Source organism: Somniosus microcephalus, chromosome 2, assembly GCF_052327205.1.
Source record: "Somniosus microcephalus isolate GS21.2 chromosome 2, FLI_Smic_1.0, whole genome shotgun sequence".
NCBI lineage: Eukaryota > Metazoa > Chordata > Chondrichthyes > Squaliformes > Somniosidae > Somniosus > Somniosus microcephalus.
Window position 1 is genome coordinate 140,028,095 of NC_140988.1, and position 136,101 is coordinate 140,164,195.

Here is a 136,101-nt window from a genome sequence, read left to right on the forward strand (position 1 = left end):
GGTATGTTGGCCTTCATAGCGAGAGGATTCGAGTACAGGAGCAAGGATGTCTTGCTGCAGTTGTACAGGGCCTTGGTGAGACCACACCTTGAGTATTGTGTGCAGTTTTGGTCGCCTTATCTGAGGAAGGATGTTCTTGCCATGGAGGGAGTGCAGCGAAGATTCACCAGACTGATACCTGGGATGGGAGGAATGACGTATGAAGAGAGATTGGGTCGATTGGGCTTGTATTCGCTAGAGTTTAGAAGAATGAGAGGGGATCTCATTGAAACTTATAAAATTCTAACAGGACTAGACAGACTAGATGCAGGAAGGATGTTCCTGATGGCCGGGGAGTCCAGAACCAGGGGTCACAGTCTAAGGATAAGGGGTAAGCCATTTAAGACTGAGATGAGGAGTAATTTCTTCACCCAGAGAGTGGTGAACCTGTGGAATTCTCTACCACAGAAGGCAGTTGAGGCCAATTCATTAAATATATTCAAGAAGGAGTTAGATATATTTCTTAAGGCTAAAGGGATCAAGGGAAATGGGGAGAAAGCAGGGACAGGGCACTGAATTTGGATGATCAGCCATGATCTCATTAAATGGCGGAACAGGCTCGAGGGGCCGAATGGCCTACTCCTGCTCCTATCTTCTATATTTGTATGTTTCTACCTCAGGGGTTGCACCTTGTAGAAGCACTCAGAAAAGAACAATGACACAAAAGTAGATGCACACGGATAGGCACATGGGTGTATGAAAAAATGTTAGTGTTTGGTTTCAGCTATTTTGATGACATATATAAATGTTTTTCTTGCACCACTTTCGGGTCTTGTCCATTTTTGCCTCAAACCTTGGAAGTGGCTTTGTCACTTGGAGTGAATGGTGAGACAGTACTTAACCTCGATCATTGGGGCTTTGGGTGAGAGGAATGGCTTGGTCATTGTAGGACTGCTTTATGGTGTTGTTGGGGGGCTGCGGTGGGGTGGACTTAGTGCAGCATGTGGCAGCCATGTGGCTGCATTGGTGCAAGTTAAGTAAATCTGGCCATGATGAGGCCATCCCGGGCCTTCTGGCCAGCAATGTGCGCTGCTGCTGGTGCCATCTCCACCTCAGGTTCCTCCTCCTCCTCCTCATCTTCCACCTGCTCCTCCTCCTGCTCTGAAGAGGCTGTGCGCTGTGTGCCATGACCCTCTGCAGCTCCAATCCTCGCTGCTGCATTATGTCATGCAGCGCACAGCAGACGACATCGATTCTGGAGACCCTGGCTGGTTCGTACTGAAGGGCTCCTCCAGATCTGTCAAGGCATCTAAAACGCATTTTCAGCATGCCTATTTTTGCTCTATGACACATCTGGTGGCGATGTGATTCTCATTATAATGTTCCACGGCCTCAGTACTTGACCTCCTCAAGGGTGTCATGAGCCACGTCTTCAGTGGATAGTCCTTGTCTCCAAGCAGCCAGCCGGTAAGTCTGTTTGGGGGAGCGAAGAGCTGAGGGAGGGTGGACTGGCGCAGCACGGAAGAGTCATGACAGCTGCCAGGGAATTTGGTGCACACATGCATGATGATCTTTTTATGGTTGCAGGCGAGCTGCACATGGAATCCCTTGCGGTTCACAAACGCTCCTGGGTGATGATGGGGTGCCTTCAAAGCCACATGTGTGTAGTCAATGACTCCCTACACCTATGGGAAGCCAGCCAGAGCTGCAAAGCCGAGTGCCCGCTCAGTAACACTGGCCTCATCAGTAGCAAAGTTGATATAATTGGCTGACTTGTGAAACATGGCATGAGTCACCTGGGTGATGCATCTGTGAGCAGCCAACTGCTAGATCCCGCAAATGTCTGCTGCAGATCCCTGGAAGGAGCCTGAGGTGAAGAAGTTGAGGGCAGTGGTGACTTTGACAGGTAAGGCGTGTCCACCAGGACCTCTGGGCAGCAGGTCTTTTCCAGCAAGTTACAAATATCTGCAATGACCAGGCACGATAGCCTGAGCCTCCTGAAGCACTGCTGTTCAGTCATGTTGAGGAAGCTCATCCTCTGCCTGTATACCCTGTGCTGGGAATGTCGCCTCTGGCACGCTGCAGCCTGTGGTGCCCCCCTCTCTTCTGTGGAGCTTCAGGTCGTTGAGGAGAAGACTGCTGTTGTAGTTCCTGCTGTTGCTGCTGGTGTGGCTGGTGTTCTTGGTGGTGGGGCTCATCTTGGTCCAATTCTGAGGACCAAAGTGAGACAGTAAAAGTGGCACCCATGCTGATGCAGTAGATGGCAGGTAACATGGAGATCAGAGGGCCAATCCCTCAATGTTGTGATAGTGAGTAGCAATGTGGTGAGAGTAGCTTCTGAGATTTCTGAAATCTGTGGCCAAAATGTAGTCAGCAAGAGCCTTTCCATGAGGCAAGCAATGAGATGTAATGTTGGTGTATTTATGTGCTTTTCCCAGCTGTCAATGAATGAACTCGTCAATGGTCACTGAGCTTCCGCCTCCCCTTCACAGACGAGGTACCCCACCTCCGTGAATCTCGTGCTCCTGCAGTTAAAGTCAAAAGCTGCCGTTAAAATCACTCTTAAGGGTCTCTCAACAAGCACTTAATGATTTCAATGAGGTCACCCGCCTCTACCGATCGGGTCCATGTCACGCCTTCAAAGCCGCCCGAGTTAAATGGGCGAGGCAGCGGGATGATGACGGTTTCCCAACGTGCTTGCTATTTCCGCGATTTTTACTGCTGACCTGCCCCAATCCCGCCGCTTGACAACAGGAAAATTCCAGCCTCAGCATCAGTTTCCACTGCCAGGACACAGCTTCACCTCACCACCACCTCGCTCGACCCCTCCACTGTCTCTAAATTGTCAGACTGCTTGTCCAACATCAAGTACTGAATCACCAGAAATTTCCTCCAACTAAATATTGGGAAGACTGAAGCCATTGTCTTCAGTCCCCACCATGAACTCAGTTCCCTAGCCATCGATTCCAACCCTCCCCCTGGCAACTGTCTGAGGCTGAACCAGATTGTTCGCAGCCTTGGTGTCATATTTGACCCCAAAATGAGTTTCCAACCACATATCTGTTCCCTCACTAAGACCGCCTACTTCCACCTCCAGAACATTGCCTGTCTCTGCCTCTGCCTCTGCCTCAGCTCATCCATTGCTGAAACCCTCATCCATGCTTTTGTTACCTCTAGACTTGACTATTCCAATGTACTCCTCGCCAGCCTCCCATCTTCTGCCCTCCATAAACTTGAGTTAATCTAAAACTCTGCTGCCCATATCCTAACTCGCACCAAGTCCCGTTTACCCATCACCCCTGTGCTCGCTGACCTACATTGGCTCCCAGTTGAGCACTCCTCGATTTTAAAATTCTCATCCTTGTTTGCAAATCCCTCCATGGCCTCACCCCTCCCTATCTCTGTAACCTCCTCCAGCCCCACAACCCTCCAATTTATCTGTGATCCTCCAATTCTGGCCCCTTGCGCATTCACGATTTTAATGGCTCCACCATTGGTGGCCATGCCTTCAGCTGCCTAGGCCCTGAGCTCTGGAATTCCCTCCCTAAACCTCTCCACCTCTCTTTCCTCCATTAAGACACTCCTTAAAACCTACCTCTTTGCCCTAATATCTCCTTTTGTGGCTCGGTGCCAAATTCTGTTTAATAATGTTCCTGTGAAGTGCCTTGGGATGTTTTACTATGCTAAAGGTGCTAAAGTTGTTATTGTTGTTGTTGTGGTGCAAAATGTAGAGGGGTTAGTCTGCTTTCAGTTAAGCAAGAAAACCCAATGAAGTGGAGTAGCCAAGTGGGTTATGTTATTATGCAGAGCTAAGTTGCATCAAATGAACTAAGTGAATCTGCTCATAACTATCATTTTGTATGTTCACCTTACTGTGGACTAAAGCAGCTTAGTGATTCAAACTGGACTGGTGTTGGCTCAGTTCACTGTCCGAGAGATTTAGGAGATACCACAGGCAAGAGACATATATATCCAGTCCAGATCACGAGGAGATGCTGTTGATACGTCCTTGGCTATGCTATCATTGAATTTGATATAGAGCAGCATGAGTCAACTCCCATAAAAGATGCTTGGACCAGTTAAGGGACCGATTGGCGCCATTGAACCCAACAAAGTGTCTACAGTAGATCTGAATTTGTAACACACAGCATAATTCTTTGTCCCAGTCACACATTGGAAACTCGAGCATGCCACCAATTGGATGTATGATGCCGAGTGCCGGATTTTCTGACCTATTCCCACCACCAGCAAGGCTCTGAGCTACAAGTGGCACCTTGGGAAATTGGGGCTCAAACATTGACCCTTCATCAGAACTGGACATGTTTGAAAACTGGATTTTAATTGGGAAAGCCTAAAATGGTTTTATTGCTGATTGTTTTTTCTGCCCCCATTGAATTATGATATGAGGTCTGGAAAGTGAAAACAATGTTCTACTTTTGGCATCCTTTACTTTTTAAGAGAAAAATCTAGAGTGGCTGTTGAAGTGAGTGGAAAGTGACGAGCAGCTGAATGATCTCCTGTTCCCATTTCCATGTGTTTGCCTTGTGGTCCGCAAACACTCTCATTCACCTAACTCCAAATCCCTGTCTCACTCAGCCCATTCTCTGTGCCTACACGCCACTCCTTAGCCTATCTAATCTTGTCAGTGCCAGGAATTAACGCTGTAGTGTGAATGAATTGAGCTAATTAATTATGGCAACATAATTTTCACTCATGTAGGAAGCTGCCATTGACTCACCTCACAATTGTTAAATCCTGGCACCAGCAGCATTGGTCGTTATAGGAAACAGAGTAAAGACACAGAAAGGACAGAAAGGACAAAATGGGAACAGAGCCTTACTGTTAATGCATTTCAAGAGATTGTAAGACCTGTGAAGGAGCTGCAGGGGAAAATCTGTAGTTGCCTGAAAATTACAGGAGTGTTGGTAAGGCTACGCTACCAGCTTCAGGACATCCTGGGGTTTATACAGTGTAAAGGAGAGGAATTTCCCAGATTTTTTCTCCCAACTTGGCACATTGGGTTTTTTATCTGGTTGTTCGCCTCTCCCGGGAGATCACATGGGTTCGGGTGGGATGGAGAGTGAAAGTAGATTTGAGGTTAGGATCAGATCAGCCATGATCTTATTGAATGGCGGAGCAGGCTCCAGGGGCCGATTGGCCTACTCCTGCTCCTATTTCTTATGTTCTAAAGCTCCCTCTACTTGTTCCCAACAGTAGGGGAAAATTCAACTTCTGCAGGAAAACTAACCGAGTGGTAGCAGATTAGCTGCTTGTTAGGCACCCTGCGCCCTCCTATCCGTTGACCCCTAGTGTCTCTTAACTTCAACTACAGAAGAATGCTCCCATGACATCAACGTGCATTTTAGCTCCCACGCTAGTTATCTTAATAGAATTTCTGAGTGAAATTGATTATTTGTACCAAATTTCAGACAATGAACTTTTGTATTCTTAGAGCGGAGATGAAACTGTCCAAACTCATTTCACATTAGATCTTAACAGCTGGCAAAAGAGAAAAGTTTCAACTCATCAGTCTGGGTTGGACTCAAACCCAGGTCATGGAGGTGAAAGGACAATGTACAACCCAATTGGATCACTCAGTCCCCTTCATTACTAATTCAGTCTTCAACCGTAGAACACTTGTTCAATACATTCTCAAAAAAAAGTAACATTGAGCACTGAAGTGGAGAGAAACTGATAACATGGGAAAACTGAATAATTACCAATGGATTTGTTTATGTAATCCTTGAATAAGTTACCACATGAAAATGTGTCCTTGAGTAAGTATGCCGACAATATGTTATGGAGAATATTTTACTTTCCATTGGATTCCCAAGTCTTTGTATTTCCAGCAACCATCCTGGTCAAATACTCCCAAAGGAGATATTCTCCTTTTTACAATGATTTCTGGCTCCACTCTGCTATCAAGCTGCTTATTATTTCTCCCTAAAATTGCTCCAGCAGAGAGGAGAGAGTTTACCTGATTGGGAAATGCTCGAATCCAGTGCTGAGGTATTGATTACTAATCATTCTCAATTGAATTTTTTTTATTAAAAGTTGTTCATTTCTATGATTTACAAGTGCAAGTTTATTGATGTTTAGGGGAAACAGTGAAAAACTAAAGAGCACTAACTCAAACGTGAACTGTTCAAACCAAAGATTGTGCCTGTAGATTTACAAGCACAGCATCACTCACATTGTTTAACAGGAACAAAAGCCTGTTCCTGTGGGTTTACAATCACAAGTTAATTGCTGCCATCTGTAAAGAGATGATTGTTTCGCATTGCACATTACTCTGACCAAAAGTTCTATCAAAGTCCTGAAATCTGATTTAAACATTGATCATAAAGATAAATAGTGAAAGAATTATTTGGTCAAAATCTGTAGTTTCATATTTCCAAATTCATTGGTGCCTGACAATAAAAGGTGAAGAGTCTGAAAAAGTGGAGGATTTGTATTATTTACATATGATTTCATATGATAACCCAGACTACAAGTTGCTATGCAGAATTCCATGGCATCTTGAGAGCCACATCAGTGATGAGGTCCTCATTTAAGGAACTTCTTGAAAAAAATGATCTCACTGCTACCAATGCGCCAAGATCCAACTGACCACTAATGGAGGAAAAACATTGCTTCAGCATATCATTTCACATCAGCTGACCACCTGCTCCCCATTGAGAAGGAAAATCTTGCAGCCATAACACTGAGAGGGGCCTGGGGTGGTGGAGAGGGGACTGGTTTCAAGACGTAAATCATAACACCGGGTTTTCTCTACTTAATTCAGAGTGGCAAATGTATGTTTTGACTTGGCAAACAAGAGATTAACTGGGGGCAAGACACTGAGTCAGAGTCACAAGATTAATAAAAACCCCATGGAAATTGGAACCTGAGTATCTGCTGAAAGGTTCACGACTGGGAAACACTGAGGTCAAACCAGATATACTGATAAGGTTCCTTAGCAACATTCGATTGGTTTTACAAAAAAAAACTAGCCAATTCAACATAAAGATTATTTGCAGTGAATTTGACTCTGCATGTGTATTTGGGGAGGGGGAGTTCTTAGATTTGTGAAGAAATCGCTTGAATATCATATTTGATAGATGTAAAAATATAAAACTGTTCATGGTTTACTAAGCCCAGGTTAGCAAGGTTACTTACTGTAAACTACTAACTAAGTGTCTTCATCAAAACTCTTTGGAAAACTGCTTTTAGATACACAGTGCGATCATGTAATCACACTGACAACCATCATGTCATTTGTTTATATCATTACTGTGACCAAAATGGCACACGCCTCTTCTGATTGTTGTCCAAACAAAAAAGAAGTTTCCCAAAAATTTCTACATGAAAATAGTGACCCTTTAAAACAATTAGGTCAGTTGTGGTAGTGCTTGCACTGGCAAGATTTTCAAACCAATGTTTAGAATTACATAGTTGTCATCCGTTTGTACTGAGCTAGCAGGCAGGAAATGGATGGGCAGGTGGGTGAGAATGACTGGATTTAAAATCTATTTCTACCAATGTCCCTCAGTGAACAACTGTAATCCAACAGAAGATCATGGAAGTTCAGCGTCAATGAAAGGACTAAGACTGTATGAGGGATTAATCTCTAGTGATTCTGTTCCAAAGAGGTTACTATGCAAGGTAGCAGTGATGGTCTAAAAGATCATGATACCCAACATAATATGTGAGGATAATTAACAACCAACCTATTGGTGAATAAGAAAGATGCCCATTGCTAGACTCATGTTATTGTTAACCAAATTCTGAGAAAGATGTACTTTCATGAAATGGAAAACTGTTGCCCTACCACCACCATCACAGAGGCAGTTCACTCTTATTCTACAAAGAGTTGAAGAGGTAAATGATACACTGAACATTGCTTCATAGCCTGAAAAAAGAATAGTGCATCATCAGAATATCTGCACTAATGCCACAAATATTTGGACAATGAAAAAGAAAATCCACAGATGAGGGTAAAGACAAAAAATGTTCTCTGTATCAGTGAAGCTCTCTGGGAAAGCTGCACTCAATGACCAACAACCTCCAACTCTATAATTCCCAAACAGATCGGCAGGCAATAAGTGTACAAACCTTGATGGTTTCCAGTTTGGCGGTATGCCATAACCTTTATCTTCAGGCAAGAATGCAGCTGTTCTTCTGTTCCAATAGGACCTGCGAGAGGACAGGTGGGAGAGGCTGATTTAACTCAAGCTCCGAGAGCGGGAGAGGCGGACCTGAGAGGAGAGAGAGAAGTAAAAAAGTAATCGAAGTGTGATGTCACCAGAAAGCAGGTAAGTGATTGGTTGGTGAGTATTTCTCTCTTTCTCACTTTTTTCCAAACTTAAATTTTGTGGTTTATAGTTTCTAAGGTCTCTGCTGTGTAGCAGGGACTGCTGGTAAACAAGGGCCCTTGAGTATATCATTTAATTATAGTGTAATTGGTGGGATTGATTTGATTTAATTTAATTTGAATGAATTAAAGGGTAAGTCATGGCAGTATAGCTCGTCGCTGTGGTATGCTCTTCCTGCACTATGTGGGAAATCAGGGACACTTCCTGTGTCCTTGACGACCATGTGTGCGGGAAGTGTATCCAGCTGCAGCTACTGGCAGACCGCATTGCGGCGCTGGAGCTGCAAATGGATACATACTGGAGCATTTGCGATGCTGAGGACACCGTGGAAAGCACGTTTAATGAGTTGGTCACACCGCAGGTAAAGGCTGCACAGGCAGGAAGGGAATGGGTGACCGCCAGGCAGAGTAGTAGTCGCAGGCAAGTAGTGCAGGGGTCCCCTGTGACCATCCCCCTCTCAAGCAGATATACCACTTTGGATATTGTTGGGGAGGATGGCTTATTGGGGGAAGGCAGCAGCAGCCAACTTCCTGGCACCATGGGTGGTTCTGCTGCATAGGATGGGAGGAAAATGAGTGGGAGAGCTATAGTAATAGGGGATTCTATTGTAAGGGGAATAGATAGGCATTTCTGCAGCCGCAAACGAGACTCCAGGATGGTATGTTGCCTCCCTGGTGCAAGGGTCAGTGATGTCTCAGAGCGGTTGCAGAGCATTTTGGAAGGGGAGGATGAACAGCCAGTTGTCATGGTGCATATAGGTACCAACGATATAGGTAAAAAGCAGGATGAGGTCCTAAAAGCTGAATATAGGGAGTTAGGAGGTAAATTAAAAAATAGGACCTCAAAGGTAGTAATCTCAGGATTGCTACCAGTGCCATGTGCTAGTCATAGTAGAAATAGAAGGATATTTCAGATGAATACGTGGCTAGAGGAATGGTGCAAGGGGGAGGGATTCAAATTCCTGGGACATTGGAACCGGTTCTGGGGGAGGTGAGACCAGTACAAACTGGACGGTTTGCACCTGGGCAGGACCGGGACCGATGTACTGGGGGAGTGTTTGCTAGTGCTCTGGGGGAAGGTTTAAACTAAAATGGCAGGGGGTTGGGAACCTGAGCAGGGAGACAAAGGAAAGGGAAACAAGGATAGAAGCAAAAGACAGGAAGGAGAAAAGCAAAGGTGGCAGTCAGAGAAATCAACGGTTTAAATCAAACATGGCCACAGTAAATAATAATTCTAAAAGGTCTAAGAGTGTTAAAAAAAACAAGCCTGAAGGCTTTGTGTCTTAATGCGAGGAGTATTCGTAATAAGGTGGATGAATTAGCTGTGCAAATAGAGGTAAACGGATATGATATGATTGGGATTACGGAAACATGGCTCCAGGGTGACCAAGGCTGGGAAATCAACATCCAGGGGTATTCAATATTCAGGAAAGACAGGCAAAAAGGAAAAGGCGGTGGGGTAGCATTGCTGGTTAAAGAGGGGATTAACACAATTGTAAGGAAGGATATTAGCTCTGATGATGTGGAATCTGTATGGGTAGAACTGAGGAATACCAAGTGGCAGAAAATGTTAGTGGGAGTGGTATACAGACCCCCAAACAGTAATGCGGAGGTTGGGGATGGCATTAAATGGGTAATTAGAGATGCATGCAATAAGGGCACAGCAGTTATCATGGGTGACTTTAATCTACATATAGATTGGGCTAACCAAATTAGTAATAATACTGTGGAGGAGGAATTCCTGGAGTGTATACGGGATGGTTTCCTGGACCAATATGTCGAGGAACCAACTAGAGACCAGGCCATCTTAGATTGGGTATTATGTAATGAGAAAGGATTAATTAGCAATCTTGTTGTGCGAGGCCCCTTGGGGCGGAGCGATCATAATATGATAGAATTCTTCATTAAGATAGTGAGTGAAGTAGTTGACTCAGAGACTAGGGTCCTGAGTTTAAATAAAGGAAACTACGATGGCATGAGGCGCAAGTTTGGTAGGATTGATTGGAGAATGTTACTCAAAGGGTTGACGGTGGATAGGCAATGGCAAACATTCAAAGATCGCATGGATGAACTACAGAATTTGTTCCTCCCTGTTTGGCATAAAAATAAAACAAAAAAGTTGACTCAACCATGGCTAACAAGGGAAATTAGGGATAGCATAAGATCCAAGGAGAGGACATATAAATTGGCCAGAAAAAGCAGTAAACCTGAGGATTGGGAGCAGTTTAGGATTCAACAAAGGAGGACAAAGGGATTAATTAAGAGGGGAAAAATAGAGTATGAGAGTAAGCTTGCAGTGAACATAAAAACTGACTGTAAAAGCTTTTATAGATATGTGAAGAGAAAAAGATTGGTGAAGTCAAGCGTAGGTCACTTGCAGTCAGAATCAGGGGAATTTATAATGGGGAACAAAGAAATGGCAGACCAATTAAATACATACTTTGGTTCTGTCTTCACAAAGAAGGACACAAATAACCTCCCAGAGATGTCGGGGAACATAGGGTCTAATGAAAAGGAGGAACTGAATGAAATCAGTACTTGTAGGGAAATGGTGTTAGGGAAATTGACAGCATTGAAGGCCGATAAATCCCCAGGGCCTGATAATCTACATCCTAGGGTACTTAAGGAAGTGGCCCTAGAAATAGTAGATGCATTGCTGGTCATCTTCCAAAATTTGATAGACTCTGGAACAGTTCCCATGGATTGGAGGGTACATAATGTTACCCCACTGTTCAAAAACGTGGTAGAGAAAACGGGGAATTATAGACTGGTAAGCCTGACATCGGTAGTGGGGAAAATGCTAGAGTCCATTATAAAAGATGTAATAGCAGAGCACTTGGAAAACAGTGACAGGATCGGACAAAGTCAACATGGATTTAGAAAAGGTAAATCGTGCTTGACTAATCTACTGGAATTTTTTGAAGATGTAACTGGTAGAATAGATAAGGGAGAACCAGTGGATGTGGTGTATTTGGACTTTCAGAAGGCTTACGATAAGGTCCCGCATAAGAGATTAGCATGTACAGTTAAGGCACATGGGATGGGGGGCAAGGTACTGACTTGGATAGAGAACTGGTTGGCAGAGAGGAAGCAAAGAGTTGGAATAAACGGATCTTTTTCCGAGTGGCAGGCAGTGACTGGTGGGGTACCGCAGGGATCGGGCCTAGGACCCCGGCTATTCACAATATATATTAATGATCTAGATGAGGGAACTAGATGTAATATCTTCAAGTTTGCAGATGACACAAAGCTGGGTGGGCGTGTGTGCTGTGAGGAGGATGCCGAGAAACTCCAATATGATTTGGACAGGTTGGGTGATTGGGCAGATGCATGGCAGACACAGTATAATGTGGATAAATGCGAAGTTATCCACTTTGCTGGCAAAAACAGGAAGGCAGATTATTATCTGAATGGCAATAGATTGGGAGAAGGGGAAGTGCAATGAGACCTGGGTGTCCTTGTGCACCAGTCACTGAAGGTAATCATGCAGGTGCAGCAGGTAGTTAAGAAGGCAAATGGTATGTTGGCCTTTGTAGCGAGAGGGTTTGAGTACAGGAACAAGGATGTCTTGCTGCAGTTGTACAGGGCCTTGGTGAGGCCACACCTTGAGTATTGTGTGCAGTTTTGGTCACCTTATCTGAGGAAGGATGTTCTTGCCATGGAAGGAGTGCAGCGAAGATTCACCAGACTGATACCTGGTATGGCAGGAATGACGTTTGAGGAGAGATTGGGTCGATTGGGCTTATACTCGCTGGAGTTTAGAAGAATGAGAGGGGATCTCATTGAAACTTATAAAATTCTAACAGGACTAGACGAAGGATGTTCCCGATGGCGGGGGAGTCCAAAACCAAGGGTCACAGTCTAACGATAAGGGGTAAGCCATTTAGGACAGAGATGAGGAGGAATTTCTTCACCCACAGAATCACAGAATCACAGAAACCCCACAGTGCAGATAGAGGCCATTTCGGCCCATCGAGCCTGCACCGACACATATCCCACCCAATCCCCGTAACCCCTACACCAACACATGTCCCACCCTATCCCTGTAACCTCACATATTTAATCCCCCTAACACTAAGGGTCAATTTATCATAGCCAATCAAACTAACCCGCACATCTTTGGACTGTGGGAGGAAACCGGAGCACCCGGAGAAAACCCACGCAAACACGGGGAGAATGTGCAAACTCCACACAGACAGTCGCCCGAGGCCGGATTCGAACCCGGGTCTCTGGCGCTGTGAGGCAACAGTGCTAACCACTATGCCACCGTGCTGCCCCCAGAGAGTGGTGAAACTGTAGAATTCTCTACCACAGAAGGCAGTTGAGGCCAATTCATTAAATATATTCAAGAAGGAGTTAGATATATTTCTTAAGGCTAAAGGGATCAAGGGATATGGAGAGAAGGCAGAAACAGGGTACTGAGTTTGGATGATCAGCCATGATCTCATTGAATGGCGGAGCAGGCTCGAGGGGCCGAATGGCCTACTCCTGCTCCTATCTTCTATGTTTCTATGTTTAATATGGACTATGGACTGTTGTTAACTTTCTTTAACTCAAATTGCTACACTGCTCATATCAGTGACCAAAGTATATTTACCAGCTTCCACTGGTTAGTTTTCAAACACTGATCTTACCTACTTTGAATCAAAGTGCTTTCTCATTTTTGTCTTGATAGATTGAATTATAAAGCCTGTCAGTCCCCATGTTTACCAATGCTAAAGATACAATTATCAGATTCCAAGAATGGAGATGAGTTTGCAATATTGCTCTGGCACTTATCCTACAAAGGTTCTGACCTGATTCTAGATTTGGGGAGATGCAATGTAGCAACCAAAGCTTCAATTTTTTTAGAGCCTAGTTTGAACAAAGGCAAAATCATGTCTTATACAGGCTAAGACAAGGTAAACTGCAAGCTAGGAGTAACTAATGGAAGATAATTGCATTTCTAAAGCTTAGATGATGAGTGGTGTATCCAGACCCATGTCATCAGGAAATTCCCCTGAGAGTGGGGCTCTCATGTGGCTAATTAGGAATCCAGATGTTGCTAATTGCATTGTTGATGTATAAATAAGAAATGAGTAACAAAAACACCATTTTTGGACATGTGATCTCTACTCATATTCGCCTGGCGTATACATGTGCACTTTAACCTTTTTGTGCGTTTGTAAAATGGTAAAATAAAAAGCAGAGTGTGCAAGTGTGTTTTTGATTGTTGTGTGTGCTTTACTTTTCTTGGTCATTGCTTATTGTTTATCTGCTAAAATGGAGTGCACCATGGGTGAAAACACTGGACTTCAGCACTATGGAAACACCAGCAACATTGCATGGAGAGGGCTGCTGTCATCGTGGTTAGCGCGACCAATCACATTAACTGTTATAATCCAGCAGAAGAAAGCTAGCATAACAAATAACATGCAATTCCAACAAGGCACCTCATGACAAATAGCAGCTAACTTCATTCTGAACAGAGAGCAGGGGCGGGCCTGTCAGGTCTCATTGTACAAGTCACCATTCTCAGCAATCACTCGGACAAACTCACAGTACAGCTTTCATCTGCTGGACAAAAACCTAGAAGCTGCACTAAGATCTGCTGTATCTGATAAATTCATGCCAGAATTCAAAACTTTGGTGAAAGAGAAAAATGACAAAGCTTCACACCAATTGGTGGTAGATGCTTGTTAAGTAAATATACACGTGAAGTGCATTTACCTGTATTGTGTCTTAGGTGTTTTCTACTAAAATGTGGCTAAAACAGTGTCACTGTAGCCATACCTGGAGCTAGTCAGTGACTTCTATTGGACAACACTGTCTTAAGAGAGGGAATCTACTATTACATTCACCATGGTGAAACCTGTGACTGGCAGCATGTTAACTATTCAGAAAATCTGTTAAGAGAAGGTGACTGTGCTCTTGTGAGACTGTTTTCTCTGAAGCACCAAAAATGAAGATCGTTTTTAGAAAACTGATAGCCTCACAAGTCAAGGGGTAATGGGGCAATGGAAGATAACTCTGCATTGTTCCAGTACAACTACAACACTGGCATCTATCCGACAATGTGGAAAGCTGGCCAGGTGTGTCCTGTCCACAAAAAGCAGGACAAATCCAATCCGGCCAATTACCGCCCCATCAGTCTACTCTCAATCATCAGCAAAGAGATGAAAGGTGTCATCGACAGTGCTATGAAGCGGCACTTGCTCACCAATAACCTGCTCACTGATGCCCAGTTTGGGTTCCGCCAAGACCACTCAGCTCCTGACCTCGTTACAGCCTTGGTCCAAACATAAACAAAGGAGCTGAATTCCAGAGGTGAGGTGAGAGTGACTGCCCTTGACATCAAGGCAGCATTTGACCGAGTGTGGCATGAAGGAGCCCTAATAAAACTGAAGTCAATTGGAATCAGGGGGAAAACGCTCCACTGGCTAGAGTCATACCTAGAACAAAGGAAGATGGTTGTGGTGGTTGAAGGTCAATCATCACATCTCCAGGACATCGCTGCAGGAGTTCCTCAGGGCAGTGTCCAAGGCCAACCATCTTCAGCTGCTTCATCAATGACCTTCCCTCCAACATAAGGTCAGAAATGGGGATGTTCGCTGATGACTGCACAGTGTTCAGCGCCATTCACAACTCCTCAGATAATGAATCAGTCCATGCCCGCATGCAACAAGACCTGAACGACGTTCAGGCTTAGGCTGATAAGTGGCAGGTAACATTCGTGCCACACAAGTGCCAGGCAATGACTATCTCCAATAAGCGAGAGTCTAACCACCTGCCCTTGACATTCAACGGCATTACCATCGCCAAATCCCTCACCATCAACATCCTGGGGTTCACCATTGACCAGAAACTTAACTGGACCAGCCACATAAATACTGTGGCAACAAGAGCAGGTCAGAGGCTAGGTATTCTGTGATGAGTGACTCACCTCCTGACTCCCCAATGCCTTTCCACCATCTACAAGGCACAAGTCAGGAGTGTGATGGAATACTCTCCATTTTCCTGGATGAGTGCAGCTCCAACAACACTCAAGAAGCTCGACACCATCCAGGACAAAGCAGCCCATTTGATTGGCACCTCATCCACCACCTTAAACATTCGCTCCCTCCACCACCGGCATACCGTGGCTGCAGTGTGTACCATCTACAAGATGCACTGCAGCAACTCGCCAAGGCTTCTTCGGCAGCACCTCCCAAACCTGCAACCTCTTCCACCTAGAAGGACAAGGGCAGCAGCCGCATGGGAACACCACCACCTCCAAGTTCCCCTCCAAATCACACACCATCCTGACTTAGAAGTATATCACCGATCCTTCATCGTTGCTGGGTCAAAATTCTGGAACTCCCTACCTAACAGCACCGTGGGAGTACCTTCACCACATGGACTGCAGCGGTTCAAGAAGGCAGCTCACCACCACCTTCTCAAGGGCAGCTAGGGATGGGCAATAAATGCTGGCCTTGCCAGTGATGACCAGATCCCATAAGAAAAAAAAACGTGGCAGTGGATCCACAATGTATTGAGTCCATAAACTCGCCTCATTTACACTGGGGATGTATTCAGAGCACCAGCTGCAGCATTGAAGCAGCTGCAGACATGTACAATTGTAACTTTTCCATTGTGACCGTGGCCTTTCCTTACCTATGCTGACAATGCTATAATATAAGCTAGGAGGCACTTGCCTTGAGAGGCATAGACTATCACATGCCTCCTCCAGAGAGTAAAGCCCCATCGGTGGCAAATATAAATGGTGTTGCTGGTGCTGAATGCAATTAGCAACAGTTTTGTCATGATCACAGTTGAGCTGGGCTCTCAGCCTGCACATATACAATGCAGTTATCATATTTCAGTCCTGTACATATCTTCTGCATTTAATAAAAGCGCAGAAATATGGTACAGATGCACTAAAATAGAATGCTGTTTCTTACATCCAATTTGCTAATAAATGTGCACAAAATTACACTGATCATACATTCTGATTTTGACTTCTACAAAGGGTTTTCCATAACATTTGTTCAAAAAAAAATGCTGGCTGTTAAAAGCCAAAGCCATCTCATAACAAGTAACAAACGCAAAGCATTTTATAACAAAATCCTGATATTATTTGGTCCCAGTCAGAATGCATAGTTTGCTAGATTGGAATGTTTACATTCAGTTTTAGGGTCCATCTATGGAGGCATTTACAAATGTAAAGAGATATTAAGTATCAACAGCTACCTAATTGCTGTGCAAAACCATTCAGCCTTGCATATAGGGTTCGCCACAAAATTCAGCAATATGGCACTTTTCTAACAATTTAACAAAAATACTTACCTTAAGTTTTTATTGGAATGTATTTGTTTCAATCATATTCAATGGAAATGCATCCCACCTAATTGCCATTCAAGGGAAAATGTTATCTGAATGCTTCAGTTCTACTGTGAACTTCCTAGTATCTATCTTTACCCTGGATTAGCTCTCAATATGCTACTATTAAATATATTGGAATAGGATCATTTTAATATCATTTATAAACCTGAGAAGGTCTCCCTATAGTAATTCCTTCCATTTCTGTAGTGGTTCCTAATCAAACTTCTGCTTAATTTCAATAACACAATTGTACTTCTCGTAATCTCTTGCAACAAATCTTTCTGCCCTCCTTCGTAGCTTGTTACATTCATTTATTTGCACTGCTCTATAAGGCTTCCAGGGTGTATGTGCATGTTCTAGAAGATGTCTAGTCACTGTAACATATGCTAATACTAGTAGTAACTGTCTTGTGACAATTGTCACAAATCCCAATATCATCGCTTTATCATTAATGATGACAATAAGAAGTTGCTATGACAACTTCTGAAATAGCTTTACTCAGGTAGGTGGTATAAATAGTCTACTATGACCTTCATAGTTTAATATTCTGCATTGAGCAGTAAATATATGTGCTTTTTCACCTTTGTAAATCATAGTATCTGACACTTCTCTGCATTAAAATTAATGTGCCAATCTGCTACAGGTTGGACCCTGGTAATCCGGCACCCTCGGGACCAGGCCGGTGCCGGACCATTGAAAATTCCGAACCACTGAAGGTTAGGTAAATAACACCTAAAATAACAATATTAGGTACAACCCAAATGCCCGACTCCTTCGGCGCTCACCCACCCTTCACTGAAACTGCGTCACAGTTTACTGTACTAGAAATAACTGGAAAACTGGAAAGAAGTAGATAAAGCATACAGTATAAACACAATACAGGTAAGGATTAAATAAAAAACAATCATTTAATTACCGTGGATACAGCTTTATTTCCACTTACAAAAAATGGTCAGATGATAAGTTCAAGTCAACTTTTATCTGAGTTACATCAGGGATTTCTTCATTGTCTGTAGTCTCTTCTGGGGTTTCTTCTGGGCTATCAGCTGATGGGTCATCTGGATCAGACGAGGTAGAGGCAACAGGGTTATCGATGCTCCCTATAGGGCGTTGACTCTTGGTGACTTCCTTCGTAGTGGTAATCCAGTCTTGAAGGCTTGTCTGTCGCATGTGTTTCGGTTTTTCCTTTATAAGCGCAGTAACTCTCTCCTTCGAATCCTTCAAACCGGATGGTGCCTCCTCAGTGTCCGTAGCCAACGTTTTCCTCGGCATGCACTTCCAATACAGAGCTGTTTCGTCCACATTATACACTTGTTCAGGTGATAATTTCTCAGCTGCAACATACCTGGCGAATTCGTCCACATATGTCGTGGCTGCTTCTGTGTCTGCACTTTTTTTCTCACCACACACACAATAAAGGCTAATGCCGTGCCTATGTTTAAACCTATGCAGCCAGCCCTGTGAATATTCACATTCATCCTGAATGTTCAATTCTCTGTGGAATATTTTAGTCTGTGCTATAATCATTTCTCCAGAAATACTGCCTGACTCCACACTGCGAAACTGCCAAAACCACTGCATGAGAGCACTCTCCACGTCAGTTTGCTTACCTTCCTTTAATGTCTTACATGATTTGATTACCTTTTTACTTTGTGCCAGCAAAGAAGTTTCTAATTTTATCTTTCTGTTTTTTAATATCGTATACAGTAGATGAGCCGACACTGTACTGATCGCACAAGGCTCTTACTGATGTTCCGCTCTCCAGTTTTTTCAATAAATCAACCTTTTCCAATAGAGTTAATGACACATGCTTACGCTTCACACGATTACCACCACTATCACCACCTCGTGACCTCTTAGGTGCCATATTGAAGGGTAAATAATAGCCAGAAATAAGCACAGACCACTGGGAGTGACGATTGCACATGTAAACAATGTTTGTTTATATTGCGGGAAATGGTGGCGCCGCCGAGCGGCTGCTCCGCAAACTAAAGACCACCGGTTTCAATTCGTGCCAGACCACTGAAGGTGCCGGACCGTCGGGTGCCGGATTACCGGGGTTCAACCTGTACTAAGCCACACTTTTGATTTAGAATTCTATGTAAGAAAAATAGCATGTTGCACAAACACTAAAGGCAATAATAACAGGTGCTTGATATGTTTGCATGACATTCCCCTGTCCATTATTTTAGCAGAGATGTTATTTTAAAATAAATGGATCAATGTCGTTGGTAAATAATGGACTTTCTATGAACGTATTCACCATTTGTTCATTAATATCATTAACAGCAATTTCTAAACTTTGTTTTATGGTAAAGACAATGAGCAACAGAATATGGAAGTAATATTGTTACCTGTTTATTTTTGTACAACAAAAACAACTTGTATTTATATAGCGCCTTTAAAGTAGTAAAATGTCCCAAGGCGCTTCACAGGAGTATTATAGAACACAAAATTTGACACCGAGCCACATAAAGAGAAATTAGGACAAGTGACCAAAAGATTAGTCAAAGAGGTAGATTTTAAGGAGTGTCTTAGAGGAGGAACGAGAGGTAGAAAGGCAGAAAAGTTTAGGGGGAGAATTCCAGAGCTTTAGGGCCTCGGCAACAGAAGGCAAGGCCACCAATGGTGAAATGATTGAAATTGGGGATGCGTAAGAGGCCAAAATTAGAGGAGCGCAGATATCTCGGGGGGTTGTGGGGCTGGAGGAGATTACAGAGATAGGGAGGGGCAAGGCCATGGATGGATTTGAAAACAAGGATGAGAATTTTGAAATCGTGGTGTTGCTTAACTGGGAGCCAATGTAGGTCAGCGAGCACAGGGGTGATGGGTGAACAGGATTTGGTGCGAGTTAGGACACGGGCAGCTGAATTTTGGATGACCTCAAGTTTACGTGGGGTAGAATGTGGGAGGCAACCAGGAGTGCATTGGAATAGTCAAGTCTAGAGGTAACAAAGGCATGGATGAGGGTTTCGGTAGCAGACAAGCAGATGTACAATAAAGATCAGTGTGTGAATTATACATAATTTTTTAAAAACTAAAGCAGATTTGCTTTTTAACATTTTTCTTGCTTAAAGAAGGCTATGATAGTTTGGTTAGTGGATTTATTTTTGACATAAATGTGCATTTTTCTTTTCCAAAACAATATCAGAAACAATATTTTGTTACCCTGAATATTTGCTCAGATACTGGATTACATTTAGCCACTACTGAAATGTGGCTCATGTAGCATACATGTTCGTGCTATTATAGGATAGATTTTTAACAACTAGTCTTATAATTCACTTTTATGATCAGATCAGGGACCAATTGAATTACAATTTCTCATGACATGACTTGGGATTTGTAACCTGAGATGTTATGAATGCCAGACTTGATACATATTTGTGCTATGGCTTGGACAAGTGAGAAACATAAATTTACCAGTTCAGTGGAGCCATAAATTTGGATTAACCCTGAAGTTGCCATCACTTGCAGTGTATTTATGATCCCTTCATATGACATGCACAACACTGGAAAATATTATGCGACTATCATATTGAATTTTGCTTGAGTAAGAGGGACCCAATTCTAGTCAGCACTTAGCTCCTTAAGTGATCATATAATTAAAGTGAAGTAGTAGAAAATTGTGCTTTGACTATATTAACAGTGTATTTTGTTCCCCTTTTAGGATTAATTTCCTCTGAGTAAAGTTCAAGTGCCATTTCCAGCAATTGAAAAGTTAATTTAAGAGAGTTCATGGAAAGTCCATTTCAAAACATTTTCCAGCTCTGCTGCCAATCCACTTCCAATTAGTTTTTTTTTCTCTGTGGAAGGAAGGGGTTCATTGAGCTCTGTGATACAGCAACAACAACTTGTATTTATATAGCACCTTTAACATAGTAAAACATCCCAAGGCGCTTCACAGGAGTATTGTAAGACAACAATTTGACACCAAGCCACATAAGGGGAAATTAGGGCAGGTGACCAAAAGCTTGGTCAAAGAGGTAGGTTTTAAGGAGTGTCTTAAAGGAGGAAAGAGAGGTAGAGAGGCAGAGAGGTTTAAGCAGGGAATTCCAGCACTTAGGGCCTAGGCAACAGAAGGCACAGCCACCAATGGTTGAGCGATTATAATCAGGGATGCTCAAGAGGGCAGAATTAGAGGAGCGCAGATATCTCGGGGGGGGGGGGGCGATTGTGGGGCTGAAGGAGATTACAGAGATAGGAAGGGGTGACGCCATGGAGGGAGTTGAAAACAAAGATGAAAATTTTGAAATCAAGGCGTTGCTTAACTGGGAGCCAATGTAGGTCAGTGAGCACAGGGGAGATGGGTGAATGGGACTTGGTGCAAGTTAGGACATGGGCAGCTGAGTTTTAGATGACCTCAAGTTTACGTAGGGTAGAATGTGGGAGGTCGGCCAGGAGTGCATTAGAATAGTCAAGTCTAGAGGTAACAAAGGCATGGATGAGAGTTTCAGCTGCTTCCTTTAGAAACAAGAATTTGCCATGGACAGTCGTGCTAAATCTAATGACCATGATTTTGCTGAAAAAATAATGGTGTGTAAACGATGCGCACCGTTATTAATGTGCAAATCAGCCAGCAGCTTATAGCGAGGAGGATACCCCGTGAATTGCGAATCGCCACCAATTGCTGGACAATTTACGCTGCACTGCTTTAGCTTCATGAAAACGACATCTCGCCCTTAACCTCCCCGTGATTTTCATGAAGTTGCTGCATTTGCACGTTAATTGCCCATTAAACTTGCCACTAAATGTTAAGTTTAGTAATTAACAGCATAAGTACCCTTTTAACAGTGTGGTAATTGTTGATGACTGCCAATGAACCTCTGCAGAACTGTGCATCAATGCAATGGAGTGGTTGAATTTGGGCCAAGCAAAGATGTGGCATTTCTTAAAAGGGAAATATATGAATGTGGGTCATTCTTTCTCACTCCTAGAATAAATGGTAGATTAAAACATTTGAAGGTGAGATATGTTATTATGGCCAATTACAAGCCAACCAGCTCTTGCATTCAGCGGGGTCTCAATCTTCCACCTCCTGTTTAATAATCTAGCATTTCTCTTGCTAAACACACGAGATCTGTACGGTAGTAGGATTATCCTAGGGTTCATGCTGATAATGAAACTTCTCTGTTAAACCTATAGATTCTAAACTTTTAATAGAGGACTTCCATTGAACTATGAATGCTGTATAGCACTGGGAAAGAAAGACAGACAGAAGATCTCCTATCTAAGACGTCCTATGTTCGCCTCTTTGTCGTTGCACCTCCAAAAGATTGAGAGCAGATTTCCCTTCCAGACATTTGATCAAGAAATGTTCTGCAGCTAACGGAACCTAAAAATTGGGGAAGCACATATATTCATGATGGGGGGGGGGGGCCGCAAAGAATCTCTTTAAGTTCGCTCCGTTAGCGGCGGCCAGTTCGGGAGTGACAGCTCCCCCTTCCTCCGCAAAGACCTGGCATAATCTTTTCCTGCAATTGAAATGGTTATGAAGTCTTTTCCACGTTGGACTAGATGTCTGCAGAGTCCCTGTTGTAGGAACATCTCTGATACCATCGCTTTTATTCCCTAAAAGTGAGAGTTTAGTATTGTAAAAGTTTGATTGTGTGACTTTATGTGGTCTGTTGTTATCTTCCAGGGCGATGTGGAGGTCTGCAGTTCACTCTCTTTCCACGGGGCGGCGCAGATGACATGCTGGTATTTTTATTACCAGGGATGGTGCTGGTGGTTGTTGCGAGAGAAAGGGTGGGAAATAAACGGGACTTCTGCAAGTAAATGAAAACGGAGCCTAAAAAAGGATAGTAACTGTACAAGAGCACATCACGGCTGAAAATTATATGGGGCGTTTTTAAGCCATGTATTGTCAAACAGCAGCCACACTGCAGACCTTACTTTATAACAGTCAGGCGGGCATGAAATACTATCAGTGATTAAATTATTCATTCAACCAACTTTCTGTTATAACTCTTTGATTTGTGTTCTAGCTGTGTTGAAATGTATGCACAATTCGAAAGTTTAAAATTAAATCGAATTAAGAAAATAACATCTATAAAATTGGTTATTTTTGCTTTTTGTGTACCGGTGTACTTACTCTCCCGTCTCTTTCGCTGACCGCTGTAGTACGCTATTTCATCATGTCTCTCATGAAACTGCGTATTGCAGATTTCCACCACAGGTTATATATATAATTAGTTTCTAGAGGCTCGGTTTGGAGACAGGGCACCGCGCCTAAATCCATTTTAAGTTAAATTAAGTAGGGGCGTTGTCACACATCGGATGGCTTTTCAATATTATAATAGTTTTAAAATCATTAATATCAGTCCTGAAACAGCACGGGGAAATTGCACCGATATTGACCAAAAGATCACTTTGTAGCAATTCGCGGTCTCAGTGAGCTCGCTCTACTCAGACTGGCCACTAGATGGCGAGCGTGTACAAAGCAGCTGCTGCCGCCGCTGATTTTTATCTCGGTTTTATTTAATCGTCTGCACAGAACACGGAGCTGTTTACCGTTTGAAAGCGGTGACATTTGTTTTACAAAGATACAAGATTTAATTTTGCAAGCAATAAATGAAGCGTTAGCACCAAACTAAAGTCACTCCGTCTGCAAGTGTGTTTATTAAACTATAGTCTGTCCCGGTTCGTTATCAGCCGCGCGGTGCCTCTGTCTATTTTTCTGTCGCCACAGCTAACAACATACTTTACTTTTCAGAAGACACGAAAAACATTAAGTGCTGGAAATACTGAACAGGTCCATCAACGTCTAAAACCAGAAAAGATGAGTTGGCGTTCCGAGAACAAGCCTGCAGACCAAGTATTAACCCGTCCGCCCCCTTCACAGACACCGACACATCAGCTGTGTGCCGGCAACATTTGTTACATCGACCCAGGAGAGTTATGGGTTATGGGTTGGTTGGCTGGATTATTTATCTTTTGTTCTACTATCAGGCTGTTTGTAAACAGATGTTACTCCTTTTTTAAAAGGCGCCATCAGATTGTGCAAATATCAAGAATTTACAACTATTGTATTTTCACAGATAATAAATAGAATTATTCAAGGGAGACATCAAAGATAATACGAATAGTGTTCTAACTAACAGGAGATAGCGATCCGAAGTTAAAACGTAATTATCAACTATATATATAACGTTCATATATATAAATCATATACAAGTTAAAAGTACCACTGTAAAGGACAATCGATCTTTCAGTGTTTCTGCTTCACTCCCTTGTTCAGTCCGTTCTTATTTCTATCTCTCTCCTGCCTCCGTTAATCTTTTCTGTCTGAGCGGCTCTGCCCCATCTCTCACCCTCTGTCTCGGTGTCACCGCGGTGCTAATCAAATAAAACGCTTTCGTCGGGGTGACTAGCAGGCCAGGTGCGATTTACCGCAATTTGTGACAATTTTGAAACCTCTTGTATCTAAAACCTTTGAGCCATAAAAGTCGCAGTGTGACAATAAAAACACATTACTGGTGCCAGTGTCACACTGAGCCCCTCCACACACACCGCATTAAACAGACCGCCCACCACTCCAAGCAAAGATCTGTGGCAAAAAATGTGCAGAACTTACCTAACCCAGAAAGATTAAAACAATGTCAAAATCATTTACAATTATAATGAAGAATTTAGACGGCATCTTAATGTAAGTGTGTGTTTGTTGGGAGGTGATTCTATTTATTTTTAGGGAGTGAGCTGAAAGTGATAAAGCACTTCATCCAACTAAATACCCATTTTAAATAAAGATTGGCGAATACAATGAATACAGCACAGACCACTCAACGGAAACACCGCCAAACAGAAAGGTAGGCCCTGGGACAAAGAATGCAAACTAACAGCAAAGTCAGGTGCAAAAATTATTCCTGGTAAAACCTGCCATTTATTTGAACCAAGGCAAAATCTCCGCGGTTGGCGATGTTTCTGTTGCTTTCTCGAGCTGTTCCTACCGCCCAGAGGTCGGGCTGTTTGATTGATCGGAGCCTGTCTCCTGCCTGTGTCTTTTCATTCATAAAGGGAAGGCAGTCGCTGGATGCGCTCCGTTATTGGGCAAGCTGGCATACTCTCTCCCTTTGATTGGTGCCTTCGCCGCGTCCGTTCTCCTTTCCGATTGATGCAGTTAAGTGTGCTGATCTGTGATTGGTAATTTGGAGCTCTGCGTCTGGGCTCTGATTGGTGGAGCGCCTGGAACGGGACGGAGTGAGTACAGTTTGAGCTTAACTTCTATTCACTCTCACCTCTGCACTGTAGAAGCCAGCTCACTGACTGCCAGTGCCAAGGCAGGTCCTGATCCTCACACATCGCCTCCAAACAATCCGACTCAACCTTTAATCCGTTTCTTCCAGACTTGGCTTTGCGGAATTTAGAAGAGAGAAAAAAAGCCACATACACAAACAAGGATAGATAGCTTAATTCTGGCAATCCTCCAGGTTCTGTTTGTATCCATCTAGCATTAATCTTGCCCTCCTGTCTGTTCCTCAAAAAAAGTGTGGAATTTTAAGCGAGGGAAAATAAACTGGACTAACAGAATTCGAAGTTTGCAATGCAAGTGATTACTTCAAGGTAAGAAATACTATTCCCCCCCCCAAAAAAAATCGCGTAACAAAATAAATGTCACTGTAAAAGTAACTTTCTTGGGTTCTAACAGACATTCCGTGTCATATATTGCTTTAAAAGTAGTTATGTTATCGATTACCTTAATATATCGATCGTTGTTTTTAATCCAGACTGTATAATTCGAAGTAATGCACTTATTATATAAATAAAAAGGCGCAGTATTGATTTTAAACACTCGCATATCATGTGCTGGTTCGTGTCTGGAAACAAGGCTTCACACTTCTATTTGTTATCGAACAACCAATTTTCGCCCAACCAATTTTTTTCCAGACAATCTTCAGTTTTCAGTTTAAAACTCAGATTAGGGAAAGAGAAGAAAGAATAACAAATATATTTCTGATGCTTTTTAAAACTTTGAGATTTACTGATCAGCAACTGGTGACACGTTTATATTCGCTGTATGAAAAGGGTATATGATAAAGGCAACTCCTGAACACTAATATACAGGATTACTGCCTTTAGTTCGAGATTATGCCGCGTCAAAATAAAACTAACAAAGTTATTAGGAAAGTTGTTTCTAATGAATCTCATTTAGGCGTTTTGGATCTTTGATTCTGGCTCTATGTTCTCTATGGAGAGGGTTAGGAACCTTTTTTGCTTGCGGGACGGCATTAATCAGGCTTCTCTCCTCGCTAACATGTAAAGCATCAATCAGGTACAGTGTCTCTAGCTGGTAATACCTTAGGAAACGTTCGCAATAATATTACCAATGTCTAGCAAATGTCATTGTTTGAGCTTTTTTATAATGGAGAAAAGGCTCAAGTTATTGGCGTTAACCTTTGCAGCGCATAGAAACGGCGCAGAATGGAAACGCAACTTCGCACTATAATATGGTAACCGAGTTCAATCAGTCGTCGAGTGCGATAAAGGTGTTTGACAGTGAAGTGACATTTTGCTGGTATTTGGCGGGGATAGGAAGGGGGAGAGTAGAACATTGCAAGTTATTTGGAGACATGCCATAAACGTTAGTAAATGTGAAATTGCTGAAGTTTTTATTTACCAGTAAATCAATTCGCATCGATTGGTTCAGACATGGTTGAGTGAAACTTGTAAAGCAAGTAAACTCCTCTTCATCGAAAACATGCCAACAATGATTATGATCATCCTACAACTCCAATCAACCCAACCCACGCCCCTTTATCATCATGCTTTTAATAGATGTTTATGGGAGGTTTTCAACGTGCTAGCCTTCACAAGCAAAAATAGAAAATGCGTTAGCAAAAATAAGAGCTGGGTTCGCCCTTCAGTCTAAACCTCTAGTTAAAACGGATCACAGAGGCTATGTCCGGGCTCCGTCCATCCCTCGCCTTCATAGATGGAGACTCGAGGGAGATTACTGTTTGTCCTTTTGACACTTTCACGCTGATTTGAGGAAACTGCGGGTCAGCGCGGTGCGCTGCTTGGCTCCGAGTTATACTGAAGCTGATTTAGTCAAAGCAGAGGCACAGATCCGTTAAAGTACACGTTAGACCCAATCTAAAGTTTGTCAGAAACCAGGATCCGATCTGTCCTGAGAATCTCATCCCGACAGGGAGATTCCGGCAGCTTTTCCATTTCCAAGCTGAGGAAACGCAGGGTCTGGTTCACAAACCATCAGACTTCGCTCCAGAAGACAACCCGCCGGTTCTTAATCTGATCTGTGCTCCTTCATTCCCTTTGTGTCTAAATTCTGCTTCCATCTATTTCTTTCATTTTTCTTCTTTATTATCTTGCTCTTTTTACAACTTGATCGCATCCAATCCCGTTCTCTTTCCCTTTAACTTAATTTCTCTATCTCGTCTCTCTCGTTCCGCTTTTAAATTTCCCTAACTTTCTAGGTTTAGAAAAGTAATTAAACCAATTATGCTCGCAGACTCCAACATCATTTGTGCTCGGCGGTCCCAAAACACAAACTAAAATGAAATATTTAACTCGTTTTTTTTCATCTTTTCATAGTTCAAAGTCCTTTAGCGAAACTAGTTATCGGTTCGGTGTGTCTCAAGAGACCGGCTCTTTAACCCTTTAATGGCCCAATAAGATACCCGAGAAACTTTCAGCACTGGAAGCTTTATTTCAACTTGCTAGCAAACTCCAATGCGGAAAACTAATCTCAAATAATAATCTAGTGAAAAGGCAAAGAGCCAATGGTGTCCGCTTGTCAGTTACTTTGCAGCATGGCCTTTGACGCCGCGGTAGTAAATAGCGAAATAAAAAAATGTTCCTAAAGCTGACGCGACTATCAAGCGCTTGCTTGGCGGCATCCTGTCAGTGTGTATTGGTGATCTGGAACTCATTAATATAGGCGATTTAAGAGGATTCAAATTCCCAATTAACCCCCCAGGAAACTGATTTTACTGCAACGCCCATTTAACACATGCAAACAGTACTGTAGGATTTCTTTGTTGTGTCTACTTTTCTAAATGAGGGTGCCTATGCCAAATTGTTTTGAAGACGCGAAGTTTGTTTTGAAATCAATAAAACGCGACAACATCTCGAGTTTAAAAGATCACAAATGTAATAATCCTAAGATTAGAAACATCTATTTTTTTATCAAAGCATGCAAACCAAATCTATCCAAAGGAGTTGTTAATTACTTACAGAACAGAGCGATGAAACTCCACACTGTGGGCACAGCCTGCAAGGTGGGGTCATCTTGAAAGGAAGTGGTTGACAGTATAAAAAAGAAACACTTCCATATACATAAGTTCCCCAAATGTATATAACTGCGTCCTTCTTTCAGTACACAATTGGCACGTAGATCGTAGTTAGCATACTCGATAGAAAATTGTAAGTGGCCTCAGTGTATTAAAAAAATCTTGCTTTTAAAATCGCAATTAGTTAAAAGTTGCCCATTTCTTTTGCAGTTTAGAGCTCGTTGTTTTAATCATCAATAGTTGTGGCTAATGTTCAAACGTAAACGAATAAAGAAATAATGGACGTCTTGTAGTGTAATCCGATCTCTGCTTCTCCTTAATACAACATGCGAGCTGACCGCAACATAAATCAAAACACAATCCCAGTCTCTCTCTGCGCAAATGTGCTACATATCGGGCTGTGAAGACGATCCCTGAACGGCGCAGATTAGGATGTTACCCTTCGTCGCCGCACTGCTGACGGGAACATGATGACATACAAACCACCATCTACCCTGTAGTTTGTTAGGTTACAGATCTAATATTACAGCAACTTTGAACCTGATGCCGTAAATAAGAGATTCGACATTTTTTAACAGTATGGTCCCTTTCCATTGCTGTGCGGTACTTGTGATTTTCATATAATTAAACTCAAATCAGTGTCAGCGCTTACTGTGTCCAGGAATGATACTATCTATCATTTCAATAATAACACTTTGTGTGAAGAGCTTCATGTTATATATTTTAATGAGAGTTCTATAAAGCCGGGAAAATCAAATACAAACTTTAGACGCATTGGGTATCCTGGCTTGTACACCGCGGATTAAATAAACAGAGCAACTTCAATTGAAACTGTAGATGTATTGAGATGTGTTAACTTTCCGGCTCACTGTTTTGGGCTTATTAGGGATCAATATACAACTAAGATTTTACGTCAGAACCCGCTCCTCGATCCACAAGCATCAGAAATCTCTATGTTAAATCCGTGATCCTCCCGCTTCGTGTCATTGTATTGAAACCAGGGTTTAACCGGAAGTCACACCTGTTCAATCCTTCATTTGATTCAGGCGGGCTCTGTGGTAAATGCGATTTCATGGATAGACAAAGAAAACAAGCCGCGTTAACCCAGAGGACCAGAGGTGGGCGTTTATAAATAGCAGTAGTCTCGAAGACAAGCACTTGTCAGCATACATGGTTGTTCATTGACGAGTAACTTTCCATTTCTTTCTCTGTTTCTAGCTCTGCTTTGCTCGGCTTATTACTTTCTTTACCTCTCTATGCTTGTCTGCTTCTCGCTCTTCCATACTCTCAGTTTCACATTCGCCTCCACCCTCCCCCGCCTCCTTCTGTCTCTTTAATGCTCTCCTTCTCTACTTCATGTTCTCCCTCTCGACTTCATCTTCTCCCTCTCTGCTTCATGTTCTCCCTCTCCACTTAATGTTCTCCCTCTCCACTTAATGTTCTCCCTCTCTACTTAATGTTCTCCCTCTCTACTTCATGTTCTCCCTCTCTACTTCACGTTCTCCCTCTCTACTTCACGTTCTCCCTCTTTACTTCATGCTCTGCCTCTCTACTTCATGTTCTCCCTCTCTACTTCATGCTTTCCCTCTCTGCTTCATGTTCTCCCTCTCTACTTATTTTTCTCCCTCTCCACATCATGTTCTCCCTCTCTATTTCATGTTCTCCCTCTCCACTTCATCTTCTCCCTCTCTACTTCATCTTCTCCCTCTCTACTTCATCTTCTCCCTCTCTACTTCATGTTCTCCCTTTCTACTTCATGTTCTCCCTTTCTACTTCATGTTCTCCCTCTCTACTTCATGTTCTCCCTCTCTACTTCATGCTCTCCCTCTCTACTTCATGTTGTCCCTCTCTACTTCATGTTGTCCCTCTCTGCTTCATGTTCTCCCTCTCTACTTTAAGTTCTCCCTCTCTACTTCATGCGCACCCTCTATACTTAATGCTCTCCCTCTCTAATTCATGTTCTCCCTCTCTAATTCATGTTCTCCCTCTCTAATTCATGTTCTCCCTCTCTACTTCATGTTCTCCCTCTCTACTTCATGCTCTCCCTCTCTGCTTCATGCTCTCCCTCTCTGCTTCATGCTCTCCCTCTCTGCTTCATGCTCTCCCTCTCTACTTCATGCTATCCCTCTCTACTTCATGCTCTCCCTCTCTGCTTCATGTTCTCCCTGTCTACTTCATATTCTCCCTCTCTACTTAAACTCTCCCTCTCTACTTCATGTTCTCCCTCTCTACTTCATGCTCTCCCTCTCTACTTCATGTTCTCCCTCTCTAGTTCATGCTCTCCCTCTCTACTTCACGTTCTCCCTCTCTACTTCACGTACTCCCTCTCGACTTCACGTTCTCCCTCTCTGCTTTATGTTCTCCCTCTCTACTTCATGTACTCCCACACTACTTCATGCTCTCCCTCTCTACTTCAAGTTCTCCCTCTCTGCTTCATGTTCTCCCTCTCCACTTCATGCTCTCCCTCTCTACTTCATGTTCTCCCTCTCTACATCATGTTCTCCCTCTCTGCTTCATGTTCTCCCTCTGTACTTCATGCTCTCCCTCTCTAATTCATGTTCTCCCTCTCTACTTCATGCTCTCCCTCTCTACTTCATGTTCTCCCTCTCTACCTCATGCTCTCCCTCTCTAATTCATGTTCTCCCTCTCTACTTCATGCTCTCCCTCTCTACTTCATGTTCTCCCTCTCTACTTCATCTTCTCCCTCTCTACTTCATGTTCTCCCTCTCTACTTCATGTTCTCCCTCTCTACTTCATGTTCTCCCTCTCTACTTCATGTTCTCCTTCTCTACTTCATGTTCTCCTTCTCTACTTCATGTTCTCCTTCTCTACTTCATGTTCTCCCTCTCTACTTCATGTTCTCCTTCTCTGCTTCATGTTCTCCCTCTCTACTTCATGTTCTCCCTCTCTACTTCATGTTCTCCTTCTCTACTTCATGTTCTCCCTCTCTACTTCATGTTCTCCCTCTCTACTTCATGTTCTCCCTCTCTACTTCATGTTCTCCCTCTCTACTTCATGTTCTCCCTCTCTACTTCATGTTCTCCTTCTCTACTTCATGTTCTCCCTCTACATCACTTTTAACCCTCTCTACTTCATGTTCGCCCTCTCGACTTAATCTTCTCCCTCTCTGCTTTATGTTCTCCCTCTCTGCTTCATGTTCTCCCTCTCTACATCATGTTCTCCCTCTCTGCTTCATGTTCTCACTCTCTAATTCCTGTTCTCCCTCTCTACTTCATGTTCTGCTTCTCTACTTCATGTTCTCCCTCTCTACTTCATGTTATGCCTCTCTACATCATGTTCTCCCTCTCTGCTTCATGCTTTCCCTCTCTAATTCCTGTTCTCCCTCTCTACTTCATGTTCTGCTTCTCTACTTCATGTTCTCCCTCTCTATTTCATGCTCTCCCTCTCTACTTCATGCTCTCCCTCTCTGCTTCATGTTCTCCCTCTCTATTTCATGTTCTCCCTCTCTACTTCATGTTCTCCCTCTCTACATAATGTTCTCCTTCTCTGCTTCATGTTCTCCTTCTCTACTTCATGTTCTGCTTCTCTACTTCATGTTCTCCCTCTCTATTTCATGCTCTCCCTCTCGACTTCATGCTCTCCCTCTCTGCTTCATGTTCTCCCTCTCGACTTCATGCTCTCCCTCTCTACTTCATGTTCTCCCTCTCCAGTTCATGTTCTCCCTGTCTACTTCATGTTCTCCCTCTCTGCTTCATGTTCTCCCTCTCTGCTTAATGTCTGCTTCTCTGCTTCATGTTCTCCCTCTCTACTTCATGTTCTCCCTCTCTACTTCATGTTCTCCCTCTCTGCTTCATGTTCTCCCTCTCCGCTTCATGTTCTCCCTCTCTGCTTCATGTTCTCCCTCTCTGCTTCATGTTCTCCCTCTCTGCATCATGTTCTCCCTCTCTGCTTCATGTTCTCACTCTCTCATTCCTGTTCTCCCTCTCTACTTCATGTTCTCCCTCTCCAATTCATGTTCTCACTCTCTAATTCCTGTTCTCCCTCTCTACTTCATGTTCTGCTTCTCTACTTCATGTTCTCCCTCTCTATTTCATGCTCTCCCTCTCTACTTCATGCTCTCCCTCTCTACTTCATGTTCTCCCTCTCTACATAATGTTCTCCTTCTCTGCTTCATGTTCTCCATCTCTCCATCATGTTCTCCCTCTCTCCTTCATGTTCTCCCTGTCTAATTCCTGTTCTCCCTCTCTACTTCATGTTCTCCCTCTCTACTTCATGTTCTCCTTCTCTACTTCATGTTCTCCCTCTCTGCTTCATGTTCTCCCTCTCTGCTTCATGTTCTCCCTCTCTACATAATGTTCTCCCTCTCTACATAATGTTCTCCTTCTCTGCTTCATGTTCTCCTTCTCTACTTCATGTTCTCCATCTCTGCATCATGTTCTCCCTCTCTCCTTCATGTTCTCCCTGTCTAATTCCTGTTCTCCCTCTCTACTTCATGTTCTCCCTCTCTACTTCATGCTCTCCTTCTCTGCTTCATGTTCTCCCTCTCTACTTCATGTTCTCCCTCTCTACTTCATGTTCTCCCTCTCTACTTCATGCTCTGCCTCTCTACTTCATGTTCTCCCTCTCTACTTCATGCTTTCCCTCTCTACTTCATGCTTTCCCTCTCTACTTCATGCTTTCCCTCTCAGCTTCATGTTCTCCCTCCCTGCTTATTTTTCTCCCTCTCTGCTTCATGTTCTCCCTCTCCACATCATGTTCTCCCTCTCTATTTCATGTTCTCCCTCTCCACTTCATGCTCTCCCTCTCTACTTCATGTTCTCCCTTTCTACTTCATGTTCTCCTTCTCTACTTCATGTTCTCCCTCTCTACTTCATGCTCTCCCTCTCAACTTCATGTTCTCCCTCTCTACTTCATGTTCTCCCTCTCTACTTCATGTTCTCCCTCTCTACTTCATGTTCTCCCTCTCCAATTCATGTTCTCCCTCTCTACTTCATGTTCTCCTTCTCTACTTCATGTTCTCCCTCTCCACTTCATGTTCTCCCTCTCTGCTTCATGTTCTCCCTCTCTACATCATGTTCTCCCTCTCTGCTTCATGTCCTCACTCTCTAATTCCTGTTCTCCCTCTCTACTTCATGTTCTCCCTCTCTACTTCATGTTATGCCTCTCTACATCATGTTCTCCCTCTCTGCTTCATGCTTTCCCTCTCTAATTCCTGTTCTCCCTCTCTACTTCATGTTCTCCCTCTCTATTTCATGCTCTCCCTCTCTACTTCATGCTCTCCCTCTCTACTTCATGTTCTCCCTCTCTACATAATGTTCTCCTTCTCTGCTTCATGTTCTCCTTCTCTACTTCATGTTCTCCATCTCTCCATCATGTTCTCCCTCTCTCCTTCATGTTCTCCCTGTCTAATTCCTGTTCTCCCTCTCTACTTCATGTTCTCCCTCTCTACTTCATGTTCTCCCTCTCTACTTCATGCTCTCCTTCTCTGCTTCATGTTCTCCCTCTCTACTTCATGTTCTCCCTCTCTACTTCATGTTCTCCCTCTCTACTTCATGTTCTCCCTCTCTACATAATGTTCTCCCTCTCTACTTCATGTTCTCCCTCTCTGCTTCATGTTCTCCCTCTCTACATAATGTTCTCCTTCTCTGCTTCATGTTCTCCTTCTCCACTTCATGTTCTCCATCTCTACATCATGTTCTCCCTCTCTCCTTCATGTTCTCCCTGTCTAATTCCTGTTCTCCCTCTCTACTTCATGTTCTCCCTCTCTACTTCATGCTCTCCTTCTCTGCTTCATGTTCTCCCTCTCTGCTTCATGTTCTCCCTCTCTACTTCATGCTCTCCCTCTCTACTTCATGTTCTCCCTCTCTGCTTCATGTTCTCCCTCTCTGCTTCATGTTCTCCCTCTCTGCTTCATGTTCTCCCTCTCTACTTCATGTTCTCCCTCTCCACTTCATGTTCTCCCTCTCTACTTCATGCTCTCCTTCTCTGCTTCATGTTCTCCCTCTCTGCTTCATGTTCTCCCTCTCTACTTCATGCTCTCCCTCTCTGCTTCATGTTCTCCCTCCCTACTTCATGTTCTCCCTCTCTACTTCATGTTCTCCCTCTCGACTTCACGTTCTCCCTCTCTACTTCACGTTCTCCCTCTCTACTTCACGTTCTCCCTCTCTACTTCACGTTCTCCCTCTCTACTTCACGTTCTCCCTCTCTACTTCATGCTTTCCCTCTCTACTTCATGCTTTCCCTCTCTGCTTCATGTACTCCCTCTCTGCTTATTTTTCTCCCTCTCTGCTTCATGTTCTCCCTCTCCACATCATGTTCTCCCTCTCTATTTCATGTTCTCCCTCTCCACTTCATGCTCTCCCTCTCTACTTCATGTTCTCCCTTTCTACTTCATGCTCTCCCTCTCTACTTCATGTTGTCCCTCTCTGCTTCATGTTGTCCCTCTCTGCTTCATGTTCTCCCTCTCTGCTTTATGCTCTCCCTCTCTACTTCATGTTCTCCCTCTCTACTTCATGCACACCCTCTATACTTAATGCTCTCCCTCTCTAATTCATGTTCTCCCTCTCTAATTCATGTTCTCCCTCTCTAATTCATGTTCTCCCTCTCTACTTCATGTTCTCCCTCTCTACTTCATGTTCTCCCTCTCTACTTCATGCTCTCCCTCTCTGCTTCATGCTCTCCCTCTCTGCTTCATGCTCTCCCTCTCTGCTTCATGCTCTCCCTCTCTGCTTCATGCTCTCCCTCTCTGCTTCATGCTCTCCCTCTCTGCTTCATGCTCTCCCTCTCTGCTTCATGCTCTCCCTCTCTGCTTCATGCTCTCCCTCTCTGCTTCATGCTCTCCCTCTCTGCTTCATGCTCTCCCTCTCTGCTTCATGCTCTCCCTCTCTGCTTCATGCTCTCCCTCTCTGCTTCATGCTCTCCCTCTCTGCTTCATGCTCTCCCTCTCTACTTCATGTTCTCCCTCTCTTCTTCATGTTCTCCCTCTCTACTTCATGTTCTCCCTCTCTTCTTCATGTTCTCCCTCTCTACTTCATGTTTTCCCTCTCTACTTCATGTTCTCCCTCTCTAATACATGTTCTCCCTCGCTACTTCATGTTCTCCCTCGCTACTTGATGTTCTCCCTCTCTACTTGATGTTCTCCCTCTCTAATACATGTTCTCCCTCTCTACTTCATGCTCTCCCTCTCTACTTCATGTTCTCCCTCTCTACTTCATGTTCTCCCTCTCTACTTCATGTTCTCCCTCTCTACTTCATGCTCTCCCTCTCTACTTCATGCTCTCTCCCTCTCTACTTCATGCTCTCCCTCTCTACTTCATGCTCTCCCTCTCTACTTCATGCTCTCCCTCTCTACTTCATGCTCTCCCTCTCTACTTCATGTTCTCCCTCTCTGCTTTATGTTCTCCCTCTCTACTTCATGCTCTCCCTCTCTACATCATGTTCTCCCTCTCGACTTCATGCTCTCCCTCTCTACTTCATGTTCTCCCTCTCCAGTTCATATTCTCCCTGTCTACTTCATGTTCTCCCTGTCTACTTCATGTTCTCCCTGTCTACTTCATGTTCTCCCTGTCTACTTCATGTTCTCCCTCTCTGCTTCATGTTCTCCCTCTCCGCTTCATGTTCTCCCTCTCCGCTTCATGTTCTCCCTCTCCGCTTCATGTTCTCCCTCTCTACTTCATGTTCTCCCTCTCTGCTTCATGTTCTCCCTCTCTACATCATGTTCTCCCTCTCTGCTTCATGTTCTCACTCTCTAATTCCTGTTCTCCCTCTCTACTTCATGTTCTGCTTCTCTACTTCATGCTCTCCCTCTCTACTTCATGCTCTCCCTCTCTACTTCATGCTCTCCCTCTCTACTTCATGTTCTCCCTCTCTACATAATGTTCTCCTTCTCTGCTTCATGTTCTCCTTCTCTACTTCATGTTCTCCATCTCTCCATCATGTTCTCCCTCTCTCCTTCATGTTCTCCCTGTCTAATTCCTGTTCTCCCTCTCTACTTCATGTTCTCCCTCTCTACTTCATGCTCTCCTTCTCTACTTCATGTTCTCCCTCTCTGCTTCATGTTCTCCCTCTCTACTTCATGTTCTCCCTCTCTACTTCATGTTCTCCCTCTCTACATAATGTTCTCCCTCTCTACTTCATGTTCTCCCTCTCTGCTTCATGTTCTCCCTCTCTACATAATGTTCTCCTTCTCTGCTTCATGTTCTCCTTCTCTACTTCATGTTCTCCATCTCTACATCATGTTCTCCCTCTCTCCTTCATGTTCTCCCTGTCTAATTCCTGTTCTCCCTCTCTGCTTCATGTTCTCCCTCTCTACATCATGTTCTCACTCTCCACTTCATGCTCTCCCTCTCTACTTCACGTTCTCCTTCTCTACTTCATGTTCTCCATCTCTACATCATGTTCTCCCTCTCTCCTTCATGTTCTCCCTGTCTAATTCCTGTTCTCCCTCTCTACTTCATGTTCTCCTTCTCTACTTCATGCTCTCCTTCTCTGCTTCATGTTCTCCCTCTCTGCTTCATGTTCTCCCTCTCTACATCATGTTCTCACTCTCCACTTCATGCTCTCCCTCTCTACTTCACGTTCTCCTTCTCTACTTCATGTTCTCCATCTCTACATCATGTTCTCCCTCTCTCCTTCATGTTCTCCCTGTCTAATTCCTGTTCTCCCTCTCTACTTCATGTTCTCCCTCTCTACTTCATGCTCTCCTTCTCTGCTTCATGTTCTCCCTCTCTGATTCATGTTCTCCCTCTCTACATCATGTTCTCCCTCTCTACTTCATGTTCTCCCTCTCTACTTCACGTTCTCCCTCTCTACTTCACGCTCTGCCTCTCTACTTCATCTTCTCCCTCTCTACTTCATGCTTTCCCTCTCTACTTCATGCTTTCCCTCTCTACTTCATGCTTTCCCTCTCTGCTTCATGTTCTCCCTCTCTGCTTATTTTTCTCCCTCTCTGCTTCATGTTCTCCCTCTCCACATCATGTTCTCCCTCTCTACTTCATGTTCTCCCTCTCCACTTCATGCTCTCCCTCTCTGCTTCATGTTCTCCCTCTCTACTTTATGCTCTCCCTCTCTACTTCATGTTCTCCCTCTCTACTTCATGCACACCCTCTATACTTAATGCTCTCCCTCTCTAATTCATGTTCTCCCTCTCTAATTCATGTTCTCCCTCTCTGCTTCATGCTCTCCCTCTCTGCTTCATGCTCTCCCTCTCTGCTTCATGCTCTCCCTCTCTGCTTCATGCTCTCCCTCTCTGCTTCATGCTCTCCCTCTCTGCTTCATGCTCTCCCTCTCTGCTTCATGCTCTCCCTCTCTGCTTCACGTTCTCCTTCTCTACTTCATGTTCTCCATCTCTACATCATGTTCTCCCTCTCTCCTTCATGTTCTCCCTGTCTAATTCCTGTTCTCCCTCTCTACTTCATGTTCTCCCTCTCTACTTCATGCTCTCCTTCTCTGCTTCATGTTCTCCCTCTCTGATTCATGTTCTCCCTCTCTACATCATGTTCTCCCTCTCTACTTCATGTTCTCCCTCTCTACTTCACGTTCTCCCTCTCTACTTCACGCTCTGCCTCTCTACTTCATCTTCTCCCTCTCTACTTCATGCTTTCCCTCTCTACTTCATGCTTTCCCTCTCTACTTCATGCTTTCCCTCTCTGCTTCATGTTCTCCCTCTCTGCTTATTTTTCTCCCTCTCTGCTTCATGTTCTCCCTCTCCACATCATGTTCTCCCTCTCTACTTCATGTTCTCCCTCTCCACTTCATGCTCTCCCTCTCTGCTTCATGTTCTCCCTCTCTACTTTATGCTCTCCCTCTCTACTTCACGTTCTCCCTCTCTACTTCATGCACACCCTCTATACTTAATGCTCTCCCTCTCTAATTCATGTTCTCCCTCTCTAATTCATGTTCTCCCTCTCTGCTTCATGCTCTCCCTCTCTGCTTCATGCTCTCCCTCTCTGCTTCATGCTCTCCCTCTCTGCTTCATGCTCTCCCTCTCTGCTTCATGCTCTCCCTCTCTGCTTCATGCTCTCCCTCTCTGCTTCATGCTCTCCCTCTCTGCTTCATGCTCTCCCTCTCTGCTTCATGCTCTCCCTCTCTGCTTCATGCTCTCCCTCTCTGCTTCATGCTCTCCCTCTCTGCTTCATGCTCTCCCTCTCTGCTTCATGCTCTCCCTCTCTGCTTCATGCTCTCCCTCTCTGCTTCATGCTCTCCCTCTCTGCTTCATGCTCTCCCTCTCTGCTTCATGCTCTCCCTCTCTGCTTCATGCTCTCCCTCTCTGCTTCATGCTCTCCCTCTCTGCTTCATGCTCTCCCTCTCTGCTTCATGCTCTCCCTCTCTGCTTCATGCTCTCCCTCTCTGCTTCATGCTCTCCCTCTCTGCTTCATGCTCTCCCTCTCTGCTTCATGCTCTCCCTCTCTGCTTCATGCTCTCCCTCTCTGCTTCATGCTCTCCCTCTCCGCTTCATGCTCTCCCTCTCCACTTCATGTTTTCCCTCTCTACTTCATGTTCTCCCTCGCTACTTCATGTTCTCCCTCGCTAATTCATGTTCTCCCTCTCTACTTGATGTTCTCCCTCTCTAATACATGTTCTCCCTCTCTACTTCATGCTCTCCCTCTCTACTTCATGTTCTCCCTCTCTACTTCATGCTCTCCCTCTCTACTTCATGCTCTCCCTCTCTACTTCATGCTCTCCCTCTCTACTTCATGCTCTCCCTCTCTACTTCATGCTCTCCCTCTCTACTTCATGCTCTCCCTCTCTACTTCATGTTCTCCCTCTCAACTTCATGTTCTCCCTCTCTACTTCATGTTCTCCCTCTCTACTTCATGTTCTCCCTCTCTACTTCATGTTCTCCCTCTCTACTTCATGTTCTCCCTCTCTACTTCATGTTCTCCCTCTCTACTTCATGTTACCCCTCTCTACTTCATGTTCTCCCTCTCTACTTCATGTTCTCCCTCTCTACTTCATGTTCTCCCTCTCTACTTCATGTTCTCCCTCTCTACTTCATGTTCTCCCTCTCTACTTCATGTTCTCCCTCCCTACTTCATGCTTTCCCTCTCTACTTCATGTTCTCCCTCTCTACTTCATGTTCTCCTTCTCTACGTCATGTTCTCCTTCTCTACGTCATGTTCTCCCTCTCTACTTCATGCTCTCCCTCTCTACTTCATGTTCTCCCTCTCTACTTCATGTTCTCCCTCTCTGCTTAATGTTCTCCCTCTCTGCTTCATGTTCTCCCTCTCTGCTTCATGTTCTCCCTCTCTGCATCATGTTCTCCCTCTCTGCTTCATGTTCTCACTCTCTAATTCCTGTTCTCCCTCTCTACTTCATGTTCTGCTTCTCTACTTCATGTTCTGCTTCTCTACTTCATGTTCTCCCTCTCTACTTCATGTTATGCCTCTCTACATCATGTTCTCCCTCTCTGCTTCATGCTTTCCCTCTCTAATTCCTGTTCTCCCTCTCTACTTCATGTTCTGCTTCTCTACTTCATGTTCTCCCTGTCTATTTCATGCTCTCCCTCTCTACTTCATGCTCTCCCTCTCTACTTCATGTTCTCCCTCTCTACATAATGTTCTCCTTCTCTGCTTCATGTTCTCCTTCTCTACTTCATGTTCTCCATCTCTCCATCATGTTCTCCCTCTCTCCTTCATGTTCTCCCTGTCTAATTCCTGTTCTCCCTCTCTACTTCATGTTCTCCCTCTCTACTTCATGCTCTCCTTCTCTACTTCATGTTCTCCCTCTCTGCTTCATGTTCTCCCTCTCTACATCATGTTCTCCCTCTCTACTTCATGTTCTCCCTCTCTACATAATGTTCTCCCTCTCTACTTCATGTTCTCCCTCTCTGCTTCATGTTCTCCCTCTCTACATAATGTTCTCCTTCTCTGCTTCATGTTCTCCTTCTCTACTTCATGTTCTCCATCTCTACATCATGTTCTCCCTCTCTCCTTCATGTTCTCCCTGTCTAATTCCTGTTCTCGCTCTCTACTTCATGTTCTCCCTCTCTACTTCATGCTCTCCTTCTCTGCTTCATGTTCTCCCTCTCTGCTTCATGTTCTCCCTCTCTACATCATGTTCTCCCTCTCCACTTCATGCTCTCCCTCTCTACTTCATGCTCTCCCTCTCTACTTCATGTTCTCCCTCCCTACTTCGTGTTCTCCCTCTCTATTTCATGTTCTCCCTCTCTACTTCACGTTCTCCCTCTCTACTTCATGCTTTCCCTCTCTACTTCATGCTCTCCCTCTCTGCTTCATGTTCTCCCTCTCTGCTTATTTTTCTCCCTCTCTGCTTCATGTTCTCCCTCTCCAAATCATGTTCTCCCTCTCTATTTCATGTTCTCCCTCTCCACTTCATGCTCTCCCTCTCTACTTCATGTTCTCCCTCTCTACTTCATGTTCTCCCTCTCTACTTCATGTTCTCCCTCTCTACTTCATCTTCTCCCTCTCTACTTCATGTTCTCCCTTTCTACTTCATGTTCTCCTTCTCTACTTCATGTTCTCCGTCTCTACTTCATGTTCTCCGTCTCTACTTCATGTTCTCCGTCTCTACTTCATGTTCTCCCTCTCTACTTCATGTTCTCCCTCTCTACTTCATGCTCTCCCTCTCTACTTCATGTTCTCCCTCTCAACTTCATGTTCTCCCTGTGTAATTCCTGTTCTCCCTCTCTACTTCATGTTCTCCCTCTCTACTTCATGCTCTCCTTCTCTGCTTCATGTTCTCCCTCTCTGATTCATGTTCTCCCTCTCTACATCATGTTCTCCCTCTCTACTTCATGTTCTCCCTCTCTGCTTCATGTTCTCCCTCTCTACTTCATGTTCTCCCTCTCCACTTCATGCTCTCCCTCTCCACTTCATGCTCTCCCTCTCTACTTCATGTTCTCCCTCTCTACTTCATGTTCTCCCTCTCTACTTCATGTTCTCCCTCCCTACTTCATGTTCTCCCTCTCTACTTCATGTTCTCCCTCTCTACTTCACGTTCTCCCTCTCTACTTCATGCTCTGCCTCTCTACTTCATGTTCTCCCTTTCGACTTCATGTTCTCCTTCTCTACTTCATGTTCTCCGTCTCTACTTCATGTTGTCCCTCTCTACTTCATGCTCTCCCTCTCTACTTCATGTTGTCCCTCTCTACTTCATGTTGTCCCTCTCTGCTTCATGTTCTCCCTCTCTACTTTATGCTCTCCCTCTCTACTTCATGTTCTCCCTCTCTACTTCATGCACACCCTCTATACTTAATGCTCTCCCTCTCTAATTCATGTTCTCCCTCTCTAATTCATGTTCTCCCTCTCTGCTTCATGCTCTCCCTCTCTGCTTCATGCTCTCCCTCTCTGCTTCATGCTCTCCCTCTCTGCTTCATGCTCTCCCTCTCTGCTTCATGCTCTCCCTCTCTGCTTCATGCTCTCCCTCTCTGCTTCATGCTCTCCCTCTCTGCTTCATGCTCTCCCTCTCTGCTTCATGCTCTCCCTCTCTGCTTCATGCTCTCCCTCTCTGCTTCATGCTCTCCCTCTCTGCTTCATGTTCTCCCTCTCTTCTTCATGTTCTCCCTCTCTAATACATGTTCTCCCTCGCTACTTGATGTTCTCCCTCTCTACTTGATGTTCTCCCTCTCTACTTGATGTTCTCCCTCTCTAATACATGTTCTCCCTCTCTACTTCATGTTTTCCCTCTCTACTTCATGTTCTCCCTCTCTAATACATGTTCTCCCTCGCTACTTCATGTTCTCCCTCTCTACTTGATGTTCTCCCTCTCTACTTGATGTTCTCCCTCTCTAATACATGTTCTCCCTCTCTACTTCATGCTCTCCCTCTCTACTTCATGTTCTCCCTCTCTACTTCATGTTCTCCCTCTCTACTTCATGCTCTCCCTCTCTGCTTCATGTTCTCCCTCTCTACTTAATCTTCTCCCTCTCTACTTCATGTTCTCCCTCTCTGCTTTATGTTCTCCCTCTCTGCTTTATGTTCTCCCTCTCTACTTCATGCTCTCCCTCTCTACATCATGTTCTCCCTCTCTGCTTAATGTCTGCTTCTCTGCTTCATGTTCTCCCTCTCTACTTCATGTTGTCCCTCTCTACTTCATGTTGTCCCTCTCTGCTTCATGTTCTCCCTCTCTGCTTCATGTTCTCCCTCTCTGCTTCATGTTCTCCCTCTCTGCTTCATGTTCTCCCTCTCTGCTTAATGTCTGCTTCTCTGCTTCATGTTCTCCCTCTCTACTTCATGTTGTCCCTCTCTACTTCATGTTGTCCCTCTCTACTTCATGTTGTCCCTCTCTACTTCATGTTGTCCCTCTCTACTTCATGTTGTCCCTCTCTACTTCATGTTGTCCCTCTCTACTTCATGTTGTCCCTCTCTACTTCATGTTGTCCCTCTCTACTTCATGTTGTCCCTCTCTACTTCATGTTCTCCGTCTCTACTTCATGCTCTCCCTCTCTACTTTATGCTCTCCCTCTCTACTTCATGGTCTCCCTCTCTAATTCATGTTCTCCCTCTCTACTTCCTGCTCTCCCTCTCTACTTCATGTTCTCCCTCTCTACTTCATGTTCTCACTCTCTACTTCATGTTCTCACTCTCTACTTCATGTTCTCCCTCTCTACTTCATGTTACCCCTCTCTACTTCATGTTCTCCCTCTCTACTTCATGTTCTCCCTCCCTACTTCATGCTTTCCCTCTCTACTTCATATTCTCCCTCTCTAATTCATGTTCTCCCTCTCTACTTCATGCTCTCCCTCTCTACTTCATGTTCTCCCTCTCTACTTCATGTTACCCCTCTCTACTTCATGTTCTCCCTCTCTACTTCATGTTCTCCTTCTCTACTTCATGTTCTCCTTCTCTACGTCATGTTCTCCCTCTCTAATTCATGTTCTCCCTCTCTACTTCATGCTCTCCCTCTCTACTTCATGCTCTCCCTCTCTACTTCATGTTCTCCCTCTCTACTGCATGTTCTCCCTCTCTACTTCATGTTCTCCCTCTCTACTTCATGTTCTCCCTCTCTCCTTCATGTTCTCCCTCTCTGCTTCATGTTCTCCCTCTCTGCTTCATGTTCTCCCTCTCTGCTTCATGTTCTCCCTCTCTGCTTCATGTTCTCCCTCTCTGCTTCATGTTCTCCCTCTCTGCTTCATGTTCTCCCTCTCTGCTTCATGTTCTCCCTCTCTACTTCATGTTCTCCCTCTCTACTTCATGTTCTCCCTCTCTACTTCATGTTCTCCCTCTCTACTTCATGTTCTCCCTCTCTACTTCATGTTCTCCCTCTCTACTTCATGTTCTCCCTCTCTGCTTCATGTTCTCCTTCTCTGCTTCATGTTCTCCCTCTCTACATCATTTTCACCCTCTCTACTTCATGTTCGCCCTCTCTACTTAATCTTCTCCCTCTCTACTTCATGTTCTGCCTCTCTGCTTTATGTTCTCCCTCTCTACTTCATGCTCTCCCTCTCTACATCATGTTCTCCCTCTCCACTTCATGCTCTCCCTCTCTACTGCATGCTCTCCCTCTCTACTTCATGTTCTCCCTCTCTACTTCATGTTCTCCCTCTCTACTTCATGTTCTCCCTCTCTACTTCATGTTCTCCCTCTCTACTTCATGTTCTCCCTCTCTACTTCATGTTCTCCCTCTCTACTTCATGTTCTCCCTCTCTACTTCATGTTCTCCCTCTCTACTTCATGTTCTCCCTCTCTACTTCATGTTCTCCCTGTCTACTTCATGTTCTCCCTCTCTGCTTCATGTTCTCCCTCTCTGCTTCATGTTCTGCTTCTCAGCTTCATGTTCTCCCTCTCTACTTCATGTTGTCCCTCTCTACTTCATGATCTCCGTCTCTACTTCATGTTCTCCCACTCTACTTCATGCTCTCCCTCTCTACTTCATGCTCTCCCTCTCTACTTCATGGTCTCCCTCTCTAATTCATGTTCTCCCTCTCTACTTCATGTTCTCCTTCTCTACTTCATGTTCTCCTTCTCTACTTCATGTTCTCCCTCTCTACTTCATGTTCTCCCTCTCTACTTCATGTTCTCCCTCCCTACTTCATGCTCTCCCTCTCTACTTCATATTCTCCCTCTCTACTTCATATTCTCCCTCTCTACTTCTTGTTCTCCTTCTCTACTTCATGTTCTCCCTCTCTAATTCATGTTCTCCCTCTCTACTTCATGCTCTCCCTCACTACTTCAATCTCCCTCTCTACTTCATGTTCTCCCTCTCTACTTCATGCTCTCCCTCTCTACTTCATGCTCTCCTTCACTACTTCATGTTCTCCCTCTCTACTTCATGTTCTCCCTCTCTACTTCATGTTCTCCCTCTCTACTTCATGTTCTCCCTCTCTACTTCATGTTCTCCCTCTCTACTTCATGTTCTCCCTCTCTACTTCATGTTCTCCCTCTCTACTTCATGTTCTCCCTCTCTACTTCATGTTCTCCCTCTCTCCTTCATGTTCTCCCTCTCCAATTCATGTTCTCCCTCTCTGCTTCATGTTCTCACTCTCTAATTCCTGTTCTCCCTCTCTACTTCATGTTCTGCTTCTCTACTTCATGTTCTCCCTCTCTATTTCATGCTCTCCCTCTCTACTTCATGTTCTCCCTCTCTATTTCATGCTCTCCCTCTCTACTTCATGCTCTCCCTCTCTGCTTCATGTTCTCCCTCTCTACTTCATGTGCTCCCTCTCTGCTTCATGTGCTCCCTCTCTGCTTCATGTTCTCCCTCTCTACTTCATGTTCTCCTTCTCTACTTCATGTTCTCCCTCTCTACATCATGTTCTCCCTCTCTGCTTCATGTTCTCACTCTCTAATTCCTGTTCTCCCTCTCTACTTCATGTTCTGCTTCTCTACTTCATGTTCTCCCTCTCTCCTTCATGTTCTCCCTCTCTACTTCATGCTCTCCCTCTCCAATTCATGTTCTCCCTCTCTACTTCATGTTCTCCCTCTCTACTTCATGTTCTCCTTCTCTACTTCATGTTCTCCCTCTCTGCTTCATGTTCTCCCTCTCTGCTTCATGTTCTCCCTCTCTGCTTCTTGTTCTCCTTCTCTACATCATGTTCTCCCTCTCTACTTCATGTTCTCCCTCTCTACTTCATGTTCTCCCTCTCTACTTCATGTTCTCCCTCTCTACTTCATGTTCTCCCTCTCTGCTTCATGTGCTCCCTCTCTGCTTCATGTTCTCCCTCTCTACTTCATGTTCTCCTTCTCTACTTCATGTTCTCCCTCTCTACATCATGTTCTCCCTCTCTGCTTCATGTTCTCACGCTCTAATTCCTGTTCTCCCTCTCTACTTCATGTTCTGCTTCTCTACTTCATGTTCTCCCTCTCTATTTCATGCTCTCCCTCTCTACTTCATGTTCTCCCTCTCTATTTCATGCTCTCCCTCTCTACTTCATGCTCTCCCTCTCTGCTTCATGTTCTCCCTCTCTACTTCATGTGCTCCCTCTCTGCTTCATGTGCTCCCTCTCTGCTTCATGTTCTCCCTCTCTAATTCCTGTTCTCCCTCTCTACTTCATGTTCTGCTTCTCTACTTCATGTTCTCCCTCTCTATTTCATGCTCTCCCTCTCTACTTCATGTTCTCCCTCTCTACATCATGTTCTCCGTCTCTGCTTCATGTTCTCCATCTCTACTTCATGTTCTCCCTCTCTACTTCATGTTCTCCCTCTCTACTTCATGTTCTCCCTCTCTACTTCATGTTCTCCCTCTCTACTTCATGTTCTCCCTCTCTACTTCATGTTCTCCCTCTCTACTTCATGTTCTCCCTCTCTACTTCATGTTCTCCCTCTCTACTTCATGTTCTCCCTCTCTACTTCATGTTCTCCCTCTCTACTTCATGTTCTCCCTCTCTACTTCATGTTCTCCCTCTCTACTTCATGTTCTCCCTCTCTACTTCATGTTCTCCTTCTCTACTTCATGTTCTCCCTCTTTACATCATGTTCTCCCTCTCTGCTTCATGTTCTCCCTCTCTACTTCATGTTCTCCTTCTCTACATCATGTTCTCCCTCTCTGCTTCATGCTTTCCCTCTCTAATTCCTGTTCTCCCTCTCTACTTCATGTTCTCCCTCTCTACTTCATGTTCTCCCTCTCTGCTTCATGTTCTCCCTCTCTGCTTCATGTTCTCCCTCTCTGCTTCATGTTCTCCTTCTCTACTTCATGTTCTCCCTCTTTACATCATGTTCTCCCTCTCTGCTTCATGTTCTCCCTCTCTACTTCATGTTCTCCTTCTCTACATCATGTTCTCCCTCTCTGCTTCATGCTTTCCCTCTCTAATTCCTGTTCTCCCTCTCTACTTCATGTTCTCCCTCTCTACTTCATGTTCTCCCTCTCTGCTTCATGTTCTCCCTCTCTGCTTCATGTTCTCCCTCTCTGCTTCATGTTCTCCCTCTCTGCTTCATGTTCTCCCTCTCTGCTTCATGTTCTCCCTCTCTGCTTCATGTTCTCCCTCTCTGCTTCATGTTCTCCCTCTCTGCTTCATGTTCTCCCTCTCTACTTCATGTTCTCCCTCTCTACTTCATGTTCTCCCTCTCTACTTCATGTTCTCCCTCTCTACTTAATGTTCTCACTCTCTACTTAATGTTCTCACTCTCTACTTCCTGTTCTCCCTCTCTACTTCATGTTCTGCTTCTCTACTTCATGTTCTCCCTCTCCTTCATGTTCCCCCTCTCTACTTCATGTTCTCCCTCTCTTCTTCATGTTCTCCCTCTGTAGTTCATGCTCTCCCTCTCTACTTCATGTTCTCCCTCTCTGCTTCATGCTTCCCTCTCTGCTTCATGCTCTCCCACTCTACTTCATGTTCTCCCTCTGTACTTCATGTTCTCCCACTCTGCTTCATGTTCTCCCTCTCTGCTTCATGTTCTCCCTCTCTATTTCATGCTCGCCCTCTCTACTTCATCTTCTCCCTCTCTACTTAATGTTCTCCCTCTCTACTTAATGTTCTCCCTCTCTACCTAATGTTCTCCCTCTCTACTTCATGTTTTCTTTCTCTACTTCATGTTCTCCTTCTCTACTTCATGTTCTCCCTCTCTACTTCATGTTCTCCCTCTCTACATCATGTTCTCCCTCTCTGCTTCATGTTCTCCCTCTCTGCTTCATGTTCTCCCTCTCTGCTTCATGTTCTCCCTCTCTACTTCATGTTCTCCCTCTCTACTTCATGTTCTCCCTCTCTGCTTCATGTTCTCCCTCTCTGCTTCATGTTCTCCCTCTCTGCTTCATGTTCTCCCTCTCTAATTCCTGTTCTCCCTCTCTAATTCCTGTTCTCCCTCTCTACTTCATGCTCTCCCTCTCTACTTCATGCTCTCCCTCTCTACTTCATGTTCTGCTTCTCTACTTCATGTTCTCCCTCTCCTTCATGTTCCCCCTCTCTACTTCATGTTCTCCCTCTCTTCTTCATGTTCTCCCTCTGTACTTCATGCTCTCCCACTCTACTTCATGTTCTCCCTCTGTACTTCATGTTCTCCCTCTCCTTCATGTTCCCCCTCTCTACTTCATGTTCTCCCTCTCTACTTCATGTTCTCCCTCTGTACTTCATGCTCTCCCACTCTACTTCATGTTCTCCCTCTCTACTTCATGCTCTCCCTCTCTGCTTCATGTTCTCACACTCTACTTCATTTTCCCCCTCTCTGCTTGATGCTCTCCCTCTCTGCTTCATGTTCTCCCTCTCTGCTTCATGTTCTCCCTCTCTGCTTCAGGTTCTCCCTCTCTGCTTCAGGTTCTCCCTCTCTGCTTCACGTTCTCCCTCTCTGCTTCACGTTCTCCCTCTCTGCTTCACGTTCTCCCTCTCTGCTTCACGTTCGCCCTCTCTGCTTCATGTTCGCCCTCTCTGCTTCATGTTCTCCCTCTCTACTTCATGTTCGCCCTCTCTGCTTCATGCTCTCCCACTCTACTTCATGTTCTCCCTCTGTACTTCATGTTCTCCCTCTCTACTTCATTTTCTCCCTCTCTGCTTCAGGTTCTCCCTCTCTGCTTCAGGTTCTCCCTCTCTGCTTCAGGTTCTCCCTCTCTGCTTCAGGTTCTCCCTCTCTGCTTCATGTTCTCCCTCTCTGCTTGATGCTCTCCCTCTCTGCTTCATGTTCTCAATCTCTACTTCATGTTCTCCTTCATTACTTCATCTTCGCCATCACTCCTTCATTTTCACAGAAATCACAGAAATCACAGAAACCCCACAGTGCAGATAGAGGCCATTTCGGCCCATCGAGCCTTCACCGACACATATCCCACCCGATCCCCGTAACCCCTACACCAACACATATCCCACCCTATCCCCGTAACCCCACGTATTTAATCCCCCTAACACTAAGGGTCAATTTATCATAGCCAATCAACCTAACCCGCACATCTTTGGACTGTGGGAGGAAACCGGAGCACCCGGAGGAAACCCACGCAAACACGGGGAGAATGTGCAAACTCCACACAGACAGTCGCCCGAGGCCGGATTCGACCCCGGGTCCCTGGCGCTGTGAGGCAACAGTGCTAACCACTATGCCACCCTCTCTACTTCATGCTCTCCTTCTCTACTTCATGTTCTCCATCTCCTTCATGTTCTCCCTCTCTACTTCATGTTCACCCTCTCGACTTCATGATCTCCCTCTCTACTTCATGTTCTCCCTCTGTACTTCATGTTCTCCCTCTCTACATCATGTTCTCTCTCTCTACTTCATGTTCTCTCTCTACTTCATGTTCTCTCTCTCTACTTCATGTTCTCCCTCTCTACATCATGTTCTCTCTCTCTACTTCATGTTCTCCCTCTCTACTTCATGTTCTCTCTCTCTACTTCATGTTCTCCCTCTCTGCTTCGTGCTCTCCCTCTCTGCTTCATGTACTCCCTCTCTACTTCATGTTCTCCCTCTCTACTTCTTTTCCCCCCTCTCTGCTTGATGCTCTCCCTCTCTGCTTCATGTTCTCCATCTCTACTTCATGTTCTCCTTCATTACTTCATCTTCGCCATCACTACTTCATTTTCTCCCTCTCTACTTCATGTTCTCCCTCTGTACTTCCTGTTCTCCCTCTCTACTTCTCGTTCTCCCTCTCTATTTCATGTTCTTCCTCTCTGCTTCATGTTCTCCCTCTCTGCTTCATGTTCTCCCTCTCTACATCATGTTCTCCCTCCCTACTTCATGCTCTCCCTCTCTACTTAATGTTATCCCTCTCTACTTCATGATCTCCCTCTCTACTTCATCTTCTCCCTCTCTGCTTCATGTTCTCCCTCTCTGCTTCATGTTCTCACTCTCTCCTTCATGTTCTCCCTCTCTGCTTCATGTTCTCCCTCTCTACTTTATGTTCTCCCTGTCTACTTCATGCTCTCCCTCTCTACTTCATGTTCTCCCTCTCTACTTCATGCTCTCTCTCTCTACTTCATATTCTCCCTCTCTACTTTATGCTCTCCCTCTATACTTCATGCTCTCCCTCTCTAATTGATGTTCTCCCTCTCTACTTCATGTTCTCCCTCTCAAATTCATGCTCTCCCTCTCTACTTCATGCTCTCCCTCTCTACTTCATGCTCTCCCTCTCTACTTCATGTTCTCCCTCTCTCCTTCATGTTCTCCCTCTCTACTTCATGTTCTCCCTCTCTACTTCATGCTCTCCCTCTCTACTTCATGCTCTCCCTCTCTACTTCATGTTCTCCCTCTCTACTTCATGTTCTCCCTCTCTACTTCATGTTCTCCCTCTCTACTTCATGCTCTCCCTCTCTACTTCATGCTCTCCCTCTCTACTTCATGCTCTCCCTCTCTACTTCATGTTCTCCCTCTCTACTTCATGTTCTCCCTCTCTACTTCATGCTCTCCATCTCTAGTTCATGCTCTCCCTCTCTGCTTCATGTTCTCCCTCTCTACTTCATGTTCTCCCTCTCTACTTCATGTACTCAATTCAATTCAATTCAATTCAAATCGCTTTATTGGCATGATAAAGTACATCTTATGTTGCCAAAGCATCAAAATACATTTATGGTTGAACACATAAACGCAGATCTATTCATACAGTGTATAAACAGCTTTTTCCCTGAGTGTATAAATATACATTCGCATAATTTATATATACTCTTTTCTTAGGTTTACTGGTTGTCCCTCTGTTTATGGCAAGCTGTAACATAGTGTGCCGCTAGTGTTACACAGTTTCTCTCTTCCCCTAGTAGCTATGGGAGTTTTTGGTCGTCATTCAGATTTCTGAATTCAGGGCATATTTGTGAGAATTTTTGGTAGAAATTCTCCCTGATGCCCTGTTATTTTCCACAGGCTGTGAGGAAGTGCATCTCTGTCTCCACCACTCCCTGACTGCAGTGAGAGCATACCCTGTCCTCTCTTGGCAGCCTGGTCTGCCTGTGTCTGCCTTTTTTGATCGCGAGGCTATGTTCACAAAGTCTGTACCTTGTCAAGGTTTTTCTCAGTTTGTTATCCTTTACCAAGGTCAGGTACTCAGCCATGTTGTATTGTCTGTTTAGGGCCAAGTAGCAATTGAGTTTGCTTTGGGTTTTTGTTGTTTCTGCCCAATATGACAGGTATTTTTCCTTTTGCTTAGTGACAATTGTGTTGGGTTGAATTCTTTGTGTTACGATGTCACTGTCCTGGGGCTGGTTATTGTTAGTAGTGTTAGTGGTTGCTTCACTGAGTCCCAGGACTAGTTGACTGAGGGTGTTCTTCTTTATGGTCCTCTCTTGGCATTTCAAGGCTTCGTAATGATAGCAGTGGGGGTTGCTCATTTTTAGGTGTTTCCAAAATTTGGTGGCTCTTTTTTGGATAGTAATTATTAGTGGAAATTGGCCTAGTTCTGCCCTGCATGCATTGTTTACGGTTTTCCTTTGAGTCCTGAGGATACTTTTACAGAATTCTGCATGTAGGATCTCAATTGGGTGTTTGTCCCATTTTGCAAAATCTTGTTGTGTTAGCGGTCCCCACACTTCACTGCCATAGAGTGCAATTGGTTCAATTACTGATTTGAAAATTTTGAGCCAAATGTTAATTGGGATTTCTATTTGGATTGATCTTTTAATGGCATAGAAAGCCCTTCTAGCTTTCTCTTTCAGTTCATTCACCGCCAGTTTGAAATTTCCTGTAGAGCTGATTTTTATGCCCAAGTATGTGTAGTTAGTGGTTTGTTCGATTTTAGTTGTTCCTAGTGTGAGATTTATTTTGGGTCCCTGATGTCTGGATCTTTGCTGGAACACGAGGACTTTGGTTTTTTGGAGGTTTATTGTCAGGGCCCAGGTTTGACAGACCGACTCCAGCAGATCCAGGTTCTGCTGTAGACCCTCCTTAGTTGGTGACAGCAGAACCAGGTCGTCTGCATAGAGGAGGAATTTAACCTTGGATTCATATAGGGTGAGGCCGGGTGCTGTAGATTGTTCAAGTAGTTTTGCCAATTCATTTATGTAAACATTAAAGAGTGTCGGTGAGATTGGCGAGCCCTGCGTCACCCCCCGCCCCTGTGGGAAGTATTTTGTTTGTTTGTCTCCAATTTTAACTGCACATTTGTTGTTTGTATACATTGATTTAATTACATCATATGTTTTTCCCCCTATCCCGCTTTCGATAAGTTTCAGGAATAGACCGTCGTGCCAGATGGAATCGAAAGCCTTCTGGAAATCTATAAAGCATGCGTAGATTTTGCCTTTGTTTTGATGAACGTGTTTGTCAATTAGGGTCTGTAGGGTGAAGATATGATCTGATGTTCTATAGTTTGGCAGGAATCCAATTTGGCTTTTACTCAAGACATTGTGCTCTTCAAGGAAGTTTATAAGTCTTTTGTTTATGATACTACAGGAAACCTTCCCCAGGTTACTGCTTACACAGATGCCTCGATAGTTATTTGGGTCACGTTTATGCCCACTTTTGTATATGGGCGTTATGAGTCCTTTGTTCCAGATATCAGGGAAGTAACCGACACTCAGAACCAAGTTGAAGAGTTTCAGTATGGCCAATCTCATTTTATCGTCCGTGTGTTTAATCATCTCGCTTAGGATGCCGTCTGCCCCGCAAGCTTTTCCTGGTCGCAGGTCCTTGAGTTTTTCAATTAGCTCTTTTTCAGATATTATGGGGTCTATAGGGTTTTGGTTATCTTTTATGGCAGATTCTAACTTTGCCAGTTTTTCGCATATTTGGTATTGCTCTGGGCTTAGTGTGTTTTTCTGGTATAATTTTTCAAAATGGTTTTCCCAAGTGTCTCCATTTTGAATGGCCAATTCATCGTGTTGTTTTTTGTGTAATGTATTCCAGTTGTCCCAGAAACAATTGGAATCAAAGGATTCCTCAATGGAGATGAGTGTATTCTTAATGTACTGCTCTTTCTTGGTTCTGAGTGTGCTTTTGTATTGTGTTAGTGCCTGACAATAAGTAAGGCGTAATTCCTCGTTTTCTGGTTGTCTGTTTTTGGTTTGATATTTTCCTGAGTTTTTTCCTCATGTTCTGGCAATTGGAGTCAAACCATTTTTCGTAGTTTTTTGTTTTGGGTTTGTTCTTTCGAACTTTCAAGTTTGACATTGATGCCAAAATATCAAAAATATTATTTCGGGTATTCACTGCCCGGTTTATGCCTTCTTTATTGTGTGTGTATGTATTTTCCAGAAAGGTGTCCAAGAGAGCTTGAGTTGTTTGGTTGCTAATTGCTTTCTGGTATTTTTCCGTGCTGTTTTTGGTCCATCTGTAAGATTTTTTAATGTTGTACAGTTTACTGGGTTGTGTTTCTGTGTTGGTTGTTTCTGTCCTTTCAAGATATGCAGTAATTTGACTGTGGTCTGACAGTGTTGTTTGTGGTTTGACTGTGAATGTTCTGAAAGAGGATGGGTCTAGATCTGTAATCATATAGTCTACGGTGCTGAAGGCAAGAGGTGAGCAATAGGTGGATCTTCCTAGGAGGTCTCCCAATAACCTACCATTGACAATGTACAGACCCAGGCTTCGACAGAGCTGCAGTAGTTGTTTTCCGTTAGCATTTGTCTGTTTGTCGCAGTTATGCCTGTGTGGTTGGGAGGGGAGATCAAAATGGTTATTCCCAAATATGTAATTATTCCCGTGATTATTGGTGAAGTCTGGTTCTTCTCCCGTTATTCAGTTGAGGTCCCCACATATCAACACATTTCCCTTGGCCTGGAATTGGATAATCTCCCTCTCTATGTTGGAGAAGGTGTCCTCTTTGAAGTACGGGGATTCTATCGGGGGGATATAGAGTGTGCAAATGAAAACATCTCTCATGCTGGAGATGATGCCCCTCTTAATATGCTCTCCCTCTCTACTTCATGTTCTCTCTCTCTACTTCATGTTCTCCCTCTCTACTTCATGCTCTCCCTCTCTACTTCATGCTCTCCCTCTCTACTTCATGCTCTCCCTCTCTACTTCATGCTCTCCCTCTCTACTTCATGTTCTCCTTCTCTACTTCATGCTCTCCCTCTCTACTTCATGTTCCCCCTCTCAACTTCATGCTCTCCTTCTCTACTTCATGTTCTCCCTCTCTACTTCATGTTCTCCCTCTCTACTTCATGTTCTCCCTCTCTACTTCATGTTCTCCCTCTCTACTTCATGTTCTCCCTCTCTATTTCATGTTCTCCCTCTCTACTTCATGTTCTCCCTCTCTTCTCCATGATCTCCCTCTCTACTTCATGTTCTCCCTCTCTACTTCATGCTCTCCCTCTCGACTTCATGTTCTCCCTCTCTACTTCATGCTCTCCCACTCTACTTCATGTTCTCCCTCTCTACTTCATGCTCTCGCTCTCTACTTCATGCTCTCGCTCTCTACTTCATGTTCTCCCTCTCTTCTTCATGTTCTCCCTCTCTTCTTCATGTTCTCCCTCTCTTCTTCATGCTCTCCCACTCTACTTCATGTTCTCCCACTCTACTTCATGTTCTCCCTCTCTTCTTCATGATCTCCCTCTCTACTTCATGCTCTCCCTCTCTACTTCATGCTCTCCCTCTCTACTTCATGTTCTCCCTCTCCACTTCATGTTCTCCCTCTCTACTTCATGTTCTCCCTCTCTACTTCATGCTCTCCCTCTCTACTTCATGTTCTCCCTCTCTTCTTCATGATCTCCCTCTCTACTTCATGTTCTCCTTCCCTACTTCATGCTCTCCCTCTCTACTTCATGTTCTCCCTCTCTACTTCATGCTCTCCCTCTCTACTTCATGTTCTCCCTCTCTACTTCATGTTCTCCCTCTCTACTTCATGTTCTCCCTCTCTACTTCATGTTCTCCCTCTCTACTTCATGCTCTCCCACTCTACTTCATGCTCTACCTCTCTACTTCATGTTCTCCCTCTCTTCTTCATGCTCTCCCTCTCTACTTCATGTTCTCCCTCTCTTCTTCATGCTCTCCCACTCTACTTCATGTTCTCCCTCTCTACTTCATGCTCTCCCTCTCTACTTCATGCTCTCCCTCTTCTTCATGCTCTCCCTCTCTACTTCATGTTCTCCCTCTCTTCTTCATGCTCTCCCTCTGTACTTCATGTTCTCCGTCTCTGCTTCATGTTCTCCGTCTCTGCTTCATGTTCTCCGTCTCTGCTTCATGTCCTCCGTCTCTACTTCATGCTCTCCCTCTCTACTTCATGCTCTCCCTCTCTGCTTCATGCTCTCCCTCTCTGCTTCATGCTCTCCCTCTCTACTTCATGCTCTCCCTCTCTACTTCATGCTCTCCCTCTCTGCTTCATGCTCTCCCTCTCTGCTTCATGCTCTCCCTCTCTGCTTCATGCTCTCCCTCTCTGCTTCATGCTCTCCCTCTCTACTTCATGCTCTCCCTCTCTACTTCATGTTCTCCCTCTCTACTTCACATTCTCCCTCTCTACTTCTCGTTCTCCCTCTCTACTTCTTGTTCTCCGTCTCTCCTTCATGCTCTCCCTCACTACTACATGCTCTCAATTCAATTCAATTCAATTCAAATCGCTTTATTGGCATGACAAGTTACATCTTATGTTGGCAAAGCATCGAAAAACATTCATGTTTGTTCACAAAAATACAGATCTATCCATACACTGTATAAACAGATATATCCCTGAGTGTATAAATATACTTTCATATAATTTATATATACTCTTTTCTTCTATTTAGTGGTTGTCCCTCTGTTTATGGCAAGCTGTAACATAGTGTGCCACTAGTGTTACACGATTTCTCTCTTCCCCTAGTAGGAATGGGAGTTTTTGGTCGTCATTCAAATTTCTGAATTCCGGGCATATTTTTGAGAATTTTGGGTAGAAATTCTCCCTTATGCCCTGATATTTTCTACAAGCTGTGAGGAAGTGCATCTCTGTCTCCACCACTCCCTGACTGCAGTGAGAGCATATCCTGTCCTCTCTTGGTAGCCTGGTCTGCCTGTGTCTACCTTTTTCGATCACCAGGTTATGTTCACTAAGTCTGTATATTGTCAAAGTTTTTCTCAGTTTGCTATCCTTTACCATGGTCAGGTAATCAGCCATGTTGTATTGTCTGTTTAGGGCCAAGTAGTAATTGAGTTTGCTTTGGGTTTTTGTTGTTTCTGCCCAATATGACAGATATTTTTCCTTTTGCTTAGCGACGATTGTGTTGGGTCGAATTCTTTGTGTTACGCTGTCACTGTCCTGGGGCTGGTTATTGTTAGTAGTGTTAGTAGTTACTTCACTGAGTCCCAGGACTAGTTGACTGAGGGTATTCTTCTTTATGGTCCTCTCTTGGCATTTCAGGGCTTCGTAATGATAGCATTGGGGGTTGCTCATTTCTAGGTGTTTCCAAAATTTGGTGGCTCTTTTTTGGATAGTGATTATTAATGGATATTGGCCTAGTACTGCCCTGCATGCATTGTTTACGGTTTTCCTTTGAGTCCGGAGGATACTTTTACAGAATTCTGCATGTAGGATCTCAATTGGGTGTTTGTCCCATTTTGCTCTCCCCCTCTACTTCATGTTCTCCCTCTCTACTTCATGCTCTCCCTCTCTACTTGATGTTCTCCCTCTCTACTTCATGTTCTCCTTCTCTACTTCATGTTCTCCTTCTCTACTTCATGTTCTCCTTCTCTACTTCATGCTCTCCCTCTCTACTTCATGCTCTCCCTCTCTACTTCATGCTCTCCCTCTTTACTTCATGCTCTCCCTCTCTGCTTCATGTTCTCCCTCTCTACTTCATGCTCTCCCTCTCTACTTCATGTTCTCCCTCTCTACTTCATGTTCTCCCTCTCTACTTCATGCTCTCCCTCTCTACTTCATGTTCTCCCTCTCTACTTCATGGTCTCCCTCTCTACTTCATGTTCTCCCTCTCTGCTTCATGTTCTCCCTCTCTGCTTCATGTTCTCCCTCTCTGCTTCATGTTCTCCCTCTCTACTTCATGTTCTCCCTCTCTACTTCACGTTCTCCCTCTCTACTTCATGTTCTCCCTCTCTGCTTCACGTTCTCCCTCTGAACTTCACGTTCTCCCTCTCTACTTCATGCTCTCTCTTTCTACTTCATGTTCCCCCTCTCTGCTTCATGTTCTCCCTCTCTACTTCATGTTCTCCTCTCTACTTCACGTTCTCCCTCTGTACTTCACGTTCTCCCTCTCTACTTCATGCTCTCTCTCTCTACTTCCTGTTCCCCCTCTCTGCTTCATGTTCCCCCTCTCTGCTTCATGTTCTCCCTCTCTGCTTCATGTTCTCCCTCTCTGCTTCACGTTCTCCCTCTCTACTTCACGTTTTCCCTCTCTACTTCACGTTCTCCCTCTCTACTTCACGTTCTCCCTCTCTACTTCACGTTCTCCCTCTCTACTTCACGTTCTCCCTCTCTACTTCACGTTCTCCCTCTCTACTTCACGTTCTCCCTCTCTACTTCACGTTCTCCCTCTCTACTTCACGTTCTCCCTCTCTGCTTCACGTTCTCCCTCTGTGCTTCACGTTCTCCCTCTCTGCTTCACGTTCTCCCTCTCTGCTTCACGTTCTCCCTCTCTACTTCACGTTCTCCCTCTCTACTTCACGTTCTCCCTCTCTACTTCACGTTCTCCCTCTCTACTTCACGTTCTCCCTCTCTACTTCACGTTCTCCCTCTCTACTTCACGTTCTCCCTCTCTACTTCACGTTCTCCCTCTCTGCTTCACGTTCTCCCTCTCTGCTTCACGTTCTCCCTCTCTGCTTCACGTTCTCCCTCTCTGCTTCACGTTCTCCCTCTCTGCTTCACGTTCTCCCTCTCTACTTCACGTTCTCCCTCTCTACTTCACGTTCTCCCTCTCTGCTTCCAGTTCTCCCTCTCTGCTTCCAGTTCTCCCTCTCTGCTTCCTGTTCTCCCTCTCTGCTTCATGTTCTCCCTCTCTGCTTCATGTTCTCCCTCTCTGCTTCATGTTCCCCCTCTCTGCTTCATGTTCCCCCTCTCTGCTTCATGTTCCCCCTCTCTGCTTCATGTTCCCCCTCTCTGCTTCATGCTCTCCCTCTCTGCTTCATGCTCTCCCTCTCTGCTTCATGCTCTCCCTCTCTACTTCATGCTCTCCCTCTCTACTTCATGCTCTCCCTCTCTACTTCATGCTCTCCCTCTCTACTTCATGCTCTCCCTCTCTACTTCATGCTCTCCCTCTCTACTTCATGCTCTCCCTCTCTGCTTCATGCTCTCCCTCTCTGCTTCATGTTCTCCCTCTCTACTTCATGTTCTCCCTCTCTACTTCACATTCTCCCTCTCTACTTCTCGTTCTCCCTCTCTACTTCTCGTTCTCCGTCTCTCCTTCATGCTCTCCCTCACTACTACATGCTCTCAATTCAATTCAATTCAATTCAAATCGCTTTATTGGCATGACAAGTTACATCTTATGTTGGCAAAGCATCGAAAAACATTCATGTTTGTTCACAAAAATACAGATCTATCCATACACTGTATAAACAGATATATCCCTGAGTGTATAAATATACTTTCATATAATTTATATATACTCTTTTCTTCTATTTAGTGGTTGTCCCTCTGTTTATGGCAAGCTGTAACATAGTGTGCCACTAGTGTTACACGATTTCTCTCTTCCCCTAGTAGGAATGGGAGTTTTTGGTCGTCATTCAAATTTCTGAATTCCGGGCATATTTTTGAGAATTTTGGGTAGAAATTCTCCCTTATGCCCTGATATTTTCTACAAGCTGTGAGGAAGTGCATCTCTGTCTCCACCACTCCCTGACTGCAGTGAGAGCATATCCTGTCCTCTCTTGGTAGCCTGGTCTGCCTGTGTCTACCTTTTTCGATCACCAGGTTATGTTCACTAAGTCTGTATATTGTCAAAGTTTTTCTCAGTTTGCTATCCTTTACCATGGTCAGGTAATCAGCCATGTTGTATTGTCTGTTTAGGGCCAAGTAGTAATTGAGTTTGCTTTGGGTTTTTGTTGTTTCTGCCCAATATGACAGATATTTTTCCTTTTGCTTAGCGACGATTGTGTTGGGTCGAATTCTTTGTGTTACGCTGTCACTGTCCTGGGGCTGGTTATTGTTAGTAGTGTTAGTAGTTACTTCACTGAGTCCCAGGACTAGTTGACTGAGGGTATTCTTCTTTATGGTCCTCTCTTGGCATTTCAGGGCTTCGTAATGATAGCATTGGGGGTTGCTCATTTCTAGGTGTTTCCAAAATTTGGTGGCTCTTTTTTGGATAGTGATTATTAATGGATATTGGCCTAGTACTGCCCTGCATGCATTGTTTACGGTTTTCCTTTGAGTCCGGAGGATACTTTTACAGAATTCTGCATGTAGGATCTCAATTGGGTGTTTGTCCCATTTTGCTCTCCCCCTCTACTTCATGTTCTCCCTCTCTACTTCATGCTCTCCCTCTCTACTTGATGTTCTCCCTCTCTACTTCATGTTCTCCTTCTCTACTTCATGTTCTCCTTCTCTACTTCATGTTCTCCTTCTCTACTTCATGCTCTCCCTCTCTACTTCATGCTCTCCCTCTCTACTTCATGCTCTCCCTCTTTACTTCATGCTCTCCCTCTCTGCTTCATGTTCTCCCTCTCTGCTTCATGTTCTCCCTCTCTACTTCATGCTCTCCCTCTCTACTTCATGTTCTCCCTCTCTACTTCATGTTCTCCCTCTCTACTTCATGCTCTCCCTCTCTACTTCATGTTCTCCCTCTCTACTTCATGGTCTCCCTCTCTACTTCATGTTCTCCCTCTCTGCTTCATGTTCTCCCTCTCTGCTTCATGTTCTCCCTCTCTGCTTCATGTTCTCCCTCTCTGCTTCATGTTCTCCCTCTCTGCTTCATGTTCTCCCTCTCTGCTTCATGTTCTCCCTCTCTGCTTCATGTTCTCCCTCTCTGCTTCATGTTCTCCCTCTCTGCTTCATGTTCTCCCTCTCTGCTTCATGTTCTCCCTCTCTGCTTCATGTTCTCCCTCTCTGCTTCATGTTCTCCCTCTCTGCTTCATGTTCTCCCTCTCTGCTTCATGTTCTCCCTCTCTGCTTCATGTTCTCCCTCTCTGCTTCATGTTCTCCCTCTCTGCTTCATGTTCTCCCTCTCTGCTTCATGTTCTCCCTCTCTACTTCATGTTCTCCCTCTCTACTTCATGTTCTCCCTCTCTACTTCATGTTCTCCCTCTCTACTTCATGTTCTCCCTCTCTACTTCATGTTCTCCCTCTCTACTTCACGTTCTCCCTCTCTACTTCACGTTCTCCCTCTCTACTTCACGTTCTCCTCTCTACTTCACGTTCTCCCTCTGTACTTCACGTTCTCCCTCTCTACTTCACGCTCTCTCTCTCTACTTCCTGTTCCCCCTCTCTGCTTCATGTTCCCCCTCTCTGCTTCCCGTTCTCCCTCTCTGCTTCACGTTCTCCCTCTCTGCTTCACGTTCTCCCTCTCTGCTTCACGTTCTCCCTCTCTGCTTCACGTTCTCCCTCTCTACTTCACGTTTTCCCTCTCTACTTCACGTTCTCCCTCTCTACTTCACGTTCTCCCTCTCTACTTCACGTTCTCCCTCTCTACTTCACGTTCTCCCTCTCTACTTCACGTTCTCCCTCTCTACTTCACGTTCTCCCTCTCTGCTTCACGTTCTCCCTCTCTGCTTCACGTTCTCCCTCTCTGCTTCACGTTCTCCCTCTCTGCTTCACGTTCTCCCTCTCTGCTTCACGTTCTCCCTCTCTGCTTCACGTTCTCCCTCTCTGCTTCACGTTCTCCCTCTCTGCTTCACGTTCTCCCTCTCTGCTTCACGTTCTCCCTCTCTGCTTCACGTTCTCCCTCTCTGCTTCACGTTCTCCCTCTCTACTTCACGTTCTCCCTCTCTACTTCACGTTCTCCCTCTCTACTTCATGTTCTCCCTCTCCTCTTCGGTTTCAAGCTGTTTGTTATTTGTTTTGATCTTTCCTTCTCAACTCCTCTCTTTGCTTCAAACTCGCTCTCGTTACTCGTCTCTGCTTCATGCACTCTCCCATTTTGTTCCATTCTCTCCCTCTCAACTTCTTTTTGGTCTCTTTTCTTCTTTCATGCTCTCTTCAATTATCTTTGCGTCCCATGTGCTCTGCTTACTTCTGTTTCGTAGGGACAGGCAAAAAACAGCATTCAGCCCCTCCAGCTTGTTCCAACATTAAAAACATAAGAACATAAGAAGTAGGAGCAGGAGTAGGCCATACGGCCCCTCGGGCCTGCTCCGCCATTCAATAGGATCATGGCTGATCCGAATCTAGACTCACGTCCACTTCCCTGCCCTCTCCCTGTAACCCCTAATTCCCTTATCTGCTAGGAAAATGTCTATCTCCGTTTTAAATTTATAATTAATGTTGCAGCTTCCACAGCTCTCTGGGGTAGCAAATTCCATTGATTTACTACCCTCTGAGTGAAGAAGTTTCTCCTCATCTCAGTTTTGAAAGGGCAGCCCCTTATTCTAAGATTATGCCCCCTAGTTCTAGTCTCACCCATCAGTGGAAACATCCTCACCACATCCACCCGATCAAGCCCCCTCACAATCTTATATGTTTCGATAAGATCGCCTCTCATTCTTCTGAACTCCAATGAGTAGAGTCCCAACCTACTCAACCTTTCCTCATACGTCAACCCCCTCATCTCCGGAATCAACCGAGTGAACCTTCTCTGAACCGCCTTGAGAGCAAGTATATCTTTTCTTAAATATGGAAACCAAAACTGCACGCAGTATTCCAGGTGTGGCCTCACCAATACCTTGTATAACTGCAGCAAGACTTCCCTGTTTTTATACTCCATCCCCCTTGCAATAAGAGCCAAGATTCCATTGGCCTTCCTGATCACCTGCCGTTCTGCAGCTTAACTTCATTTACCTGCCCTTACTCCATATCCGTTGATTTCCTTACCTAACAAGAATCTATGGACCTCAGTCTCCACCATCTCTCTGGCTCTGCTTCTTTGTGTCATGCTCCCTTTCTATTCACACCTCCTTTCATCCTCCTCCTCTCTGTCTCTGTTGGACGCTGTCTCTCATATACAGTGAAATGTTGGATTGGTTTGGTGAATAATCATTTAACTAACATCTTTATTCACAGGATACACAGCTGACAGTCGTTTTAACTCAATCTTCACTATTCAGTGCGAGGCTGAAAGAGACCTGCCCTACCGCAGTGTCATTTTGAAGTGGTCTTTTTTCTGTTGCTAATGTTAACTCAGCCATCAGCGCCGAGCTACCCATTCAACAGCCCCAGCCTACGGGCCGATCCTAAACTCCTTGCCTCTGTAAATAAAGAACAAACGGAAACCCAGCAGATTGTTTTATAGTTCGTCGCTGAGCCTAATGGTGTTTGCCTGTAGTCAAGTCACACTCATTCACAACTACAATACTCCCCGAACAACAACTTGTATTTATATAGCGCCTTTAATGTAGTAAAACATCCCAAGGCGTTTCACAGGAGTGTTATAGGACAAAAATTGACACCGAGCCACATAAGGAGATATTAGGGCAGATGACCAAAAGCTTGATCAAAGAGGTAGGTTTTAAGGAGCGATTTAACAGTAATTGTAACATCACCATGCGGGGACAGAACAACTAATCATTTTAACTGATGCCCCTTCATAATTGATAAAAGTAAGGACGAGATAATCAAATTACCAGTGCACAGTGCGAGAGTAAAAACAATACAGAGACAAGTAGGTAAGTGGAATGTATAAAGTCACAATACAGAGCTTTATCATTTACACAGTGCAAGGGGAATTCAAAACGGGAACCATAAACCTCAGACATCTTCTCAGATTCCCGAGCATCTCTTGTTTATTTAACTACAGTGAAACATAAAAGGGGTAGAACAAAGTTAAAAATCTCAATTGCACAGCCTTCTAATTTTCTATATGTACTTCCAAATCGTTCCGCTTGGTTCCCTATAGTAAAACACTGCGCCTTATGCGTTCCAGATGCAGAGCTTGAAACAAACCCTCGTGTTGTCCGTATGTAATATTTTCAGGTTCATCTCGATCCCATTCATGCAAGATGCAACCATAGAATGTGTGCAACAGTTTATTCGGTGAATACTGAATACTAAAAGTTGCATTTTAGTTGGGGTGGGGACGGAGTTAGAGTGTTTCCAGATCCACACATAAATTTTTATTGACAGCAGTACCAGTCACGGGTTCTCATCGCATATCTATTACCATCATGTAAACGTTTCTGCCTGGAAAATAGAGACTCTATGATGGCCAGAAGAGAACACACCAACTCCCCAGTCCCAACACACACACTCACAGAGTCAGAGAGAGAGAGAGAGAGGCTGTATCCCAACACACACTCACAGTCAGAGAGAGAGAGAGAGAGAGAGGCTGTATCCCAACACACACTCACAGTCCGAGAGAGAGAGGCTGTATCCCAACACACACTCAGTCAGAGAGAGAGAGAGAGGCTGTATCCCAACACACACTCAGTCCGAGAGAGAGAGAAAGAGAGGCTGTATCCCAATACACACTCACAGTCAGAGAGAGAGAGAGAGGCTGTATCCCAACACACACTCACAGTCAGAGAGAGAGAGAGAGAGAGAGAGAGAGAGAGAGAGGCTGTATCCCAATACACACTCAGTCCAAGAGAGAGAGAAAGAGAGGCTGTATCCCAACACACACTCACAGTCAGAGAGAGAGAGGCTGTATCCCAACACACACACAGTCAGAGAGAGAGAGAGACTGTATCCCAACACACACTCACAGTCCGAGAGAGAGAGAAAGAGAGGCTGTATCCCAACACACACTCACAGTCCGAGAGAGAGAGGCTGTATCCCAACACACACTCAGTCAGAGAGAGAGAGGCTGTATCCCAACACACACTCAGTCAGAGAGAGAGGCTGTACCCCAACACACACTCAGTCAGAGAGAGAGGCTGTATCCCAACACACACTCAGTCAGAGAGAGAGAGAGGCTGTATCCCAACACACACTCACAGTCAGAGAGAGAGAGAGGCTGTATCCCAATATACACTCAGTCAGAGAGAGAGAGAGAGGCTGTATCCCAACACACACACTCAGTCAGAGCGAGAGAGAGGCTGTGTCCCAATGCACACTCAGTCAGAGAGAGAGAGAGAGGCTGTATCCCAACACACACTCAGTCAGAGAGAGAGAGAGGCTGTATCCCAACACACACTCACAGTCAGAGAGAGAGAGAGAGAGGCTGTATCCCAACACACACTCCGTCAGAGAGAGAGAGAGAGAGAGGCTGTATCCCAACACACACTCACAGTCAGAGAGAGAGAGAGGCTGTATCCCAACACACACTCAGTCAGAGAGAGAGAGAGGCTGTATCCCAACACACACTCACAGTCAGAGAGAGAGAGAGGCTGTATCCCAATACACACTCAGTCAGAGAGAGAGGCTGTATCCCAACACACACTCACAGTCAGAGAGAGAGAGAGAGGCTGTATCCCAATACACACTCAGTCAGAGAGAGAGAGAGGCTGTATCCCAACACACACTCAGTCAGAGAGAGAGAGAGGCTGTATCCCAATACACACTCAGTCAGAGAGAGAGAGAGGCTGTATCCCAACACACACTCACAGTCAGAGAGAGAGAGAGGCTGTATCCCAACACACACTCCGTCAGAGAGAGAGAGAGAGAGGCTGTATCCCAACACACACTCACAGTCAGAGAGAGAGAGAGAGGCTGTATCCCAATACACACTCAGTCAGAGAGAGAGAGAGGCTGTATCCCAACACACACTCAGTCAGAGAGAGAGAGAGGCTGTATCCCAATACACACTCAGTCAGAGAGAGAGAGAGGCTGTATCCCAACACACACTCACAGTCAGAGAGAGAGAGAGGCTGTATCCCAACACACACTCCGTCAGAGAGAGAGAGAGAGAGGCTGTATCCCAACACACACTCACAGTCAGAGAGAGAGAGAGGCTGTATCCCAACACACACTCCGTCAGAGAGAGAGAGAGAGAGGCTGTATCCCAACACACACTCAGTCAGAGAGAGAGAGAGAGAGGCTGTATCCCAACACACACTCAGTCAGAGAGAGAGAGAGAGGCCGTATCCCAATACACACTCAGTCAGAGAGAGAGAGAGAGGGGCTGTATCCCAACACACACTCAGTCAGAGAGAGAGAGAGAGAGGCTGTATCCCAACACACACTCAGTCAGAGAGAGAGAGAGAGGCCGTATCCCAATACACACTCAGTCAGAGAGAGAGAGAGAGGCTGTATCCCAACACACACTCACAGTCAGAGAGAGAGAGAGGCTGTATCCCAACACACACTCAGTCAGAGAGAGAGAGAGGCTGTATCCCAATACACACTCAGTCAGAGAGAGAGAGAGAGAGAGGCTGTATCCCAACACACACTCACAGTCAGAGAGAGAGAGAGAGAGGCTGTATCCCAACACACACTCACAGTCAGAGAGAGAGAGAGGCTGTATCCCAACACACACTCACAGTCAGAGAGAGAGAGAGAGAGGCTGTATCCCAACACACACTCACAGTCAGAGAGAGAGAGAGAGAGAGAGGCTGTATCCCAACACACACTCCGTCAGAGAGAGAGAGAGAGAGAGGCTGTATCCCAACACACACTCAGTCAGAGAGAGAGAGAGAGAGGCTGTATCCCAACACACACTCAGTCAGAGAGAGAGAGAGGCCGTATCCCAACACACACTCACAGTCCGAGAGAGAGAGGCTGTATCCCAACACACACTCAGTCAGAGAGAGAGAGAAAGAGAGGCTGTATCCCAATACACACTCAGTCAGAGAGAGAGAGAGAGAGAGGCTGTATCCCAACACACACTCAGTCAGAGAGAGAGAGGCTGTATCCCAACACACACTCACAGTCAGAGAGAGAGAGAGAGGCTGTATCCCAACACACACTCACAGTCCAAGAGAGAGAGAGGCTGTATCCCAACACACACTCAGTCAGAGAGAGAGAGGCTGTATCCCAACACACACTCGGTCAGAGAGAGAGAGAGGCTGTATCCCAACACACACTCACAGTCAGAGAGAGGGAGAGAGAGAGGCTGTATCCCAACACACTCAGTCAGAGAGAGAGAGAGAGAGAGGATGTAACCTAATCTTTTACTTGACAGCGCACAACTTTCATGTTTCGGCTCTTAGTACAACTAATGATGCTCCCCGAAGCGCGTTTGCTGCTGTGTGCACATTTTTAAAAAGGACCTGCCAGTTGTAATTATATCGCTTGTGTTGCTGTGTGAAGCAAGGCTGCTGTCTATGGATCTGAATTTATAAAATTAAAACGTTACAAATTATAATGTCAACCCATGTAATCCGTTACCAAAATAATATACAGACAATTCTGAAACGATTAAATGGTATGTTCGTGATTAAAATAAATAATTATGTAGCTCTTCTTGATTCGGTGCGTGCTGTTAAAATCAATCCAAAGAATGACCAGATGTGTCGGTGTTGCCCATTTAATGGAGCAACGGGAGGGGAATGTGTACAGGCAGCAGCAGCGGGGCTCGCTGCTATTAAATGAACCTAGATAATGAAAAAGCGAAGAGGTGGCGTGGAAGTGAACTTGTCAAGAAATATGTTTATTGGGTTCACAAGGAGGACAGGCTTTTGAAGCCAGCACTAAATGACAAAGTGTTTGTTGGACAATTGCGACCAGGGCGCAAGAAAGACCTTTCATCATCGGTCATTGATCCAGAGAGAGAGAGAGAAACAGGCATTAATAAATAAAATCAATGGAGAGGGCGGAGACATTTGCAGAACGCGATGGAGGACAGAGTCAGGGTGTAAATTTCAACTGACAATTTGCGTCCAGCCTCACCCGAGGTGCTGACCCATCCAATCATCTGCCTGGCTTTCCGAGGGGTCACAGTAATGATCTCTTCAATGTAATCTGGAGATTGCATACTTCATCTTCCAACGTCGTTCCCCCTCCCCACCCACACAGCGCTGTTACTACTTTATTCTTCAACGCTATCGACTTCTTGCCTTAGTTGGCTCGTTCCTTTCAGTACACTGCAGCCGCAGCGGTAAATTATCCAAGGCCAGTGTGGAGCAAACTATCGGGAAAAAAGTCTTTTCATTTAATCATTTAATAAGAATGCACTTCCCATAGGAATCAAAACAATTATAGCATCAACACTTGAATTTGCAAAAATAACTGTATATTTCTCCTTGTGTATGCATGTGAACGTGTACCTTTGTGTATGTGTGTGTATATATAACAACTTGCATTTAGATAGCGCTTTTAACATAGCAAAACGTCCCAAGGCGCTTCACAGGAGCGTTATCAAACATAATTTGACACCAAGCCACATAAGGAGATTTTGTCCCGGAATCTGCGATCGGGAATGATGGTGAACTGGCAGCGTTCGCCGTCATTCCACCTTTGAAACTGACCACAACTTCGGGATTTGGCGCACGCGCAGACACATGCGGAACTTCTGAAGTTGCGGTCTGTCATTGACAGCTCCAAAACAGGCTGCGCTGTGCCACCTCCCCGCCACCCTCCCACCCCACAGAGCCGGCAATCTGTGTAATCATCGCAAATCAGGGAAACTGACGAAAACTTCGGCTGTTCCGCAGTAATTACGCTGTTAAATTCCCCACTAAAAGTTAGACCCGAAGGGATTAGGTGTAACTGGGGTTTTAACAGTGTTATTACTGCTAAACAAATGTTAAGGGCCTGGAAAACGAATTTTCATTTTGTGCAGTGTGAAATTTGTCCTTATTTAAAAAAAAATTTAAATTTTAAAGAAACTTTTTTAAAGATTTTTTTGAAATATGTCCATCATTATTTCAGGTTTGCCTTTTCCCCATGTGAGAGCCCCAATCTTTGTTTTGCTCTCTCTAACATTTTTTAAAAGTTAGAATTTTAAGAGCTTACTCACTTCCTTGTTTGCTGTCTACGTTTTGATTGGCTGCTCAGAGTGCTTGTTGACCTGACAGCAGTTCGCACAAGGGGATCCCCATTATATTTCGTTGATTTCAATTGAATGTTGGAAAACTCGAAGTTCTCGACACAGGGAACTTGAGATCCTTGTGCGAAGCGTACTTTGGGGCCAGCAGCGAACACCTTCACTTCACTGCTGACTGCAAATTCCAGGCCATTAGGACAGGTGACCAAAAGCTTGGTCAAAGAGGTAGAAACATAGAAGATAGGAGCAGGATTAGGCCATTCGGCCCCTCGAGCCTACTCCGCCATTCAATGAGATTATGGCTGATCATCCAAACTCAGTACCCTGTCCCTGCTTTCTCCCCATATCCCTTGATCCCTTTAGCCTTAAGAAATATATCTAACACCTTCTTGAATATATTTAATGAATTGGCCTCAACTGCCTTCTGTGATAGAGAATTCCACAGGTTCACCACTCTCTGGGTGAAGCAATTCCTCCTCATCTCTGTCCCAAATGGCTTACCCCTTATCCTTAGGCTGTGACCCCTGGTTCTGGACTCCCCCACCATCGGGAACATCTTTCCTGCATCTAGTCTGTCCAGTCCTGTTAGAATTTTATAAGTTTCAATGAGATTCCCTCTCATTCTTCTAAACTCCAGCGAGTATAAGCCCAATCGACACAATCTCTCCTCATACATCATTCCTGCCATCCCAGGTATCAGTCTGGTCAATCTTCATTGCACTCCCTCCATGGCAAGAACATCCTTCCTCAGATAAGGTGACCAAAACTGCACACAATACTCAAGGTGTGGTCTCACCAAGGCCCTGTACAACTGCAGCAAGACATCCTTGTTCCTGTGCTCGAACCCTCTCACTACGAAGGCCAACATACCATTTGCCTTCTTAACCGCCTGCTGCACCTGCATGCTTACCTTCAGTGACTGGTATCTGAGGAAGGATGTTCTTGCCATGGAAGGAGTGCAGCGAAGATTCACCAGGCTGATACCTGGGATAGCAGGAATGATGTATGAGGACAGATTGGGTCGATTGTGATGTTCTCGCTGGAGTTTAGAAGAATGAGAGGGGATCTCATTGAAACGTATAAAATTCTAACAGGACTAGACAGACTAGATGCAGGAAGGATGTTCCCGATGGTCGGGGAGTCCTGAACCAGGGGTCACAGTCTAAGGATAAAGGGTAAGCCAGTTAGGACAGAGATGAGGAGGAATTTCTTCACCCAGAGAGTGGTGAACCTGTGGAATTCTCTACCACAGAAGGCAGTAGAGGCCAATTCATTAAATATATTCAAGAAGGAGTTGGATATATTTCTTAAGGCTAAAGGGATCAAGGAATATGGGGAGAAAGCAGGGACAGGGTACTGAATTTGGATGATCAGCCATGATCGCATTGAATGGCGGAGCAGGCTCGAGGGGCCGAATGGCCTACTCCTGCTCCTATCTTCTATGTATGTTTCTATGGTGCACAAGGACACCCAGGTCTCGTTGCACTTCCCCTTCTCCCAATCTATTGCCATTCAGATAATAATCTGCCTTCCTGTTTTTGCCACCAAAGTGGATAACCTCGCATTTATCCACATTATACTGCTTCTGCCATGCATCTGCCCAATCTCCCAACCTGTCCAAATCATACTGGAGTTTCTCGGCATCCACCTCACAGCACACACGCCCACCCAGCTTTGTGTTGTCTGCAAACTTGGCGATATTACATCTAGTTCCCTTGTCTAGATCATTTATATATATTGTGAATAGCTGGGGTCCGAGGACCAATCCCTGCGGTACCCCACTAGTCACTGCCTGCCACTCGGAAAAAGACCCACTTATTCCAACTCTTTGCTTCCTGTCTGCCAACCAGTTCTCTATCCAAGTCAGTACCTTGCCCCCAATCCCATGTGCCTTAACTTTACACGCTAATCTCTTAAGCGGGACCTTATCAAAAGCCTTCTGAAAGCCCAAACACACCACATCCACTGGTTCTCCCTTATCTATTCTACCAGTTACATCCTCAAAAAATTCCAGTAGATTAGTCAAGCACGATTTATCTTTTGTAAATCCATGTTGACCTCGTCCGATCCTGTCACTGTTTTCCAAATGCTCTGCTATTACAACTTTTATAATGGACTCTAGCATTTTCCCCACTACCGATGTCAGGCTTACCGGTCTATAATTCCCTGTTTTCTCTCTACCACCTTTTTTGAATAGTGGGGTAACATTAGCTACCCTCCAATCCATGGGAACTGTTCCAGAGTCTATAGAATTTTGGAAGATGACCAGCAATGCATCTACTATTTCTAGGGCCACTTCCTTAAGTACCCTAGGATGTAGATTATCAGGCCCTGGGGATTTATCAGCCTTCAATCCCATCAATTTCTAATGGTGTTAAGGAGTGTCTTAAAGGAACAGAGAGAGGTAGAGGTGGAAAGGCTTACAGAGGGAATTCCAGAGCCTTGGGCCCAGGCAGCTGAAGGCGCGCTGTCAATGGGGAATTGATTAAAATCGGGAACGCGCAAGAGGCCAGAATTAGAAGAGCACAGAGATCAAGAAGGGTTGTAGAGCTGGAGGAGGTTACAGAGATAGGAAGGGGAGAGGCCATGGAATGATTTGAAAATCAGGATGAGAATTTTAAAATTGAGGCATTGCTCGACCAGGAGCCAATGTAGGTCAGCAAACATAGGGGTGATGGGCAATGTTCCTGTTAAGCTGCACAGCCACGCAGCGGTCTGGAGGTCCCACACAGCCGGCTCACTGGCTTTTAAATAGAAAAACTGCGCATGAACAGGAATTTGAATGGGCCGCGGCGTCCATTAAAGGGGCCTCGCACCCCAAAAAAATTAGAAGGAACATTGGTGATGGGTAATAATAATAATAATAATAATCAACTTTATTGTCATTGTTAGTGCACAAGTGCAGTACAACGAAATGTAGGCTTGCGGCTCCCGAGAGTGTACATTTAGATTAAGACATTTAAACATTCAACATTCATTTGGCTTGTAATACATTAACATAAACATAATAAAGTGCATTGGCAGATGTGCAGGCTTTAGAGTTTATTTGTGGAGTTCAGTAGGATGACAGCCCTGGGAAAGAAGCTGTTCCTAAATCTGGTCATTCGGGTGCGAATGCATCTGTAGCATCTCCCAGATGGCAGGGGGGCGAACAGACTGTGGCTGGGGTGGGTAGGGTCTTTGATGATGGTCCGTGACCTCCATAAACAGCGTTTAAATGGGACTTGGTGCAAGTTAGGATACGGGCAGCAGAGTTTCGGATGAGTTCAAGTTTATGGAGGGTGGAAGATGGGAGGCCGGCCAGGATAGCATTAGAATCATCAAGTCTGGAAGTAATAAAGGCCTGGATGAGCATATATATATACGATGATGGTTTGTCCATACTTGTCGATGATGACAGCCTATGATACATCTTCAATTAATACAGGTTGTGGGTTCTCGTATGACAGTAAATTCTGATTTTCATGAAGAATGTTTCCCCACACACATGACATCGGATGTCAGATTGACCCGAGAGCTGATCTTTCCTTGATTTCCTTTGGGCTCTCTTGTCTTAGGTGAGCTGGATATGACTTGCTTCAAGCTTCTTTGTGCAACCGTGAATTATCTTTTGCCACTTTGTCCTATCACAAGCATCATGCTCCCATGTGTCAGCTGAGATACTACATTTTCTTTAGATTGGTCTTTAGGTATCCTTATCGCTTTTGAACTGACCACCACAAGAGCTTTTACCAATCTTCAACTCACCGCATAATACCTTCTTGGGTAGTCTAGTATCAGGTTAGCTGACCAGCCCATCTTAGCTGCACTTTTATTATCATTCCCTCTATGTCTGGCATGTTTGCTCTTCTGAGAACCTCGGCGTCCAGGACCTTGTGCCACTATTGAACACACACACACATGTCAGTTGTGGCTTAGTGGATAGCACTCTTGCCTTCTGAGTTAGAAGGTTGTGTGTTCAAGTCCCACTCCAGACACTTGAGTACAAAAACCTAGGCTGACACTCCAGTGCAGTGCTGAGGGAATGCTGCAATGTCGGAGGTGCCGTCTTTCAGATGAAACATTAAATCGAGGCCCCGTCTGCTCTCTCGGTTGGATGTAAAAGATCCCATGGCACTATTTCGAAAGAGAGCAGGGGAGTTATCCCTGGTGTCTTGGCCAATATTTATCCCTCAATCAACTTAACAGAAACAGATTGCCTGGTCATTATTACATTGCTGTTTGTGGAAGCTTGCTGTGCTCAAATTGGCTGTTGTGTTTCCTACATTACAACAGTGACTACACTTTAAAAGTACTTCATTAGCTGCAAAGCGCTTTGAGACATCCAGTGGTCATGAAAAGGCGCTATATAAATGCAAGTCTTTCTTTCTTATATATTATTCTGTGTTCGACTTTTGTCTTATTATACTCCTGTGAGGTGCCTTGGGATGTTTTCCTCTGTTGAAGGCATGTATTTTATGTACAGTGAATTCTCCATTATTAAATTATAATGGAATTGATTCCCACTAGTTAATCAAAACTTGAAGATGAGCAAGAAATCTGGTAGCCTTAACTCCAGCTGGTCTTATGACCCCATTACAATTGACTCAACGTTATAACCCAATATTATAAAAGACCCGACCTAAAATCATGACCCGACCTGAAACCATGACCCTACCTGAACATGCAACCTAGTGCATTTAGCAGTTGTAACAAAGTGAGGATTAAAAGAAAACACAACTCAAAGTGACAGCCCAGCAGTTCAAAGATGCAATCCAAACCCAGTTGAATCCCTGATCTGAAGTTGCAGCTCAGAGACACGTTCAATTGGGGGCGGAGCAAAGACACGGGCTAATGATTGCAAAATTTTGGCCATAAGTCAGTTACGCACTTAAGTGCAATACGCTCAAACATCCACTATCTTTTACGATCTCCTATTGATCCCTCCATCCAAACGCATCTCCACCCATGATAATGGCCACGCCCCCAAGTTACAGAGCTTGATACGTGAGTTTCCTGAAATTGCAATTGCTCAGAGTCTCTCAGACACAGCAGGAAACAAAATAATTTGTCTGGTGTTTTATTGCAATTTTTTGAGCTTTTTTAAAAATAACAATTATCCTCACTGAGACCCGCTCTGTATTTTATGTTTCGTTGAATGTATTTTTATGGCAGCGGTATAAATCATATTAAAAATGGAAAAGCTTCCCCAATTGCAGGTTCTTAAACATGCTGTGCCTAATATGCATGAATGATGGTTGAATGAGATGAAAATTAAAGTTTCAAACTTAAAGAGAATAGAATGGCAGTTAACATAAAAGGGAACCCAAAAATCTTCTGTTGGCATGTAAATAGTAAGTGGGTAGTAAGAGGTGGGGTGGGGCCTATTAGGGACAAAGAAGGTGATATATGCTTAGAGACGCAGGGCAAGGCTAGAATACTTAATAAGTACATTGTATCAGTGATTACTAAGGAAGAGTATGCTGACAAAATATCGGTAGAAGCGGAGATGGTAGAGGTAATGGATGGGATGAAAATTGGTAGGCAGGATGTACTGGGAAGGCTGGACATGCTTTGAGTGGATAAGTCACCTGGTCCGGATGGCTTGCATCCCAGGTTGCTAAGGGAAGTGGGGATGTAGATATCAGAAGGGCTTGCCATAATCTTCCAATCTTCCCAAGATATGGGGGAGGTGCCTGAGGATTGGAAAGTGGCAAATGTGACACCCTTGTTCAAGAAAGGGTGTAAGGACAATCCTAGTAACTACAGGCCGGTCAGTTTAACATCAGTAGTGGGTAAGGTTTTAGAAACAATAATCAGGGAAAAAATTAACAGGCACTTGCAGAGGTTTAAGTTAATTAAGGAGAGCCAACACGGATTGTAAAAGGCAGATCGTGTTTGACTAATCTAATTGAATTTTTTGATGAAGTAACAGAGAAGGTTGATGAAGGGAATGCAGTGGATGTTGTCTATATGGATTTTAAAAAAGCGTTTGACAAAGTACTACATAAAAGGCTTGTTAATAAAATTGAGGCTGATGGAATAGGAGGGTCAGTTTCAGCTTGGATAAGAAATTGGCTTAAGGACAGAAAACAGCAAGTCATGGTAAATGGTTGTTTTTCAGACTGGTGGATGGCAGACAGTGGTGTTCCCCAAGGGTCAGTGCTAGGACCACTGCTTTTTTTGATATATATAAATGACTTGGATATTGGAATACAGAATAAAATTTCATAATTTGTCGATGATACCAAACTTGGAGGTGTGGCAAACAGTGAGGAAGATGCCAACCGACTGCAACAGGACATAGAAAGGCTAGCAGAATGGGCAGACAAGTGGCAGATGGAATTTAATACAGAGAAGTGTGAGGTGATGCATTTTGGCAGAAGGGATAAGGAGAAGCAATATAGACTTAAATAATGGCACAGTTCTAAAGAGTGTGCAGGGACAGAGGGACTTGGGGGTTCATGTGCATAGATCTTTGAAGGTGGCAGGACATATTGAGAGAGTAGTTAGCAAAGCATATGGGATCTTGGGCTTCATAAATAGAGGTACTGAGCACAAAAGCAGGGAAGTTTGCTGAACCTTTATAAAGCTCTGGTTAGACCACAACTAGAGCATTGCATCCAGTTCTGGTCACCACACTTTAGGAAGGATGTCAATGTCCTTGAGAGGGTGGAGAGGATATTTACCAGAATGGTTCCAGGGATGAGGGATTTTTGCTACAATGTTAGGTTGGAGAAGCTGGGGTTGTTCTCCTTGGAGCAAAGGAGGTTGACGGGAAATTTGATAGAGGTGTACAAAATTATGATGGGTTTTCATAAGGTAGACAGAGAAAGGCTGTTCCCATTAACTGATGGTACAAGGACACAGATTTAAGATTTTGGGCAAGAGATACAGGGGGGATGTGAGGAAGAACTTTTTTATGCAGCGAATGGTAATGATCTGGAACTTGCTGCCGATGAGGGTGGTGGAAGCGGAGATGATCAATGATTTCAAAAGGAAATTGGATAGGCACTTGAGGGAAATAAACTTGCAGGGCTACAGGGATAGAGCGGGGGAATGAGACTGACTGGATTGCTCTACAGAGAGCCGGCACGGACTTGTTGGGCCGAATGGCCTCCTTCTGTGCTGTAATGACTCTATGACTCCATGGGGTACAATTGGTAGGGGCGCCAACATCGCTGGGGTGCTAATTTTAGCGGCCCGACAAAGATAGCGCCCCTCCGCTGGAAATTCAGTAGTAGCGCCCCAAGCAGGAGGTGGAACAATAGGTCAGGGAGTGCAAGGGAGGTTTGTGGCCGGGGCACAAGTGGGGCATTGAGCACGGTGGTGACGTCATCGCCGGCGGCGTAGCGCCACAAGGCGCTGCCAGCAACCGCCACTGCTAACCTCCCGCTGAATTTCACGGGAGGCGTTAGCGGCCCCGCGCACAGGCGCTAGGGGATTTGTGCCCCCCCCCGGGGGTGCTAACGAGGGGTGCAAATCAACCCAATTTTTCCCCCCATGACTCTATATGGTGTGAGTTTAGTGCTTTCCTTGGGCCCTGATTGTTTACTCTGAAATACGCCCATTTTTACGTTCGGGTGTATTCCAATGAGATTGGCAGGAAATTTGAGCATAACTTCGGCAGAATGGGTGTGAGAATGGACGCATTTTCCAGTCTAACTTCCAGGTTGCACCCATGGAGGAAATTCCAGGCCAGAGATCCAATCAGCCTGTGTGCAAATTATCGAGCGCTATCATTCCCATTCAATATACTCTATTTTGTTTCAGATTTTTGTTCAGCAGGCTTTCTTTGAAAAATGACTGAGGTATATAAGATTTATCCCTGTGTAAATAGATTCTGACCAATTATGTGGCTGGTCATACAATAACAATATGTCTAGATCAACCTCTTCCCCCAAGCAACTCTGGTTAAATTGGAAAACCTCCAATAGAGATCAAAATTGATGAGGCTGTCCCAGCCAAAAACATAATGTGCTGGGCTACCATCATGATGTTAGGATAAGGTTTTAAGTCTGTTATTTGGTATAAAGACAAAAATATTAAAATATTTAAAAAAAATAACGTGTAGTTACTATATTAATTTAATTCTCTTAGATATTGCTATATATTAATTGTCTATGAATCCATATTTTAATTCTGAAAAGTGTGCTTAGAACTGGTATGTAGATGTAAAACCTCATTTGTGGAAGTACTAAAGGGTTAATTTTCTGACTTTTTGCTGCTGGTGGGGAGTCTTACCTAATGAGAGCACTTATCAGAAATTCTAGCTTGCGCTGCATGATTTTCCAACTACTCTCATGTTGCGTGTGCTGGAATATCTGATATGTGCAGTCGGTGGGCAAGGTGCCCTACTGGAAGTGCCAAGTTGGAAAATTACCCCTCAGATCAATTCTATGGCCTGAGAATTTATCAACACAAGCAGCTTTTCAAGCTTTATTTTACTTCTAGGGGATACTGAGAAGCAGTTCAGATGACCACTTGAGGGGGATGAGTTTACACATAGCGGGGATCTTTTTGATAATAGAATGACACCCAGAAATAGCAGATATAAGTCCATGGTGGTGGGGGTGGGTGTGACACTGAAAAGTTTCCAACTCTCATTTTTGATACCCGAAGCGGGTTGGTGAAGCTATTGCCAAAACACGAATTAAGTTTATTAATGTTGTGTGGTGCGGGGGGGCGGGGGTTGTGGTGGCGTTTGAAGGCAGGTACATTGCAGTTTCCACCTACAGGCCTGTCATTTACAGTTAATTTTTCAACTTCGCATTCCCAGTGGAAAGCCTTGCTGAGAGCACAAAAAGTCAGGAAATGACCCCTTCCATGTCCAGTTTAGAGTTGAGGAGAATCAAAACACCTTGTAAACTTCCCATTTTTAAAGAAAAATCATTAGATACAAGTGATACTGAAATAATGCTTTGTAATGTGAAATTTACACTTGTGAGGAAGTAATAGCTGATCCATCAGTTATCATCCCCCTTTGAGTATCCTGTATGTACATTATTATTTAAGAATCTCTTGGGCAATAACTTCCTCAAAGTTATCAGTTTTTAATTGTAAATCATGGAAGGAATTTCCTTGGCAGCAGGAGTAGAGCCAGAAGGGTCAGAGAGGGCAATACCCCCTGCCAGGTATCATCGTGCCTTCATATGTGTTATTGGCTTACTTGTACTTTGAGTGAAAGTTAATCTTTCCATTTCCCCACCCATTCAGAAAATTGTGCCTCTTTCCTTTTTTGTACTTTGAAATGAACAGAAGGGAGAATGCGCATTATTACTCCTTAGAAAATTGAAAAAGAGAGAATGAATAGATGAATAGAACTGCAAAATAAAAATGGACTATGAGTTGAAAAAATACAGCTGAAAGATATGCATTATTATGGTGCTAACATTTTTGTCCCCAATTTTCTCCATTCTAGTCCTGACTCATGTCAAGGTCTGATTCCACAGGCACCGAGCACCCTCTGGCACCTCATCTAAGCGACCATTGTTCATGTGGGAGCCTAGACCCTGAGCCTTGGCATGTCTTTTGACCATGAACACAGCATAGCCGAGTCTGATCCTCATGTGCACTTGCAGCAGGGGTCATTGAACGGCACTTTCCTTTTGCCTCTCCTTAGTGTAGGCTCTCTGAGGCTAATTGGACACTCTGTCTGTTGCCTCTCTTGGACTTTGCTTGTCTGTATGGCTCAGTTCCACACAGGGGGATGTATTTTCCAACTAAACCATTAGGGGAAGCTGGTTAACATTTTTTACCCAAAAAGTAAACACTTACCCATTTACTTTTTGGATAACTTACCCACATGAAAATTTATTTTTGTTTAAATAAAAAAAAGACAAATGAGTACTTAGAACAGTGCAGCTTCAAATTGTTCATCCTTCCAGCTTCTGCTTCTCCAAGAACTGGTACAGGGACGGTTTCAGTAGGGAGTATTTTACATTTTTTTCTGTCCAACATTTAACAAGAAAAATAGCTGTGTATGATTGGGGGAAGGAGAGGAGGATGGAGTATATTTACAGGTCTCCATGCTTGCTCATTCCAAGATAGTAATTCTTGTTTCATTTAAAGTTCAAATAGGCATAATTGTTAAGTTACTAGGCAGTGCTTTGGAGATGTTTCTAAACACGTAGTGATGCCATCATATGTTATTACATCATTTACAACACCAAAATGATTCAACTCCTCTTCTGGAAACAGTGCTGATTTTTTTTTAAAGGTTATCAGCATGGAATCAGTATAAAAATTGTTAATACCTACCTGATAATTGTATTGTCTTTGGTCTAGGATAATGTTCACCTTATCCTGGGCAGTGGCATCACTGCTGCTATTAGCAACAAACTCCAGGACTCAGAAGCTACCCACCAGAGATGAGGAACTCTTCCAGATGCAGCTGCGAGACAAGTCTCTCTTCCATGACTCATCTATCATCCCAGATGGAGCAGAGATCAGCGGCTATCTCTTCAGGGACACACCTAAAAGGTAATTCCATGATTTAAGGATAGGAATTGGCATAACTCATGATCATGATAAAATCCAAAATTAGATCTAACTGGACAGAATAGAGATTCCTCAAAGGCCAAGAATTGTACACAGTCTGTCCAGCCCACAGATTGCTTTATCTATTCTCTGTCACAGTAACTTTCTGACTGTACTTCCTCTCACAATCACACACTGCCATGGTCAAACAACATGCACCCAAATTCACAATTTACAATTCCAGTTGGTGAAACCCCCACCAAGAGCGTGAAGTCAGAGAATGATCCCTTATCTCCTATTGAAAGTTTTGATTAAATAGTTCCTGATCCTTACAATTAATGAAGCAAATTTCCAGTTACCTATCCACCCCCAGATCTCCACTATTAAAATCCTGACCTTTCACAGCTGACAGCTCCTGCTCCAGCAACATACGGACCATCTGATCTTGTGCAGTATTTAATAATTTCAGCCTAGACCTATCCCAATAGCCTTCAATCCCTTTGCTACAATACTTGAGAGACAGAATAAATAGGTGCACCAGAGTCCATAATGGACTAGATTCTAAATTCTGTGTGACAGATGGCCTTTTCTTGTACTATGTTCTCTTCAGTTACTAATAAATTTACACCAGTAAGAATACCCATGTTCTAACTGCAGTGCTTATCTTGTCTCAGAAATGTACACTTATCAGGAAATTTACCCTCTTCTCATGCCAAACCAAGCACATGATAATCTCTCAGGTCTTATCCATGATCTCGGCATTAAACCTGATTACAGTGCTGAACACACAATCAACATATGAATTGCACGTGCATGTCTTGCATTTTGTTACTGGATTATAGCACTAATATAAACTATAACAACAACTGCTTGTATTTATATAGTTCCTTTAACATTGAAAATTGTTGCAATGAGCTTCACAGAGGTGTAATCATACAAAAATGAATGCTGAGCCAAATGAGCTATTAGGAGGGTTCAAAAAGCTTGTTCAAAAAAGGTGGGTTTTAAAGAGGGTCTTAAAGCAAGAGAGTGACGTAGAGAGATGGAGACATTTAGGAAGGGAAATCCAGGGTGTGGGGCATAGGCAGCAAAAAACAAAAGCATAGAACAGTAGGTATGAAGGCAACTAAACTTTGAATTTAATATATAATTATGATGTTGCAACTAACATTTTTTTCATGCTAACTGTACTCTAATGTTAAATCCCATAATGCAATCTGCACCATTAGCTAGGTCTTGCTCTTGCTGGCATAGTTAGGAATGATACTGAGCCAGCAGGTCTCAACTGGATTTTTCTTGTCATGCTTTCTTCTTAGGCAGTCCCTCAGAACCGAGGATGACTTGCTTCCACGCTAAAAATGAGTTCTCAGGTGACTGAAGAGTCCAATGCGGGACCTACAGTCTCTGTCACAGGTGGGGCAGACGGTGGTTGAAGGGGCGGGTGGGTGGGGTGCTTGGGTTGACATGCGCTGCTTGTGCTTGGCTTCCGCTTGCTCCCGGCAAAGAGACTCGAGGTGTTCGGCGCCTTCCTGGATGCTTCTCCTCCACTTTGTGCGGTCTTGGGCCAGGGATTCCCAGGTGTCGGTGGGGATGTTGCACTTTTTCAAGGAGGCTTTGAAGGTGTCCATGAGGCGTTTCCTCTGCCCACCTGGGGCTCTCTTGTCATGTCGGAGTTCCAAGTAGGGCACTTGTTTTGGGAGTCTCATATCGGGCATGTGGACAATGTGGCCCGTCCATCGGAGCTGATCGAGCATGGTCAAAGCTTCGATGCTGGGGATGTTGGCCTGAGCAAGAACACTGACGTTGGTGCTTACACTGATTCAGTGGTAAGTGCAAATGCACATGAGCATGAATGATACTGCATCCTGGCTACATTGCGACATGAATGTTCTGGTATGCATTGCAATATGGACATCCACTAGAAGTAGGGTGATGTAGAATTGAAAAAGATTCAGAGTCTTCAACCTGCTTTGTTTGCTTTACAATCTGCAGAAAACAATCTGGTGAAGCCAATAGGACCTGTGGAGTAAATAGAACTGCTGAAGTATTTGTTTTGCCATTGGACACATAACTCACTGTAGGCTCTAGTGGTAGAAAATTGTTACTGCGGAATAATAGTACTGGGCAGATATTTGTAAAATGCCTGTGAACCTGAATGCTTTGACATTAACTTGAGAGTGAATCAGTGTTCCTATAAATTGCACATGCAGCAATTAATTTACAGTAAAAACCATTTGATAGAATACCATTTTATATTGCCATTCTTTTCATGTAATTCCCTATCACCAACCCTTTTAAATTTATGGTGTAAAACGGACGATATCTAGCTGCCCACCTTCTTCTTTTTTCGTATAGTAGTAGCAAAGCAAATCAGTTGTCAATATCTAAGTCAGATATCCAGGCCAAAGCTTCCGGTGTAACAGCGTGGATATCTTGTAGGCTGCCTGCGAATTTCCTCTGAGGGCAGTGCTCAATGATGTGCTCCAGGGTCTGATTAGGAGCTCCACAGTCGCATGATAGGGATGCTTTAATCTTCCATCTATGGAGAAGGTGGCAGCATCTACCATGACCAGTTCTGATGCGGTTGATGGTTGTCTACTGTTTACGAGGAAGGTTTGATCCTTCAGGCTGCACTGTGGGCTCTTCTATAAGGAATCCATTCCGTATGTCACAGTTATTCCAAGCATTTCGCCATCGGTCATCAAGGCTGAGGGGAGATCACTGAAGGGCTTCGGCGATGGTCCAAAATGGCCTTCTATATTTGAGATGATTTGGTGGTAGGTTGTTCAAGTCGGCCTGGATCAGCATGTCATTGCTGGTGTAGCAGTTGTGTTCTCTGGACACTGCATATCCGCAGCGTAGGTGTGGTGGTGTGATGTTTGCAAGCACGGGCAGCCAAGCTGCCCATTATACAGCCCTCCTGATTTTCCTTTCTATTAAAGTCAATGGAAGGGAAAATCAGGCAGGGTATATAATGGATGGTCAATTGAATATCACCCATTTTACACCATCGCCCAAAGTCAAAAATATCCCCTAACTGACTGGGTTCAATTAATTAACATAAAATCCACTTATTGCATACTTATAGTTTATGAATGCAATCAGTGCAATAAATGTCTTTCCCTATTAAGAGTATGCTTCCGTGTGTTTTTGTGTCTATTTTCATCCAACAATAATGCACATAACTAAAACCTTAGTCTTAGTATTCCAAATATAAGTATTCTAAGATGTAAAGAAATGGAGGAATACATTTAACTGCTCATGCATTCTACTTGTAGATATTACTTTGTGGTTGAAGAAGACAATACACCCTTGTCAATTACCATGACACCATGCGATGCACCCTTAGAATGGAAATTAACTCTTCAAGAGCTTCCCGAGGAGTCGAGTGGAGAAGGTTCTGGTAAGGCAGTTTTGTTTGATGAATAAGCAAAAAGTAATTCCTTAGGGTGGATAGTTAAAAGATCAACTCGCTTTCCATGAAATCAAACTGTTATATAATCTAATTGAGGTGAACCAAGTTCAGTATGATATATTCTTAAACAAAATGAAGAGATCTCATGTGTACACAACATTACATTTTTACAATGTATAGCATTAACATAGAACTTTAGTAGATATAAAGCAGTCCTTTGTGTTCCTCATCTAGCAGTAGGATCTTTTGCAGCATATAGGCTATTGGACATAAAGGGCTGGATTTTAACTCAGGTACGGGATGGTGTCGTGTTATCCGCATTTCGTGTTATCCACCCGAATTTAAATAGATGTGGGAGATTGATGCAATTTTAACTTAATTGTCCAATTGATTTCCAACGTGTGGGAAACCTTGGCAAACGGGTTTTTCCTGACTGAAAGTCGCCTCCGATGACGTCATCATTGCTGCTGCATTTAAGGCCTACAGCAACCCTTGCTTCTTCTGCAGGCTGCCAAGCTTTCTCCGTTTGGTGTGAGAGGGACCTTCAACAAGGATGACAAGCGGGAGGCCCAGATCAGCTCCTCGCTTTGACGAGGTGGCCCTGCAGGCATTGGTGGATGGGGCTAGGGCCAACAGGGAGGTGCTCTTCCCTTCCTCAGGGAGGAAGAGGCCTCCCAAGCAGACCAAGGCAGTGTGGTTGCAGGTGGCTGAGGAGGTCAACTCCTTGGGAGTCACACGAAGAACGTGGATTCAGTGCCGGAAAAGATTTCATGACCTTCAGTGCACTGGAAAAGTGAGTATGAATTTCCCATCACCCTCAATCTGATCCCCATTGCCTTTCCTCACCAGCACTCAGCTTTAGCAATCTCTTCCTCCACATCCCACATGACACTGACATCCATGCACCCTTACCCATTCCCTTTCTCTCTATGGTCACATTCACGTAACTATTCAACCATGCAGCCCTCACACTCCCTATCACTCTGATGCTTTGAACACAACTGACAACACACAGGGAGGGCCCTTGGTGTTGCAACCTCACTCCATCTTTGTCTCCCTCTAAGTATCTATACCATGCAATCTCTACACTCACTCCTTCATTCTCACTCAACCTCCACTTGTCTCCCTCATTGCAGGAAAAGAGAGCTCACAACAGGAGAGCGCGAGCGAGGACAGGAGGAGGGACAGCCTCAATAGCCCACCTGATCCCCTGGGAGGAGGCGGTACTGGAAATAGTGGGAATCGAGGAGGATGCGCATGTGGGGGATGGACAGACGGGTGCAACACAGCAAGCTGGTGACAGAAAAGTTTCCCATCTCTCTCTTTGACATTGCATGAGTCACTGATAATGATTGTGAAACTCTAACAGATGGACTTATGAGCATCTGCAAAAAGCAATGTGCATGTAGCTTTGGCATCACATCTCTAACTCTTTCCTTTACTCCCGCACAGGATCATCACAAGCATCCGTCCCCCCTAGCCAGGAAGAAGAGGCTGAGCAGCCAGACTCCTCAGAGGAAGCTGCAACCTCTGAGGGCGCAGCGTCACCAGAATTCTGTGCACCCAGCACCAGCGCAGACACTCACACCTCGGTGGGACTTTCGGGACGTAGAGTAGTGTTGTCACCTGGTGTTTCACAGCTCACAAGTGAGCATCAGCAAATTGTGGAGACAGGGACAGCAGTGAAGAGTCCTAGTCAGAGGGCGCAGGACTCTGCCAGCTCGGCTCAGCAGCATGTTGACCCTCTGCCTCTGGGTCCATTCATGAGATCAGTGGTGATGGAACTCTAGGCACAGATGCAGGAGTCTCTGGCAGGTTTTGCCTCTAGGGTCGCTGCGAGTGTGGAGCGAATGGAGGAGTCCATAGCGAACATGACCAGAGACTTTGTGGAGTAATTGGCGCATGAACGCATCACCACAGAAAGGATGGTTACCTCCATGGAAAGGATGGCTACCTCTGTGGTAAGGCTGGCTACCGTAGAGGAGAGGATGGCTACGGTAGAGGAGAGGATGGCTATGACTATGGAGGAGCTTAGTCGCCAGGGTATGGAAACAGAATAGAATGACATCTCTTGAGGAGCGATGGGCAACTATTGAACAGAGAAACCAGACCTTCATGGAAGTCCTTCTGAGTAGGACTGCCATTGTAGATACGGGTCCCCATGGCCCCCCTGATGTGCAGCAAGGTGCTCTCCAGCCACCTGCAGGTGCTGAAGGGGGACCTGACCAATGAGAGGGAGATTGGTGGCAGACCTCAAGGAAGTGGGGGCTCCTCTCCAAGCGCTCACACTTCCATGCCACTGCAGAGCCCTTGGTCAGAGCCCCACCGGAGTCCACACCCAAGTGAGATCGGCGTCTCAACCCCTGCACAGCTGCAGGAGCAGCAGACTGTTGACGAGCCCTCACAGGCTCGCCACCCCAGAGGACACCCGCCAAAGGTGTCGAGACAGGAGCAGCAGCAAAGTGAGCAAGGGGCCTCCACATCTGCTGAAGCCACAGGGGAGGCATCACGTAGGAGCACGTGTAAGAGGAAAATTCTGCACAAATAGTCACAAGGGTAGACACTTGGGTGCAATTTTGTGTTTACTGTAAAAATGCCATCACTTCGTAATTGTACATAAAAATTCTGATGGCAAATGTTGCAGTTGTGGCGTCTGTCATTTCGCTATTGGGACTTCCACATTGAGGCCTTAGGAATACTTGCAACTGTCAGTATGGTGGTCAGAGTGCTAGGAATCCTCTGGTTCTTGGCCATTGTCAATGCTCTGGTAAGAAGCTGCGAGGCAAAAGTGTTTGATTGACTAGGCTAAGCAAATCTGGCCAGGATGAGTGCGTTCCTTGCATCCCGAGCAGCAATGTTCTCGCGTAATGCTGCCGCTGGTTGATGGGCCTCTGCAGGATGTTCATTTTCGCATTCCTCCTCCTCCTCCTCATCTGAGGAGGATATGTGAGGAGCCACTTGGTCCTCAAGAATCTGCAAGCCATGACGCTGTGCCATGTTGTGAAGTGCACAGCAAACCACGACGATTCTGGAGACCCTGGCTGCTGAGTACTGCATGGATCCACCTGATCTATCCAGGCATCTGAAGCGCATCTTTAGCAAACCGATGGTTTGCTCGATTATGGCTCTGGTGGGCATGTGGCTGGAGTTGTAGCTCTCCTCAGCTTCGTTTGATGGGCTCCTCAATGGTGTCATTAGCCACATCTTCAGGGGATAGCCCTTGTCTCCAAGTAGCCATCTATTAAGTTGGTCTGATGGACTGAATAGCAGAGGCATACTAGACTGGTGCAGTATGAAGGAGTCATGGCAACTGCCAGGGTACTTGGCACAAACATGCAAAATTTCCTTCTTGTGGTCACACACCAGCTGAACGTTAAGGGAGTGGAAGCCCTTGCGGTTGACAAAAATACCTGGATTGCGATGGGGTGCCTTAAGGGCCACATGTGTGCAGTCAACGATGCCCTGCACCCTTGGAAAGCCTGCCAGATTAGCTAATCCAACCGCTCGCACCGTGACACTTGCTCGATCCTTGGTGAAATGGATGTGATTGTGTGCGAGGGCAAAGAGGGCATCGGTTATGCAAGTGTGTGCGGCCGCCTGAGAGATGCCGCTGATGTCTGCTGCTGATCCCTGGAATGAGCCTGAGGCAAAAAAGTTGAGTGCGGTGGTGACTTTGATGGCCACTGGTAATGCTTGTCCACCTGGTCCTCTGGCCTGCAGGTCTTGTTGTAGCATTGCGCAGATGTCAGTCACTACCTCTCGCGAAAGTCGGAGCTGCCTTTGGCACTGCTGCTCAGACATGTTGAGGTAGCTGGCCCTGTGTCTGTAGGCCCTGTTTGGGGGTATCTCCTGTGCCGATGGGCTTCCAGGCACTGGCCCCTTCTGGCCTGTGCAGCTTCTGGTGGGTGAGCAGCAGCCTGGCGCTCCTGCTGCTGCTGTTGTTGGTGCTGCTGTTGTTCCTGGTTCTGCTGGTGTCGCGGCTGGTGCTCGAGCTCCTCTAATGCCCAGATGGGAAGGAAATAAATGGCTCCCATGCTTCTGGTATATGCCTCAGTTGAGGAAGCGCTGAGTGAAGGTGGTGAGAGGGGTTTCCCAGGAGGTCACACTGGGGATGGGTGTCAGGCTCCAACCTTCCACAGGTGTGGTTAAACCTTCTAAAAGTTGCCCCAGACCTGAGACCACTAAGTCCTGCCACCTGCAAATGGTGGCTGATCAAATCTCCTCTTTACTGGTTGACCTGCAGTTGATAGTCAGCAATCCAATAGTGCTCCCGCCAGGTTTCACATTTGTGTTTCCCACCAAGCGTGTTTCACGTGGGAAAAGGGTTAAATTCGCAAGGGCCTTTCAAAATAGGATTATAGAGGCCATTTAGTGCTTGTTAAGGGCCTTAAAGACCAGTCCCACCTGTTGGATGTGGGATGGAGTCGGGACCATCAGACACGACTGAGTTAAAATTGCTCGGAGCCGGGAACCAGGCGGGGGGGTCCCGCCCGCCAGTTTTTGCTATTTTAACCCCCCACACGCCTCCCATCCCGCCTCCACGGACCATTGAAAATCGAGCCCAAAGTGTAACAAAGTTGGGATATACTAGCACATGATAAATTTGAATAGAAAGCATGAATAGAAAATCTGTTTCAAGTAACATTTTGTAATTTACATTTTTATGGTAAATAGATATTTTTTTCCAATTACATTTGTATAACGTAAAATCACTGGGAGAGTAGCCATAGAGTTACCGGGGGTACGATAGCATAGTGGTTATATTACTGGCCTAGTAATCCAGAGGCCTGGACTAATGCAGTCGAGTTTGAATTTCTCCCCCTACTCTATAATGAACAGATAGCCCATAAATTCAGCTTTTGCATCCCTAACAGAAAAAAATTCATTTACTAGGATTAATTTTTGCACACACAATATAGGTAGCAGGACCAATGATCTAATGTCTGCAAAGTGGAAACAGAGTGTGGCATAATTCCATTCGTGTTAAGAGGAAGTGATTTTTTCCAATTTATTCCCGCCTGCTATATGATCAGCACCCAACTTCTTAAATTCTAAACCAACAATTGGACTTTTACCATGAAATGTCTACAGCAGGGAACTATTAAGGTATCACTATAACCTGTCTTGTATCCATTTTGCCTCCTATGCTGCGTAATGTCTAAAAGTCTACTTGGATGGGAGCCCAGTACAAACAACATTTCAAAATTAAATGCGATACTGTATCTTTATAAATAAATACATCTTAGGTGCCGAAGGGAACCAGTAGCATATGTAAATACAGCTATTTCTACAGTGTTGTGAACATTACCACAAAGCTTGCACAACCTTGAGCCTCCCTACATAATGCAGGGCAATCTTACAAACATTTGAAAATGTAATTTTCCCTCTGGTGTTGTCTTTGGAAATCCTGTCAATACTTGAACTGAACTACATATTGTGAAGTCTAGGTTTATGAAAAATTACTTTACAAAAAGCATTTGGAGCCATAAGCTTCAATAGCTCTGTTGTTTTTTTGACGTGATGTGGTTACAATCTTATTCCAAAATTAAAAATTGATTTCAGCTGTAGTTAGTGCATTATTGTGGTTATTTGTGCCAATAATTTCTGTGCTGGAATAGGGAACAGATCTTTAATTAAAGTACAGAATATAAACCAAGTGCTTCTGGGTCCCCATTCTAGAAAATAAATTTCTGAATCAATCTTAGAGAATAGCTCAACATAATATATTTCATTTTAAAGGGGGCGGAAAGTATAGGGTAACTACATTCTGTTCAGTGTCTATATTAGTGAAATGTGGTAATGTATCTTTGTTACCTGTTGAATAAAATCTTCAAAATTAATTTGAATTTCGTTCCCTCTAGAGTTGTTCCAGTGATGTTAGTGATGGGTCTCCCTGCAACTCAGTCATACCATGTCCTTTCTGGAGGTCAGCCTGAGAGCAGATCGAGAGTCAGCCAAACATAGAATGCTCTTCACCAGTTGAGCATGCTGCCTCTGGATCTAGGCAGCTCTGGATTGACTCTCAGGCTAGTTCATGGTGCCTGCCCTCTTGAAATAAATGGAGCCATTCTGGAGGTGCAGTCATCTGTTCCTCAACACCAACATCACCAGAGCAGCTTTGGAGAAAAGGAGACTCAACATTTTTCTTTAAATGTTTTTCTTTTTTTGTTCACTCTTTTATGTTGATTGCTTAAGAATTTACACTGTAATTCATGAGTCTGCACCAGGTGGCCAGTCAATGAAAATGTTAGTATTCACTTGGCCACCTATTAATGGACATAAAAAGTTAGTGTTAGATCCATGGAGAACAATGTTTATATATACAGGAATGTTAAATAAACACTATTGGTTTCCAGACCATTTTTGGTGAGCATAAGGGTGTACTTTGCATGAAAATAGGTACCTGAATCATATTGGGGGCAAGGTATTGACTTGGATAGAGAACTGGTTGGCAGACAGAAAGCAAAGAGTTGGAATAAACGGGTCTTTTTCCAAGTGGCAGGCAGTGACTAGTGGGGTACTGCAGGGATCGGTCCTTGGACCCCAGCTATACACAATATATATTATTGATCTAGACAAGGGAATTAGATGTAATATCTCCAAGTTTGCAGATGACACAAAGCTGGGTGGGCATGTGTGTTGTGAGGAGGATGCCAAGAAACTCCAGGATGATTTGGACAGGTTGGGTGATTGGGCAGAAGCATGGCAGATGCAATATAATGTGGATAAATGCGAGGTTATCCACTTTGGTGTCAAAAACAGGAAGGCAGATTATTATTTGAATGGCAATAGATTGGGAGAAGGGGAAGTGCAACGAGACCTGGGTTTCCTTGTGCACCAGTCGTTGAAGGTGAGCATGCAGGTGCAGCAGGTGATTAAGAAGGCAAATGGTATGTTGGCCTTTGTAGCGAGAGGGTTTGAGTACAGGAACAAGGATGTCTTGCTGCAGTTGTACAGGGCCTTGGTGAGACACATCTTGAGTATTATGTGCAGTTTTGGTCACCTTATCTGAGGAAGGATGTTCTTGCCATGGAGGGAGTTCAGCGAAGATTCACCAGGCTGATACCTGGGATGGCAGGAATGACGTATGAGGAGAGATTGGGTCGATTGGGCTTATACTCGCTGGAGTTTAGAAGAATGAGAGGGGATCTCATTGAAACTTATAAAATTCTGACAGGACATATGGGTGGAGCTTAAAAACAAAAAGGGGGCAAGCACTTTGCTGGGAGTGTACTATAGGCCTCCAAACAGTCAGGGGGAGATAGAGGAACAGATATGTAGGCAAATCTCAGAGAAATGTGCAAATAATAGGGTAATAATAATGGGGGATTTCAACTTCCCCAATATTAACTGGGATAGTCAGAGTGTGAAAGGCTCAGAGGGTGTAGAATTCTTAAAGTGCATCCAGGAGAGCTTTTTGAGCCAGCATGTAGAAAGTCCTACAAGAGAGGGGGCGGTACTGGATCTAATTCTAGGGAATGTGGCCGGCCAAGTGGAAAAAGTGCTAGTAGGTGAGCACTTTGGTGACGGTGACCATAATATGGTAAGATTTAAGGTGGTCATGGAAAAGGACAGGGATGGGCCGGAAATAAATGTTCTAAATTGGGGGAAGGCCGATTTTAATAGGATAAGGCAGGATCTGGCCAAAATGGACTGGGATCAGCTACTTGTAGGAAAATCTGCATCGGAGCAATGGGAGGCTTTCAGAAGGGAGATTGAGATCATACAATGGCAACATGTTCCCGTAAAGGTCAAGGGTGGTTCCAAAAACCACAGGGAACCTTGGATGTCAGGGGATATACGAGAATGGATTAGGAAAAAAAGGAGGGCTTTTGGCAGATACAAAAGGCTAAAGATGGAGGAAGCCCTAGAGGAGTACAAAAAGTGCAGGGGGATACTTAAAAAAGAAATTAGGAGATCAAGGAGGGGCCATGAAATAACACTGGCGAGCAAAATAAAGGAAAATCCTAAGATGTTTTATAAGTATATTAAGGGTAAGAAGATAACTAGGGAAAAAATAGGGCCCATTAGGGACAAAAGTGGCAATCTGTGTGTGGAGCCGGAAGATGTAGGAGGGGTTCTAAATGAATTTTTTGCATCTGTTTTCACTATGGAGAAGGACGATGTAGACATAGAAATAGGGCGGGGGGACTGTGATATGCTCGAACATATTAACATCGAGAGGGAGGAGGTATTGGCGGTTTTAGCTGGCCTAAAAATGGATAAATCCCCAGGCCTGGATGAAATGTATCCCAGGCTGCTGAGTGAGGCAAAGGAAGAGATTGCGGGGGCTCTAACACATATATTCAGGACCTCTCTGGCCACAGGGGATGTGCCAGAGGACTGGAGAACCGCTAATGTAGTACCATTATTCAAGAAGGGTAGTAGGGAAAAACCGGGGAACTACAGGCCAGTGAGCCTAACATCAGTGGTAGGAAAATTATTGGAAAAAATTCTGAGGGACAAAATTTGTCTCCACTTGGAGAGGCAAGGATTAATCAGGGATAGTCAACATGGCTTTGTCAAGGGAAGATCATGTCTGACTAATTTGATTGAATTTTTTGAGGGGGTGACTAGGTGTGTGGATGAGGGTAACGCAGTGGATATGGTATACATGGATTTCAGTAAGGCCTTCGATAAAGTCCCGCACAGGAGACTGGTCAAGAAGGTAAGAGCCCATGGAATCCAGGGTGCCTTGGCACATTGGATACAAAACTGGCTTAGTGGCAGAAGGCAGAGGGTGATGGTCGAAGGTTGTTTTTGTGACTGGAAGCCTGTGGCCAGTGGGGTACCACAGGGATCGGTGCTGGGTCCCCTGCTGTTTGTGGTCTACATTAATGACTTGGATATGAATGTAAAAGGTATGATCAGTAAGTTCGCGGATGATACAAAAATTGGTAGGGTGGTAAATAGCGAGGAGGGTAGCCTCAGTCTGCAGGACGATATAGATGGGTTGGTCAGATGGGCGGAACAGTGGCAAATGGAATTCAACCCGGAAAAGTGCGAGGTGATGCACTTTGGGGGGACTAACAAGGCAAGGGAATACACAATGAATGGAAAGACCCTAGGCAAGACGGAGGGTCAGAGGGATCTGGGTGTGCAAGTACGCAGATCCCTGAAGGCGGCGGAACAGGTGGATAAGGTGGTAAAAAAGGCATATGGGATACTTGCCTTCATTAGCCGAGGCATTGAATATAAGAGCAAGGAGGTTATGATGGAGCTGTATAAAACACTGGTTAGGCCACAGCTGGAATACTGTGTGCAGTTCTGGTCGCCACACTACAGGAAGGATGTGATCGCGTTAGAGAGGGTGCAGAGGAGGTTCACCAGGATGTTACCAGGGCTGGAGCGCTTCAGCTATGAAGAGAGACTGGGCAGATTGGGTTTGTTTTCCTTGGAGCAGAGGAGGCTGAGGGGGGACATGATTGAGGTGTACAAAATTATGAGGGGCATAGATAGGATGGATGCTGAGGAGCTTTTTCCCTTAGTAGAGGGGTCAATAACTAGGGGGCATAGATTCAAGGTAAAGGGCGGGAGGTTTAGAGGGGATTTGAGAAAGAACTTTTTCACCCAGAGGGTGGTTGGAGTCTGGAACTCACTGCCTGAAAGGGTTGTGGAGGCAGGAACCCTCACAACATTTAAGAAGCATTTGGATGAGCACTTGAAATGCCATAGCATACAAGGCTACGGACCAAATGCTGGAATATGGGATTAGATTAGACAGGGCTTGATGGCCGGCGCGGACACGATGGGCCAAAGGGCCTCTATCCGTGCTGTATAACTCTATGGGCTGAAAATTCAGTAGGGTTAGCGCCCATTTTGCGGCGCTAGAGGGCCTAGCGCCGCAATGATAGCCGTTTCTGAAATTCACTTCGGCGCTGCCATCGGCGTTAGCCGGTTGCGCTGCGCCGGCACCGATGACGTCATCGGTGTGCGCAGCGTCCCGGTTGCTGTGGCAACGCGCCCGAACGCCGAAATTCAGTTGCGGCCGCCTCGCCCGTGGCAGCCGCAACTAAGACTCTGGCAACCGAGTCTTACACAAGTTAGCGCCGGCGCATTAAGGTCGCGCGGCGGCCGGCCGCTTTCCCGCCGGCCGCCTGCCCGCACCTCCCTCCCCGGACTCCTCCACCCCCCCCCCCCCCCCCGGAACAGATGCGTCTGGCCTGCAAGCCCGGCACTTGTCCGAGGTGCCGGGCTCATTTTTGAAAAAATCAAACGGCCAGCGATCGGGTGAAGGCAGCGCCTCCTTAACGGGAGGAGGAGGCCTGCACTTCCCCAGCCTGCCGCACCGCATCGGGTGCCGCAGCGCCAGATTAGCGCCGCAATGCGGCACTCAGCGCCCATTGGGAGACACTCACGCCCGCCAGTAGCGCCGGCAGCCGTCTGGGCGCGGCGCTACTGAATTTTTGGCGCGCGCAAGGGAATTAGCGCCGGCGCTAAATTTCCGGCGCTAAAGCCCTGGCGCGGCGTCAACTCAATTTCTAGGCCTATGACTCTATGACTCTATGACTGGAAAGACTAGATGCAGGAAGGATGTCCCCGATGGTCAGGGAGTCCAGAACTAGGGGTCACAGTCTAAGGATAAGGAATAAGCCATTTAGGACAGAAATGAGGAGGAATTTCTTCACCCAGAGAGTGGTGAACCTGTAGAATTATCTACCACAGAAGGCAATAGAGGCCAATTCATTAAATATATTCAAGAAGGAGTTGGATATATTTCTTAAGGCTAAAGGGATCAAGGGGTATGGGGAGAAAGCAGGGACCGGGTACTGAATTTGGATGATCAGCCATGATCGCATTGAATGGTGGCGCAGGCTCGAGGGGCCAAATGGCCTACTCCTATCTTCTATGTTTCTATGGTTCTATATTAACCTAGGCCACTTTTGTGCCAATCCAATCAGGGGTCAAATATATGAGGAAAGAAGGGAACGCTTCCATTTATATCGTGCTAGCTATGTCCGTAAGGCATCTCAGAGCACTTCGCAGCCAATTAATTACTTTTAAAGTGTAGTCGCTGTTGTTCTGTAGGCAAACATGACAGCCAACTTGTGCAAAGCAAGGTCCCACAAACAATAATGAGATAAATAATCAATGAGATAAAGCCTTAGTGTATGAGTTTAAATGACTTGCATGCATTGCTAATTATATGGAACCTAGAATAAGAGCTTGCTTTCAAGTATTACCTGGTTCAATGAGCCATTTGTTGAACCATAGAAACATAGAAGATAGGAGCAGGAGTAGGCCATTCAGCCCCTCGAGCCTGCTCCGCCATTCAATGAGATCATGGCTGATCATTCAAATTCAGTACCCTGTTCCTGCCTTCTCTCCATACCCCTTGAGCCCTTTAGCCTTAAGAAATATATCTAACTTCTTCTTGAATATATTTCATGAATTGGCCTCTATGGCCTTCTGTGGTAGAGAATTCCACAGGTTCACCACTCTCTGGCTGAAGAAATTCCTCCTCATCTCTGTCCTAAATGGCTTACCCCTTATCCTTAGACTGTGACCCCTGGTTCTGGACTCCCCGACCATCGGGAACATCCTTCCCGCATCTAGTCTGTCTAGTCCTTTAAGAATTTTATAAGTTTCAATGAGATCCCCTCTGATTCTTCTAAACTCCAGCGAGTATAAGCCCAATCGACTCAATCTCTCCTCATAAGTCATTCCTGCCATCCCAGGTATCAGCCTGGTGAATCTTCGCTGCACTCCCTCCATGGCAAGAACATCCTTCCTCAGATAAGGTGAACAAAACTGCACACAATAGTCAAGATGTGGTCTCACCACCCTGTACAACTGTAGCAAGACATCCTTGTTCCTGTACTCAAACGCTCTCGCTACGAAGGCCAACATACCATTTGCCTTCTTAACCGCCTGCTGCACCTGCATGCTTACCTTCAGCGACTGGTGCACAAGGACACCCAGGTCTCGTTGCACTTCCCCTTCTCCCAATCTATTGCGATTCAGAGAATAATCTGCCTTCCTGTTTTTGACCATTTATCCACGTTATATTGCATCTGCCATGCTTCTGCCCAATCGCCCAACCTGTCCAAATCATACTGGAGTTTCTCGGCATCCTCCTCACAGCACACACGCCCACCCAGCTTTGTGTCGTCTGCAAACTTGGAGATATTACATCTAGTTCCCTCGTCTAGATCATTAATATATATTGTGAATAGCTGGAGTCCAAGGACCGATCCCTGCGGTACCCCGCTAGTCACTGCCTGCCACTCGGAAAAAGACCCATTTATTCCAATTATTTGCTTTCTGTCTGCCAACCAGTTCTCAATTCAAGTCAATACCTTACCCCCAATCCCATGTGCCTTAACTTTACACGCTAATCTCTTATGCGGGACCTTATCGAACGCCTTTTGAAAGTCCAAATACACCACATCCACTGGTTCTCCCTTATCTATTTTACCAGTTACATCCTCAAAAAATTCCAGTAGATTAGTCAAGCATGATTTACCCTTTGTAAATCGATGTTGACTTTGTCCGATCCGGTCACTGTTTTCCAAGTGCTCTGCTATTACATATTTTATAATGGACTCTAGCATTTTCCCCACTACCGATGTCAGGCTTTCCGGTCTGTAATTCCCCGTTTTCTCTCTACCACCTTTTTTAAATAGTGGGGTAACATTAGCTACCCGCCAATCCATGGGTACTGTTCCAGAGTCTAGCCAGTGCTGAGATTATAGATATATTGTTATGGAACAAGAGTTACTACCAAGTTTACATTAACTTAATCTTTATCTTCCCAGGAGAACCAGAACCACTGGACCAGCAGAAGCAAAAACAGCAAGTACTGAATGAACTAGGCACTGACCTGTACTCTTACAAAGGTAATGATGTTGAATCATACTTAGCTTCCAATTCACCCTCTGGTTTGTACCGTTTGGAACTGATTTCAACAGAAAAAGATACAAATTTCAAGGTTTACGCAACTACCACTCCTGAATCAGATCAGCCTTATCCTGAGCTCCCCTATGACCCACGTGTGGATGTGACCGCTCTTGGACGTACAACTGTCACTTTAACCTGGAAACCTAGTCCTACCATTTCACAACTGAGGCAACCCATCCAATATTGCGTGATCATTAATAAGGAGCATAACTTCAAAAGTCTTTGTGCAGTGGAAGCAAAACTAAATGCTGATGATGCCTTTATGACAGCTCCCAAGCCTGGATTAGATTTCAGTCCTTTCGATTTTGCCTACTTTGGCTTTACTTCAGACAGTGGCCCCGGCAGAGAACGAATGGCCATGGCCAAAGCAGTCACCACACGGATGTCACGGCATATGGGTGGAGCACGGAAGGTGGACCTTCAGCAGATCTGCATTGGAAACAAAAACATTTTCACTGTGTCAGACCTGAAACCAGACACACAGTACTATTTTGACATTTTTGCAGTTAACACCAACTCGAATATGAGCACTGCCTATGTGGGAACCTTTGCAAAAACCAAGGAAGAGGCTAAGCAGAAGACAATGGAACTGAAGGACGGGAAAGTGACTGATGTATTTATTAAACGAAAAGGTGTCAAGTTCCTGAGGTTTTCTCCAGTCTCCTCCCACCAGAAGGTGATGCTTTATGTTCACTCATGTCTGGACGCAGTCCAAATCCAGGTCAGGAGAGATGGGAAGCTGCTGCTTTCACAGAATATGGAAGGTGTACGCCACTTCCAGCTCAGAGGAAAACCAAAGGCTAAGTACCTCATCAGGCTGAAAGGGAGTAAGAAAGGTGCATCCATGCTGAAGATCCTAGCCACCAACAGGCCAAACAAGCAACCCTTCCCATCTGTACCAGAAGACACACGCATAAAAGTCTTTGACAAGCTCCGTACATGCTCCTCAGTCACAGTGGCATGGCTGGGCACACAGGAGCGAAACAAGTTCTGTGTTTATAAAAAGTTTGTGGAGAATAACTACAGCGAAGAGCAGAAGAAAAGAGAGCAGAACCAATGTATTGGACCGGACACTAGAAAGAAATCCGAGAAGGTGGCCTGCAAATATTTCCATAGTCATATCCTACAGAAAGCAGTGACTACAGAGACAATCAGAGGACTACAGCCAGGCAAAGCGTACCTGCTGGATGTTTATGTCATAGGACATGGAGGACACTCTGTCAAGTATCAGAGCAAACTGGTCAAAACAAGGAGGTCTTGTTAGTGACTCCATGTATAGACTCAAAACTTTATTGAACTATGAACATTATTTCACTAGATGAAAATATACAGACTGACTACTTATACAGCTGAGATGTTGCAACATGTATTTGTACTATTTCGAAAGATATCAACTTGTATATTTATGTTTACATAATTCAGTGGTTATTTGAAGAGACTGAGCCCGATGCACGCAGATGGCACCTGGCCTTTGCAGTTGCATGACCACAAGTCCTTTGTCACACTTGACATTGAATACGAATGGTCCACAGTGGCAGGAGAACACTCAAGTACTGTCAGCTTTTTGAGCTCTACACTGCATGAACTGCATCTAAATTATTTCATCATCCAAGCCGCTTAAACTAGCTGCCCTGTTAATCGTACATGCAATATAGGACATAGGAAATCTGTAAATTATTTTATAAGAATAAAATTCAGTCTTAAATGTCTATGTTTTTATGATTGTAAACTTTAAGAATCATCCCCATTAAAATACAATTCTAACTATCTTTTTGACAAAGCTCTTGAGCAGTTTCTAATGTTTGGGGTTGGGAGGAATTGCTTTGATGCTTTCTCTCTTTAGAAAGACTCATCGTGCACGCAAGATTCAGTGACCTCACCAGGTGTTTTTGCATCTTGCATCACATCTGTTTGGTGTTTCATATCTGTTGTACTTCTTTAATAAAACTCTCATTCATTGTTTCTTGTCACTTATGTAGTAACAAATTGGAAAAATAAGCTAGAAGAATGCAATGGTAACATGGAAGATATAGACTCACCGAATCACGTGTACTAGGTTGGTTTTCAATATGGGGTAAAACTGAAAGGCTAATTAAATATGTTCACTAATTATGCATATAGCTGTGGTATTATATCAACATTCAAAACATCCAGCATCAATTTAATAAGAAATATAAGGTACTTTCAAATAACAAACATTACAGATACACTTAGTGGAAAATGTTTTAAATGAGTCACATTTAGAAAGAAGGAAAGGATAGAAAAGAAAGGAAAGTAAAAAGAGAAAAAGAAAAAAAGAACTTGCATTTATATACTGCCTTTCATTCATGTCCTTAGGAAATTCCGGAGAAATTCACAGACAATGAAGTGTAGCCACTATTGTTATGTAGACAAACACAGCAGCCAATTTACATACACCAAGGTCCCACAAAATAGAAACAAGATAAAACAACAAAAACTTGCATTTATACAATGCCTTAAATGTAGTAAAATGTCCCAAGGCCCTTTACAGGAGCATAATCAGATACAAATTGATGCCAAGCCAAAGAAGGAGATATTAGGACAGGTGACGAAATGCTTGGTCAAAGGTGTAGGTTTTAAGGAGTGTCTTAAAAGGAGGAAAGAGAAGTAGAGAGGTGAAGAGGTTGAGGGAGGAAATGCCAGAGCTAAGGGCCTGGACAGCTGAAGGCATGGCAGCCAATGGTGGGCAATATTCACTTTAAGCTGCACAGCGATCTGCAGGTCCCACACAACCGGCTCAACAGCATTCTAATGGCAAAAAGCGTGCATACGCAGTAATTTCAAGGGACTGAGCACACAAAAAAAATTAGCTGGAACATTGATGGTGGGCTGAAGGAAGTGGGGGATGCACAAGGAATGCACTGCTTGAAAGCATGGTGTAGGAAGATTCAACAGGAACTTTCAAAGGTGAATTGGATCAATGCGTAAAGGAGATATTTGCAGCATTATGCAGAAAGAGCAGGGGAGAGAGATTTATTGGACGACTCTTCAAAGAGTTGGCACAGACACGATGGGCTAAATTGCCACTTTCTGTGCTGTACGATCCTATGATACTAAGAGGTAAAAGTTGGAAGAACGCAGAGTTCTCAGATGTTCTAGGACTGAAGGAGGTTACAGATAAGGAAGAGTGAGGCGATGGAGGATTTGAACATGAGGATGAGAATTTTTTAATTGAGGCATTGATGGACCAGGAGCCAATGTAGATTAGCAATCACAGGGGTGATGGGCGCATGGGACTTGGGGCGAGCTGGAATACTGGCAGCAGAGTTTTGGCTGAGGCCATTTAATCTGTTCTGGTACAATTGATTGAGGGATAAATGTTTGCTCGGACTCTGGGAGGATTTCTCTGTTTTGAATGACTACATTTATAATATTGATTACGTATAACCTGAGTTTGATAGGTCCAATAGAATACATACTTAAGACTTATCAGTCGCTCTGTAGGGTGAGATCAATACTACATTCTGACTACAAGATCCAAACTACATAAATATGATATACAATTAGAATGTGCACTAGTTTGTACTTATCACTTAAAAATAATTTAATGCAATCTTTAGATAGCCCTTCTAGTCAATTTTGGGCGCTTAAAGAATGCAATATTTATTCAACTTTTCATTTTGTAAGAGCACCAGCCTTCTGCATCAATTAGGGAGGTGGTCAGCTACAGAGTAACTTCAACTCCTATTTCAAATGCAACAGTCGATGAGTATGAAATGCTCAATGACTTCATCTCATGAAAAGGATGGTAATTTAAACTGACCAAGCCCTTTTTTTTTGTAATGATTGGTCTCAAAACCAAAAATAAGTCATTTGTGAGGACTGACTCTGAACTGTCAATAAATGAAAGGAACAAATTCATTTAATATCTTGATTTACAACATAATTTCTCCAACATCTGAACCAAACTTTGTATGCTACTTTAAAAATAGAAAATTCTGGAAACAGTCAGCAGGTCAGGTAGAATCTGTGAAGAGAGAAACCGAGTTCACGGTTCAGGTCAGCTTGTATGTTACTAGTTTTGTTAACATGTTGCTTCCTAGTTTCCATTACACTATAAATAATCTTGATCATAATCTTGATTACCATAAAGGGGAATCTCACCATCAAAATTCCTTATCAAAATATAAAAATTACCAATAAGTTTACAAACAACAAACTTTTCCCTGAAATTACAATGTGTGGATATTAATCTATATAAACACTTAATGCATTTCTTTTCCACTATTTTAACAAAGATCCAACCTCGTTAAAGCAGTGATCAATAGAAAGTTATATGAGCACATTAAGCATTTATATGTTAAACAGACATGGGGCAATTTCAAGAACTTTGATTTGAAATGTTTGAATAAAGGCTAAATAAATAGTGAGTACAAGTAACGTCTTAAGATGAATTTGTTTGGAATTGATACTAAGCTCAATACTTGCGAGAACCGAAATGATATCAGAAGGGCTACGGATAAAAGCTGGATTTCAATAGGTTGGTTACACAACAGAATTTGCTTTGATACAAAGAGGCTTTGGCTTTGCTACAATACAAAAAGTGTAGAGTAATTTATGTGTGAAGTCAGTCAAATTGAAGTTATACAAGTAATGTGAAACCATCTGCAGAAGGTAGTCACAATGCTTTAGGTTTGCAGTATAACTACTTCTAGTGTACAGTGAAGTCTCTCAAATTTTTAATCTTCCAAATATTAGCAGAGACCACTGTCCTATTTTTGCTAACATTAAAATTTAACTGGCAATTTGTCCAGAGACTTGCAGTATTGTTTGGACCCGTCAACTCCATTTCACTCTAAGCAGATGCTGGCTTCAAACAGGTACATCTATCTATCTATCTATCTATCTATATTATACTAGCTGGGGAGCCCTGCGTTGCGAGGGCAATTTTGGGGCGCTTGGTCTCCCTGCCCCTGTGTGTCCCCCCTCTCCCTATCATGTCCTCTCCCTGTCCTATCCCTCCCTCCCCTCCTCTCCCTCCCTCCCCTCCCCTCCTCTCCCTCCCTCCCCTCCCCTGTCTCCCTCCCCTCCCCCACACCTACCCTCCCCCCTCGCCCACCCCTACCCTCCCCCCTCGCCCACCCCCTCCCCTGCCCCACTCCCCCGCTCCCCCACTCCCCTCTGTCCCTCTCTCCGGCCCCTCCCCCTGCCTAGCGCCTGAGGTCCGGTGCCGCGGTCAGTGCGGGCGGCGCATGCGCGGGCGGCGCGAGCCCCCCGCGATTTCCCGAGGCTTGCCCCCACCCCCGCGATTTCCCGAGGCTCTCCCCCCCCCCCCCCCCCCCCCCCGCGATTTCCCGAGGCTCTCCAGCCCCCCCCGCGATTTCCCGAGGCTCTCCCCCCCCCCCGCGATTTCCCGAGGCTCTCTCCCCCCCCCCCCCCCCCGCGATTTCCCGAGGCTCTCTCCCCCCCCCCCCCCCCCCGCGATTTCCCGAGGCTCTCCCCCCCCCCCGCGATTTCCCGAGGCTCTCCCCCCCCCCCCCCCCCGCGATTTCCCGAGGCTCCCCCCCCCCCCCGCGATTTCCCGAGGCTCCCCCCCCCCCGCGATTTCCCGAGGCTCTCCCCCCCCCCCCCCTATTAAATTGTTATTTAATTCCCTAACACATCATTAAAATATTTACCTTAGTTCCCTAACACACAGAAAGTGTGGGGGGAAAAATTGTGAAAAATCAAGATGGCGGCCACTCACCTCGGTTCAGAAGGATAAGGCCCGCTCACACACGCACCAATTGGTCGACCGGTCAGGTCACCGAAGCGTAGGATTGGTCAATCGTCGAGTCACTCGACACTCAACTGTAGGAAGGAACCCGCCGTCCGATTGGTGGACCTCGACGTCACACGGTCACTAATGAGATGCTAATGAGCGGAACGCTGAACGTTTTTGGGATACCGCGGGCGGAATTTTTGTCCGGCTGAAACGTAAATATGCCTATGACCGGTCCGGAATCGCAAGCTTTCTTTTGAGGCGACGCACACGTCGGTACGCTCTGTAACTTTCAAACGTATAGAGAACGGACAGACAGACAGACAGACATCGGGACAGACAGACATCGGGACAGACAGAAGAGCCGCTTTTTATATATATAGACTAGCTGGGGAGCCCCGCGTTGCGAGGGCAATTTTGGGGCGCTTGGTCTCCCTGTCCCTGTGTGTCCCCCCTCTCCCTGTCATGTCCTCTCCCTGTCCTATCCCTCCCTCCCCTCCCCTCTCTCCCTCCCCTCCTCTCCCTCCCCTCCCCTCCCCTGTCTCCCTCCCTCCTTCCCCTCCCCCACAGCTACCCTCCCCCACCCCCTCCCCTCGCCCACCCCCTCCCCTCCCCCACTCCCCCGCTCCCCCACTCCCCTCTGTCCCTCTCTCCGGCCCCTCCCCCTGCCTAGCGCCTGAGGTCCGGTGCGGTTGCGTCCCCCCCGCGCTTTCCCAAGGCTCTCCCCACCCCCCGCGATTTCCCGAGGCTCTCCCCCCCCCGCGATTTCCCGAGGCTCTCCCCCCCCCCCCCCCCCGCGATTTCCCGAGGCTCGCCCCCCCCGCGATCTCCCGAGGCTGTGCTGGCGTCACGGGGGCCGTGCGCATGCGTGCCGGCGTCAAGGCGGCTGCGCAACTGTCGTGACGGGGTGGCGGGCCGTGCGCATGCGTGGTTTCAAGACCGCCGGCGTGCCCCGTTGCCGGGGTAACGGGGGCCGTGCAAATGCGTGCCGTCGTCAAGGCGGCCGCGCAACTGGCGGCCTCTTTTTTAAAACTCATCAGCTCTCCCCCCCCCCCCCGCGATTTTCCGAGGCTCTACCCCCCCCCTGCGATTTCCCGAGGCTCTCCCCCCCCCCCCCCCCCGCGATTAAATTGTTATTTAATTCCCTAACACATCATTAAAATATTTACCTTAGTTCCCTAACACACAGAAAGTGTGGGGGGAAAAATTGTGAAAAATCAAGATGGCGGCCACTCACCTCAGTTCAGAAGGATAAGGCCCGCCCACACACGCACCGATTGGTCGACCGGTCAGGTCACCGAAGCGTAGGATTGGTCAATCGTCGAGTCACTCGACACTCAACTGTAGGATGGCACGCGCCCGTCCGATTGGTCGACCTCGACGTCACACGGTCGCTAATGAGATGCTAATGAGCGGAACGCTGAACGTTTTTCGGATACCGCGGGCGGGATTTTTGTCCGGCCGAAACGTAAATACGCCTATGACCGGTCCGGAATCGCAAGCTTTCTTTTGAGGCGACGCGCGCGTCGGTACGCTCTCTAACTTTCAAACGTATAGAGAACGGTCAGACAGACAGACATCGGGACAGACAGAAGAGCCGCTAATACGCCTATGACCGGTCCGGAATCGCAAGCTTTCTTTTGAGGTGATGCGCGCGTCGGTACGCTCTCTAACTTTCAAACGTATAGAGAACGGACAGACAGACAGACATCGGGACAGACAGAAGAGCCGCTTTGTATATATAGATAAATAAAGCGGTTCTTCTGTCTGTCTGTCATTCCGTCTGTCTGTCTGTATTGAATTAACTCGAAAGTTATAGAGCGTACCTACACGTGTGTTACGTCATGTCACGCTACATGTAACCCCACCTGATGCAGGGTCATCCAGACTCGAGTCGACATTGGCTTGTTCTCTCTACACAGATGCGGCCGGACCTGCTGTGATTTCCAGCCAAAAAAAATGTTTTTTGTCTGTTTTTTTGTTTTTCATACAGACCCCAGCATCTGCAATATTTGACCCCTTGTGACCCCACCTCATTGTTCTTTGATGTAATGTTTCCCTGACTGACCTGTTTGGACACCATTCACACCTTTGACTGCTGTGATTATCTCTCTGCCGAGGTGTGATAAATGGCAGTTGGAAAGGTTACCTGTAAACATCTGACATGATTCTCTGACTATATAAGCTGTGTCTTTATGCATTTCTCCACTTCACCTGAAGAAGGAGCAGCGCTCTGAAAGCTTGTGATTTCAAATAAAGCTGTTGGACTATAACCTGGTGTTGTGTGACTTCTTACATACGTCGAAAGAAAGCTGACGATTCCAGAACCGTCCTAAGCGTATTTACGTTTCGGCCGGACAAAAATTGCGCCCGCGGTATCCAAAAAACGTTCAACATTCCGCTCATTATCCGCTCATTAGCATCGAGTGACGTCGAGGTCGACCAATCGTACGGCAGGTTCCTGGCGCGTGCGGCCGGGCCCTCCTACGGTCGAGTGACGGGACGATTGACCAATCCGCTAGTTTTTTTAAAAGGAATATATGCTGATGGTCGTATTGTCACCCGCTCTCTAACTCCACTTCACTTGAAGGCTACAATTGGTCTTGATTCCCTATGTGCAATGCTACAGGAGATTAACTAGTTTCAAAAATGGTTCAGAAGGGAGAGATTTTTAAACTGAATTTTCACCAGCAATAAACAGAAATCCATTCTCTAAACTTTTTTTTTGTCTTCTTTTCTAACCATCAGCAAAAAAAACAACATAATCACAGGTGTTGCTGTTTACACATATTCCTGGTCACAAGTGCCTGTTGCTCATAAATTTAAATACGTGCCAATCTAGTTTGAAGAGAAAAACAAAACTTTGACAATTCAATTTCCAGTTTCTTTCAAAGGCTTTTGGAAAAAGCAAAGGAACTCTGAACTCCTCATCGGATAAAGAACAACGGTTACACTTCACCTCCTACTGAGGCACAGATTGCACACTGGGAAATTCTGAAAATTGCATGTGTTCAAAATACACACGTGTTTGAAAGCTGCCTCGGACTGTTGGGAAGTAAAAATATCCAGGTTTTTGATAAAGATCCAGGTCTTCAGATAAAAATCTTAATGAAGGTATTAAAAGCCACTGAAGACAATTCACTGGATCTATTTAATCATGTTATTGTGAAATATATATTTTTTTGGAGTTATGTTATGAATTTCAGTCACTGATAAAAAATGGTGGACAAAACTTTTGAAATAGCATTTGAATCAACAAACAGTGACAGGCTGTTTATGTTATCACAAGATAGTTATGGATGAGGAAGACCAATTGACCGATCTTAGTTTATCCACCCAGAAAGTTCAGAAACCATTTTCTTCTTAAAAGATTCCAGCTTTTTCACCTCCATTACTCTTCCTGGAAGTCTATTTCATATGTTGATTGCTCTTTGTTTGTGAAGAAATTCCTGGCATTAGTCCAAAGTAATATTCTGGGCTTACCTTTCTTATTCCCTGAATGATCTTATATACCTCTATAAGATCACCTTGCAGATGCCTCTTTTCCAGTTTCTCTGGTCTTTCCTCATAACTCAAACCTTTCACACTAGGGATAAGCCGTGTGGTTCTTCTCTACACTGCACTCACTGGTTGAATATTTCCCTTGTTTTTCAGCAACCAGAACTGGGCCCGGTATTCACAGGCAGTCTGATCACAGCATTATACACTTTCATCACTACTTCCTTTCACTTGTATTCTACTGTTTTGGCTATCAGTCATAGAGTAATACAGCACGGATAGAGGCCCTTCGGCCCATCGTGTCCGCGCCGTTGACTTTGTTGATTTCTGTTCTGCATTGGTTGGACATGTTCAAGTCATTCCTCAGTCTCATTTTAGCTTCATCTGTAGCTACTTCAATACCATTCAAGGAGTACACCCATCACTTATTTTTTTCTTCCTACATGCAGTGCTTTACATTTGCCTGCATTAAACTTCATCTGCTATTTTTCTGTTCACTTATATAGTTTATCTGACTCGTGTAATTTCTGAGCTGCCTTCTCTGACTCCTAGTATCACCAGTAAATTTGATCACTTTGCAATAAGTGTCTGAATCCAGGTAATTTATGTATATTCGAAACAATAGTGGTCCCAACATCAAGCTCATGGGCACCCCATTCAGTACACCCACAACCCCCCTAATTCTGACATACTTCTTTTAAATGAATACTCATTGTTTTCTACTCGTCAGCCAACTTATCAATTCTCCAGGATCCCTAACACTTTGGGGGGAATTTTTTGGGGGTCAGTGGATGCGTTTGGTGGTGGGCCGGGTGGGGGAAAAAAATTTTGACAGCGAGTCAGGACCCCGCTGTCAACCCGCCACCACGCACCTTTCCCAGATGTTGGGTCTGTCAGCACTGAACAGACCCGACACGCAGCAGCGGGGGAGGCAATTCAGGTCATTAGGATCTTGTTAACTGCCCAGTAAGAAGTATTCTGAGCTCACCTTTACATTTTATGAGGTTGCCCACGGGGTCCATGCTGCTCGGAGATCACATTAGGTAACCAGGTCAGGAGTTGTATGACCATGGAATCATCTCATTACTTGACAGCTGCAAATGTGCTATAAAAGCTCCCATCTCACAGCTGTTCACTTTCCAAGCTCCGAAGTTGTTGCTTACTGCATTTGGAAGACAGATTGAACTTTATGCAGCTTGCAAGTGTTTGGAGTAAACTCTGTATCCAGTGTCACCTCATTGGAACAACCTCTCTCATCATTGACACATCACTTCTGTCATCTCAAGTTCACCTGCCATCTATTATATCAGCATCAGTACCATTGAAACTATCTCAGCTTGGTCCTCAGAATCTCATCATGACCAGCCCCAACACCAACTGTTGTATCCGTGTGTTAATGGAGACACGGAATGCAGGAGTTGGTTTCACAGGTGTTTACTGAACAAAGTCTGGAGGTGAACTAACAGATACAAGACACTATACAGGCTTATATAGCCCGAGTGGCCATTACCGGCATTACAGTACACAGGGGGCTCTTAAAGGCACATACACCACAATTCCTCCCCTTTTAGACAACCAGTACATAACATTTTAAGTAATCATTAATTAACATGATACAAGAACAATAATCTACACATTTGCTGCAGTTAATCAATTATAAGTCAGTCTCTCTGGAGGCTTCCTGACTCGGTCCGGATAACGCCTCGGTGGTGTAGTAGTTTTTGGTGGTGTAGTAGGGTCTTTTGGCAAGGTCGATTCGGCTTGAATGCCAGTGTCAGGTTCATCTGGTTCCAGTATCACCGGATCGGAGGTAGATGCTATGGGTATCTCTGCTTCCTCATTAGGCGTATAGAGTTGTGGTGTAGGTTGTCCCAATTCGGATGACTCTATGATCTGGTCAGCATGGCGCCTTATTATGCTTTCTCCAATGTCCACGGTATACATCAGCGGTCCTAGTCGTGTGCAAATAGTTCCAGGCTGCCATTTCTCGGTACGGTAGTCCCGGGCCAAAACTTGTTGGCCTAGAAATTCGGTAGGCTTAGCGCCGCATTTGAGGCGCTAGAGGGCCTAGTGCCGGAGTTATGGCCAGTTGAGAAATTCCCTGGGGCCCTAAATCGGCGTTGCACCGGTAGCGCTGCGCCGGCACCGATGACGTCATCGGTGTGCGCAGCGTCCCGGTTGCCGTGGTAACCCGGCCCCAAGCCGAAATTCAGTTGCGCCCGCCTCGCCCGTGGCAGGCGCAACTAAGACTCTGGCAACAGAGTCTTCCCCCAGTGTGCGCCGGCGCATAAAGGTGGAGCGGCGGCCGGCCGCGTTCCCGGCGGCCGCCTGCCCGCACCTCCCTTCCCGGACTCCTGCATTCCCCCCCCGCGGCCCTGATCAGTGTCTCATGCGAGCCCGGCACTTCCCCGAGGTGCCGGGCTCAGATGTCGGGTCAATCCGCCGGACAGTTGTCGGCTGCAGGCAGCTCCTCCTTAACAGGAGGAGGAGGCTTGCAGTTCCCCCGCCTGCCGCACCGCATCGGGTGCCGCAGCGGGGGATTAGCGCCGGGAAACCCAAGTTCACGCCCGTTTTGAGGCGCTAAAGGAGGGTTTTAGCGCCCGCCGCCGTCTGGGCCCGGCGCACCCGAATTTTCGTCGGGCGCTGCCGCATTACCGCTGGCACAAACTTTCTGGCGCTACAGCCCTGGCAAGACCAGAACCCAATTTCTAGGCCGTTGACCTATCTGGAAGGTTCTAGTTGGCCTTTCATTCATACCTTGAAATTGTCGGTTCTCCACGTCCCTTCTGATGTTTGGCTTGATCAAATCCAGCCAGCATCTTAGGCTTCTATTGAAAAACATCATGGCGGGAGTTTGGTTTGTAACCACATGTGTTGCATTCCTGTATGCAAACAAGAAGTTATCTACCTTATGCTGTAGATTTATGTCTTCATTACCCATGGCCTTTATGGCCTTCTTGAAGGTCTGGACCAACCTTTCAGCCAATCCATTGGTGGCGGGATGGTATGGGGCAGACGTGTAGTGCTTAACCCCATTGTTTTTTAAGAACTTCCTGAATTCTTCGGACACAAATTGCGGTCCATTATCAGAACAGATCTGTTCAGACAGCCCATTCCTGGCAAATATGGTCCTTAATACTGTGATGATTTTTTCCGTGGTGGTGGAGGACATCTTTATTACCTCCGGCCACTTGGAGTGTGCATCAACTGCGATTAAGAGCATTGAATCCATAAATGGACCAGCAAAGTCGATGTGTACCCTTTGCCATGGAGATGAGGGCCACTCCCATGGATGTAGAGGGGCTTGTGGTGGGGCGTTTTGGAACTTCTGGCATCCTAGACAGCTCTTGGTCATTTCTTCGATGTCTCCATCGATACCTGGCCACCACACAAACGCTCTGGCTAGGTTCTTCATTTTCACTCCACCCAGATGCCCCTCGTGAAGCTCCTTTAGCACTTTATCCTGGAGTTTGGGTGGAATCACCACTCTGGATCCACACATCAAGGTTCCTCGGCACACTGACAGCTGTTCTCTTCTTTGCGAGAATGCTGGCAACAGTGGTTCGCCATGTGCTGGCCATCCCTTCACCGCTAAATCGTAGACTCGTGAGAGAGTCGGGTCATTTCTCGTTTCCTTTTCAATGGCAGAATTTGTTACTGGTAGACATTCCACTATGGTTGAGTGGAACATATCCACTGGGTCCACTGTAGGTGCCTCTTCTACCGTTGGCAACGGTAGGCGCGATAAACTGTCAGCATTCCCATGCTGTTTTGATCCTTTGTATTCTATGTCATATTGGTGTGCCCCTAGGCAAAGGGACCACCTCTGTAGCCTTTGCGCTGTCATAATGGGAACACCCTTTTTAGGGTTGAATATGGAGATGAGGGGTTGATGGTCAGTCAACAAGGTAAATTTTTGTCTGTGTAGGTAATGGTTGAATTTCTTCACTCCCCATACCAGGCTGAGTGCTTCCTTGTCGATCTGGGCATAGTTACGCTCAGCTGAGTTCAATGAGCGTGACGCAAAAGCTATCGGCCTTTCTGAGCCATCAGGGAATCTATGCGATAATACTGCTCCCACGCCGTAAGGGGATGCATCGCACGCCAGTCTGATTGGCAGTGATGGGTTGTAATGAGCCAAAGCTTCCTTGGACGTGATCAAGCCTTTGCATTTATGGAAGGCACGTTTACAGCCTTCGCTCCATTTCCAAATTACTTCCGTTTGTAGCAGTTCGTTAAGAGGGTGCAGAAGAGTTGACAAGTTCGGTAAAAATTTATGATAGTAATTTATCAATCCCAGGAACGACCTTAATTGTGAGACATTTTCAGGTGCTGGGGCTTTTATGGCCGCTTCAATTTTTTCAGGTGACTTATGCAACCCTTCCTCGTTAATTATGTGGCCACAATATGATATTTGTTTCTGGAAAAATTCGCACTTGGGGCGATTTGCTCGTAGGCCCCGTTCTTTCAGCCTAGTGAGCACCTGCTCCAAATTGGCAAGGTGCTCGTTGTCGTTTTCTCCTGTTACAAGGATGTCGTCTAGGTAGCATTGAGTCCCCGGAATCCCTTGGAGGACTTGCTCCATAACTCTTTGCCAGATAGCTGGAGCTGATGCTACTCCAAAAACCAGTCGATTGTACTGGTACAGGCCTTTGTGTGTATTTATCGTGAGATACTTTTTAGAGGCCCCTTCAACCTCCATCTGTAGATATGCCTGTGCCAAGTCAATTTTGGGGAAACGTTTCCCTCCGGATAGTGAGGCGAAAATATCTTCTATCCTCGGAAGAGGACACTGTACCATGTGAAGGACCGGGTTTACAGTCACCTTGAAGTCCCCACAGATGCGAATTTTTCACTGTTCTTCAGATTTATCATTATTCAACGTTTTCTTCATGACCGGGATGATGGGTGTTGCCCACTCGCTCCAATCTACCTTGGATAATACGCCTGCCTTTTCCAAATTCTCCAGCTCTGCCTCAACTGCTGGACGAATTGCGTATGGCACCGGCCTTGCCTTAAAAAACTTGGGAATTGCCGCATCTTCCACTTTTATTGAGGCGGTGACGCCTTTCAAGGTTCCTAGTTCCTGTTGAAGCACTTCCTTGGCGTTGGCCAAGATGTCTTTTAATCGTTCAGGTATGAAGTCATCATCATTTTTTTTCTTACTGGTCACCGTCAGTGCCTGAATGTTGTGCCAGTCTAAACGTATCTTCCTGATCCATTCACGTCCCAACAGCGGTGGACCACCATCTTGCAGAACGTATAAATACAACTTCTGTATTTCCTTGCCATTGTATACAACAGGCACCCTTATTTTCCCTTTGGAGTATACTTTCTGCCCCGTATATGTTTTCAAGATAATGGATGTGTCTTTCAAAGGTATATGCGGAAATAGCCGCTCGTAATCCCGTCGACTTATGACGGTCAGAGCTGATCCTGTATCTAGCTCCATTTTAACTGGGGACCCCGTTATCGTGAGGGTAACCCAAATGGTCTGGTAATCTTCTTTGGCAATTACATTATGTAATTTGAGACAGCTTAGTCTCTTGTTTCCGGAGTCGCTATCGCTCTTCTGGTCTTTGGAGCTACTGTCCGTCATCATTTGTACCTTTCTGTACTTTTCCTTATTGATTTTTTTTCTGTCAGTGGATTTTTTGTTTCCAGATCGGCATACACGTGCAATGTGTCCCATCTTTCCGCATTGCCTGCATGCTTTGTCCTTGAACCAGCAGTCCCTCTGGTCATGGGTGGATCTGCCGCAGCGATAACATCTCTCGAAACCCTGTGTCATTTCATGGGTGCCGAAGTCCTGTGGCTTTTGCTGTATCTCTGCAGCTCCTCTTGCGGCTGCTTCGTATGATACAGCCACACTGAAAGCCTTGTCCAGTGTCAAATCTTTCTCAGAAAGTAGCCTTTTCTGTGTTCCTTCACTTAGGAGACCGCAGACGAATTTGTCTCGAAGAGAATCTGCCAGTCCTGCCCCGAATTGGCAGTGCTTTGACAGCTTCCTTAATTCGGTGAGGTAATCAGCGTTACTTTCATTCTTGTGCTGATTCCTCCTGAAGAATTTGAATCGTTCCGCTATCAGCAGCGGTGTTGGGTTTAAGTGCTCCTGTAGGGTATCAACAATCTCCTTAAAATTCTTGTCCTTCAGTTTGGCTGGAGTGATTAAGTTTCATAACAGCCCGTATGTCCTTGCGCCCATTAGATTTAGAAGTACTGATGCCTTTTTATCATCCTCTATTTCATTTGCTGTGCAATATACCTCCACTCTTTCCACATATGTGGTCCAATCCTCTATATCGCTATCGAAAGCAGTAATATTGCCAGTCTTAGGCATCTTGAAAAAAAATGGCGCCTCCCGCGCTTTCCTTTCTTCCCCGCAGAAAAAAAATGGCGCCTCCCGCGCTTTCCCGCCGCTGCCGTTGCTGACAACGCTGTTCTCCATGGTTTTTATTTACATAGGTATTTTTAATAGGTGGAGACTCATTCCCGCCGGACTCTCTGGGACTTTTCCCTCCCTCTGCTTGGTCCGAACGCCGACCTGCTTTGCAGTGCCGGCCGTCTCCCGAGTGCTCCACCCTCTGTCTCTGTTTGCCTCCGCCTTCGCTGCTCGGCCCCGCTGCAGAGCCAGCCGATGGAGCCCCAGCCCGCCGCCCAGGAAGGATTATTGCAGTACCTGCCACCAGCACGGCTAGCTGGTGAAACCACAGTTTTTTTTTTCTTTCTTGTTTTTCTTTGACTTTCGTCTGAGGAATCGATTTCCTTGAGGTGCTGCCGAATTGCAGGTAAGTCTGTTTCCAATTCGTCGCCACTGTTGTATCCGTGTGTTAATGGAGACACGGAATGCAGGAGTTGGTTTCACAGGTGTTTACTGAACAAAGTCTGGAGGTGAACTAACAGATACAAGACACTATACAGGCTTATATAGCCCGAGTGGCCATTACCAGCATTACAGTACACAGGGGGCTCTTAAAGGCACATACACCACACCAACAGCACCAACAACAACACCAACCTTCTCCGCAATCAACTGATGCTGCACAGGACACAGGACATCAGCAGCTGAGCACATTGATGCCCGGGACGCCAGGGATGGTTTCACCATGGCCAGATTTACTTCACATGATGCGGTACACCCTGGCTGCAACATGATGCGCCAGGTTGGCACCACCCCACAAAAACACCATAAAGCATCCCTACAATGCCCAAGTCATTCCTTTCACACTCATCACCATTGCGGGGGGTACCGTTATATTTCACTATTCATTGCAACTCACTAAGCCACTTCCAAAGGTGCACACAGATCTGTCCAAGAATGCAAATTGTTGAAAGTAAAGGCTTCAATGTTTGACAGCGCATTAACAGAAACTTTACATGAACATTGGCTAAAACACCCAAGTGCCTACCCTTGTGTGTTGTTACTTGGTATGATTGGACTAGGATGTGGGTGATTGTGAGGGGTGGCTAGTGAGATGGAAAAGTGATAATGTAGATCGAGAGGGATGGGTGGAGGTACAAGGTAAGTTGGTGTGAGTAAGGATATGCATGGAACAGTCCATGCCTGCATGCAACAAGACCTGGACGACGTTCAGGCTTGGGCTGGTAAGTGGCAGGTAACATTCGCGCCACAGAAGTGCCAGGCAATGACTACCTCCAACAAGCGAGATTCTAACCACCTCCCCTTGACATTCAATGACATTACCATCACTGAAACCCGCACTATCAACATCCTGGGGGTCACCATTAACCAGAAACTTAACTGGACCAGCCACATAAATACTGTGGCAACAAGAGCAGGTCAGAGGCTAGGTATTCTGCGGTGAGTGTCTCAGTTCCTAACTCCCCAAAGCCTTTCCGCCATCTACAAGGCACAAGTAAAGAGTGTGATGGAATACTCTCCATTTTCCTGGATGAGTGCAGCTCCAACAACACTCAAGAAGCTCGACACCATCCAAGACAAAGCAACCCATTTGATTGGCACCCCATCCACCACCTTAAACATTCACTCCATCCACCACTGGCATACCATGGCTGCAGTGTGTATCATCTACAAGATGCACTACAGCAACTCGCCAAGGCTTCTTCGGCAGCACCTCCCAAACCCGCGACCTCTTCCAACTAGAAGGACAAGGGCAGCAGGCGCATGGGAACACCACCACCTCCAAGTTTCCCTCCAAGTCACACACCATCCTGACTTAGAAGTATATCGCCGATCCTTCATCATTGCTGGGTCAAAATCCTGGAACTCCCTACCTAACAGCACTGTGGGAGTTCCATCACCACACGGATTGCAGCAGTTCAAGAAGGCAGCTCACCACCACCTTCTCAAGGGCAACCAGGGATGGGCAATAAATGCTGGCCTTGCCAGCGATGACCAGATCCCATAAACAAATTAAAACAAGTCGGGTAGGGAAAGCAGAGTGATGGGGATGTGAATAGTGGCACAGCAGGATGAGGTTGAGTGTGGCTTTTCTGTAACGTTTTGTGATCTACTGAGATCATTGAAATGTTTGCGCCATTGCAGCCTGATCCTCCTGAAACATAGAAACATAGAAGATAGCAGCAGGAGTAGGCCCTTCGAGCCTGCTCCGCCATTCAATGAGATCATGGCTGATCATCCAAATTCAGTACCCTGTCCCTGCCTTCTCCCCATATCCCTTGATCCCTTTAGCCTGAAGAAACATATCCAATTCTTTCTTGAATATATTTAATGAACTGGCCTCCACAGGTTCACCACTCTCTGGGTGAAGAAATTCCTCCTCATTTCAGTCCTAAATGGCTTAGCCCTTATCCTTAGACTATGACCCCTGGTTCTGGACTCCCCGGCCATCAGAAACATCCTTCCTGCATCCAGTCTGTCCAGACCTGACAGAATTTTATAGGTTTCGATGAGATCCCCTCTCAATCTTCTAAACTCCAGTGAGTATAAGCCCAATCGACACAATCTCTCCTCATACGTCATTCCTGCCATTCCAGGTATCAGCCTGGTGAATCTTCGCTGTACTCCCTCCATGGCAAGAACGTCCTTCCTCAGGTAAGGTGACCAAAACTGCACACAATACTCAAGGTGCGGTCTCACCAAGGCCCTGTACAACTGTAGCAAGACATCATTGTTCCTGTACTCGAACCCTCTTGCTACAAAGGCCAACATACCATTTGCCTTCTTAACCGTCTGCTGCACCTTCATGCTTACCTTCAGCGACTGGTGCACAATAACACCCAGGTCTCGTTGCACTTCCCCTTCTCCCAATCTATTGCCATTCAAATAATAATCTGCCTTCCTGTTTTTGCCATCAAAGTGGATAACCTCACATTTATCCACATTATAGTGCATTTGCCATGTTTCCGCCCAATCACCCAACCTGTCCAAATCGTACTGGAGTTTCACGACATCCTCCTCACAGCTTACCCTCCCACCCAGCATTGTGTCGTCTGCAAATTTGGAGATATTACATTCAATTCCCTCGTCCAGATCATCATTAATATATATTGTGAACAGCTGGGGCCCTAGGACCGATCCTTGCGGTACCCCACTAGTCACTGCCTGCCACTTGGAAAACGACCCGTTTATTCCAACTCTTTGCTTTCTGTCCACCAACCAGTTCTCTATCCAAGTCAATACCTTGCCCCCAATCCCATGTGCCTTAATTTTGCACGCTAATCTCTTATGTGGGACCTTATCAAAAGCCTTCTGAAAGTCCAAATACACCACATCCACTGGTTCTCCTTTATCTATTTTACCAGTTACATCCTCAAAAAATTCCAGTAGATTAGTCAAGCATGATTTACCTTTTGTAAATCCATGTTGACTTTGTCCGATCCTGTCACTGCTTTCCAAGTGCCCTGCTGTTACATCTTTTATAATAGACTCTAGCATTTTCCCCACTACCGATGTCAGGCTTACCGGTCTATAATTCCCTGCTTTTTCTCTACCACCTTTTTTGAATAGTGGGGTAACATTAGCTACCCTCCAATCCATGGGTACCTTTCCAGAGTCTATCGAGTTCTGGAAGATGACCAGCAATGCACGTACTATCTCTAGGGCCACCTCCTTAAGTACCCTGGGATGTAGACCATCAGGCCCTGGGGATTTATCGGCCTTCAGTCCCATCAATTTTCCTAACATCATTTCCCTACAAATACTGATTTCTTTCAGTTCCTCCCTTTCATCAGACCCTATGTTCCCCGGCATCTCTGGGAGGTTATTTGTGTCCTCCTTTGTGAAGACAGAACCAAAGTATATATTTAGTTGGTCTGCCATTTCCTTGTTTCCCATTATAAATTCCCCTGATTCTGACTGTAAGGGACCTACGCTTGACTTCACCAATCTTTTTCTCTTCACATATCTATAAAAGCTTTTACAGTCAGTTTTTATGTTCCCTGCTAGCTTACTCTCATATTCCATTTTCCCTTTCTTAATTAATCCCTTTGTCCTCCTTTGTTGACTCCTAAACTGCTCCCAATCCTCAGGATTATTGCTTTTTCTAGCCAATTTATATGTCCTCTCCTTGGATCTTATGCTATCCCTAATTTCCCTTGCAGCACCTCAGTGCTGTATAACAGCACAACTGTCAAAATAATTTTGCACATGGTCCCTTTAAGGAAACCGGCTGATGACGTGTCATCAAATGACGTCATCAGACCCACTTCCTTCAATTGGCCGGCAAACGCGGGCTTAACGATTCCAATCAAAATAAAATCATTCTACATTGCAAGCTGGAACCAGCAGCGTGGTCGGGGCTTGCTACCAATGTTGCCAGCCGCAGACTTGCCGAGATGGGCGAAATTGCAGTCTTTGGCCCTTTGGGGCATCCCACAAAATTTAGCGCCCCAGCGCCCAAAATTCACTGGTAACGCCCCAAGAGGAAGGCGGGGTGCTACTGGAAGTGCCCCGCCTCCCTCTTGGGGCGTTGCAAGTGAATATTGTGGCGCTACCTGCTGCAGCGCCATGCTCTGCGGCACGTTGCGCTGTGGTACTGCAGGCCTTCCTCCCCATATTAAAGGGGAGGGGCCTAGCGCAGCGCAATCCAGGGCCCAGCTGGGCCACCAGGGATCGGAGTGTCGGAAAAAGAGCCTGTCACTCCTCTTGAGTGCCGGGCTCACAGAGCGCAGCCGGCTCCCCACAGGGAGGCTTCACAGGAGGCCGGGGACAGCAACGGGGGCAGGTGCTGGCAGGCGGCCAGCAACAAAAAGGGCCGCCCGCCACCTCCACTTTAATTTGCACCACCCCGGCCGCAGGTAAGCACCCTTGACCCTGTTGGACCTAGTGTCTGGCGGTAAGTCAGGGGGCGCTACCGAAGATCGCTGCCGGGGCGCAAGCGGGGCGCTGCGCACAGCGATGTCGTCATCGCCGGACGCGCAGTGCCTAGGGGCGCTAACGGTTATCGCCGCCGCTAACCTCCTGCTTCATTTCGTGGGAGGCGTTAGCGGCACCGCGCCCTGGAGGTAGTTGCTTTGTGCCCCTCTTAGGGCGTTAATGGGAGGTGCAAATCAACTGAATTTTTCTCCTTTTGAGTTTAACTAATAGCCTTACAGATAGAGCTGTGTCAAATGCTATTTGAAAGTTTAGGTACAACATATCATAGGACTTTCCATAGTCCATTTGGGTTGTCACTTCATCGAAGAAGTTAAGGACATTGATCAGGCAGGATCTTTCTCTTCTGAATTCATGAATAGGATAACTCATTAATAAGTGATTAGATAGGGAATTTCGAGGTTAAATATCAATAGAAAAGTATAAAAATATAGTTGGTGAACAGGAAGCGTGTACATATGCAAGATTCTTAATAGACTATAGATGGACAAATAGAGATTTTTGAACACTGAGAATCCTGAAACAATAAATGAGATGAATGACCAGTTACCAGTCATAGTGGGGGGAAATTTAACCCCCCCAAAAAATGGGTGGGTTTGGGTTGGGTGGGAAATTAAACTGTTAAAAATCTGAATCCTGACCTGAACCCGCCTCCAACCCACCCTCTTCCGGTTTTAACGGAGGCAGGACGAGGCGGGCAGCCAACCTGCTGCCAGGAGGCAGGTCATGCATTTAAATATTATAATGATTTAACTTCCATTTTGAATTTAACTTTAGCTGGTCGGGTTTTGCAGGCCTTTACACTTACCTCCTGGATCCACCGTCCCTACCTAACTCCCACGATCGGAGGCCCACCCCACGAGGCCTCCGATTTCCCCCAACCCCCGGTCGCCGATTCCCATCGCGAGACTTCCCCCCCATGCTTTTCCAGCCCTCCCATGTCGTCTGCTTCCTCCCCAAACCCCCGGCTGCTGGCCACCCAATCTGGTGCTCTGGCCCTGATCATTGCCAACACCACGTCCCCCCCCGCCCACCACCACCCCACCCCACTCCTCCGACCTCCCCCTCTGCTCCAACGGCTCCCCCTCCCAACACTCCACCGGTCACCGATTGTTCCCGATCCCCCTGTGCTGCTCCTCTGGCCCACCCCATGGTCCTCCAGCTGCCCCCGCCCAGCCCCCATGCAATCCCTTCCTCCTTCCTCTCTGTGGCCTAATGCCACAGACCTACTCACCCGCAGTCAGCCAGCCTCTCAATCTGGCTGGCTGAGGGTGGGAAACAGAGGTTTCCCATGAAAATCAGACCCTGCTGTTAAATTCGGCAGGGCCTGCGGGAAATCCATTCTCCCAGGTTTCCTGACCGCTTCGGAGCCCGCGAGTTTGGAAGGCAGAGGGAACAAAGGCTAGAAAGTAGACAACAAGGGTGTTTGGCAGTGCTAAATGGTATATACTTCAATGCAAGGAGTCTAGGGGATAAAGCAGATGTGCTGAGGGAGACACGTGGGAGTATGATATTATAGCTATTACTGAGACATGCCTGAAATAAGGGTAGGAATGGCAGCTCAACATTCCTGGTTACAGGGTTTTCAGACGCGCTAGAGAGGGGGATAAAAAAGGAAGGAGGGTCGCAATATTGATTAAAGGAACCATTACAGCTGTGAGGAGGGAGGATATCTTAGAAGAATCATCCAACGAGGCCATGTGGGTTGAACTGAAAAGCAAAAAAGGGGCAATCACACTGCTGGGAGTGTATTATAGACCCCCAAACAGTCAGAAGGTGATAGAAGAGCAAATATGTAGGCAAGTTTCTGAGACATGCAAAAATAGGGCAGTAATAGTAGGGACTTCAACTTCCCTAATATTAACTGGGATAAAATTAGTGTGAAAGGTTTAGAGGGAGCAGAATTCTTAAAATGCATTCAGGAGAACTTTTTTAGCCAGCACGTAGCAAGCCCAACAAGAGATGGGGCGGTTCTGGACCTAGTTTTTGAGAATGAAGCTGGGCTGGTGGAAATGGTATCAGTGGGAGAGCATATTGGTGGTAGTGATCATAATTCAGTTGGATTTAGCATAATTCTGGAAAAGGACAAGGATAGACCAGAAATAAAAGTTCTCAATTGGGGAAAAGTTAATTTTACTAAGCTGAGATGTGATTTAGCCAAAGTGGACTGGAGACAGAAACTTAAAGGTAAATTAGTGTCAGAGCAGTGGAAGGCATTCAAGGAGGAGACAGTGAGGGTTCAGAGGAAGTATATTCCTGATGTGCCTCAATAATTCCGAGACTCGAAGTTAGCAGAACAAAAACAAGGCTTTTATTAACTTAGAAAGTAACACGTAAGAGAGAGAGATGTCTTCCTTCTGGAGACTGAGGCCAGACTGAAGCTAGCTTACAAACGGGGCCAGGTATGGGCGGAGCCCTACACACAGCACATTCCAGCACATTCCAGTATACAATACAGCACATTCCAGTACACAATACAATGAGGTCTGGGGGAAGGGAAATGACACTGAAACCGATCTCAGTCACAGGCAGTGGTGAATGGAATATTTCATCACATTCACCCCTTCTATAGATTTAGTCTGTTCGGGGGTTTGATAGTCCTCTGCGACCGACGTGTCTGTTGCGGTGCCGCGGGTGTCGGCTGGGTGTCTCCGGTAGCCTCCTGGGTCTGGGTTGTTGGAGGGGTTAGTTGGTGGGGGTGCCGTTGGTCGGTGTTCTTCCGGGGGTGATGAAAGAGTAGTGGGTGGGTAAGAGTTGCTGTGATCGTCGTTGCCGCTATTGCCGTGGTTGTTGTCGATGCCGGCTGGGGCGACGTCTTTTATGGACACAGTGTCCCCCCTTCCGTCGGCGTGCCGGACATATGCGTATTGGGGGTTGGCGTGGAGTAGGTGTACTGGCTCCACGAGAGGGTCCGTCTTGTGGCCCCTCACATGCCTTCGCACAGGTACCGGACCTGGGGTGGAGAGCCATGACGGCATGGATACGCCTGAGGTGGATTTCCGGGGAAAGACAAACATTCGTTCATGAGGCGTGGTATTAGTGGCCGTACACAATAGCGACCGTATCGAATGGAGCACATCCGAGAGGACTTCCTGCCAGCGGGAGATAGGGAGGCCCTTGGTCCTTAGAGCTAGAGTGACTGCTTTCCATACTGTCCCGTTCTCTCGCTCCACTTGGCCGTTACCCCGGGGGTTGTAGCTGGTGGTACGGCTCGTGGCGATCCCCTTGGACAGCATGTACTGGCGTAGCTCTTCACTCATGAAGGACGCCCCCCTATCCGTATGGATGTAGCTCGGCATACCGAACAGGCAGAACAGGCTGTTGAGGCATTTAATGACCGTGGCGCTGGTCATGTCTGGGCAGGGGAAGGCGAATGGGAACCGGGAGTATTCGTCCACAATGTTCAGGAAGTAAACATTGCGGTCGACGGACGGGAGGGGGCCCTTGAAATCTAAGCTGAGCCGCTCAAAGGGCCGTGTAGCTTTGATTAAGTGGGCTCTATCTGGGCGGTAGAACCGAGGCTTGCACTCAGCGCAAGTGCGGCAGTTCCTGGTCAGGGACCGAACTTCCTCAATCGAGTAGGGTAAGTTACGGGACTTTATGAAGTGGAACAGCCGCGTGACCCCTGGGTGGCAGAGGTCGTTGTGGAGGGTCTGTAGCCGATCCACGCACCTTTTCAGGGCTTTGGGAGTGTTGGGCAGGGGCAGCTCCCGTAGGGGGCGCAATCGGTCGGGGTCTGGCCCGATTTCCCCATTCTCCACCACGCTGCCTAGTATGCAGAGGCGCGTGGTGTTGTAAACGCACTTGTCCTCGTTGTAGGTGAGGTTGAGTTTTTGTGCGGTTTTCAGGAACCTCTCGAGGTTCGAGTCGTGATCCTGCTGGTTGTGACCGCAGATGGTGACGTTGTCGAGGTAGGGGAAGGTTGCCTGCAAGTGGTGGTCATCGACCATCTCCCTCTGGAAGACCGAGACCCCATTCGTCACCCCAAAGGGGACTCTGAGGAATTGGTAGAGGCGTCCGTTCGCCTCGAAGGCGGTATACGGGCGGCCCTCTGGTCTGATAGGGAGCTGGTGGTACGCTGACTTGAGGTCGATGGTGGAGAACACCCGGTATTGGGCGATTTGGTTCACCATTTCTGATATGCGGGGTAGCGGGTAGGCGTCTAGTTGGGTGTACCTGTTGATCGTTTGACTATAGTCGATCACCATCCGTTTCTTCTCGCTACCCCTTACCACTACCACTTGGGCGCGCCACGGGCTGTTGCTGCGTTCAATAATGCGCTCTTTCAGGAGCCTGTCTACCTCGGTCGCGATAAACCGCCTGTCCTCCCAGCTGTACCTCCTGCTTTTGGTCGCTATTGGCCGGCAGTTAGGGGTAAGGTTCGCGAATAGCGAAGGCGGCTTTACCTTCAGGGTAGCCAGACCGCACACTGTGAGGGGCGGCTGGGACCCACCGTACTTGAGCGTGATGCTTTGGTGGTTGCACTGGAAATCCAGGCCCAAGATCACGCTCGCACATAGGTTCTTCATGATTAATACTTTAAAATTATCATATACAGTTCCGTTAATGCACAATTGTACTGTGCAGTAACCCAGAATGGTCGATGTCTGGGTTTTATCAGCCATAGAGATGGTACCCTGAGTAGGGACCACCTTTAGGGAGAGTTGTTGTGCCAGTTCTGGGTGGATAAAGCTCTCCGTGCTTCCACTGTCAATTAAGCATTTAACCCGGCACCCGTTTACCTCGATGTCCACCATTGATCTGGATAGCGGGTGCGGCCTGGTCTGGTCCACTGTGACCGATGCCACTGTAGGGCCCTGATCGATACAAGATGGCGTCCACGCTGTCTGCTCACAAGATGGCGGACCCCACGAGGTCGGGCAAGATGGCGTCCAAGATGGCCGCTCCCACGGCGCACACGCGGCGGTGGCGGGTTTTCCGGCGGTTGGTTTTCCGGCAGGGTTCCCTCTGCACACCTTCCTGAAGTGCCCCTTCTTACCGCACTTAAAGCAGGTGGTGCCTTTCGCCGGGCACAGGTTTCTGGTGTGCTTTGGCTGCCCGCAGAAGTAGCAGTAGGGTCCCTGACGCGTCGCGGCTGTCGTAGGGCTTCTGGGGGGAGAGCGGGGCCCAGCCGGTGTCGGGCTGTCGGGCGGGGAAGATGCCTTCCAAGATGGCGGTGCCCTCGGTGCACACGTGGCGGCGTGGACGGCGCGGGCTGAAGAGTAGGCGTCCGAGTTTCTCTGGGCCACATCCAGGGATCGCGCGGTGTCCGCAGCCTGTTTCAGGTCCAACCCCGTTTTTTCCAGCAGTCTTTGCCGGATGTAAGTGGAGCTGAGGCCTGTGATGAAGGCATCGCGAACAAGCTCGTCAGTGTACACTGCGGCTTTTACATCTCGGCACTTGCAGTCTTTGCCAAGCATTTTCAGGGTGCTTAGGAACTCCTCCACCGATTCCCCAGGTCGCTGTGCGCGGGTAGCGAGCAGGTGCCTAGCATACACCTCATTCGTAGGCTGCTGGTAATGCGCCTTTAAGATGTCGCAGGTGGCCAGGTACGCCTCGGCGTCTTGAATTCCGAGTCTCATCCTCGCAGCGTCCGTAGCGTCTTTGACGGCTGCGGAATTGTCCAGGAAGAATTCCATACACTCAAACCAGTGTCCGAAGCGTGCTGATGCGTCCGGAGCATGTTGATCCAAATCCAAACGTTCGGGTTTCAGGAGTTGATCCATAGTGTTGAAAAATAAGTTAATAAAATTGATGTGCCTCAATAATTCCGAGACTCGAAGTTAGCAGAACAAAAACAAGGCTTTTATTAACTTAGAAAGTAACACGTAAGAGAGAGAGATGTCTTCCTTCTGGAGACTGAGGCCAGACTGAAGCTAGCTTACAAACGGGGCCAGGTATGGGCGGAGCCCTACACACAGCACATTCCAGCACATTCCAGTATACAATACAGCACACTCCAGTACACAATACAATGAGGTCTGGGGGAAGGGAAATGACACTGAAACCGATCTCAGTCACAGGCAGTGGTGAATGGAATATTTCATCACAATTCCCTTAAAGAAAAAGGGTGGGACTAACAAATCTAGAGCTCCCTGGATGCCGAGGGGCATACAGGTAAGGATAAAGAAAAAAAGGGAAGCTTATGACAGATACCAAGGGCTCAGCACTGCAGAATGCCTAGGGGAGAAACTAAAAAGGAAATTAGGAAAGCAAAGAGAGGGCATGAAAAAATATCGGCAAGTAAAATCAAGGAAAACCCAAAGATGTTTTATAAATACATTAAGAGCAAGAGGATAACTAAAGTAAGAGTAGGGCCTATTAGGGACCATAAAGGTAACTGTGTGTGGAGGCGGAAGACATGGGTATGGTTCTTAATGAATACTTTGCATCTGTTTTCACATAAGAGAGGGACGATGCAGAAATTGCAATCAGGGAGGAGGCGTGTGAAATATTGGATGAAATAAGCGTAGTGAAAGAGGAAGTATTAAGGGGTTTAGCATCTTTGAAAGTGGATATATCCCAAGGCCCGGATGAAATGTATCCCAGACTGTTAAGAGAAGTAAGAGAGGAAATAGCAGAGGATCTGACCATCATTTTCTAATCCTCTCTGACTACAGGTGTGGTGCTGGAGGACTGCTAATATGGTACCGTAGTTTAAAAAGGGAGAAAGGGATAGACCGAGTAATTACAGGCCAGTCAACCTAACCTCGGTGGTGAGAAAATTATGGAAAAAATTCTGAGGGACAGGATAAATCTTCATTTAGAATGACACAGATTAATCAGGAACAGTCAGCATGTATTTGTTAAGGCAAGGTCATGTCTGACTAAATTGATTGAATTTTTTGAGGAGGTAACAAGGAAGGTCGATGAGGGTAGTGCATTTGATGTAGTCTATATGGATTTTAGCAAGGCTTTTGATAAGGACTGGTCATGAAAGTAAAAGCCCATGGGATCCAAGGCAAAGTGGCGAGTTGGATCCGAAATTGGCTCAGAGGCAGGAAACAAAGGTTAATGGTCGAAGGGTGTTTGTGTGACTGAAAGGCTGTTTCCAGTGGGGTTCCACAGGGCTCAGTACTGGGTCCTTTGCTTTTTGTGTTATGTATCAATGATTTGGACTTGAATGTAGGAAGTATGATTAAGAATTTTGCAGATGATTCAAAAATTGGCCAAGTGGTTGATAATGAAGAAGAAAGCTGTAGACTGCAGGAAGATATCAATGGGCTGGACAGGTGGGCAGAATAGTGGCAAATGGAATTCAATCCAGAGAAGTGTGAGGTAAAGCATTTGGGGAGGGCTAACAAGGCAAGGGAATACACAATGGCCCAGAAATTCGGGTCCCAACGCGTGAGTACGGACGGAGTACTCACGCGTGGACCCGATGGAAGTGCCGGAATCTTGCATACACTACACATGCGCGGGAAACCAGCACTTCCGATCCTTTGAACCAAGGGGTTCAGAGGTCGAACGCGTGCGCGCGGGAGTCTGCGCGTGCGCGTTGAACTTCCTTTTTTTTTTCAGGTTTTAACGTGCGGGTAAGTCTGTACATTTTAGAAATGTAAAAAGCAGCCGTAAGGACTTCATTTTCAAAGGTAAGTGGTCAATTATTTAAAATTAAAACATTTTTTCCACAGGTTTTTTACTTTTAAATACTTTAAAGCAAGGTAAGTTTATTTTTAGCCCCGTTTTTTATAAAATTATTTTTTTCAAAAATTTAAATTTTTGTTTAAAATAGTTATTTAATGTCATTTATAGTTTATTTACAAAGTGTGATTTAAAAAAAAAATTATTTGAAGGTAAAGTACAGTTTTACAGCCTCAGCATTTATACGTTTTGACAGGTCTATCTGTCAAGACTTATGAATGGAGCATTCCCTGCTCCGATTGGCTGCCTGTTGCTCACGTGACCCCAGGGGACGCTTCGCACTAACTACGCCCCTGGGACACGCCAGCATAGCGCGCCGGCCTCTGGGACAGGCCTCGGAGAGGAATTCCACGCAGGCCAAGAGGTCAACTGCTGGCGCGCTAGGTAAGTGTAGGTCGGGGGCTTGCACCCGCGGGAAGCCCCCGACCCGAATTTCTGGGCCAATAAATGGTAGGACATTGAAAAGTGCAGAGGATCAGAGGGACCTTGCAGTGTATGTCTACAAATCCCTGAGCAGGACAGGTAGATAAGGTGGTTAAGACGGCATAAGGGATACTTGCCTTTATTAGCCGAGGCATAGAATATAAGAGCAGGGAGGTTATGCTTGAACTGTATAAAACACTAGTTAGGCCACAGCTAGAGTACTGCATGCAGTTCTGGTCAGCACATTACAGGAAGGATGTGATTGCACTACAGAGGGTGCAGAGGAGATATACGAGGATGCTGCCTGGGCTGGGGAATTTTAGCTATGAGGAAAGATTGGTAGGCTGGGGTTGTTTTCTTTGGAACAGGGGAGGCTGAGGGGAGACCAAATTGACGTGTATAAAATTATGAGAGGCCGAGATAGAGTGGATAGGAAGGACCTATTTCCCTTAGCAGAGAGGTCAATAACCAGGGAGCATAGATTTAAAGTAATTGATAGGAGGTTTAGAGGGGAGTTGAGCAGAACATTTTTCACCCAGAGAGTGGTGGGAGTCTGGAATTCACTACCTGAAAGGGTGGTAAAGGCAGAAGCCCTCATCACATTTAAAAAATACTTGGATATGCACTTGAAGTGCCGTAACCTACAAGGATACGGACCAAGTGCTGGAAAGTGGGATTAGGCTGGATAGCTCTTTTTCAGCCGGCATGGACAAGATAGGCCGAATGGCCTCCTTCTGTGCTGTAAATTTCTTTGATTCTATGATAAGGTGCCACACAAGAGGTTATTACACAAAAGTAGGGCTCATGGGATTGGGGGCAATATGGATTGAGGACTGATCAATGGACAGAAAACAGTCAGTAGGAATAAAGGGGTCATTTTCAGGTTGGCAGGCTGTAACTAGTGGGGTGCCGCAAGGATCAGTGCTTGGGCCTCAGCTATTTACAATCTATATCAATGACTTAGATGAGGGGACCGAGTGTAATGCATCCAAGTTTGCTGACAATACAAAGTTAGGTACGAAAGTAAGCTGTGAGGAGGATGCAAAGAGGCTGCAAAGGAATAAAGACAGGTTATGTGAGTGGGCAATAAGGTGGCAGATGGAATATAATGTGGAGAAGTGTGAAGTTATTCACTTTGGTAGGAAAAATAGAAAAACAGAATATTTTTTAAATGGTGAGAGACTGGGAAATATTGTTATTCAGAAGAACTTGGGTATCCTTGTACACAAAACACAGAGGGCGCTAAATTCGGCTGCTTTACGCCTGCTGTTAGTGCCTCCATGGGACGCTAACGGGGTGCAAATGGTTTTTCGCCCGGGTGCAGTGATATTAGCGCCCCGCTTTAAATTGGGCCCGGTTTTTGCAGAAGCGCTAAGAGTTAGCACCCCGCTCCTGCAGGTACCACCCTACTCGGCCGCGCCTGATGATGACATCATCGTTGTGCGCAGCGCCCCGTTAGCGCCCCGGATGCAAAATTCAGCTGCGCCCCCCTCACTTACCACCTGTCGACAGCATCAGCTGTCGAGTTGCAGTCGGGAGTCGGCTCCGCGCGTGCCTTTTAAAGGTGCCATCTTAGGGAAACATTTTTGTCAGCCGTAACACTGCTGAGACATTGTCAGACAAGCTGCTGAACATATTGCTGTGATTTTAGCTCCAAGGGCTGTCGTGAGTGTTAACAATTGCTGTATTTAACTCAGTCAATATTTGTGAAAACAATTTATACACTTTAATAGGGGCTCTGTTGGCAGTCGACTACCTGCTCCGTCGTGAACGTCGGAGGCTTCTTAGGAGGACAGCACTGCAGGGAGAGAGGCCTGGAGATACGCAGGGAGAAAGACATGGAGAAAGACAGCAACATGTGGCCAGAGGGAGAAGGCACAACAGGGCTGGCAACAGGAGGCCTTACCTTGCGGCAGCAGTTTTCGTACCTCCATTTCACTGAGGAGCAGTGTCTGCGAAGGCTGCGCTTCAGCAAGGAGGTGGTAACAGAGCTCTGCCACTTCCTGCAGCCAGACCTCGAGCCTTAGACCAGGGTTAGAACGGCTCTCTCAGTGGCAGCGAAGGTAACCATCGTTCTCAACTTCTATGCCTAACAGTTAATTCCAATGTACAACAGGAGACATCTACAGCGTCTCCCAGTATGCCTTGCATCGCTCCATCTGAGATATAGGAGTGGACTAAGGATAGATCCTTGGGGGACACCAGAGGTAACGATGCAGGAGCAGGAAGAGAAGCCTTTGCAGGAGATTCTCTGGCTATGATTAAATAGATAAGAATAGAACCAGGCGAGTGCAGTCCCACCCAGCTGGATGGCAGTGCAGAGGCATTGGAGGAGGATGGAGTGGTCAAGAAGGATGAGGAGGGATAGTTTACCTTTGTCGCAGTCACAAAGGATGATTTTGATGACAGCTGTTTTGGTACTGTGGCAGGAGCGAAAACCTGATTGGAGGATTCAAACAAGGAGTTCCAGGAAAGATGGGTACGGATTTTGGAGGCGACAACACGTTCAAGGTCTTTGGAGAAGAAAGGGAGGTTGGAGATGGGGCGATAGTTTGCAAGGACGGAGGGATCAAAGGTTGGTTTTTTGAGAGGGGTGATGACAGCAGATTTGAAGAAGAGGGGGACAGTACCCGAGGAGAGAGAACCGTTAACAATATCAGCTAACATGGGAGCCAGAAAGGGAAGTTGAGTGGTCAGCAGTTTAGTGGGAATGGGGTCAAGGGAGCAGGAAGTGTCTCTCATGGACAAGATGAGCGCGGAGAGGTCATGAGGGGAGATCGGAGAGAAACTAAAGAAAAATGAGAGATCAGGGCTTGGCCGGGGGAACCTTCGAGGAAGTTTGGCCTGGTGGGCTAGGGGAAGGGAAGTGGCAGAGGCAGCTGATTGGATGGTCTCAATCTTGAGGGCGGAGGATACAGGGAGAGGGTTTTAAGAAGATGGTTAGCAGTGGAGGAAAGAAGCTGTGGGTTATCATTGCATTTCAGAATGATCCTGGAATAGTGAGCAGTTTTGGCAGACGAGAGCAGGATCCGTACCCATCTTTCCCGGAACTCCTGCACAGAGCGGGATTAAATGGAGTGGACTTGAACAGAGTGCTTTGTTTGGGAATTTGGAAAGAGTGGGAATTCGGAGAAGAGAGGGAAGGAGTTGTTGCTTTTTGCCTACACTACTTGTACTTCTTTTTCTTTTAGTGCTTTGTGTTACAGGTAGATATTTAATTGCAGTACCCTTTACTTAATCTAGATCAAGTAAGTAGTTAAGAAACTACACTGTAAACTAAGTGACCTAATTACAAAATAAATTAAATTAAATTAAATTAAATAAATCAAGGTCATACAGGGATGGCAGTGCAGGCGGTGTGCCACAACTGCAGCATGTGGGAGTTTGTGGAGAGCATTGTGATCCCGGACAACCACGTTTGCAGTAAGTGCCTGCATCTTGAGGAACTTCAGCTCAGAGGTTTTGAGCTGGAGTCTGAGGTGCAGACATTGTGGGCATCAGGGATGGGGAGAGTTACCTGGACACTTTGATCCAGGAGGCAGTCACACCCCTTGGGTTAGGTAGTGGTACAGGTCTGGTTAGTGGTCAGGGACAGGAGGGTGTGACTGCAACTCAGGCAGGTAAGGGGACCCCAGGTGCACTGCTGGAGGAGCCTCAGCCTTTGCCCTGGTCCAACAGGTATGAGGTTCTTGCTGCCTGTGTGGATGAGGGATAAGCCTGCAGGATGGATGAGCAAGCTGACCATGGCACCATGGTGCAGGAGGCCATTTAAGTGAGGGGAGTGAAAGGGAATGTAGTTGTGGTAGGGGACAGTATAGTCAGGGGGATAGATACTGTTCTCTGCAGCCACAACCGAGAGTTCCAAAGGTTGTGTTGCATTCCCAGCGCCAGGGTTAAAGACATCTCCTTACGGCTGGAGAAGAACTTGGAGTGGGAGGAGGAGGATCCAGTTGTCATGGTCCACGTAGGAACCAACGACATAGGTAGAACTAGGAATGAGGTTCTGCTGAGGGAGCTTGAGGAGCTCAGATCCAAATTAAAATTCAGAAGCTCAAAGGTAATAATCTCTGGATTGTTACCTGAGCCATGCACAAATTGGCATAGGGACAAACAGATTAGAGGTTTAAATGTGTGGTTCAAAGAGTGGTGTGGGAGGAAGGGGTTTTGGTTCATGGGGCACTGGCACCAGTACTGGGGAAAGAGGGAGCTGTTCCATTGGGATGGGCTCCACTTAAACCGGGCTGGGACCAGATTCCTGGTGAACTGAGTAACTAGGGCAGTAGACAGGGCTTTAAACTAATGAAGGGGAGGGGGGTTGGCTGGAAGATTCAAGAAAGAATAAATTTAAAAGTAGCGAGAGAAATGTCAAGGCTCTAGAGAAGAGTAGTGCTTTGGGTAAAATTAAGCAGAGTGGGTCAGGAAGGGACAGAGAGAGTAACAAAGGTAATAAGGCATCAGTGACTAAGGTGACATCAGGGAAAAAGAGAAAAAAGTCAAAGCTAAAGGCACTATATCTGAATGCGTGAAGCATTCGCAACAAAATAGATGAATTAATAATGCAGATTGAAATTAACAGGTTTGAGCTAATAGCCATAATGGAGACGTGGTTGCAAAGTGGCCAAGGTTGGGAACTAAATATTCCAGGATACATAAATTTTAGAAGGGATAGGCAAAATGGAAAAGGAGGAGGGGTAGCCCTGATAATAAAGAATGGGATAAAAACAGTAGAGAGAAAGAATCTTAGCTCCCAAAATCAAGAAGTAGAATCAGTTTGGGTGGAGCTAAGAAACAGCAAGGGGCAGAAAACATTGGTGGGAATTGTTTATAGGCCCCCAAACAGTAGTTGTAATGTAGGGCAAAGTATAGATCAGGAAATGAGAGGCACATGTAACAAGGGTAATATAGTAATCATGGGGGACCTTAATCTACATATAGACTGGGCAAACCAAATTTGCAGTAATAGTGTGGAGGACGAATTCATCAAATGTATGCAAGATAGTTCTCTAGATCAGTATGCAAAGGAACCAACTAGGGAACAGGCTATTTTAGATCTAGTAATGTGCAATGAGAAAGTGTTAATTAATAGCCTTGTAGTAAAGGGGTCTTTAGGGAAGAGTGACCATGATATGATAGAATTTTATAGTGAGTTTGAAAGTGACTTAATTAAATTCGAAACTAGGGTCTTAAATCTAAACAAAGCAAACTACGTAGGTATGAGGGGACGAGTTGGCTAAGGTAGATTGGGAAACTACATTAAAAGGTATGACAGTGGATAAGCAATGGCTACATTTAAAGAATTAATACATAATTTACAACAAATATACATTCTTTTAAGGCACAAAAACCCCACAGGAAAAGTAGTCCAACCGTGGCTAACAAGAGAAGTTAAAGATAGTATTACATCAAAGGAAGAGGCTTATATGCTGCCAAAAAGTATAGTAAGCCTGATGATTGGGAGGATTTTAGAATTCAGCAAAGGAGGACCAAGAAATTGATGAAGAAAGGGAAAATTGAATATGAGAGTAAACTAACGAGAGACATAAAAACAGACTATAAAAGCTTCTATATGTATGTAAAAAGGAAAAGATTAGCAAAAGTAAATGTGGGTCCCTTACAGGCTGAGACAGGAGAAATTATAATGGAAATAAGGAAATGGCAGAGAAATTAAACAAATACTTTGGGTTTGGGCTGGATTTTACCAGCCCTGGGGAGGTGGGTTTGGAGGCGGGACTCCTGGGAAAATGGGAGAATTTGGGGGCGGGTGCCCAACCCGTCCCCAACCCACTTCCATGCCATCTTGCCAGGAGGCAGGTAGCTGACCCGCGCCGGGTCCCGCCTCCTCGAGGCAGGAAGGGGATTCATGCCAATTAACTGCCTGTTAACAGGTAGCTAACAGGCAGTTTTGTGGCTAATCCCTATTTTGAGCCCTGAAGTGTGGGCTTCCCGATGGCTCTGAACCTCGCCAGTGCCAGCGAGGCGGGCCGTCGGTCTGCGGGGGACGGAGGGGCCGAGATGTCCGGTGTGCAGGTGAGTAATGGGTGCATGTGTGCAGAGGTAAGTGTGTGAGGTGTGTATAAAGTGTTTTAATAAGTTTTACTTACCTTTACTATTTCCTGCAGGCTTCCTCCCGTCAGGTCTCGGGAGTCCCTCAGCTCACCGGCACAGAAAGCAGAATGGCCGCTGAACTATCAAAAGCTGCAGCCTTCTGCTTTCTGGTCAGGAGGCTTTCTAATTGAGTCTTGAGTAAAGACTCAACTTAGAAGACAGATTGTCAGTGTTTGATAGCTTCACAGAGCTGTCAAACGATGACATTTCATCTGTCAAAAGCTCTTGACAGATGAAACGGCACTCGCTGACGTCACCTGTAACTGGCTTTCCCTTAATTGGCCTGCTTAGACCGCTGGGCGGGCTTAACAAGGTCAATCAAGGGAAAATAGCATGGGTTAGCCACAAGTCGATGGAGGCAGGACTAAAACCCAACAAGTAGGAGTCCCGCCTCCAAAAGCTCCACATTGACAAATCCAGCCCTTTGTGTCTGTCTTCACAGAAGAAGACTCAAAAAACTTCCTTGAAATAGTGGAGAACCAAGGGTCTAGTGAGAATGAGGAACTGAAAGAAATTAGTAAAAAAGTAGTACTGGAGAAATTAATGGGATGGAAAACTGATAAATCCCCTGGATCTGATGGCCTACATCCTAGGGTTTTGAAAAAGTTGGCTATAGAGATGATGCATTGGCTGTCATTTTCCAAAATTCCATAGGTTCTAGAACGGTTCCCACGGATTGGAAAGTAGAAAATGTAACCCCACTGTTTAAGAAAGGAGGGAGAGAGAAAATGGGGAACAACAGATCAGTTAGCCTGACATCAGTAGTAGGAAAAATGCTAGAATCTATTATTAAGGACGTAGTAACAGGGCACTTAGAAAGTAATAATAGGATTGGGCAGAGTCAACACGGATTTATGAAAGGGAAATTGTGTTTGACAAATCTGTTAGAGTTTTTGATGTTTTAACTAGCAGAATAAGGGGGAACCAGTGGATGTGGTGTATTTGGATTTTCAGAAGGCATTTGATAAGGTGCCACACAAGAGGTTATTAAACAAAATTAGGGCTCATGGGATTGGGGGTAATATACTAGCATGGATTGAGGATTGGTTAATGGACAGAAAACAGAGAGTAGGAATAAACGGGTCAGTTTTGGGTTGGCAGGCTGTAACTAGTGGGGTACCGCAAGGATCAGTGCTTGGACCTCAGCTATTCATAATCTACATCAATGATTTGGATGAAGGGACCAAATGTAATATATCCAAGTTTGCTGATGATACAAAGCTAAGTGGGAATGTAAGTTGTGAGGAGGGTGCAAGGGGATATAGACAGGCTAAGTGAGTGGGCAAGAACATGGCAAATGGAATATAACGTGGAGAAATGTGAAGTTATCCACGTAGGTAGGAAATATAGAAAAGCAGAGTATTTTTTAAATGGTGAGAGATTGGGAAATGTTGGTGTTCAGAGGACCTGGGTGACCTTATACAAGAATCACTGAAAGTTAACACGCAGGTACAGCAAGCAATTAGGAAAGCAAATGATATGTTGGCCTTTATTACAAGAGGATTTGAGTATAAGAGTAAAGACGTCTTACTGCAATTATATAGGGCCCTGGTGAGACCACACCTGGAGTATTGTGTACAGTTTTGGTCTCCTTACCTAAGGAAGGATATACTTGCCATAGAGGGAGTGCAATGAAGGTTCACCAGACTGGTTCCTGGGATGGGGGGTTTGTCCTATGAGGAGAGATTGAGTAGACTAGGCCTATATTCTCGAGAGTTTAGAAGAATGAGAGGTGATCTCATTGAAACATATAAAATTCTTGCAAGGCTTGACAGGGTAGATGCAGGAAGGATGTTTCCCCTGGCTGGGGAGTCTAGAACTAGGGGGTCACAGTCTCAGAATAAGGGGTCGGCCATTTAGGACTGAGATGGGGAGAAATTTCTTCATTCAAAGGGTTGTGAATCTTTGGAATTCTCTACCCCAGTGGGCTGTGGATGCTCAGTTGTTGAGTATATTCAAGATAGAGATTGTAGGGGGTTTTGGTTTGGGGTTTGTGTCTGGCCAGTCAGGCGTATCTGAGCTGCTCCATCCCTCTGCGGTTCGAATCGCTTCCCCTCTGGTTCTGACCACCGGACTTATTACGAGCAGCGATATAAACAAAATGAGACCAGTGGTTTGGTGCAGAGAAAACCAATGTTTATTAAAAACAGAGAAAAATAAACACTATACAGAGAAAATCACTATGTATGTAACACAATTACACTTAGCAAGGGAGGAGAAACGGACACATCAAGGGAAAATGACTAAAATGACAATTTTAGCAATCCCCTTAACTCCCACCCTTTACACCTATCTAAGTTGTCTTGCGATGGGCCAGAAAGTTTATGCTCACCAGTCTCGGATGTTAGAACGCCTGCTCCGTGCCCCGTTGCCTGCCGATGTCTTTAGGGTTTTCACCGCCCAGAGCAGAGATACCCCAGTGATTCAAAGGTAACTGTCGGTATCCTGCTTCCCTGGACGGGCTCTTCGTCATCGATCTTCTTGATGGTAAGGCAGGGCACCGGAGTCCAGGCGAGAGAGAGAGCGATATGGCTTCCCGAGGGACAACTTATACCCCTTTCTGGGAGTCCTTATCACTCGCCAGATCAGCTTGTTTCTTTGTCTGACCTGGACGTGTTGAAGACCATACAAAAGAAAACGATCTGGGCCCATTGACCTGGATGGCCGGTTAATCGGTTTTTAAGTGTCTTATAAGTGTTCCCCTTTGTCTAACTGGTCTTGTGATGGGGCCATTCCAGTTTGAATGCCCCGTTGATCGTTTGCAAGCAGTGTTGATGTCCTCTAATGAAGGTCTGACTGCAGCTATTACATGTTGTTTGTCTGTGCAAACGACCTTGATGAGTTTTAATCAGCTTCTCATGCATAAATGCAGAAGGTTTGTCTGCCTTCTGATTTCTGGAAAGTTCCTTCTTTGTCAGCCCAAACTGAAACTTACAGGCCTTGGCCATGAGGTTGACCGCAGCCATCTTGTTGGGCCCTGGAGCCCTGGATTTTAAACTCAGTCCAGCCAGGGTTTCTCCAATAAGCCAAAAGTAAATCTTCAGGGGAGACATGAAATTTGCGAATCCTTTCAAGATCGATAGATTTTTGAATATTAAGAGAATCGAGGGATATGGGGATAATGCAGGAAAGTGGAGATGAGGTACAAGATCAGCCATGATCTTATTGAACAGTGGAGCAGGCTCGAAGGGCCAAATGGCCTACTCCTGCTCCTATTTCTTCTGCTTTTAATGCTTTATGTGGTCCAGCCAGATCTGGCGATGGATGGCTAAACCGTTGCCCACCAGATCCATTCAAGTCTGCATTCCTTGGACTTAAGGAAGGGAAGATGGGGTCCGTACCATGGGGAACGGCCAGGGTGAGAGAGAGCAATGGTTTTAATAATGACGAGGGCATCAACGGTGCTGGTGAGGGTGTGGTTGAGAAGATTGGGAGCTGCAGAAATGTCATGGTGAATGGAAGGCCAAAGGCTGGACCTTTGGGAGTTTGTAAGTGCAGTTGTAAGTAAGTTGGGAGAGAGTTCCAATTGATAACACAAGGCTGCTTGGAGAGGATCACAGGTAAGTGTTTTACTTTGTCACCTGTTGATTATTGAAAGCATACCAAATGTTGTCAGTTTATAGCAAAATACTGCGGATGCTGGAAATCCGAAATAACAACAGAAAATGCTGGAAAAACTCAGCAGGCCAGGCAACATCCGTGGAGAGAGAAATAGAGTCAACATTTCAGGTCGAAACCCTTTGTCAGGACTGAAAAAACACAGGAAATGAAACAGATTAAAAGGCCAGTTTTGGGGCTGGGAAATGGGGATGAAAGAACAAAAGAGAAGTGAAGAGACATTAAGAGGTATTCAAAACGAGATGAGATGGTGATAGGACTAGTAAAGAGACAAAAGACGGCTTTAGATTAGGTGTGGAATGCGCTGGCAGAATGAGAGACAGCTGCCATGTGGGAGAGAAATAAGGGGGAAGGGCGCAAAACAAAGGTGTGGATAAAAAATATATATAAAAATGTAATGGGGCCGAGGTTATGATCTGAAATTGTTGAACTCGATATTGAGTCTGGAAGGCTGTAAAGTGCCTAATCGGAAGATGAGGTGCTGTTCCTCGAGCTTAAGCTGGGTTTCCATGGAACAATGCAAGAGCCCGAGTACGGTGAGGTCTGAGTGGGAATGGGGCGGTGAATTAAAATGACAGGCGACCGGAAGCTCGGGGTCACCCTTACGAACTGAACTGAGGTGTTCCGCAAAGCGGTCACCCAATCTGTGTTTGGTCTCCCCAATGTAGAGGAGAACACATCGTGAGCAGCGAATACAGTATACTACATTGCAAGGAGTACAAGTAAATCGCTGTTTCACCTGGAAGGGGTGTTTGGGGCCCTGGACAGTGGGAAGGGGGGAGGTATAAGGGCAGGTGTTGCATCTCCTGTGCTTGCACGGGAAGGTGCCGGCCGATGGGGAAGGGGTGCTGGGGGTGATAGAGGAGTGGACTAGGGTGTCTCGGAGGGACCCGTCCCTGCGGAATGCTGAAAGGGGAGGGGAAGATGCGTTTGGTGTTACATTTTTCCATATATTTTTTATCCACACCTTTGTTTTGTGCCCTTCCCCCTTTTTTCTCTCCCACATGGCAGCTGTCTCTCATTCTGCCAGTGCATTTCACACCTAATCTACAGCCGTCTTTTGTCTCTTTACTAGTCCTATCACCACCTCGTCTCATTTTGAATACCTCTTAATGTCTCTTCACTTCTCTTTTGTTCTTTCATCCCCATTTCCCAGCCCCCAAACTGGCCTTTTAATCTGTTTCATTTCCTGTGTTTTTTCAGTCCTGACGAAGGGTTTCAACCTGAAACGTTGACTCTTATTTCTCTCTCCACGGATGTTGCCTAGCCTGCTGAGTTTTTCCAGCATTTTCTGTTATCAGTTTATATATTGCCCTCACCCCTTTACTTGTGACTAATTTGTTTATGTGCTGATCATTACTAGAGGTGTGGAATTAAAGTCACAGGGTCATCAAAAAAGGACATCAAGGGAAAATTTCCAATGATCATTTTATTTTTAAGAAGAGCAAACACAATTCAAATTAAGACAGCAATTGTTAGACAAACGTGCGGAGTAAAACAATTTCCCCGGAACAGGTTTGAAACTGTAATTAGTCAAGCAAACAAAATTCGCGCATTGATATCTTCATTTAACGGCAGGACGTCCAAGCTGGATAGTGCAGCATGTGGTTTATTTTAGATTGTATCTATTAAACCCGTGAATCTTAAGGTATGGTGTTCTTCAATAAATAGACGGAGACTGCAGATCAACAATCAACAGGTGTTTACTGGATGAGGGTAGTCTAAAAACTAACAGTACAGATGCCTGCTCAGGGCTTATATACAGGTGTGGTCACTGCCGGTACTACAGTTTACAGGAGCTGTAAAAGTAGATCTCTCTTAAAGGTACATACACTACAATTCCTCCCTTTTTAGATTAACAGTACCATAACATTCAAATAACAGTTAACACTTTTAACATGCACATTAACTGAAATAGTCCATTTATAGATTCAGTCTTTGGGGCGGCTTCCTGATCCTTTCTGGATAGCGCCTTTCCTGAGTGTCTTGTTCTTGGTGCGGTGGCGATTCTGGCCCCCTGTCATCGGTTAGTTCATCAGTTTCCGATGCTACTGTTTCTGGGGTAGATGCTACCGGTATGTCGGGTTCATCACCAGGTACGCGAGACATGGGGTTGACTCGTTCCTGTGACGCTAGGATCTGGTCGACATGGCGTCTCACAATGTTCTCCCTGACATCCACTGTGTACATTAGTGGCCCCTGCTGTGTGCATATTGTTCCGGGTTGCCATTTCTCTGTTCGATAGTCGTGGGCCAAGACTGGTTGTCCTACATTGAAGCTCCTTGTCGGCTTCTCATTGATGTGCTGGAATTGCTTATTCTCAACATTTCTTCGCACATTTGGTCTGAGCAAATCCAGACGAGATCTCAACCTTCGGTTAAAGAACATCATGGCCGGGGTCTGGTTGGTAACTGCATGTGTCACATTTCTGTAGGCTAACAGGAAATTGTCCACCTTATGCTGCAGTGGAATGTCGTCATCACACATGGCCCTTACTGCCTTTTTAAAGGTTTGTACGAACCTCTCAGCCAATCCATTTGTGGCTGGATGATATGGGGCGGATGTGTAATGCCTTACCCCATTCCTTCTCATAAATTTCCGAAACTCTTTGGACACAAACTGTGGTCCGTTATCAGAGCAAATCTGCTCTGGCAAGCTGTTCCTGGCAAATATGGTCCGTAGGACTGCAATCGTTTTCTCCGTAGTGGTGGAGGACATTTTGATCACCTCAGGCCATTTTGAGTGTGCATCCACTGCTATTAAGAGCATTGAGTCCATGAATGGACCAGCAAAATCAATATGCACCCGTTGCCATGGAGAGGAGGGCCACTCCCATGGGTGTAGAGGGGCATGTGGTGGTGCATTTTGGACGTTCTGGCATCCTGAGCAGCTCTTTGTTAGGTCCTCGATTTGTTGATCGATTCCCAGCCACCATACACATAAGCCCTAGCAAGGCTTTTCATTTTCACCCCTCCCAGATGGCCTTTGTGAAGCTCATTGAGCACTCTCTCCCTTAACTTGGGTGGAATTACCACTCGGGATCCACACATCACTGTCCCCTGGCATACTGACAGCTGTTCTCTTCTGGATGAGAATGCTGGCAACAGTGAGTCGCCATGTGTTGGCCATCCCTTCACCATCAAATCATATACCCGAGACAGTGTCGGATCATTTCGGGTCTCCTTCTCTATATTCGCGTTAGTTACTGGCAAGCGTTCAATTATCGACGAATAAAATATTTTGACAGGGTCCACTGCTGGTGCTTCCTCTGCAGTAGGCAGTGGCAGGCGTGATAGCCCATCAGCGCTTCCATGCTGTTTCATGCCCTTATACTCTATTTCATATTGCTTCGCCCCTAGAAAAAGGGACCATCTTTGTAGCCATTGCGTAGTCATCACCGGAATGCCCTTCTTTGGATTAAAGATGGAGACAAGTGATTGGTGGTCAGTCAGCAAGGTGAACTTCTGCCCGTGCTGATAGTGGTTGAACTTTTTTACTCCCCATACTAGGCTGAGGGCCTCCCTGTCAATCTGGGCGTAGTTGCGCTCTGCTGAGGTTAATGACCGAGACGCAAAGGCTACTGGCCTCTCCAACCCGTCTGGGAATTTGTGCGACAGCAGCGCTCCAATACCATAGGGTGATGCATCACACGCCAACCGAATTGGTAGTGCTGGGTTGAAATGGGCCAACACCTCTTTTGATGTGATCAATTCTTTGCACTTCTGGAAAGCTCGTTTACATCCATCATTCCACTTCCATGGTACCCCTGTCTGCAGTAGGGTGTTCAGTGGGTGTAATACTGTAGACAAATTTGGTAAGAACTTATGGTAGTAGATCACCAGCCCGAGGAACGAGCTCAGTTGTGACACATTTTCCGGTGCTGGAGCCTTGACTACTGCCTCAATCTTCTCAGGGGACTTATGTAACCCCTCTTCATCAATAACCTGGCCACAATACGAGATCTGCTTCTGGAAAAACTCGCATTTGTGGCGATTAGCTCGTAGCCCATATCC

At 45.6% G+C, this 136,101-nt stretch overlaps 1 protein-coding gene across 5 annotated transcripts; it reads left to right on the top strand.

Annotated features, from left to right (window-relative positions):
* Positions 1-21,414: 21,414 nt before the first annotated feature.
* On the top strand, positions 21,415-95,530 carry ndnf (neuron-derived neurotrophic factor). Of its 5 annotated transcripts, none has more exons than XM_085963072.1 (6): positions 21,415-21,637; positions 21,818-22,249; positions 23,388-25,234; positions 77,255-77,449; positions 80,725-80,849; positions 93,620-95,530. In XM_085963072.1, exons 3-6 carry the CDS (start codon positions 25,215-25,217, stop codon positions 95,023-95,025), a joined length of 1,746 nt encoding a protein of 581 aa, XP_085819198.1. In that variant the 5' UTR covers positions 21,415-21,637; positions 21,818-22,249; positions 23,388-25,214; the 3' UTR covers positions 95,026-95,530. The 5 variants fall into 5 exon arrangements, with proteins under 5 accessions (XP_085819198.1, XP_085819218.1, XP_085819203.1 ...); XM_085963092.1 differs by having other exon boundaries at positions 23,388-23,576; XM_085963077.1 differs by lacking the exon at positions 21,818-22,249 and adding an exon at positions 22,314-22,372.
* Positions 95,531-136,101: the final 40,571 nt, after the last annotated feature.

Excerpts from the sequence above, each read along its gene's own strand:
- ndnf (XM_085963072.1), top strand. The coding sequence starts at position 25,215 with ATGCAAGTGATTACTTCAAG. Across the intron at positions 25,235-77,254 it reads ATGCAAGTGATTACTTCAAG|GATAATGTTCACCTTATCCT; the intron begins GTAAGAAATACT and ends TCTTTGGTCTAG. Across the intron at positions 77,450-80,724 it reads TTCAGGGACACACCTAAAAG|ATATTACTTTGTGGTTGAAG; the intron begins GTAATTCCATGA and ends TTCTACTTGTAG.